The sequence below is a fragment of the Protopterus annectens genome, chromosome 2.part0 (assembly GCF_019279795.1).
Source record: "Protopterus annectens isolate FY-2018-M chromosome 2.part0, PAN1.0, whole genome shotgun sequence".
Lineage (NCBI taxonomy): Eukaryota > Metazoa > Chordata > Ceratodontiformes > Protopteridae > Protopterus > Protopterus annectens.
In genome coordinates, this window is record NC_056728.1 from 481400941 (window position 1) to 481518440 (window position 117500).

A 117500-nucleotide genomic window follows, 5' to 3' on the forward strand; every position below is an offset into this window, starting at 1 on the left:
GGCCCCCTGCCATACAGACACTGTACAGCAGAAGGAGGGAACCAATATGAAATAACGTGAAATCCCAAGACTGGAAATCAACCCTTATCAGCCTCAATTGAAGGTTGAGCTCTCTCATCAAATACTACAAAGTTAGCTGTGAGAACAGAATTGAAGCACATAGTGAAGACAACCAGAAGGTCGCATGCAGTTATGTTAAGAATCTCCAAGGCAATAGCAAGATTTGTTCTGAGCTACTAGACAATGGAACCTCCCAGAGTGAGCCAACAAATACTGCCAATATACTGGCTGGCATCTTGAGTGCAAACATTACCCCTCACTCCCCCCAAAGGACCAATCACAATGCCAGTACACCACCAGTATTACTGCAGCACAGTTTAAAACACCACTGTCCAAGGCCAAGAATACAACTTCTATGGGACCTGAGAATATCCCTGGCTGTGTTCTACATGAACTACAGAGTGACCTGGCATCTTACCTGTGTGCCCTGTTCAAGCACAGCCTCACCTCAGGCATTGTCCCTACTGAATTGTACACTGCTACAGTCACCCCTCTCCACAGATGAGGTGTAACTACAGACCCTGGAAAATACCGCCCCAACTGCCTGACAAGTCTGTTAATGCAAAGCTATGGAATGCATCATCATACACGTAATAAAAAGAGATATGGGAATCTGCAGACTCAGGATCCCACACAGTTTACCTTTGTGAAGGATAAGTCATACCTGCTCATTCCACCTGGTCAACTTCTTGTGTCAGTCACCTGAGCTGTGGATGAAGGCAAGGTGACACATACAGCCTACATTGATCTGGCCAAAGCCTTTGATAACATTCCCCACTCACTAACTAGGTGGGAACAGAGGCACAAACGCAGGGTTAGATTGGACATACTGCTGTCATACATTGAGACAGTTGCAGATGTCACTGGGTTTGTTGTAACATCCTTTATGTAGAATATGACATTGGTAATACCCATAGATGTGAGTATTTACTGACTGCATTCTCCAGAGCCCACAACTGATTTACCAAGGACACCAACTGTCTGGTGAACACACAAAACATAACAGGCAGACATGTGGCCAGTGTGTGGACAGCATGCCAGTGGAGAAGTATGTAAGAGACATATCACTATGAGTTGTGATGTCACACACTAAATGCATGTCCACACAAATCCTGTCAATCTATCAGTTCACCATGTGTATAACAGCACTGATGACATAGAATCTGTTCTCAAACCTGGGATATGTCCTTCAGGTTAGTTGGCTGTCTCCACATGTCCTGCCCTGTGACCTATTACCACCCACTGTATGCGAATCTGTAGCCACCTCTGTAATGTCTCTCATACAGGCAAGGAAATGGGGCATGGCCCACATTAAGGAATGTCCCATATGTTGGAACTAGCAGCAGTGCCCAGGCCCACAGCACAAATGCTGTGTGGGCACCTACATAATGGCATGGCCGTAGCAATACCTGACATCTGCACATCTGTACAGAGGACAGACAGTAAGTAGATAGCGAACAGGTTATGCATTAGGATGAATTTTTTGCAAGATACACGTCTGAAACTGAAAGGTATGCCATTATAGGTTCATAGGTTCATAGGTTGGTACTAGGCTATCAGCCCTAGGGCCTATACAAGCCTAGCCATAACAATTCCCTGGATATTTCTTCCTGAATATTTACTTCCCTGGACTGATGTGATCCCCAGGGTGAATTCCCTATCTCCCATCCAATCGTCAAGGTTCCTTTTGAAGAGTGCCAAGGAGGTTCTCTGCTTGACATGTATGGGCAGTCTATTCCAGAGTATGGGGAGTCTCTGGGTCAGGAAACTATCCCTCCAGCATGTTTTGTTCATTGTGATGACAAATTTTAGATCCCTGGAGCGTGTGGCTCTGAGGGATTGGGATTTCTTTAAGTGGAGCATGTCCAACAGCTCAGGGTTTGACATGGCCTTGTATGTTAAGCAGAAATTGCCTCTGAGTAGACGATATGCCACAGAATATAGCTGGAGTTTTTTTAGACGGTCAGTATAGGGCATCTGCTTTAGGCCTGTGATTCTTTTAGTGAGGTATTTCTGTGGCCTTTCCAGCTGTTGCAGATGTCTTTTGAGGTACATACCAAATGGGGCATTGTACTCCATAATGGATCTAATGAGGGATGAGTACAGTGGGACAATGACTTCCTTTTTTCTGGATGAAAAGCCCTTAGTGATGAGGTGTGCCACATAGAAGGATTTTCTGACTGTTGTGGTGATGTGGTTATCGAAGGTGAGACCATTGTCCACCTGTGTCCCTAAGTCTCTCATCACACTTTCAGTGTTTAGTGTATTGCCACCTATGAGGTAATTCATGGATACATGTTTTTTCCCAAAGGAGATAACTATACATTTCTTGGCATTAAGCTAGAGCCCATGGCTCTGGCACCAAGCATTTGTTTCTGTAAGGCCCTTTTGTAGAATATCCACATAATTTGGGGATTCAGTAATGGCTCCCAGTTTGCCATCATCTGCGAACTTTGTTAGCCAGAGTCCTTTAGTGTTGGTCTGTACTTCAGAGAAGTAGATGCCAAACAAGAGCGGTTCCAGAACTGAACCCTGAGGTACTCCACCTGTCACTTGTCTGGAGCTGGATTTGGGGTCGGCTACTTTTACAGTCTGGGTTCTGTCTGTAAGCCAGTTGGCAACCCATCGAGTGATGTAGGGATTTATACCCAGCTTAGTAAGTTTATCTATGATTCCAGAGTGGGGGATGGTGTTGAAGGCCTTGGTGAGGTTCAGATAGGCTGTGTGGACTGCCTTACCCTCGTCCACAGCTCTGGAGACTGATTTGAAAAAGTCAATCAGGTTCAAGAGACAAGATCAGCCCTTCATGAACCCAAACTAGGTGGGGTCCAGTGTTTGAAGGTTGACAATGTCTTTGTTTATAAGTTCCATGATAATGCATTCCATGCCTTTGCAGATCAGGCTCATCAGACTGATGGGAAGGTAATTCCCGGGATCCAAGGTGGATCCCCCCTTGTGAAGTGGGAATACGGTAGCTGTGCGCCACTCAGTGGGCATGAAGCCTGAGGTGAGGCTATGATTAAACATGACACTTAGGTGAGGTGCCAGTTTATTTTGTAGTTCATGTAGTACACAGCCCAGGATGTCATCTGGTCCCATAGATGCTGTATTCTTAGCTTGGGAGAGTGCGGTTTCTACCTGTGTGGCCGTGATTACTAAAATTTGGCAATCTTTTGGTATTGAGATGGGACCTTTAGGAAGTGAGAGGGGGGTGAAGTTTGAACTAAATTGATCTGCCAGGATATTGGCAATATCCTTGGGATCAGTATAATTAATGCCATTCTGTTATAGCTCAGAGCATATCTGAGCATTGCCATTTAGATTCTTGACATAACTATAGAATGCCTTGTGGTGTCTTTGGAATTTTTGGCAATTTTATTTTCGTAACTAGCTTTGGAGGATTTTATGAGGGATCTCAGCTTCTTACTGTGGCTAGTAAGGGAGATTTTTGCATCCTCATCCTAGGATTCTCCTCTTTTCTGCAACAGTTTCTTTCTTCTGTTGTACAGCTTGTTTATGGCAGGGGACCACTAGATTGGCTCCCTGTTTTTGGTGGAGAGTGTCTTGGTTCTATTTGGGATGGCATGATTCATGCATGAGTGGATGTGCTCGTACAGTGCCTTAGTGTAGGATTCAGCAGTCAAATTTTCAGCTGCCATCTGCACAGGTGTCATGAAGTTTGTCACTTCTGACTTGAGTAGCATGAATTTGGCTTTGGAGAAGCTTTTTACGGAGGTTTCCTTACTGGGGGTTAGGGGTGGGTTTTGGATGTCAAGGGTGATTTGCTTATGGTCAGACCTAGCCAATGAGGGGGTGACCACTGGTGTGGAGCATCTATCTCCCATATTGGTAATGACCAGGTCTAGTATATTGGAGCCCCTGGTGGGACAATGGATTAGTTGATCCAGGGCATTGGAATTTATGAATTCCAAGTACTGTTGGGAAAAGGTGTCAGTACCCGAGTTGTTGTGTCTTTTGGCTTTTCCCGGTTAGGGGTCGCCACAGCGGAACTCCGGTCTGCAAATGATTGGTAGTTGATTTTTACGTGCCAAGTTACCAGCCCTGACACACAACCTTCAATGAGGGTACGCCCATTCACGCATGTCTCCACGCAGAAGACGCACTAGCTGAGAATCAAACCGTACAGCGTCTTACTATCGCGAAAAATGCTACCGCAGCACCACCACCGCACTTTTCCTAATTAATGGCAGGGTAGTTGAAATCTTCCGGTATTAAAGTGTTTGGTTGTATCTTAATATTGTCCAGTATGTTTAGAAAGGTGTAGTGATAATCTTGGGGCATTGTGGGGGATCTGTAGCAAGCTACAATTTGGATTGCAGTCTTACATAGTGTTAGTTGCACCTGGAGAATTTCAGATGCATTGTGTTGGGAAACTAGCCTGGAGGTGTGAATATCCTTGGTGAATATGGACACTCCTCCACCTTTAATGTTTCGGTCTTGGTTTGGTGGCCGAAAAGTGTGGTAAGTGTTGTAGCCTGGTATTGCAGGGGTGTTCTCTGGAGCCTTGAACCAGGTCTCAGTTACGGCACCGATATTGATGTTCTCCATTTTTAGGAGTGCCTCAAGAGTGTGCTTTTTGAGGTTTAGACTTCTAGCATTGATGACAGCAGTTCCCAATGACATGTCCAAAGAACATAGTGTTCTACAGTTAATATCAACATATCAGATCAATATCCAATAGGGGATACATATAAATATACAGCTCAAACACCAAGAACAAGATACTCAATACTCAGAGTCCAGCTTTCATGCAGGGATGTATGGTTCCAGTACTACAATCTGCAATCTACTCTTACTTGAAAAGGCACTGTTAAAAATACTAATGTAATGATGCGATATATGTTAAACTATTTCTATTAACCAGTGCACTGTAGCTGGTGTAACATTTACGTGTGACTGCATATAACCTGGGATACTACCCATGTTCATAGGTTGGTACTAGGCTATCGGCCCTAGGGCCTATACAAGCCTAGCCGTAGCAATTCCCTGGATATTTCTTCTCACAATATTTACTTCTCTGGACCCCTGTCTAGCAGGGTGATGAACATGATCCCCGGGGTGAATTTCCTATCTCCCATTCATCAAGGTTCCTTTTGAAGAGGGCCAAGGAGGCACTCTGCTTGACATGTATGCACAGTCTATTACAGAGTAAGGGGAGTCTCTGGGTCAGGAACCTATCCCTCCAGCATCAGTTCATTGTGATGACAAAGTTTAGATCCCTGGAGTGTGTGGCTCTGAGGGATTGGGATTTCTTTAAGTGGAGCATGTCCAACAGCTCAGGGTTTGCCATGGCCTTGTATGTTAAGCAGAGATCACCTCTGAGTAGACGATATGCCACAGAGTATAGCTGGAGTTTTTTTAGATGGTCAGCATATGGCATCTGCTTTAGGCCTGTGATTCTTTTAGTGAGGTATTTCTGTGGCCTTTCCAGCTGTTGCAGATGTCTTGTGAGGTACATACCAAACTGGGCATTATACTCTATAAAGGGTCTAATGATGGATGGGTATAGTGGGACAATGACCTCCTTTTTTCTGGCTGAAAAGCCCTTAGTGATGAGGTGTGTCACATAGAAGGATTTCCTGACTGTTGTGGCAATGTGGTTATCGAAAGTGAGACCACTGTCTACCTGTGCCTCTCATCACACTTTCAATGTTTAGTGTACCGCCACCAATGTGGTAATTCATGGGTACATGTTTTTTTCCAAAGGGGATAACAATACATTTCTTGGCATTAAGCTTGAGCCCATGGCTCTGGCACCAGGCATCTGTTTCTGTAAGGCCCTTTTGTAGAATATCCACATCATTTGGGGATTCAATAGTGGCTCCCAGTTTGCAGTCATCTGCGAACTTTGTTAGCCAGAGTCCCTTAGTGTTGGCCTGTACTTCAGAGAAGTAGATGCCAAACAAGAGTGGTCCCAGGACTGAACCCTGAGATACTCCACTTGTCACTTGTCTGGAGCTGGATTTGGAGTCGGCTACTTTTACAGTCTGGGTTCTGTCAGTAAGCCAGTTGGCAACCCATCGAGTGACGTAGGGATTTATACCCAGCTTAGTAAGTTTATCTATGATTTCAGAGTGGGAGGATGGTGTTGAAGGCCTTGGTGAGGTCCAGATAGGCTGTGTGGACTGCCTTACCCTCGTCCACAGCTCTGGAGACTGATTTTAAAAAGTCAATCAGGTTCAGGAGACAAGATCGGCCCTTCAAGAACCCAAACTAGGTGGGGTCCAGTGTTTGAAGGTTGACAATGTTTTTGTTTATAAGTTCCATGATAATGCATTCCATGCATTTTTAGATCAGGCTCGTCAGACTGATAGGATGGTAATTCCCGGGATCCAAGGTGGATCCCCCCTTGTGAAGTGGGAATATGGTAGCTGTGCGCCACTTAGTGGGCATGAAGCCTGAGGTGAGGCTACGATTAAACATGACACTTAGGTGAGGTGCCAGTTTATTTTGTAGTTCATGTAGTATAAAGCCCAGGATGTAATCTGGTCCCATAGATGCTGTATTCTTAGCTTGGGAGAGTGCGGTTTCTACCTGTGTGGCCGTGATTACTGAAATTTGGCAATCTTTTGTTATTGAGATGGGCCCTTTAGGAAGTGAGAGGGGGGTGAAGTTTGAACTAAATTGATCTGCCAGGATATCGGCAATATCCTTGGGATCAGTATAATTAATGCCATTCTGTTAAAGCTCAGAGCATATCTGAGCATTGCCATTTAGACTCTTGACATAACTATAGAATGCCTTGTGGTGTCTTTGGAATTTTTGGCAATTTTATTTTCGTAACTAGCTTTGGAGGATTTTATGAGGGATCTCAGCTTCTTACTGTGGCTGGTAAGGGAGATTTTTGCATCCTCATCCTAGGATTCTCCTCTATTCTGCAACAGTTTCTTTCTTCTGTTGTATAGCTTATTTATGGCAGGGGACCACCAGATTGGCTCCATGTTTTTGGTGGAGAGTGTCTTGGTTCTATTTGGGATGGCATGATTCATGCATGAGTGGATGTGCTCATACAGTGCCTTAGTGTAGGATTCAGCAGTCATATTTTCAGCTGCCATCTGCACAGGTGTCATGAAGTTTGTCACTTCTGACTTGAGTAGCATGAATTTGGCTTTGGAGAAGCTTTTTACGGAGGTTTCCTTACTGGGGGTTAGGGGTGGGTTGTGGATGTCAAGGGTGATTTGCTTATGGTCAGACCTAACCAATGAGGGGGTGACCACTGGTGTGGAGCATCTATCTCCCGTATTGGTAATGACCAGGTCTAGTATATTGGATCCACCGGTGGGACAATGGATTAGTTTATCCAGGGCATTGGAATTTATGAATTCCAAGTACTGTTGGGAAAAGTGTTGGTACCCGAGTTGTTGTGTCTTTTGGCTTTTCCCGGTTAGGGGTCGCCACAGCGGAACTCCGGTCCGCTAATGATTGGTAGTTGACTTTTACGTGAGGAGTTACCAGCCCTGATGCACAACCTTCAATGAAGGTACGCCCATTCACGCATGTCTCCACACAGAAGACGCTCTAGCTGAGAATCGAACCGGACAGCGTCTTACTGTGAGGAAAAATGCTACCGCAGCACCACCACCGCAGTTTTCCTAGTTAATGGCAGGGTAGTTGAAATCACATGCGTGAATGGGTGTACCTTGGTTGTATCTTAATATTGTCCAGTATGTTTAGAATGGTGTAGTGTTAATCTTGGGGCATTGTGGGGGATCTGTAGCAAGCTACAATTTGAATTGCAGTCTTACCTAGTGTTAGTTGCACCTGGAGAATTTCAGATGCATTGTGTTGGGAAACTAGCCTGGAGGTGTGAATATCCTTGGTGAATATGGACACTCCTCCACCTTTAATGTTTCGGTCTTGGTTTGGTGGCCGAAAAGTGTGGTAAGTGTTATAGCCTGGTATTGCAGGGGTGTTCTCTGGAGCCTTGAACCAGGTCTCAGTTACTGCACAAATATTGATGTTCTCCATTTTTAGGAGTGCCTCGAGAGTGTGCTTTTTGAAGTTTAGACTTCTAGCATTGATGACACCAGTTCCCAATGATATGTCCAAAGAACATAGTGTTCTACAGTTAATATCAACATATCACATCAATATCCAATAGGGGATACATATAAATATACAGCTCAAACAACAAGATACTCAATACTCAGAGTCCAGCTTTCATGCAGGGATGTATGGTTCCAGTACTACAATCTGCAATCTACTCTTACTTGAAAAGGCACTGTTAAAAATACTAACGTAATGATGCGATATATGTTAAACTATTTCTGTTAACCAGTGCACTTTAGCTGGTGTAACATTTACATGTGACTGCATATAACCTGGGATACTACCCATGTTCATAGGTTCATAGGTTCATAGATTGGTACTAGGCTATCGGCCCTAGGGCCTATACAAGCCTAGTATAACAATTCCCTGGATATTTCTTCCCACAATATTTAATTCTCTGGACCCCTGTCTAGCAGGGTGACAGACATGATCCCTGGGGTGAATTTCTTATCTCCCATTCATCAAGGTTCCTTTTGAAGAGGGCCAAGGAGGCACTCTGCTTGACATGTATGGGCAGTCTATTACTGAGTAAGGGGAGTCTCTGGGTCAGGAACCTATCCTTCCAGCATGTTTTGTTCATTGTGATGACAAAGTTTAGATCCCTGGAGTGTGTGGCTCTGAGGGATTGTGGTTTCTTTAAGTGGAGCATGTCCAACAGCTCAGGGTTTGCCATGGCCTTGTATGTTAAGCAGAGATCGCCTCTGAGTAGACGATATGCCACAGAGTATAGCTGGAGTTTTTTTTAGATGGTCAGCATATGGCATCTGCTTTAGGCCTGTGATTCTTTTAGTGAGGTATTTCTGTGGCATTTCCAGCTGTTGCAGATATCTTGTGAGGTACATACCAAACTGGGCATTATACTCTATAAAGGATCTAATGAGGGATGGATATAGTGGGACAATGACCTCCTTTTTTCTGGATGAAAAGCCCTTAGTGATGAGGTGTGTCACATAGAAAGATTTCCTGACTGTTGTAGCAATGTGGTTATCGAAAGTGAGACCACTGTCCACCTGTGCCTCTCATCACACTTTCAATGTTTAGTGTACTGCCACCTATGTGGTAATTCATGGGTACATGTTTTTTTCCAAAGGGGATAACTATACATTTCTTGGCATTAAGCTTGAGCCCGTGGCTCTGGCACCAGGCATCTGTTTCTGTAAGGCCCTTTTGTAGAGTATCGACATCATTTGTGGATTCAATAGTGGCTCCCAGTTTGCAGTCATCTGCAAACTTTGTTAGACAGAGTCCCTTAGTATTGGCCTGTACTTCAGAGAAGTAGATGCCAAACAAGAGTGGTCCCAGGACTGAACCCTGAGGTACTCCACTTGTCACTTGTCTGGAGCTGGATTTGGAGTCGGCTACTTTTACAGTCTGGGTTCTGTCAGTAAGCCGGTTGGCAACCCATCGAGTGACGTTGGGATTTATACCCAGCTTAGTAAGTTTATCTATGATTCCATAGTGGGGGATGGTGTCAAAGGCCTTGGCAAGGTCCAGATAGGCTGTGTGGACTGCCTTTCCCTCATCCACAGCTCTGGAGACTGATTCAAAGAAGTCAATCAGGTTCAGGAGACAAGATCAGCCCTTCACAAACCCAAACTGAAATAAATCCAAAGAGAAAAGATTGTGGTGCTACCTATATATACCCCAGGTGTCCCATACAGTATACTCACACCCCTTGCCACTGTAATGACAGCACATAGAAGCATGTTATGTAAAGGAAATGAAATACACTTATTAAAGATGTCATTACCCTGCTACTTTATCAGACTGGAATATGATCACTGGTTACCAGGGCTAGCTATGCTTAGCAGGTGTAAGCATTGCTTAAATGTAAATGCTAAGCAGATTTGCGCACTGGTCAGTGAAGCCTACATGATGTAAGTGCCTATTTGTTTAACTGTAGGTTAGCAGTGCTTAGCTTCATGCAAACCCACACAAACCAATTTAAAGCCACTTTAAAGCACCTTAATCACCCTGTCTCCATCAGCACTTGTTCTGCCCAGCAACAAAATAAATAGCCATACAGGTCTTGAACCCAGGACCCCATAGACTACAGTCACAGCATATAACCACTAAGCCATCTGAGCAGTAAGGATATCTGTTATTTTTTCAGATATATCATTCAGTACACATACTGAATAGTAGTGAACAACTGCTTTGACTACTACAATTTTTTAGTACTTGTAAGGGAAAATAGTGTTGAATCAGTCATGTTCTTAGATGTAAATATACACATTTCAGATTAATATGGTGGGATACATCTGAGAAGGTATATACAACATTCATGTTTACACATAAAAGGATATATATATATATATATATATATATATATATATATATATATATATATATATATATACATATGAAGATATCTATCTATATATATATATATATATATATATATATATATATATATATATATATATATATATATATATATATATATATATATATATATATATATAACATATACCCATGACATGTAGTGAAGTCATACCTCAGCACTATAACTCTCAATCTCTTAGTGCAAGGGAACTTAATGTATGTATTGGAGTTATAAATGAATGCTGCTACAGTGACAGGGGTTGTGTCAACATACATGTTGTGAAGGAAGGCTCTCCTGAAACGGACATGTACACCATCAGTTATTGGCAGACATCATAAAATCATAATAGTGAAGTACCACACAAATCACAGTAATGATCCTGTGGAATACAGAGGAAATATGAAGAATAAACATGGACAGTCTGAAACAATCTGGTCAGTCAGGAGGTATACACAGAACTACTTAGTGCAAGAAATGTGGAACAAGCCTGACAAAGGGGATGTTTAAAGCCATGAAAATGGGGATATATCACACATACTGGACTAGATAAGCTCACACAGTTGATGCACTCACACCCTCCTATCTGTCCTAACACATATCAACTGGAGGAGCAGAGGTCCCAAGCCACATACTTCCCACTAGTTAGTGACATACATCTTCACAGCAGTCCACTGATTTGTCAGAAATACACAACACGTATGGTGGCTAGGCAACAGTAAATCTGACAAATATCTGGACATATCATCACATTAGGGTAAATACACTGAGCTGCTAGGCATGTCACCAAGCACTGTCTACACTACAGGCAGACTGCCACAACACTAACCCAATTTACCTATAGGGGAATACACATGTAATTGTAAATATAGCAGGCACTATAGGCATGTAACAGCACAGAATAATAGACACCAGTGTGAAACTGCATACCCACAACCAATCTCAAAACAGTCACAGTCACATAATGGTAAGCCTAAGTAATAGTACAGTATATGGACTGTGTGAATAACAGTCATTATCCTGTTTGCCACTCACACACTAACCCTACATATACTGGCCCATTTTACAGTATAGGCTGATGCCTGACTGTTGTATGGGATATGTCTCAGTCTGGCCCTACAAACATGTAGGCTGATAGGGTATCAGAATATCAGAAACTGGAGCAGCATGCAATGTCAGATAGAACAGGACTAAGAACACTGACATCTACCCCAGTCTGTACACAGGTCAAATAACATAATCACAATACACTGCTACATAATAGAGACACTCTGTCAACAATCACCATAAGTCCACAAACCTCACTACTGTACAGACTACAACAGAATGTCCAGGGTTTGTACTTAGATATTAGGCCTCCTATACATTACATGTCTGGCAGTCTGATATATCACTGGCTTGATATCAGGAATTATGTCAGTAAATAATGGTATACTGTACATATGCACCTCTTACTGCATGAGATATGAACAAAGGGTGACAGACTTGGGGGACAGAGGTAGAAACACAGACCCAATATTGACATATTGCAGTTATAAACTGAGAACATTGCTGGTGTAACAGGGTTTGTTGTGACATATCTCTTCTGAGGGATATAAAGTCAGTAGCACACATGGATGTTAGCATTTACTGACTACAATCATCAGAGTATCCTACTGCATTTATAAAGACAGAAAATGTGTGAGTGACACACCAAATCTAAGACTCCAAACTCTGGTCAGTCTGCAGATAGCCCTACAGGTGAAAGTTTTCTCAACCACATAACACTGTCATGCCAGACTTTAAATCATGCAGAACAGCCACACCCACACAAACCTTGTTAAACCAACATTACTTCAAATGTAGAACAGCAATACTTACATTCTGTCTCCATGTCTGGAACATCCCCCTCCAGTTTGTTGGCCTGTCTCCACAGTGTTTGTTGTAAGAGATATTTCCAACTACCCTCTGTGATGCTGTTTTTCACACACCACATGAAGTCCTGCTCACAGTGAAGGAGAAGGGCCAACACCCACTTGCACTGCTTACTTATAGGAGTGCGTTTCCATGCAATTGGCTATAGGAATGATACCACAGCTGTTCCACATGCAATTAGCAGGTGGAAGACTCCAATTCATGCACAGGCCATCAGCTGATCATGAGCATTACCAACCAATGTCAAGCTCCTGCCTGTGCAAAACAGATGCATTTTCCACATCTACCCAAGGGGGGGGGGGGCAGAGGGAAAGAAAGAAAGGTTGAAAGAAAGAGGCAAGCATGTTTGTGTATGATCTGTGGGTGGAGAGATATCTCTGGGTATTATAATGGCTGCTTATATATACTTTTATGGCTGTGGATTGTCTACAACAACCTCTACGGTGTTAGACAACTGTTGGCCTTGTAATGTGACATTGGGACATATGGGTCCTCAATATGAAAATGTAGGAAAACCCACATTACAATGGATCCTGTCATTGCACAATCACACCAACACAAGACACTGCACACTTGCCAGTACTAAAATTAAAATGAAGGAAATTGGAACACAACAAAGTAAACCAAAACTGCAACTGGTAAAATAGTCAGGTAACCAAGAAAAAAAAAACAAATGTTTAGCGCTTTCATCCACAATTTTAATATGTGAACTTTTCAGAAACAAATCCATATGGAACCCAGTTCCTTAAATACTTAACAATACAGGAAATTACCTCATATCAAACCTTAATTGTTTAAAAATGTATGTAAAAAAATTATAATAATTATTAATAAATAATAAATAATAATCACATCTCAATTAAATAAAACATAATCAAAAAATACATATGTGGAAAAAATATGTATAAAACTGCTTATACAGTAAAAAACACTTTAAATTGATAGACTCGTTAAGTCCAGGGAGCCTATCAGCCCCCAGCACAAGTTGCCACAATGTCTCTTTACACTCTAAAACATTGTCATAATCCCCACCAAACTCAAATTTCTTAAAGTCCCTACAAACACTTGCCAGTACTGTGTTTCAAACCTCTACATAGCTATGTATTGGTAAGACAGTGTTATGCAGTTATTGCAGGTACCATGGCGCTTATGCATTGAATAGCTGTCCAAAGGTATCTTTGAAGGTGAGTGACATCAGCTGCAGTGCTAAAGGAGGGGCGGGGGAAGTGTGAATAACCACAAAATCAAGTGTCAACAATGACACACATTCTCTCACAGCTGTCCAGACCAGGATTAGAACTCCTATCCAACTAGTTTGCTATACTATGGTATTATGCAGTTACTGTGAGTGCCACAGAACTGTTAAAGAACTGTCCAAAGGTATTTTTGAAGGTGAGTGACATCGGCTGCAGTGCTAAATGAGAGTAGAGGGAAGTGTGAATGACCACAAAATCAGGTGTTAACAAAGACACACACACTCTCACAGTTGCCAGGAGCAGGATTAGAACTCCTACCTTGCTAGTTTGCTACACTAGATGATTAGGCAGTTATCATGAGCACCATGGAGCTTACATGGCTGAGACCTGGCCAAAGGGTTATTTCAAGGTGACTGACATCAGCAGGCATGCTAAAGTAGGCTAATGGCAGGTGTAGTGGTGTGAATGGCTACAAAATCACTCATTTCTACACACACACACACACACACACACACACACACACACACACACACACACACACACACACACACACACATTATCATAGTTGTCAGGACCAAGATTAGAACTCCTACCTAACTAGCTTGATACACTACAGTAGTACACAGTTATCATGAGTGTCATAGAGCATACAAGGCTGAGATTTAGCCAAAGGGATATTTCAAGGTGACTGGCATCAGCTGGCATGCTAAATAGGCTAATGGCAGGTGTACTGAGTGTGAATGGCCTCAAAATCATTCATCTCTGCACACACATACAAATATTATCACAGTTTCCAGGACTAGGATTAGAATTCCTACCTAACTGGTTTGCTATATTACAGCATTACACAGTTATCACAAGTGCCACAGAGCTTAAATGTTGAAGAACTGTCCAAAGGTATCTTTGAAGGTGAGTGACATCAGCTGCAGTGCTAAAGGAGAGGAGAGGGACATGCAGAAAGTGTGAATGACCACAAAATCAGGTGTCAACAATGATACACACCCTCTCACACACAAATACACAGTTTGCAGGACTAGGATTAGTACTCCTACCTAAGTACTTTGTTACACTACAGTATTACACAGTTATTGTGAGTGCCACAGAGCTCATAGAGGTGACATCTGGCCAAAGGGTTATTTCAAGGTGATTGACATCAGCAGTAGTGCTAAAATGGGCAATGGGAAGTGCAGTCTGTGTGAATGGGCCTTAAATCATTCCTCTGGAAACACACACACACACGCACACACACGCACACACACACGCACACACACGCACGCACACGCACTCAGTCACACACTATACAAATGCTACATAAAAACTGATTTGTACTATCATGTTACACAGTTATCACAAGCACCACAGACACTATAGGGCTGAGGGCTACCAAAAGGAATGTGTACAGTGATTGACATCAGCACATCATGTGATACTGACCAATTGGATGTGTAGTGGGTGGGACAGGCCTCATAATGGAATTCTCTTTATCACTGTCTGTCTCTCTCTTCCCCACATCTCTGTCTGTGTATGTTTGACATATTATAGTGTGTTGGCCTTGGATATGTGTGAGTATTCCTATCCAATGTGTGTGTGAAGCATGAATGGTGTACAGTTTGGTGAGTGTGCACAGACATGTGGAATAACAGATATGTATAATCCACTGTGTTGTCAGACATGGGCTTCATTTCTCTAAGTGTAGGAGAATGCCCAGTATGACCTTCTGTATTGAGTGTGTAAATCTATTCCAGGTAGGGTTGTACCCCAGTCCAGGGTTTGGTGTTCTACACATACAGCTAGCAACTTGTTTCTGCAGGATATCTGTAGATAGGTTGACAATATGGAGTCACAATGGGCGACAGATAGGGGGATACTGTAACTATTGCTGATGTGTTGCTTGTGTTACATGGTTGGTGTTAGGAGAGATATTCAGACATATGTACTGTTTTACACTGTGATGTATTATGTCATCGACTATTGACAGATATAATTATTTGCTCACAGTTATTTACTGGGAAATACAAAATGAATGAAGCTGAGTCCAGTATTGTGGTCCACAGTCTACACATTCTTGCACATTTCTGCCATTCTGGAGGGGTAGCTACAGACACTTGCTGATGGGTCTGTGTAAATGGTCCAGTACCTTGGTACTATGGTGTCTGAGGATCCCGTTCTTGTACATATATCTACTTAACAGAATGGCCATATCCTGCTGTGGCCATACCTCTCAGCTGTACAGATTCACTCAGGTTACCCAGAGACAGGGCTCAAATATCTGGTCAGTTCCCCTTCACATTGTGGTTTATGAGCAGGTTTGTAGCTACCCATTACTGGGTTTACAGACAAGGGTAGTATGGGCACACAGAGTTTCAGACTTCACACACTCCATGACCCCCATGTGTCTACACCCCCCCACTCAGTTATTTTATCTTCTTCCTAACATTATGCGAGCAATATCTGAGAGGTATCCCTATAGTTGACCCTTCATCCCAGTGGTATTTATGGATTGGTCCACAGTTTATGCAGTGGGACATGGGGAACATGCTACTGGGATTTGTCAACATCGCCTTGCATTTGTGTTCTGTTGTCTGTGTTAGGTTGTTAGTTGTGATCTCATGAGATACCATACATTGGGACTACAGGTGAAGCACATGCCTTTAACAGAGGACTATAGGCCATTTGGTAGTGATGCAGGCCATCTGTAGCAGGGCACTGTATTCTGTCACTCCTGCATTCCCAGGCTGCAAGCCAGTGGATTCCCCTGGGGTGACAGGGTAAGTGTGCAAGGTGTCAATGGCAATAGTTCCTGTCCATATTGATCCATTGGTCTGGATGCAGGCAGGGTGCTGCTTACAGCTAAGGATACACCTGCATAGGACAGCTCTTCAGTATGCTACATTCTGTGGGTATTCCCATACAGAAGTGGGGTCATACTGTACCCATTCCCAACAGCAAGAATATGACCTGTGATAAATCAGTTACTGATGGTGGGGAGAGCTGAGTGCATGTGTGATATGGAAGCTGCTTGCAGCTGACTCATAGATATACCTGGGACATTTTCCTTATGCTGCCTTGTGCAGGGACATAGGCAGTCTCTCATTACTTCATAACTGTGCCTTTTGTGGTCTGCCATTGATTGGCCAGACTACATCAGTATTCCTTACTACACGGACAACTAATATGCTGCTAACCTGTCTGTACAATTCCAATGTTGTGTGCAGCTGACAGTTAAATTTTATACACTCTGTCTAGGGTACTTCCACTTGTGTACTGTGTGTATGTATGGGCCCACATTCATGGCATGTCCTTCTTTCAGATGGTGATAGATATTGACATCTGGACAGTGAGTATTGACAACTGCTGACATGGGTATTGCTGAGAAGCATTGTGTTTGGCACTGCAGTTGTCGGAACATGGCCTTGTCAACCACAGTATTGCCCATAGGCCACTGAGACACAACCCTCCATGCCTACATACTGACCACTTCAAGACAATATTGAACACACAACAGCCTAACACACAGACCCCTGCATATTGTACACATGCAACAATCTATCCTGTAGGTTGGGCCAGATCGGGTAATCTGTGCTCCACTGATACTACTCCTCACACTTACATGTTACTGCATTTCTACATAGGATTGTAGGGAGGGGGGCACACCTGACAACTTTAAACTGTGATATGACTGTACTGGTATGTCAGGTACTCTGTTGGCTTCCACATCATTTTGTATTCTGACCTATCATGCAGACTGGAGGCATATCAGTGGAGTATAGATCTTATTGACCTACATTTCAGTTTCAGACTTCTTACCCTTCAGAACTAACATACAACTGTCAGACTTGTTGCAGTCTGTCTGTGTAGGTCTGGAGGGGGACTGTTCACCACTGCCATCAATTGCAGGCCTTAGCCCAGACTTTCTTTATGGTCATCTACACCTGTCCTGCTGGCTGAGGCTGGTGGTGGGTATGTGAGCCTCACTGACATACATGTGTGCATCCTATGGACACACATTTGGGCCACCACATGTACTGCATTGGGATTTGTCACCTTGTCTAGTACTGCCTAGTGTGTTGACACCAGTATTTGTTATGGATTTCATGCTGTCGTATAGGTGTCCAGTATCTGCTGCCACCCCATTCAGCCATCAGATTGTCTTGCATGCTCGCATCCATACCATAGATACAACTATCAGAACATACTACTACATTCAGCAATTGATAGGAAGAGTGACTTACCTTGTGGCTGGGCAAGTATTGAGGATGGTGCTGAAGGGCTGACTATGTTGGATGCACATAGTACACTTCCTATACATGGTAAAGCACGGGTAGTGTCATCTTTGGCATCCCTTTTACTGTATGTGTGAGTCAGAGAGAGGTTTCATTCTTTGGGTCCCTATGCTGTCAGTGTATGTGCTATGCATTGCCTCTTTGCCAAGGCCTGGGCATACTGGGCACACCTCCTTCTGCCTACATGGGCAGGCTCAGGTGGTTCCTTCCCCGAGTCCCTCTGTGCCTGTGATGGCCTTGGCAATGGTGGGGGGCTTTGTGGCCTTGCTCCATGCTGTTCCTGCTGCAGCTGTTTCCACGGGATCATATTGTGTAGCATGGTATATACTGTGAACATTTGTGTACATGTAGCTGGAGAGCACTGCAAGGCTCCACCTGATATGTCCAGGCAGTGGAACCATAACTTCAGCCTCCCAAACATAAACTCTATTATGATTCTGGTTTCTGCGTGTGCCTCATTATGGAGTTCTTGTTCAGGTGTGTGTGCATTTCTGAGGGGTGTCATCAGCCACAGCTCCAGTGTATAACCAGCATCCCCCACTAGGTGGCCATATGGGTTTCCCCACTGGCAAATGACTGGTACAGCTGTGTCATATGCCAGATGTGGGAGTTGTGATAGGTTCCAGGGCTACCAGCACACACATTTAAGATGATGCCCTGGGCATCGCACATGATCTAGCAGTTGATGGAGGGGAAGCCCTTGTGGTTTATGTAGACCCTATCCCGCTCACCGGGTGGTGCTTTGATGTGTATGTGCGTGCAGTCTATAGCACCCACTACCTCAGGGTATTCTGCTATTTGGTGGAAGAGATGCATACTGCTGGTCAGTGCCTCACAGGTGATGGGGAAATATATATGCTCACCAGCATGTGCTGACATGGCATCCAGGAACTGGTGGAGTACCCTGGATGCTGATGCCTATGAGATCCCATAATATCCCCAGTTACCCTTTGGAAGGTACCTGTGGCTAGTATTCTTAAGCCTACACATACCTTGGTATCCACTGGGATGGGTTCCCTTCTGTTGGTTCTGTGTGTGAGGCTGGGTCAGCACAGCTCAACAATTTGCTGTAGAATGTCCCTGTCCACCCTATAGCGCTCCACTATCTCCGGTAGGTTACCCTGGGTCTGTACACTCTTCTTCTCCTCCTCACTGTAGGATGGTCGTCAACATTCACATTCTAACCACCCACAGCCTCTTGCACATATTGATGAACGAGAGTGACAGCAGCCCCTATCATTTTATTAGTTTTGTCAGGTAAAATTTCCCTGTCTGTGTACACTGGTGGTGTAGAGTTTGTGGGAAAAACCAGAATGAAAGGGGTTTGCATAGTTTACAGTACTGTGCTGGACTGGGATGCTGCCTGTGTAATTGGCTGATTCTGATACATTTCACCTGCCAGCTATGTTAGTTCTCCTTGATTGCGTTCCTACTGTTTTTTCCCTTCCCATTGCCTTCCTGTTTAAGCCCTGAGGTGCGCCACGCATACCCAGTGCTCACATGTGAACTGAGCTGCTATTTCCTGTTTTTCTTTTTTTTTTGTTTAAAACCCAGTGCGAGGCACGCACACCCATTTAAGCAGGGAAAACAGTGCTGAATAATGTGAGACACACCCCCTTCCTTAGCTCTGCTTAGCTAAGAGCAAACACGTCTATAGTTACAGTTCCCAAGCACATATTTCCCCTTGGCAACCAGTGCTCCCTTGTCTTGTTTACATTCTGCCTGCCATTGACTATAATGCAGAATGCATATTTCTGTTAAATGGCAGTTTTTCCTTTTTTTTTATTTTCGGCACCCCCGTGTTTGCACGCCGCTGCCCTTAGCTTAAACGGCCGAGATCGGCCAAAAAAAATAAAAGTTTTATTTTTATAAAAATGATGTGCCTTTTAATGCCAGTGGCCTTATATTTGTCCATTGGCTTGTCTGTACTACATAATACATGCTTTTCATGAGCTGCCATGTCTTCGTTTTGTCAGATGCAAAAAATTATTCGGCTACAAGCTGAATAAATTTTTTTTGCACTGACACTGTTCCTATACGGAATCCGTTCAGCTTGCTAGATTGCAAAATCACCTTATTTGCATGGTTTTCACCAGCAAATGAGGTGATTTGCATACTGAACAGAATTTTGTACCGGAACAGTATAGGGCCACTTGTGCATATGAAAACGACCCTATCTTGGATCTCATGGCAGCCATATTGCATGCAGGAGCTGCTATACTGTTCCTGCATGGAATTTGGCCATTTGTGAATCCAGCCCTTAGATATAAATCCATGAGATAAAATAGGTGGAAAGTCTATATATCTACCTCTTCGAACCTCATCAGCTAGTTCATTCAACAAACACATAGTATACCCTCTTTCCAAAAACATATTGGTAATGACAATAACTTTCTTTTCAAAACTAACATCTTCAGATGACATCCATGATGCATGTATAAACAACCCTTTTGGAATGTTGTTCTTCATAAATTTAGGGTGATTACTTAAATAATATAAGTACACATTAAGAAAGGTGTCTTGCCTATAAACCTCACTAATAAACTTACCCATGGATACATCCCAAGTAATAGTGAGGTCCAGAAAAATTCACTTTAAACCTATCTCCCAAACTGAACTTCAGAAATTCAGAATTGTGATTTATAACATCATTAAACTCCTGGACCTGAGCCATGCCCCCCTCAATGACAAAAAAGAAATTGTCAACATATCGAGCATAAAAAAAAAACACTTTAAAAGAAGATAGAAGGGGTTTCAAAACCAGGTGTTCCCACCATCCAAGAACAATGTTTTGCATAAGCAGACCCAGAGGCTGACCCCATAGTTATTTCCTTTTGTTGCTTATGTTTTTTGATTGAACAAGAAAAAATTATTATCCAGCAAAAGGTCAAAAAGCACACAACAAACGTAAACATTGTCATTGGTAAACTTAGCAAAAGAACTTAAATATTGTCTAACCTATTCCACTCCAATTTCACATAGAAGCAAATTGATATCCACAGTAAACATCAAATTCTTATCAGTGTCAAATATATAACTTTCACTAAAATTTCTAAACTTATTCAGAAAGTCCCATGAATCTCTAATAATAAATTCCATTTTCTGAACCAAAAGATTTAATACATGGTCAATGACTAAAGAAATACCTTCTGTTACCAAATGGGGAGACGAAACTATGGGTCTAAAGGGTGGGTTAGTAGGATCTTTATGAATTCTGGGGATCCCAAATAGGGTCCCCAACATAGGTTCTTCCACAACCGTGAATTCATAAATCTCTGAGCTAATGTTGGGGTCAATAAAAAGCTCATACAACTGAGCCCAAATTTTTCAAAAACTAGTATGAGCAAAAGAAACATTAACAGACTATTCTAATTCATTACTTAGCATTTGTTCTATGACAGCAAAACATATTTCGCTTGCTCCAAAATGACTAACACACCACCCTTATCAGCCTTGATAAATATCAAATGTATGGAATTATGAAGTTCTTTCAAAGCTATGCATTGTGTATTGGTAATATTAAAATAGGTAGCTTTTGGTTTAGAATTACTTAACCTCCTTCCTTCTTCACGATAATTCTCAAAAACTTGAATAGTATTAATTAAATTAGGAGTAACAGTACTAGGTCGGCAAAAAGTTCGTCATTTAACATCAATGTCAGAAAACACATAGCTTAAATTTAATTTTCTATAAAACATTTTTAAGTCCAGCAATGTCCCACTTAAATTCATCCTCTTAGAAGGTATAAAATTTAGTCCTAACCCTAGAACAAACAAATTTTCAGGGATAAATGAACAGTCAGACAAATTATTTATTTTACTGCAACTTACAACTTTCACTGCTGACAGTTCGCCTTCTTCTTCACTCTCATTGAAGGTTTGCATACTGAATTCTCCCTTCCTTCTTTTAAATTGCTCACTATTTCTGCTTCTAAAGAATGTTATTGGAAATAGCATAATTATTATCTTCCAAATGTAGACCTGAACCTTCAGGTTGTAATGAAAGAACTTATGAACACTCTCTGTTGATTCAGTTCTAACAACTCTATTAGCAACATTAACAGAAGCTCCTGGTGCCTGGGCATCTCTCAAATCACCTCGGTTGGCTATTGTAGACTCGTGATTGGCTACACAGTATCTATGATGTCTGACAATGTTTCTGTTTGAATTAAAGGGTCTCAGTCCATCCTTAACTTCAGAAAAGTGAGAAAAAGCACTATTGGTATTATAAGCAATAACATCCCTTTGCAATTTTTTGATCTTACATTGAACGAGGAGCTTTTCAAACCCCCTTGATGTTAGCTAACATAATATCATAGTCCTTTCTCAAAGGTAACAATTTGTGGAAAGAATCCTCAGTTTTAAAGATTTATTCACGAATGTCAGTAATCTGTTGCTTATTCTGTGCAATAAGCAGGCGTAAAAAGTCCAAGCCTGCTTTAGCAAAAAATGAAGTCAGTTCATTAAAAAAATGATCTGAAGAAACAACCCCATTAGGACATTTAAAGAACCGCAAGTCTTTGGGCACCACCCCTAGCTGTATTCATTTCTCAAAGTACTTAGTTTCTACAACCAGGGCCCTGAATGTTCTCAGGGATTTTTTTAAATTGCCAAAAGAATCTTGGCTTCACTTTCAATTTCTTTTTCTCTACTACATAGAGAAAGTAAATCAGAACTACATTCAGTATGGCTAAAAGGATCAAAGTCACAGTTGAAAACCGCATACATATCATTGAAACAGTAATTAGCAGTCTTCTGAAAATTGACTTCTGTAACATTCTCAATTACCGTGTCATCACCAACTTATTCAGAACTTGTAGAAGGTATATGAACTGAAACACATTTAAATTGGTTCACAATGACTAAGGCATCCAAAGACTTTTGCATTTCTTTCTTGGAACAAATAAGTAGGGAAAGTAAATTACTGTCCCCTGTGCCTGGAGTAGAATGAACCGTTACTTTTATCAAAGGATCCTCGTTCAAACCAGCCATCCACAAAACTTAAAAAGTAAACCAATAAAACAAAAAAAGTCCAATGGATGGAGCAGTAAATGATAAACCACCCAAAAAAATAAAAAATAAAAAAATAAACACCAAGCAGGCAGAATTAGGATCACCAGGAAGCAAGTATCACACTTTTAGCAAAAAACTGCCTTAATGTCGCTTTCGTCTCGAAGAGACTTCATCAGAATAAAATTCTACATAAAAGACTCCACCTTATATACACAAAATCAATAGCATAACAATCCAATTAAGAAATCAATTAAATACATATATAACATCTTAAAGAAGCAGAACTAAGTACAAATAATGAAATATCCAGTTAAAAATTAAATTACAACTATATTCTTTAATATATGTTAAATATTTTAAATATTCTTTTGCACTCTTAACCTCCTATCCTTTAAAAAACATTTGACATTAATAGTGTTGTTCATCCTAGGCTGTTTATCTTCCCCTAGCCTTAGTTACCATATACATGTACCAACATGTATGTACACCACTATCCTGGGCTGCCAGTATTAACTGTTCAGCTTATGGTTTAAATTCACCTCTCCATAACCATTCCTGCATTAATTCCTGATCAATATGAGGTTGTTCCAGGAGGTTTCTGTACTTGCAACACTATATATGCATTTTCCACATTTCTTGCCTTCACCTTGATCCTTCACCTTATATTCTTTCTTTTGCTTTTTGGCACATTCAGTTGCTGCCTGATTTTTGTCTACTTCTGGTTTGATTTCCATTCCCGCTTGACACTGATATGCTTCTGCTAAACAAAGCAAGTAAGTCATCTTAGACTTGATCTCCTCATGTATAGAAACTTTCACTACATTTGGATCTTGTGAGGAGGTCACCAGATATGTATGTAGTCCTATGATTGCAGATATATACTTGTAATCAATTCCGAGGAGTCCCAAACCTCCTTCAGAAGAGTGAATATATAATCTTAGTATACACAGATTTTTATAAATCATTTGATAAGCATTGTTTTCCTGTCCAACTGATCCAATACCTTTTGGGACAAGTCAATCACCCCAAAACTGTAAGTTAGAACAGGAAGGGCAAATTAGCTATAGCTTGGACTTTGTTCCTAGATGTCAGGGCTGTTTTCAGTATTAACTTTAGTTTTCTAAAATATTCCTTCTAACTTTTGTTCACCCTTGTTCATGTTTTACTATTGATCCCTCATCAATTCCCATATATTTATGCACTCCCTCCTGCTCAAGTTCCTTTATATCTCATTCCTGTCCCAGACAGATATTTTCTTGGTGCTGCAGCTTTTCTGCTTTAAACATTGTTTTTGCTCAATTATCAAGACCAAATGATGTTCTTATATTATCTGAGAAAGTTTAAACCACTTGCAATTGTGCTTTCAGTTCCTCATATGATGAACTATACCATTTTAAATCATCCACAAAAAGAAGATAAGTCTTTACACTCTGTTGTTTTCTGGGAGACAAATTTTAACCATGGCCTAATCTGTTAAGTAGACAGCTAAATGGGATAAAGGCAAGACAAACTAGCAGCAGTGAAAAAGAGTCATCCTGGAATATCCACCTTTGAATTTTTATCCCTGGGATAATAATCTGTCCTTTATCATGGCTTAGCTTCAAAGTGGTTTGCCACTGTTTCATGGTCACTGTAATGTAATCAATCAATGTAGGGTATATCTTATACATCTGTAAGCACTCCTTTATCCATGAATGTCGGATGTTGTCAAATGCTTTTTTGTAGTTTTTCCATACTGTACTTAGATTCTTACCCTTTTACAATTCTCCATTGCGACTATATTTAACAACAAATGATACTTTGTTCCATATGACTTTTTGAATATCCTTTGGTTCTAGTGCCATGATTGAGTTTTCTTCTAAATGACTATACATTCTAGCATTATCATTTCTAGTATATAGTTTATACATCATCAGAAGTCAGGTTATTGGTTTATAGCTTTTAAGATAGTTTGTAGGATCACTCTTAAGGAGAAGTATAATTTTTCCTGCTGTTAACCAGGTTGGTGTCTGTTTGGGATGTGCATATAAATAGTTCTTACTCAGGGCTAAATCTTCTTGTAAAGATGTTATTACGTTTAGCCAGAAGTTAGGTACTGCATCTGGGCCTGGGGTTTTCCATTTATGAGCTTTTTTTAATTTTGTTTCAATGTCTCTGGCCATTACTTCATCCCATTTCATATTCTACACATTTGAACTTCTTACTGTTTCTTTTACTTCTTCTATCCATTCAGAATCTTTGTTATGTTTCATAGGGTCTTCACAGATATTTTGCCAAAATTTGTTTATTTCTTCTTTTTTAGTTGTATTTCTATTCCTTTCGCCTTGTTTCCCAATTCTCAATAAAACTTTTTTGGGTAATCAATGAATTGCATATTTTGCACTTTCCCTTACATTTACCTGCATATCTTCTACGTTTTTCTGCCTGTACTGATATCTTTTGTTTATTATATGCAATAGTGTAAAACAGATCCCAGTCTGTTGTGATACTGCACATTGCTTTTATTACGTCTTTCTTTCTAAGTATTTTTGTTGATCTGTTCCCTCTTTCATACTCTTCTGACAAGTTAGCCTTCTTGTCCTAACTGCTTTATAATTTTCTCTGTTTGATACTTCCATGATGGTATTTGATTTGTTCCCTTCCTTTCCCTTATTGCCCTGTGTTTTGTGTTCAGACTTTATCTATTATTAACTGAGCTGCACAGTAATATATCTTAATTTATTCTGCTATATCACATGAATTTTTGTGAGTAGTCTTGATTACTTTGTCCATTTGTTTTATCAAACTTCTAACATTTTGGGTCTTATTGACTTTCTGTAATCTATTTCTTTCTTTGATCTTAATATATCTATCCATCTCTATTTAATCAAAGCACTCTTTTTTTAGATCATCTTCTTCTAAACTAAGAGCACACTCTGTGTTCTTCATTTCCTGCAGGCATTTTACAGAAAGTTCCAGAACATTTTCCTGAGACATATTCCCTTTAGCTTCATCCTTTGTCATCTGTTGCTGTTTCATATGGGAACTCACTGGTCTATCACTCCACATTGACTGTATCAGAGTTGCCACCATGTTCTGCTCCCTGCCTTGCTGTCCAATTCCAACTGAACTTTAGCACTGGTTTCCTATTGGAGGCTCCAAAGCATCTTCATATGGCAACTGAGCAGATGCTTCCTGTTCCATTGGTTCCTTCTTAATTTGGGAACTCATTGCTGTGATGTTAGCAGAGTTGGATTTTTTACACTAAATCCTTCACTTCCGAGGTAATCCATAACTTCAGTTTCTATTTCTTTAACTTCTTTATTACTAATCCTCTTTTCTACTTTTTCACTTGGGTTTCTTATTTTTTGTATTGTAAAATCTTTCATATTTGGATGACTTTACATGTATTTTTGGTGCTGCTTTTTGTATTGGTTAGTTTTGCTTTCTTCTTTGCATAAATATTGCACCATATTAAATCTCTTTTTCTTTCCCAAGTCCATATTTCTTCTTCAGATGTCACCTGCTCCTTCTGTTTCTCCTTACTTTGGGGACTCATTGTTCCATCATGCTGTGCATGACCTGTGTTAGACTTTCTACACTAAATTTTTCACTTTGCAGGTATTCCATAACTTCAGCTTCTATTTGTTTAACTTCTACTTTACTAATCTTCTGTTCTACATTTCTAAACTACTTCTGTCCATGATATATGCTATATAAAATAAGGTCCATATATATCAGTATTGTCTTGGTGAGATTTTGTTAAAACAGGGTCCACCTCATGAACGTACTCACCAAGACTTGAGGTTGAACTCAGTTCCAGCAATATGACTCTCCTTTGCTTGCTGATTTTATCATCACTTCTTTTGGATCCCTTCTTCTCTGCATTCAAATCTCAAAAGTACAATGGTGTTTCAGTATGGATTGGACTACGTGCAGAAACATGTACATACATCATTTAATATGTACACCATTTGCCAAAAGGTTTGACTTTATGTGAATAATGAATGGATGTGGAAATGTATCATAGATCAGATGTGGCATGCAGTACTGTTACTGGATAATTTATCATTACTATAATGTATACATGAATGTTACATTGGCTGATATGTAGTCAGTAAAGGAGGACCGCCCATATGTATGCATACATCTATATGACCCAATATGGCAACAAGCATTGCCAGCACATGCCACACAACTGTGACATCATGCCAGTGGGACAGCATGCAAGTTGCAAACACATATGTCAATCTGTTGCACAAACATAATATGGCAATACACAGATCTTAACCATACCACTGTGGTAGTTCTGAACTATGGCTAACATGTTGTTTGTGAGTTTCCATCACAAACACACGTTTACAGTGTAACTGTCACAGCAGTAGCTGCTTGTTAACTGCCACAATGCATGGAGAGCTGAATGTGGAAGGAAAGTGTAATTTGTAAATGTGTTTCATGCACACATTGAAACATAATTAAATGTTACACAATTATATCTGCATTGCATCTTTGGACCTGTAACACATATGCTTGGCAGCTAAATGATATGCATGCACAAGAGTAAATATACAGTCCAATCACTGATATGGCAAACAGCATGATGACAGCATTACACAATTACAGCACACATATAATACTCACGTACCTGAGGCACCTCCCTGGCGGGGAGGAACATTGCAAATGATCTCTTGGGCTGTCTCCCTGAATAAGTCACGCATAGCCTGCCATATCCTTAAAAATCTTCCCCATTATATCACTCATCTGTATATGAAACACATCAGTCAACACCTCCCTGATCTTCTCCTGATAATTGTTTTGCTGTTGTTCCTGGTGTCGTCTCCTCTGGGGTGCAGCAGGGATGAATGCATATGCAGATCTAGCTTTCTTATCATTATCATGGTTGTCATCATTGGAGGACTCCGACAGTGGCCTGGCATGTGCTTATTGTCTATGTCTGAGTGGTGATTGCCCTTGGGTCCCATGCTCTGTCAAGATGAATCATAACACAGGGCAGAATTTACATATGTATGCCTGATACTATTTGTCTGCATATCATACCCACTGTGACACAACGAACAGACAGAAAACATTCCTCATGAAACTTTAAAATATTTCATGACTATAGTCTAATGTACCACTATATGTGATGCATTTCAGTAATCAAAACTATAACAATGAAAAACAAATGGCTATCAGGCTGCATATTCCTATGAAAGATCATAGCTGACATTAAACTGAAACTGGTGTGCAAATCTACAATCTAAGATACATTAATTAACATTCCATCCACATGTGAGTTCTGTATATTGGAATATGATAATCAAGGTGTATTAGCATACATTGAAGATCTTATTTAAAACATAATTCAAGAAGAAATGGCACAAATATCACAAAGTAGCACAATTATAATCAACATATTTGCTGCTAGTCGATGGCTCCTCATGCACACAACACCTTCCTAATGTCACATTATCTACACTTATGGACATGTAACAAAATTGCTCAAAATTGCTAAGTTTGCTACTAATTCATCCTCCTTTATCCATCACTGTAAAGCTCTGCATACCCTCCACCTCTCCTACATTCAGCTTATAACAATACATAAAATCATGCACAGACCATTAGCCTGCCCAGCTCTTACCCCCTTAATTAACATGTATTTCCCTAAAAGAGTACTTAGATCATAAGATAAACAACTTCTCACCATAAATAAACTGAATAAATCCCCTGGACAAAGCCTATACTCAGTAGCAAAAAATGGAACTCCTTACCTCTAACCATCAGAACTATTTCTAATCTGCGCACCATTAAATGCTCCCTAAAAGAATACTTCACAAAATCTTGGACCTGTTCCTGTGCCAATCCCGGCTGAACTTACTCACTATACTTCTCTCACCCCTTCAACCTAAATTACACTTTACAACACTCTCCAGTCTCCTACTCAACTCCTTTCTTTTGTCTTTCCCAATAACTTACCTTATCCTCTTCATCTTTGCAGACCTTTTCTCTTTCTCTTTCTCTTCCCCCCCTACTCACCTATGCTGCGCTCTTCTTATAATCTCATTCTCTCCATCCTTCCTCCTTCTATAACCATAATGTGAACACCATCACTCATACTAGGACATCACTCAATTTTCCCTCACTGTCTCTAATCATGTAATCTGTAGTATCTCTTTTAAATAAGTTATTAGAATTGTCTTGGGTGTCATTTATTGCATACTAATCTATGTAACAAATAATATAACTAATGAGTTTTTCCTCACATATTTTCTCCAACCCATGTTGTTTTTCATTGCACTTTACTTTGAAACATATGTTTGATGTTTTATTCTCACTACATTTTCACTCATGATTTATCGTGTAACATGATACTTTTTTGATTTAAAATATCTGTACCTGATGTTTTGTAGTGCAACATGATACTCTGTGATTTAAAATATCCATATCTGATTTTTGCAAGATTGTGTTTGTGGAGGTTTTCTCCCCAGACATCCACTGAAACTGGACACTTTCTGGCCCAGCCGGACTTTCCTGGTAAACAAATGTCAAATAACAGAACATGGTAGGGATACTGTATCCATCACACAATGTGAGCAGCTTAATCAAGGCTGTGCAATGATGTGCATATCATAGCCTACCAGTGGAAATCATGACATGACCTGAACAGTTGTTCATTGGCCAGCATTAAGCATGGCAAGCATATGCAAAGCAAACTCACCTAATATATCCTGACATTTTAAGTGAAGCATGCCCTGATACTACCTCATGCAACATTCACATAATTGTCATTTGACACACACACAAAGTTGAAAATGGCAATAAAATATTAGTATCTGGACCTCCACTCTTTAATAATGATGTCTACCTCAGTAAACTGTCCAGGTGAGTGTCTGACAGGATATCAGTAATTCCATTATTTTCCCTTGCATGTGTTCCATGGGCAGTTATGTCTGTATGTGAATATAAAATGTAGTTCATATGCCTGACATGTAATGAGTCATATACACAGCCACCAGTTAACACTGTTATAATGAAGACAAAGTGAGATGACAATAATGTGGAACATATGAAAGCCAAATGAAAAACAGCTGAGCCAGGCAGCATTGTCAATTGCTGACCCCACATCAGTTTAAGTAAAACAAGAAATACAACATTACTCATCTTCTTTCTGCTGTTCCCGTTAGGGGTCGCCACAGCAGATCATCTGTTTCATTATATGGAAGAAATACAACATTACTAAATGGTAATAATATTCAGTTATAAACACAGTCACAGCCTGTGACATATGAAAATAGAATATATGTTGTACAAACATTATTGTCTATCTACAACTGTATGCATGACCTAGCTACATTTATTAGCAATCAATATCCCGATAAATGCAAACATCCGGATGCTGGTTGCTGATTATGTAATGGTATGAAGAAACACATATGTGCACAAGTATCCCCAAACAAAGAATACAACTATGTTTTAACAAAATCATCAAAGGTATTATAGGCAGTTGTGATACGAATGCTGAACTGAAAGGTATGCCACAGAGTCAGCCAACAACAGTGCGAACACTGACACAGCAGACATCCATTCAGTAAATGAATAGGCAGGCTAAGCACAACAGATTGATCACTGAAAAACACATCCACATGTACAAGTGTGCCTTCACATGCATTATAAACAGCAAGCAAAACACTATAGACTGGTATGTGAAACATTAACCTCAAACTCAATGTGACAGTTGCACACAATCAACTGACATTTAGGTTGTGGTCTACATTTCAAAAACTATCTTCAGAAAACATGACTTGCTGCTAAATATTTAAACATATCTGTATTTCAATCAGACTTGTAAGCAGAGGTATAGTACGAATATGGCACTTACCTTACTGATGCGTGCTGAGTATTCCTGCTTTATAAGCAATATACATAATAATGCAAAGATTATGAGCCTGTAACAAGTATCAGATACATTTTATTTAACAAAAAAGATAAAGTAAGCCTGTCTCCCTCTACTGCACCTCCAGCCTGTGCATCTTTCCGATGCGCAGGGAGTGGTCATGGGTCCCGTCCTCATCACCTGCAAAAGGAAAAAAGCAACTATAAATTATGTAGTCCCCAAATAACAGTGATATACATTACTCAGGCCAGGTTTTAAAAAAATTTCTGTTGAAGAACATCACAGAATCACCATACACATTTTGTAATGTTACTCACACATTCTTTTACATCTTGGAGCAGAGTGGAACACAGAGAGACGGACATGATATTCAGACCTGCAACTCTAACCCATGAACACATTCTAACCCTGACACCTACCTGCCTAGCTAATCCATCTTACCTGAAAGTGCATGGTGCAAATGCAGTGAAAAGAACTCTGAAGTTATGAATGCACAGGAATGGGTTACTAATATGGCTCACTGCTTAGAATTTGCAAAAAGGACAATGTGCTAAGCACATAGGAAAATAAGTTGCAAGAATGAATGCATGTCAGCACAGTGGTCACAACCTACAATGCAAATGCAAACCTTCATCCCTTAGACATCAGGACAGTGTCATGTATCACACAGCTGCTGTTAAGAGACAGTGACAAGGTGCTGTACATCAGAGACACAGTAATGTATTGGGACAACTACATGTAAAGATATTCATTGGCAAAGCACACATCACAAATCAAATGCACACATAATTGTATCTCTCTGTTCTACATTTCAACTGTATATCTGACTGTCTGAATCCTTTCAAAGATAAGGATGAGAAGGATGTTGAAGTGAATTTGATAATGAATGAAAAAATTACACATGAAAGCAATTTTGCAAATGATAGAATATTCCACAAAGCTTTTTGGCAGAAATATGACAGTCTTTTCCAAGCTTGACACATAATGTATTTAAAAGGTGCTGTTGACAGAAAATTATGGATTATGGAAGAAGTTTTTGTAGAATTCTGGAGAGGAATCATTATTCATAAGCATGCACAAAATAACTTTTAATATTAATAAGCAGGTATGTACAGCAGAAGTTTCGACAATGCATGAAAGACACAACTATGTGGAGATGAACCAATAGCATGCAAACATATAGGCTTGCTGGCCTGTTTCTTTATAGACCAAGCTAATAGACAGCAAGTTTCTTCTGAACAAACAGTTACTGTATGTGTCTATCCATATTTCTGTGCATAATAGATGATTAGTTAACACCAGACACATAACCAGTATAGGCTATCATGATCTTCACAAATAACAGCTATCAACTCATATTACAAATAAAAAGATATGTGTAGGCAGTTGGATAGGCATTCTTCTTGGGTTACACAAACAGGACTCTAATAAGAATATCCACTTTATTAAGAGAAATTAAGTTATTTATGAGTTAGTATTCAAACATAGACTGGTAGACTAGGTGATACTGTCATAGTATTACAGATAACTACGGAATGCATAGTCATCAGAGGCCTAGGTACTATAGGCATCAATAATACATGACTAAAGTGGATGTGTGAAATTATGTTGTTATATGTTGAAAAACAGATGTACATCTACAATGCTCAGTATTATGTACATTATAAACATTAGCAAATAAATAAACCCCATGGGAACAAAAAACATACTTATATGTAGAACAATCACCACATTTTCTTAAATATCCAGATGAGTTAATTGTCAGAACAGCTACTTAATTGTTTTAAAAGCCATGTGTCAGATATATTTGGGACACAGCTATGACAATAAATTCTGTAGGAAGTAGGAATGCTCAGGTATAAGTAGGATTGTGACATTTACTGTAGGCATCCACCAGCTTGTGAACGCACCTCAGTGACCCTCTGATGAAGTTCCACAGAGTCCCTCCAATGCAGGTCATCATAGTGGTGGTGAACCTGCACTCCTATCTGGTAGAATCCCATACGTCACTGATGCTTCATCCATCACAATCTGGTTCCAAATATTGATCATCACAAAGGACTGTGGTGTGGCTATCATGCAGTGCTTCACTTCAGCGTAGATGGTCAGCATATTCGTGATCTCATCCTTGGTCCAATTGGGCACTTGGACATGTCAAAGCCTCTTAGAAGTATGCATCCTGATAATGTTGATGATCCAATGAAGAAAATACAGATCTGAAAATTGCTCACTGAGGTCCCACTCAGTTCGCAAGTAGCAATGAACTGATCTGTAAATATATCAAAATCAGTATTTGAAGGTGGTGGTTATGTTATGCAATAAGATCACTGGAAGATAATAGGCATATGCATACATGCTCCCATTTAATGATACCTATTGGGATCTTGCATGAAGCGCCTTCCTGTTATACCAAGCTATTGGTCAATGCACTAAATTTTGAAAAGTTAGGTGTATGTGTGCAAATGGGATTCCAAAAACTTGAATTTTAATGAACCTCATTAGCTATGCATGTACAAATGGCACTTAAAAAGATGTATGCACATAGCTGCTGTTATTTTCAGTTATACCTGAGTCATAGTTAGCTGGAAAGGTAATTTGGCACCTGCCAGCATTGCTGTTTTGGGGAATGATAGCTCATTATAAGCCTATAGTAACATTATTCATTATCAAATGTATCTCTTTAGATTGATGCATTAATGGAAAATGCGTGCATTACGAAAAATGTTTGTAACTTACTGGAGTAGTGTGTGTTTTACCTGTATGCATACAGGTGTTGACATCTGCATAAAAGATATATAGTAATTTCACATATGCAGTTGTACAGACAGATATAAATAACAAAACTGAACAGTATGTGAAGACAGATTTACAGATTTTCTGTATATCTTGCAGGTGACTTCATACACTCTGTGGTGCATGTACAGAAAACTACGGATTCCGACATTATCCATATCTTGCTGTGTACTATGTTTTCCTTTTACTGTTATGGATATTTACTCATTGCTGATTCTTAAAACAAGTATTAGGACTACTGTGTCAATACAAAAAGAATCTATACTATCTGTGGCTGCTTAAGGATCCTGAGGTTTTCTGACACTTTTCATAAGTTGTTCAATTGATAATTTTCAGATACTCTCTGCTGATTTGGATGGCATTCACTGCTCAGTAATGATTGTGTTGATATAAGGTCATCACGTATAAAAAGTCATATGACTGGTTGTTTTAGACTAGTTGTCTGTTTAGGCTGCAATTGCAGTACAGCTACAGTCACCACACATTTCTGTTGTACACATATGTTTGTGTAATATGTTAATGTGAAAGGCATATAAACTGTTGCACTTGTAGCATAATGCTGCTGTGTTTTGACCTCACTTCCCTAGATATCCACTGTAAGGGGTTTAAATCCCACAGGCAGCCTCTACAGGCATTACATGTTATGTTGCTTTTCTAAGTGTTATGTATGTAAACAATGTTGTATGGTTTTCTATGTCATATTACTATATGTCACAGTGAGTGCTTCATAGAATTTTGCATTACATAGGAATACATAGTGCTTACCATAAGTTGTCCACATAATCATCTTCATAAGGGGCCCCTTCACACGAATCTGAACATGTGCATATTACTCTTTCAGATGACAAACAGGCCTAGGGATGACAATTTTTCTCCACATGACGAGATGATAATAGATGCTCTATGACAATACAGACAGACACTCCTTGAATAGGCAGGGAATAGAGTGTGGAGGAATGAAGTTTGGGCCATCCTCATCAACATGTGGTGTTAGATCACAATAGATCCCATGAGGTCTGTCACCGGTGCTGTTCTGACATGGTCCTCCATGAACTCAACAAGGTACGGTGGTATGAAAGATCGAGGAATGCTGCCGGTGGTGCCCACCATTGATCACCCAATGAGATCATACTATTTCATGCATCCCTGCATATGGCAAGTGTTGTCTGCCACATAGCCAGGGGTGGGATAGAAGCAGGTGTTCCAAACTGCAAATGTATGTGTTACTTTGCATAACATTGTGCTTATAGAGTAAGTCATCACATATTGCTGTTTCATGCATATTCATGTATTGTTATTTTTGTTCTTCAGCAACAGAATTGCATTGTACACATGGGTCCACAAAGGGTAATTACAATCAATGTATGTGTAAAAATGTAGCCATACAACTGTAGTATAGACATAACAGTGCAAGCAACATGTATAATATCTGCATTAATGCTCACAGGTCCAACTACTTCTGCACAACAGCAGGAAGTGGCAGGTGAGTGTCTCCATACAGTTTTACTGTGACCACTAGCTGTTAAAACTCCATGTACCCTAATTGACCATGTTTAGATGGTTATTCTTAGCAGACTGATTCTGTGATCAACACTGACTACTCCTTTCCATGAGGGACATAGGTGCCACCCCTGGGGTGAATTTATGGTTACCCATCCAATTGTCAAGGTTGCACTTAAATAGGATCATTGAAGAGCGCTGCTTCGCATGAAGTGGGAACTTATTCCAGAGGAATGGCAATCGCTGGGAGATATATATGTCTCGCCAACATGTACTGTTAATGTCACAGGCTAGGTTGAGAGCTTTGGAGTGAGTTAGTACAACATGTTTATAGGTTGCAGCAATGTGTAGCAGACCTGTGTTGTATGACATTGATGTCTCATTGTTTCTACACAGGGACATTTGGTCAACAGGTACACCATATGTCACATGTGTAATCAGCAGCCCATTTTACTGTATCGTATATAGCAGCTTGTCACTGTTCCATTGCCTGAATACATGACTGTGTTGTATTCCTCTTTACTTTACCACTGCAGGATGTGCAGTGCAGCACATGAACTCACAACATCGGGATGCTGTCAGTGGTCTGTTACTATTTATCTTTCATACATGTCATTGCTGTTATTCCTTTTGATGTCCTTCATTAGTACTGTATCCATCCACCAATTCATAGGAGAGAGTACATCAGTATTTAGCATACAAATAAGTGGTATGTCCATGTAATACCTACTGTATGTTATAATGCTGTTGGAATAATCCAGGATGACAATGATGTGATTAAGAATGGTATGCTTATGACTTTGTTTCCCTACAATAGTTGCCTTTTACACCACTCCTCTATCACCATCTTCCCACAAGAACCTGTCAGGTAAGTCTTATGACTGTATTCCTCACATATGGCATGTATGTTGGATATGTAACATAATTGTCAACTCCCTGTTATATGGATTCTGTGGCTCATATACAGACAAGACCTCCTGCTAAGTCATTATTATCTATAACATTGTAGTGAGATACATGTGTCATAGTGCTTTAATGATATACAGCATGTGATGTAAGCACATTATCCTAATCTGTGCCATCTGTCTTTTCTTTTAGCACATTGACTGCCTTTGTTCTCCATTAGCCCATCCACTGATCTCAATGTGGGATCTGATGTGTCTCAGTATGGTAGCATGGCCCCTGGCACACAGGACACTGACATGGTGATACAGTCCAGTCCAGATGGTGACAGTCACGTGGATGTGACTGTACCCACAGATGTGGAGGAAAACATGTTCAGCCATTCTGATAATGAGGGAACATCGGATGGTGGACAGAATGACGTCTGTGGACAGCAGACCTATGTTGATACTCTTGCTGATGTTGACAGTTTCCCCAGTACATTTATAAATCCCATTGTAGTAGATGTAGGTGTGCAGCTGGTGTGCATGGGCACATGACAGAGGGTGTCCACCTACTCCTACAGGCAAATAAACATTCCTAGCAACAACAAGGATCTGACATCTGTATACTTGTCCATGTCACAGATCACTAGCTGTGGATATGCATATTTCAGCCTTGTTATGACCTCATCAGCACAGCACAAGCAGAGTGTTTGAGTAAGCATAAGAAACACAGGGCTGTTATAACCAGCTGATGTCCATTATCATTAGGGTCACTGGGGGTTGGCTTTATTGGCCTGAAATTGTCCATTAAAATGATAAAATGAGTCATGGGCATTCAGAATTGCCAATTAGCTGAAACACCTGATACACAGCTAGTGGGGTTTAGTTTTATTGGCCTGAAATTGTCCATTAAAATGATGAAACAAGTCATGGGCATTCAGAATCACCAATTAGCTGAAACACCTGATGTTCATAAGAGTCATTTGCATATATCCCATGTGCCTCTGATACAAGAGGTTTGGGAGGTCACTCAGTGGAAGTTCAAGCTTTGCTGGAGTTTTCATTTTGTTTTTACTGATTGGCTTTTTAGTGACCTTCTCACTTATTGCTTAAGTATTTTATAAGTGGTAATCAGGCTCTCCTTTTTTCATTACTTTGGAAGACTAATTAATGTCAGATCAAATGCACTTATTACCAGTTTTAGGAAATGGGTTAGACTAGGCTGATTTGATTATCGGTTATGTGTTCAAATGTGAAAAAATCAACAATTTTCAAATTTGATGGGAGGCCTTCTTTAACCAGATATTTAGTAAGGCATCTGTGAGGTCTCTCTATACTGAATGAGAAGTCATCTTGCAAAATCAATGTTTTGGCATCAAACTATTTAAGAAATAAGTCACATTGTCCCTTTCCATCTCTACTGGGATGTCATAATTTCTTAGATTGTTCCTCCTCTCATGATTTTTAAGATCAATAACTTTTTTTCAATAAAAAATTTCTGCCTGATAATTATGTCTGATTTAATTCTCTTCTTCAGTTCTGATGAAGTCTTAAAAACCAAAGGACGAAAGCGCTTAACTATTTTACTTTGATAAAGTTATTCTTGAATGCACTTGGTTCTGAAGTCTTTCCTTCCTTGGTTGAGTTATATAGTTTGTCCTGTGGATTTTGGATTGACAAATTAAGGCAACCTGAAGTTCTATGTCCTGGCAGGAAAATTTGACTTCTTTTGGGTCTTTGAAGTAAAGATCATTCGACTAAGTAAATGTTCTATAATACACTTTTGCACTACACACAAAAAAAGACATTTCCTGACAAAGGTTTTACAACTTTTATTTGCCAGCTTCACTTTTTCATCTTGGCCACACTCCCTGTAAAGGAAGTTCTTTAATTTAAAAAAAAAAAAATAGTAGTTATGTTGAATCTTAAGTGACAAGATGCATAGCATGACCATTCTGCTTTGCTAATTCCCAATATTTCTTGATACTGCTTATTATTTTGTATAAGTAAGTATATTTTTCCTGAATTAAACAACATTTCGGTAGGCTCATTTAGTGTTATTATGATAGTGCTTTAGGATTAACTGATCTTTTGTAAATCTTCTTCTTCTAATTTGAATTGAATTAATATAGTTGGTCTAGAATATCTGCTAGGTTTTCTGCATATAATACAGTATTTTAATGGTGATTAGGTATAACAAAGAAGAACAAGTATTATAGTCAGATGCCTTTTGGTTTATTTTTACCAGTCTCATGTGCTCAAATATGATATCTGTATAAATGCATTGGCAATGCAAATGTCTGAATCCTAGTCAATGATAAAGTTAACAGGATCATCTAAGTAAGTGAAACAGTTAAAGAAGTAACAATGAACAGTGCCAATATTCAGAAGATTGTTCATAGGTTCATAGGCTCATAGGTAGGTACTAGGCTATTGGCCCTAGGGCCTATATAAGCCTAGCCAAACGGTACCCTGGTTTTTGCCACCCAAGAAAATTATTTTCCTGTGCCCCTGTCAAGCAGAGCCACAGAAGTGATTTCCTATTTCTTATCCAATCATCAAGATTTTTCTTGAAGAGTGCTAATGAGGAGCTTCATTTGATATAGATAGGTAGTTTGTTCCAGAGTATGGGAAGTCTCTGAGACAGGAATCTATCCCTTCAGCATGCTCTGTTTATTGTGGTGACAAGGTTTAGGTTAGGCGTGTAGCTCAGAGGGACTGGGATTTCTTTACATGGAGCATGTCCAACAGCTCTGGGTTTGACATAGCTTTGTATGTTAGGCAGAGATCGCCTCTGAGTAGGCGATATGCGACAGAGTAAAGCTGGAGTTTTTGAGACTGTCTGTGTAGGGCATCTGTATTCATTATAGACATATAAACAGTGAGTATCTTAAGACCCAAAAAAAAAAACACCAGTCAAAAACTATAATTCCAAGCAACTCTATTAATAAAATATTTTTGCAAGAACTTAGTTTAACAAAATTTTATTTTGCTATTGTTGGCTATTGCTTGAGTCCACAATGGTTCAGCTAGATAGATAATTGATTTACAAATTATAGCAAAGGTAATAGTCAAGGCATTCTTGATACATATGGTAGGAAAATAAGGTTACAACATCTGTGAGAGCATTTCAGCCACAATATGTACTTACTCTAATGTATTACAAAAGCTAAAAAAATATTTTGAACCTATGCTTCATTTAGAAAGGCAGAAAAATGGCAAGCAAATGTACAGCTGTTTATTACACGAGGTTGCAAGTCTTGATAAAAACTTAATGCTGATTTTAGCCATAAAACGTTTCTTATTCGCTTACTTATTTGTTAACTAGGTAGTGGGCTGATACAAGAACCTTTTAATCCATAACTCAGATAAGTGGCAGAAAGCAGCATTACCAGATATTTAATTACATTACTAAGTATGTACAATGCTATGCAACATTTCTGTGTATAGTAAAAAATGCAGGACATAATCTATTTATCTATCAATGCTCATACAGATAATTTAGATATGTATGACTTTGTATATAACAAGAAATATTATGTATAATCAATCTGTACCTATAGCTATATATCTACCTGTTTATTCACACACACACACACACACACACACACACACACACACACACACACACACACACACACACACACACGTTGATGCACGCAAACACACACACATATGCGTGGATACACACACATACACACACACTAGTTTACATCTACATATTAGGTAAAATTAGAATGAAATGCCTGTCAAAAAAGATGTAGCATTAGAGAGCTTACTTATTTTATTTATTTGTTTGTTTGTAATTTTTGCAAATTCCATAGCAGTAGGTGATATGCAGGAAAGAAGTATAGAAAGATACCATATTGGTTCTTATAAGTGTGTTGTAAATAAAACTGAGATGTATCTAATTAAACATAAGTTGCACATGCAATCAATAACAACAACAAAAAAGAAAATACAATGATGCCTATTGAAGGGAAAATATGCAAAACATGTGGCATGATAAATCATGTTGCTAAATTATGCATAGCAGCACAGAAGTTTGAGAAATTATATCTGCTAAAGACAAAGTATAAGAAGACACAAATACATAGTAGATTAAGAGACTGATTGATCATTCATAATGAGAGCAAATTCCACACACAGTACAAGTGTTATAAAAAAGACAAGCAGACAATACATTGAGATGATCTACAGAGTAAACAATAAATAACACTGAATGTAATAGATTTAGAGATATGAGTGCTTGTTAACTGAAACATTGATGTACAGAGCAAACAATAAATAACACTAAAGGTAATAACTCTGGAGTTCTGAGTGCTTGTTAACTGAAGTATAGCTATCAACATAGTAGGAAAACATTTATAACAAACTGCATATAAAACCACCACATCTTAGACCTATACTCAACACTTATGAAGTACTTCATATCAGAAGTTAAAACAAGCACAGTTTGTCATGGAGCAGGTTCAAGTATTTAATTGAACTGATTCATCATTAATAATTTATCAAACAGTGACTCAGTTGTTATCACACAGCTGACAAAGCAATCATAGCAGCAGTATAATAAAAATAAAATTATTGGTTAAGTATTTTCATCTTTCACAAAATGTACTGACTTCTTTAAAACTATGATGTTATCTGATGAATTACGAAGCTGTTATATAAGATGACCTACTTCATCATGTGACTACTGAATGTACCACATAGAGCTTTTAAAGGTGCATGAACAAGAAAAAACATTGAATAAAAAATACATTATTTTGCTGAACAATGAAATGTGTTTTCAGGCATCTGTTAATGAAGTAAATATTGTACACAGAAACAGACTTGAAGCTAGAAGTTTTACATTTAAATAATGTCATTCATAAAGATTTTTTTTAATTTATTGACTGTTAAAAGCCAGTTATTCTAGGTACTTCTGGTGTACGTAAGATCAAGAAATCAGTTTATGGCCTGCCTATGCATCTTAAAGTGGATGCCAGCAGATCTAAGATGCAGCCATTAACTACATTTATAGATTTTAAACAGAAAGCTTTTATACGTATATTGCCTTATTTGTTGAAAGATTTTTTGCAGTTTTTAAAGGATGTTAAGGATGACCTATTGTCTCAAATCTTAAATTTATTACTGTTGATGTAATTGATTTGTTTTCAGTTATTCCTCACACCATGGGTTTAGAATTGTTCAGTGAACCAGTTTCATGACTAGATTTTATTGATGCTGCAAATTTCACATTAATTATTTAATTCATGGAAGCAGTGCTCTTTAATAATTTTATTTTCTTTGAAGGAGAGTAGTAATTACCATGTACAGGCATCACTATGGGGATGGCTTGGTCCCATGATGAATATTGTTATTAGCTTTGGTGAAAAGAAGTTTGTTTTTCCTCAGAATTTTCCAAATTTTAGAAATTTTATAGGCATTACCTTGATGACATTTACTTGTTTTGATCTGGGACTAAAAGTGACTTAAAATAATTTATAGCTTTTCTTAACAGTACTGCATCCTTTTTAAGGTTCACTATTAATGTAGATTATTTAGAGTGTTTGGATGTTTAATGAAAAGTAATGACAAATTCTCTTCTAAAGTTTTTTTGCAAACTCACTTATTTCAAACTCGGCACGTAAAAATCTACTCCCAATCATTAGCGGACCGGAGTTCCGCTGTGGTGACCCCTAATCAGGAAAAGCAGAAAGACACAACAACAACAACAACAACTTATTTCAACACAATTCTATTCTTTAGTAGCTATCACCCCATACAGCAAAAAAGTGTATAGCTACGGCAAATTTGTTAGCATGATGTGAATGATGTCAAATGAAAATATTTTGCTTAAGGTAATTTCTAAGTAGACAGAGCCTACCCCAAGTCGTTCTTAGAAAAGATTTGGGATGAAGTGTTTGCTAAGTACAAAAAGCCATCTATAGGTCCATTCTAGGAGACAATGACAGCATTAAAACAATGACAGCAATCCATAACACCAATAGACATTATGTTAACTTTATTACCGCCTTTGGGTTGTTATACATATTACAAGGAAGTAATGAGAAATGTTTAAAGAAGATAAAAGTATGAGTAAATCACTTCCCCCTACATTTAGAATCAGTTTCAGGAGATGTTCAAATATTTTAGAACTTTTTGGAAAGATCATTCCCCACAAAAAAACAAGGAAAACAAGGAGACATTTAAATGCAGTGGTTGCAACATCTGCAGCTATAATATAAAGCATGACAGTTTTAAATGTAACATTACTTGTAGGACATTGAGAGTGGTACATGCAGCTTTATGCCACTCTTGTTCAGGCGTTTCACAGAAAAGCAGAGTGGACATTACAGGGATGTGTACCTGACCACAGATATGATATAAAAACAAAATATCAAGAATGCTTTGTACAAATACAGTATTAACTAAATGGTTCCAAAAAGTTTAATTGTATTATTTTGAAAAGAATATCCCCAAATCAGAGAGGGACTCTCTGGGAGGAGATAATAGAAGTTAAGGAACTTTTATGTCAACTGAAACTAGATACCTCCTACCCTCCCAGTATCAATGAGAATGTGTCTCTTGTGTATTATTTGAAAATGAAGGCTTCCAGATTGTGATTTTTGAATGCAGCTTTAAATGCATTTTCACAATTTTACCTTTAATTTTTTAATTGTCAATTGTACATATGAATATGTTACTTAACATTCCCTAGATATTTTTCAACTAATGTATTTTCATTCAGTGAATTTTTCTTGTTCATATACCTTTAAATGGTCTATGTGGTCTGTAGTGTAGTCACATGATGAAAGAGGTCATGTTATATAGCAGCTTGGTAATAGCACGTGGTTCTGAAGAAGTCTATACTTTTTTGTGAAAGATGAAAGTGTTTAAGAATTAAAAATCTTTCAGCTGGTACTACTGTGTTACTTTATCAATGGTGTGCTGACAGTTGATTCTGAGTTTGGTAACTTTGTATGTTTTTTCAACACACCAAAAGTGGGTTTTTGTGGATTCTAAGTTATCAAACAGTGACATTAGTTGGTATAATTCAAAAATTAAATAAAATGCATATAAAAGTAGTTCAAACACAATAATCTAAGTGGTGTTTTGTAGATAAGGTACCAAGACCTGTTTAAAAAATAAAGGTCAAGGTAAATGTTAATATAGAGCAGCCATCAAACAGAAGGACTGCAGTATTTCAAGATACCCTCCATTAATGTCAAAATATAATAGAAACATGAACATTGTTGGAGAAAACTGACTTGTGAAGCCTGTATAACCACATGAAATTACTGATAAAAAGTAATAAGGCAATATAAATACAGAGGGACATATTTCCAGCAATAGATGAAAACATGTTCAGTAAGTAGACTGGAAATCTTGATATCACAAGCTTATGTTACATCTAGACATTTGAAGAAAAACAAAATCTTCCACACATATAAGCTTGAAATGGTATGAGAGACTTATGCTTGGAGAAGCTTTGTTACACCAATATTATGCTATATCCTGTTTTTTAAGCATTTTCTTGTTCAGTGCAGGAGGAGCAGTCTTTGTCTACATAAATAAGGTAGTGCAATAAATTTTCAACAGTAAGAAATAGAATGATAATATATTAATATATGACAAGAAGAAAGAAAGGTCTGCCAGAACAGTAGGGCAGGGCCTGCACTGATTAAAAAAAAACATTTAATTATTTTTTTGCTGCCATGCCTGATGACTGTTGAGTCCCTCCCAAACTGGGCACAGCTCATTCATTCCATAACTTGCAAATTTCACCCTACATCAAGAAAAAAATCTGTCTGGGGAATGTCATTCAGGTAACCTTGAGGGTAGTTGTCACCTTCCTGGCAATCTGCTTATGTGGGCATTAATATTGGCCTGCCCTTACTATAAGTGAGGGGACATATGAGCTGCAACATTGAAGAGATTCATGATGCCTACCCTCATAAATGAACTCTCTCTCATACATTGACTTTGAAGGCTACATGCCATCAATGGCTTGATGAGCCTAATGCCAGCCTTCAGACCATGTATTTACATTGCAGACCATCTTCCAAAAGGACTTAAGCAGTATACAAACAGCTCTGTCACATCTTCCCCCCAAGATGGGCACACATATCCTCCCTAACTAGTTCTGTCACTAACCAAAGCTGCTAATTAGTATTGGGTCATCTGGGCCATAGTCAGAGCTTTATCCATTGCCACCATTAGAGCTGGTTAGAGAAACTAATTTAATATTAGTCAAAATACATGTGGCCTTATTAAGATGCATTCAAATCTATAGGTTCATTTTCACAACAGGCTGGATTTCACACAACTCCCTTTAAAATGAAAGAAATTTAGTACAGTAATACTGCCAGTAAAAGACCCAATGAAAAGGACATTTCATCTGAACAAATAGACAACAATCTGCATTTGTACAAGTAAATGAAACCTTGAGTTCTGATAATGTTATGAGTTATACTGTAAATGAAAGATTTCTAGACCTAGGAGGTACATTGAATTATATGCATAAAAATAACAGCATAGAGTAAGTATTCTATTAGATCTTGCACACATCAGGAAAATGATGTTCCCAAGCCTAAAAAAGAAATTATACATGTATTTGTTCTTTTGAACATTTGAATATTGCCACAAAGGGAGATATGCCCAAAATGAAAAAGAGGCTTTTCCTTTTTTTGTATGTTCACATTTAACTTTACAGAAAGTATTTTAAATTGCTGATTAAGCATAACTGGCCAGAGACAATTTTTAACATCTGTAATAATTAAAAATCATTCTATACATGCAGAGAGATGTTTAAAGGTTGTTACCTTACAGTTTCACAATATGTGGAATGATGGCAGAGAACACTTGAATATTACCATTCTAGGCACCCACAATTTTTATGTAGGCAAAAGATTCTACCGCTTAACTATTTCATTTGTGTAACTGGAACCTATGCCAATCACACAGGTACTCATTTATCCTAACCCTTCATTCTTTCATAACTCAAATATTCTACTGTATTCTATAGGTGCTTTATCTTTAAGTGTTTAATTGCTCAGACTCTGTTACTTGAACCTTTGCTACTCTCATAGGTACTTAATTCTCCTATCTTGTCATAACACAATCAGTAATTATTATACTGCATATACCTACTTTCCAGACAGTGATACTATCACCTTACCCAGTTATATAACCATCCCTTACTTTTAGCACAGTATGTTTTACCTTATTGTTTCTTTGCAACTGAATTTCTGTACATGTACTGAATCTATTGAATGAAGTACATCATACATTCTCTGTATGCTGTTCGATTATCTAGTCTGTATACTGTTAATAATATGTACTGTATAGTTGTATGTACTGTCTTAATGTGGAGCTTTTCTCCCTGGGCCTCCACTGAAAAGGGACTCTTATGGCCCAGTGGACCCTCCCGGTAAACAAATGCAAATAAATGAATAAATAAATCAATTAATTAATTAATAATGCTGTTTAAAGCAGCAGTGGAATATACAAATATGTTGGCAGAGTACTGTATGAGAATGAGGAATATTCAGAGAAAGACAGGACATTCTTGAAAGTTAAAGAGTTTTTCATTACAGAAAATGGATATAGAAGATATATTGATACAAAATTATCTGTTACAAGGAATATGAGGATTGCAAAACAGATAGCAGATTACCATCTAATAGTAAGTACTTTTTAAAAGAAGTGGAATTTTAGCTATTGTTGTAGAGGCAGTCAATACATCCCACGGGCCTCATTTGGGTGTAGTAGAGAATGAAGAATTAGTGCAGGAGAAGATATGGTTTGTAGGAATGGATTATCTAGCCCAGTCTGTGTAAAGTGCTTATGTATTGTGCAAGGCAAATACACATGAAAAATGCAACTGTTTGTTTACAGATGCCACTATGATCCAAAATCTCATTTCTATGATATTATAAATGGAGAAGAATATGCACATCTCTTAACAGAAAAATATTCCAGATTTCAGTTAGTGTAACCTCTAAATTCTGTGTCTGCAAAGTGTGCTCTTTCAATATTGCAGAACATATTTTTATTCAAGAAAGTGTAAAAGGTGAAATTTGACAAATATATTTAAAAATTTACCTCACATAAATTGGCACTAATTCAGATAAATAATGTATATTTAGAGTACTGAAAAGCAAGTGAAAAGACGACAATGTATGACCATGGACAGACTCTGTTCAGTTGTACCCAGCCTGCAAGTGGTCTGTGATGGGGTATAACAAGTCCAACTAATTATAGTCTTTGGATGTACTTGTGAAGTAACTAAAACCATAGTCGAATAATCCGATAGGCAATAAACTGACACTACAAGGTAGTGTCTGGTTGTTTTTACTTCAGACAAGTTCATAAGAAAATGACTTAATGACTACTGTAATTCCAGTCAGAAAACCACTAAATCTATGTCAGTATCTATGTTTCTGTAGCTCTATCTATCTCTCTCTCTCTCTATATATATATATATATATATATATATATCTAACACTAAAAAATATCCTGCATTGCTATTAATAACGGGGCTTTTGACCCATCTGACATTGTCAATATCCTTGTAAACAAGTTTAGTGCTGACTTCACCCATGACATCTGTTCAAAGCCCCAAGCTATCATAGTCACTTACTCCACCAATTATCTATAAAGATCATTTAATGAAAGTGTTAACCAAGGCCAACAATTCTTCTTCCATTAGACCTATCGTATTAAACTGTGGTTTCTCAATAACTAAGTTGTCAGCATTGTTTTGATTTACTGATTTTGAATCTGACATGCCTTCAGAGTATGGACTTTGCATTTTTTCTGGCATTTGTCTTCCATGTGGCCTGACAATATACCTAGTTGCTTAATTCATTTTTTAAACATGTTCTTGCAGACATACTCCTCAAACTGTTTAGTGTAAGTTTAGGTACTGGGTTTGTCCCTGATGAGTGGTGCACAGCAGTGATGCTGCCCCTCCATAAGAGTGGCCTTGCAACCAGCTAAGTTAATTCCATATGTATCAGTCTTACAAGTCTCATCTGCAAAGCTATGAGATATATTATGTCTGACCTCTTAAACTGTGATCTCAACATTCTTGTTAGACTTGACCCCTAACAGCTTGGTTTTGGGAAGAGTAGATGCTGGCAGTTGGCACAGATGGTTATCTGCATATACATAGTCCAAGCAAAATATAGAATATTATATGAGATTCTTCTATTAAAAAGCAGCATTTGGTTGATCCTAAAAGAGACAATATACATGTGTGGTCTTTTCTTAACTGTATCATGTATGTTACATGATGATGTTATTTTTCTCCTTAGCATTCACTTGAATGCAATCACTTTGATCTAACTCTTTCAGTGCATGCATAATGCCTACTGTTAGTAATGGACAGCTTCTTTTCCCCACTTGATCGTGCATGAGATGATCATGCATATGGCAGTTGGGGAAGAAAACAGTGGCCTTCTTTCTATTAATGTTCAGTCAGCTGCTGTTGTGCCTGTCTTTGGTGTGGACTGCTACAGGTTAGTAAATTCAGTAGTGTAACTGAATATTATGATACATAATGCTCTCATCTGATGACAGCAGCCTGACAGCCCATGTATGCAATTCATAGATTCATAGGTATGTACTAGGCTAATGGCCCCGGAGCTTATACAAGCCTAGCCCATAGAAGTGCCCTGGCATCGTGCTGCCCGACGTTAGTTCCCAGTGCCTCTATCAAGTAAAGCCACTGGAGTGATCCCCAGGGAGAACTTTCTATTACCCATCCATTCATCAAGATTTCTCTTGAAGAGGGCCAGTGAGATGCTCTGTTTGACATATATGGGAAGTCTATTCCAGAGCATGGGCAGTCTCTGGGTTATGAACCCGTGCCTCCAGCATGTTCTGCAGATTGTGGTAATGAGGTTGAGGTGTCTGTAGTGTGTGGTGTGAAGGACTTTGGATTTCTTTAGATGTAGCATTTCTAACAGAGCTGGGTCAGACATGGCTTTGTAAGTCAAGCAGAGATCGCCTCTTAGTAGACAATATGATACAGAGAATAGCTGGAGTTTTTTGAGTCTGTCCATGTAGGACATGTGTTTAAGGCTTAGGATCCTCTTCATGAGGTACTATTGTGGCCTTTCCAGCTGTTGCATGTCTCTACTGAGGTACATGACAAATGGGGCATTATACTCGATGATTGGCCTAATGAGGGAATAGTAGAGAGAGATGATGACCTCTTTCTTCCTGGATGCAAAAACCTTGGTAATGAGATGTGCCACATAGAAGGACTTTCTGAGTGGCAATGTGGTGGTCAAAGGAGATGCTGCTATCACCCTGTGTCCCCAGATCTCTTATAATGCCTTTGGTGTTCAGTGGGCTCCCATCAATGTGGTAATTAGTGGAAACTGAGTTTTTTCCAAAGGTGGTGACAATGCATTTTTTGGCATTAAGCTTAAGGCCATGGTTTTGACACCAGTCATTGGTCTCAGTGAGGCCTTTCTGTAGATGTCGACATCACTTGGGGAGTTAATAATGGCTCCCAGCTTGCAGTCATCTGCGAACATGGTCAGCCAGAGTCCCTCCGTGTTGGCCTGGACTTCTGAGAAGTAGATGCCAAACAGGAGAGGACCCAGGACCGATCCCTGTGGGACTCCACTCGTGACTGGTCGGCAGTCTGACTTGGAGTCTGCTACTTTCACACTGTGGGTTCTATCTGTGAGTCAGTTTGCAACCCACCTAGTGATGTAGGGGTTGATGCCTAGTTTGGTGAGTTTATCAATAGTTCCTGAGTACGGAATAGTATCAAAGGCCTTGGCCAGATTGAGGTAGGCTGTATGAACTGCCTTGCCCTCATCCACAGCTCTGGTGACTGACTCAAAGAAGTCAACCAGGTTAAGCAGACATGATCTACCTTTCACAAAACCAAATTGTGTATGATCTAGAGTTTGGAGATTCCATATATCCTTGTTAATTAGGTCCATGAGGATGTGTTCCATAACCTTACATATCAGACTCATCAGGCTAATGGGGTGATAATTCCCAGGATCTGTAGTTGCCCCCCCCTTTATGGAGAGGGATGACTGTAGCAGTGCACCATTTGGTAGGGACAAAGCCTGAGGTGAGGCTGTGATTGGACAGAGCACACAGATGTGGTGCCAGTTCACTTTGTAGTTCATGTAGAACACATCCAGGGATATTGTCAGGTCCCATGGAAGCTGTATTCTTGGCCTTGGACAATGCAGCTTTAACCTCTGCTGCAGTAATGCTGGGTGCCTGGCATTCCTCCAGTATTGTGATTGGTCCTTTGGGGGGAGGGGTAAAGTTGGCATTGAATCTGTCTCTATGTTGGCAATATCTGTTAGCTCAGTATAGGAGATACCATTGTGCTGTAACTCAGAACAAACCTGGGTATCGCTGCGGGGATTCTTGATATAACTATAGAAGGCTTTGTGGTTGTTTTTAGTGTCTGCCACAATTCTGTCTTCATAGCTGGCTTTAGAGGTTTTGATGAGGGATCTCAACTTCTTCTTGAGGCTAATAAGGGCGTTTTTCCAATCTTGGGACTTCACCTTTTTCTGCAATAGTTTCTTCCTTCTTTTGTAGAGTTTATTAATGGCAGGGGACCACCAGTTTGGCTTCCTTTTTTTGGAGGAGACCATCTTGGTTCTGTTGGGTATGACTAGTTTCATGCATTTATGTATGTGTTTGTACAGTGCATTGGTGTATGATTCAGCAGTCATGCATCTATTTTCTATTGACATGGGTACCGTGAAGTTAGCCAACTCTGTTTTTAGGAGCCCAAAGTCAGCTTTGGAGAAGTTTTTCATGGTGGTTACTTTTGCGGGGGGTGTGGGTAAGATGTGGATTTCCATAGTGATTAGTTTGTGGTCAGATCTAACCAGGGAGGAATTGACTATTGGTGTAGAGCAATGGTTGCTCATGTTAGTAATAACCAGGTCAAGGATGTTGCTTCCTCTAGTGGGGATAAGAATGAGCTGGTCCAGGGCATTGGAATTAATGAATTCCAGGAAGCGTTGGGCCAGTGTATTGGTGCATGAGTAGTTTTCCCAGTTGAGGGAGGGGTAGTTGAAGTCACCTAGTATGAGAGTATTGGGTTGGACTCTAATAGTTTCCAGGGTGCTTAGGAACATGGACTGAGAGTCTTGGGACATGGTTGGGGACCTATAGCAGGCTACGACCTGAATCGCCATCTTACCCAATGTTATTTGTACCTGAAGTATCTCAGATGCATTATGCTGGGCTACTAGTCTGGAGGTATGCATATCCTTTATGAATATGGAGACACCATCACCTTTGGAGCTTCGGTCCATGTTCTGGGGCCGAAAGGTGTGGAATGAGTTATAGCCTGGTAGTGTAGGGGTGCTTTCTGCTGCTTTAAACCAGGTCTCCGTTACAGCACAAATGTCGATGTTCTCCATTTTGAAGAGTGCTTCGAGCAAGTGTATCTTGAGATTTAGACTTCTAGCATTAAGCTGCATGACCTTCAGATTGCATTTATTTATAGCTGTTACAATGGTAATTTGGTCTTTGGAACATTGTCTAATAAAGGCACTATAGGGGTAGCAAGAGCCTTAGCCAGTATCCAGACACTCAGGGGTGACAGATGCAGGCCATCTCTGGCAAAGCATCGAGGTCTGTAAATTATTTCATCCCAAGCAGACAGATACTGGATGCCCTTAGAATGACACCAGAAACTTAGCCAATTGTTGAAGTCAATAATTTTCTGCTTGTACTGCGGTATAATTCTGGGCAATGGTAGGATGCTGCTCAGGGCTAGAATCATACCTGCCTAGGCCACATAATCTGAGAGGTCCTCCATGCCTCTTTTCATGCAGTCCAGGGAGGTGCATCTCAGGTCATTCACACCCAGACAGACAGTGACAGAGTCATACTTGTACTTGTTATGGAGTGAACTGAGTGCATGTGTTATGTGTCGGATTCTGGCACCTGATAGACAGCTGGCTGTTACCTTCTCTTTATTCAACCTAGTGAGTGGGACATCAGTGTGCCTCACTATCAGGTCACCTTTCATTAGTGTATTGGGCAAGCTGTTTTGCCTTAGGGTCTTCGGTTGAGGGGCACACTGTGTAGGTGAGCTATGTGTCTTGTGGTTTGTGCTGTGTTGTGGTGGTCGAGTGTGTTTCTGTCTTGGTGGTCTCTGCTGTTTGGGTAGATTTCTATTGAGATCCTCCATGAAGGTGAGTGTGTGGTTTGTGTTTTTATGTGAGAGGTGTGATGGTGGGTGTTCTGGAGAGCTATGTGCTGCATGTGGTGTGGTGCAGGTGTTGACCTTCTCCTCTTGACCAGCTATTCCGGTCTTGGCTTGAGAGTGCATGGCTTCCAGTTTGGAGATACAAGCACATCTCTCACAAGTCTGAGTGTTGGGAGGTAAGAGGAGAGGGTTGTCTGTGTACATGAGGCAGTTGCTACACTGCCTCAAAATGCTCAAGTTCACCTGGTTAATAGGAGAAAGCACAGAGAACTGACCTTTAGACATGCCAGGAGGGATAGTCATTATTACTAAGTACTGGAGCTGTTTCCTTATATATTCCTTTCACAGGAAAAATGTCACTCATGGTGTCTGAGTCTGTACAGAGCACTGCCAGACACTTGAGGGGAAACTAATACACAGACCCTGAAATTTAAGGCTGAAGTATTTAGGTAGATATTCTGAAGTTAGAAAGAAATCAAGCAGTACTTGCTGAAAAATAAAGAATTAGCTTGTCAAGAATAATGAAAAGAGGGGAGTTGCATGAATGACTACTGCCTGGCTACTATTAATGCTGGTGTCAGCACAGCTTCACTCTGCTGGGATACAGTACTCCTTTGCTTCTTCTCTCACCAGAAGCAAAATGTTAGCACCAATCCCAAGAAGAGAAGCAAGCCACAGCCTGTTTGGTGATCCACAGTCTTGTCCCACATGATGCAAGGATCTGCATGCTTGTAGCTTTTTTCTGGTAGATGCCTTGAATAGCAACCAGACCAGTCAGGTACGTTAAACACAGACACTTACTCTCCAACCAGATAGAGTCAGGAATCAATCCACTCTGCTCCTACTCTCACCTGGATCAGAATATAAGCACAGATTCTAAGCTGTCACCTATAAAGCCCTTATTAAGCTTTCCGGTGATCAACAGTCTGAAGGAAATAATGTAACTGCACTCCTTCTCTCACCAGGAGAATACAGAAGCACTAATCCCAAGATGAGTACTGAGAGGCATAATGTGAGCTCTCCAATAACTGGTGATCTTGCAATAGATGCTTAAAGGTAAGATGAAAAAAATGGTTTATCCTAAACACTGCAGTGTGCACTAGAGGAGTTAGATGTGAAATTAGGTAACTTGAGTTTTACCTGTCTAAAAGTTAAGTTTTAGTGGTGAGTCACTATTTTTAAAACAGCATTGAAAGGGGTGGTCACTTTTGTATTCTGGTACTATGGAATACAGTAGGATGGCCAATAAATTTAAATAGTTGAAGGGGAGTGATTTCACAAAATGATGATTTTTGTGCTTATTCACACCAGCCAGTAAAAGAAGAGAGGAAATGAGATACATAGTCAAATTAACATAAGAGGCAGGCAAATAGAAAACAGTGGTGTTTCTGTCTGACTCACAAGAGACAGAGCTGTAGTCTCTTTTCAAGTTTTAATATGCAGATAAAAGCAGAATACAAATAAAACACAGTGTAAAGAAAACAAATTACAGTATACAAAATAGAAAAAGGCAATAAAGTAATACAAAATACGCAAATAAAAAGCAAACTAACCTTTCCCTCACAGCAAACTGTAACAGAGTCTGGGTGAGCCTTTCTACAAACACGACATATATGAGACAAACAAATACACTGCTACTGTCTGCAATGTGCAAGTCCAAGCATATCATATTAGGAAAGCTGCAATGATTATTAACAAAAAATAAATAAATTAAAAAAAAAAACAAATAAGTAAGTAAATAAATAAAAATAAAATAAAATAAAGGTCTTAAATCCTTCAACTAGCTAAATAGACTAGGACAACTTTCCTTATACTCAATAGCAAACTGCCTGCTCTGAGATAATGTGTTTATTGCTTTTCAAGCCATGAAAGACCCAACCCTATCTGACCTCCTATTTCTTTTGTCCCAGTGGCTCTACAAACACTCACAGTAGGGACTTAAACTTGCACCAACAAATGGACACGAATTGCTAGATGAATGGGTTCTTAACTCAATGCAGTCACAGCCTGTAGAATAAGATACCAATATGTATCAAGCAAAGTACTATTTTGGCTACCTTTAAGGTTAGCCTTGATGATTAAATGGATAAACACAAAGTTACACCTTACATCATGGTTGTCTTGAATGTCCCTACTCAATTTGGGAGGTGACCACTATTATGTACTCATAAATGGTATCAAGAACTTTTAAGGTGTCCTACTTAAATATCTATATTAGCAAGTTCCTTATAGGCCTGTTATTAATCCTATGTTCCTAACAGACTCCAGATACAGAATTCTGAACAAAGCATATTTTCAGTAATAGAAGTAACAGACTTAAGTAAAATGCAAGTCCTTATGGGCAACTGATGTAATTCAGGAAGTCTGTTTTTTGTGACTTTTATGAGGACTTTCCTAGAATATAAAAGGCACAGTGACTTTCTAAAGGAGAAAAAAATGCATTTTTAGGTTTTAGGTGATAAAACATTGAATTCTCTTACTCAGTAGGTTACAGTCATTGAATGAATGTATCATAATCTATTTGTTGAGACAAACACGTGACTCCTTGCTTTGTATATAGGTTGTCATCTTTAATTATTTCTATGTCTAGATTTAACTTTAATGTTTATGAATTATCATTACATGCAAAAGGACCCATATTTTGTTTATAACACTGTCGTGGATGAAATGAAGGAGTACTCATATCTAGACAGATCACAACTCTGTAAATGTTTTAAAGATCCAATATACTTTATTACAGTGGTCAGTAACCGTTTTTCTTTTTTTTTAATTATTCAATAATTAGAATTAGTGAGCACTTTTTCTTGTGTATGTAATGAAATGTGCTGGTTATATGACCTGACTCAAACCATGTGTATGCTGCTTAGCACTGCAAGCAGTATTTCTGCTTAGAAAGAACACCCAAAGAACCTTGTTGCAAATACGCTGACGGACGATTTGCCAAAATAAACCCACTGTGTAATCAAAGCATATAGAGCCGCATAACTGCAGACATTAATATGTTCATGCAGTCAGTCTGGTCAGTAGCTTATTACAGACTTAACATCAGACCTATTTCAGCTGTCACTGTAGTTTTTATTATGTTTTAAGGGATAGGTAGGGGTGTCTAAATCCTTTCCTATTTGCTTAAGTAGTTGTCTCTGTGGAATGATGGAATAGAGCCCTGAATATGACAACACTGGGGGTTAATTTACTAGTCTTGGAATTGCTTGCATATTTTTACAAATTTAGAGAAATATGTAAAGAAATGTGGCATAAATGGTCATGGATGATGCTGTCACCCTTTTTGAGTTTATATTTCAAGTATGGATAAAGAAGTACATGATTTGTAATCTTAAAAGGACAGTTGTCTGATCTGGATGTAGTGCACTTGATCTTGTGGTTCTTACTTCATTTTTCTGATCTGGATGCAATGCTTTTGATTTAATGTTTTTCCTATTTCATTTTTTATGTTCAACATTTTAAAATTTGGTATTTTATTTTATTTTTTTCCTTTTTTACACTTGATGGAAGTGTCAGATTTTAGCATAGAGTACTAACTGTTGGCTTATAATAATAAAAGAGATTGAATGATTGTATGTGTGCTCTTACACTGACGTCGTTGGTGTAGAGAGGTCAAGAGAGGTCATGTGATCATGTACTTTATAATAAGCGGAGGAAGCGAGGGTTGTTCCCCTCTTCCGTTTTTAACCAGATTGATTGCCTTTACTTGTGTTTATTTTCCTCTGTAAATGTATGTTTAACCCAGTTTTCCTGCCCTTAAGATGACAGCGCCAACAGGTTATGGGCCCAGGAGGGAAGGAGGAAGCCGATGGCATAGACTATGTTTTGACGGAGATGAAAAGAATTACGAGTTGTGGGAGACAAAGTTTTTAGGACACCTGCACTTACTAGGCCTGAAAGGCGCCATTTTATGAAATGTGCAGCAAGATGCAAAGGATGACAAAAATGAGGAGGGAGGCGACATTGAGAAAAATGAGGAAGCCTAGGCAGAACTGATACAGTTCTTAGATGACAAATGTTTGTTCCTCATCATGAGAGAAGCTGCAGATGATGGTAGAGAAGCGCTTCAGATCCTGAGAGACCATTATACTGGGAAAGGGAAGCCATGGGTGATTAGCCTATACACCGAATTAACAAGCCTCCAGAAGGCTGCCAGTGAAAGTGTCACAGACTATATTATTCAGGCTGAAACGGCCATTACGGTGCTTGTAAATACTGGGAAGAAGCTCAGTGATGGATTATTAATTGCAATGATTCTGAAAGGATTGCCTGAAACTTTTAAACCATTTTCAGTCCACATCATGCAAGATGATGATAAGTTGAGCTTTGGTGAGTTCAAAACAAGGTCGAGAAGCTATTATGAACATACTGAAAAATTTAATGCCAACGTAAGTAATGATAATGTGATGAAAGTGAGTGGCCTCGGAGAAAGAGTAAAAGCAGAGATTACATGCTATAGCTGTGGCCAAAAGGGACACATGGCACGAGAATGCTGGAGAGAATATAAAGGACAGAAACATTGGTGTAGTTTGTGCAAAAACTCTAGCCACAAAGACAGTAACTGCAGATGAAAGAAAAAAGATAATGTGAAACAAGCAACTGACACGGATGATCACACATTTGTCTTCAGAATGAATGAGCATCAGATTTGTGGATTAAAACAGAAAGGATTAATGGTGGACACTGGCACAATGTCACATGTAATTAACGACCTGAAGACGTTTAAATAATTTGATGCAACTTTCCAACTGGAAGAGCACATTGTGGAATTGGCTGATGAGACTAGAACCTGCGGTGTCACGCAGAAGAGAGGTAATATGGAGGTATGGCTACTGAACACAGAAGGACACAAAGTAAAGGTGATAATGACTCGGGCACTGTACATCCCGACGTATCCACAAAGCATCTTTTCTGTTAAGGCAGCAATGTCCAAAGGAGCCTCGATCAACTTTAAACAAGGACGGGACCAACTCATCTATAAAAGTGGCACCAGGTTTGACATAATTGAGTATGATAGACTCTATTACTTAGACACATATGATGAAGAAAACGATGGTGAGACACATTATGATGCATCTCACAGCTGTCATGACATTCAAGCATGGCATAAAATGCTTTTTCACTGTAATTCTGAAGATGTGTCAGAATTAGAAAAGGTAGTAAAAGAAATTAAAATTAAAGGTAAAGTTGAGAGATCTAATCTAGGTTGTGAAACCTGTACACAAGGGAAATTTGTACAGAGCAGAAATAGAGAACCAGATGCAAGAGCAAAAACTGTTTTTGAACTAGTCCATACTGATTTTGCCAGCCCTATTGAGCCAGTAGCAAAAGATGGATTTAAGAACACTTTAGCATTTACTGATGACTACTCAGGTGTAATATTTGTCTACTTTCTGAAAGCCAAGGGTGACACAGTCAAAGCGACTGAAAAGTTCATTGCAGATTCAGCCCCTTATGGGCGGGTAAAGTGCATCAGATCAGATAATGGCGCTGAGTTCATGTCAAAAAACTTTCAGTCACTACTGAGTAAAAATGTTATAAGACATGAAACATCAGCACCTTACTCACCCCATCAGAATGGGACAGCAGAGAGAAACTGGAGAACACTGTTTGAAATGGCAAGGTGTATGTTGGTAGAGAGTGACCTATCTAAAGAATTGAGGACATATGCAGTAATGACTGCTGCTTTTATTCACAACAGATGTTATAACAGGCATGTGGGGCAGGCCCCATTCTTCATGTTAACAGGAAAGAAACCTGATCTTTCAAAGATGAGAGAATTTGGATCAGTGTGCTATGCATACAGACAAGATAAAAAGAAGTTAGACCCAAGATGTTATAAGGGGATCTTTATTGGATATGATAAAAACAGCCCATCATATCTGGTCTATTATCCTGACACAGGAAGTGTCCTTAAACACAGGTTAGTCAAGTTCATTACTAAGAATGTAGCTGAATGTCAGAGTCAGACAGACCCGGAAATGATGGATGAAGATTTTAATACCAGAAAAAGTGTGCATGTTAAGTCAGAATCAAAAGCTGACAATCAAATCACAAAAGACATACAAATAAATCACACTGAATCTACAATAGATGATGGAGACACAAAAATAAGACAGGAAAAGGAAAGGCAGGATACACACTACTCCAAAAGAGAGAGAAAACCACCTGCATACTTGAAGGACTATGAGTGTAAAGTTGAAACTGAAGATTATGTGACAGTTCATGTTGACTATTAATATGCAACACACCACAGAGCTTTAAAGAGGCCATGGCTTTGTCTAACTCAGAGAAGTGGGTCAAAGCTATGAAGGAGGAACTTAAGTCTTTAAAGGAAAACAACACATTCACACTCATCACACTGCCGGAAGATAAAAATGCAGTGGGGGTAGGTGGGTTTTCACTGTAAAAGACAATGCAGATAATACTGAGACTTAGAAAGCCAGATATGTGGCTAAAGGCTACAGTCAAGTTGCTCGTATAGACTACCATGAAGCATTTACACCAACTGCGAGTATGACATCTGTACGAAGTCTAATGCAGATGGCAGCTCAGTATGATTTAGAATTGCACCAGGTGGATGTACAAATGGCCTATTTACATGCTCCTATTGACTGTGAGGTTTATATGGAGCAACCTGAAGATTTTGAAAAGAAATCAAATAATGATGAAAAATTAGTTTGTAAACTGAATAAGTCATTGTACAGATTAAAACAATCAGGACGTAACTGGAACAAAATGTTGCACTATTATCTTTGTGAAAATGGTTTCGTCCAAAACCCGACAGATCACTGTGTATACACTAGACAGGCTGAAGTTGAGAAAACGGTCCTAATTATATGAGTTGATGATCTCATTATTGCAGCTAGTGACAATGACTCACTGAACAACGTAAAAGAAATGCTCAAAGCTAAATTTAAAATGAAAGATCTGGGAAAGCTAAGAAATTTTCTAGGCATTGACTTTACCCAGAACAGTGGTGAAGTAAAGATGAACCAAAAGAGGTACATCACAAAACTTCTTGATAAATTTGGTATGTAGAATTGTAAAGTAAGAAGTACCCCTTCTAAACAAAAAACAAACTTTGAATGTGACAGTGAATCTACCGACCCAAGAAAATTTCGTGAGCTTGTGGGTAGTTTGATATATGTTATGACATACACAATATTTGTCACAACCGAGTGAATCTCATTTAACAATAGCCAAACATGTGCTAAGGTACTTAAAAGGTACATTGGACAGGGAGCTGTATTACAAGAAAATTGAAGAAAAACTTCAGCTTGTAGCATGCAGTGATGAAGATTGGGCAACAGATCAAAATGATAGACATAGTTCAACAGGTTATTGTTTTAACCTTAACAGAGACGGGCCTATTTCATGGAAATCAAATAAACAACAAATGGTGGCTTTATCTACATGTGAGGCAGAGTACATGGCACTGGCAGCAACAACACAGGAGAGTCTGTACCTTGTGCAGCTGGTGAGTGGAATGGATGGAGAGTGCAAGTGTGTGCCAGTAACAGTATTTGAGGACAATCAAGGAGCAATCGCTTTGTCGAAGAATCCAGTAAGCCATCAGGGATGTAAACATGTTGACATTAAGTATCATTTTGTCAGGTCAGCACTTAATGATGACAAAATAAGCCTTGAATATTGCCCAACAACTGACATGGTTGCAGATATCTTTACCAAACCTGCTACGAAATTGAAGATTGAAAGGTTCATGTATTACATATTTGGAATGTAAAAGAGAAAGTTATCCAAAATATGTTCTTAAAATGTGTTTGTATACAGTGTAAGAGCAAGTGGGGGTGTTGGCTTATAATAATAAAAGAGAGTGAATGATTGTATGTGTGTTCTTACACTGACGTCGTTGGTGTAGAGAGGTCAAGAGAGGTCATGTGATCATGTGCTTTATAATAAAAGGAAGAAGTGAGGGTTGTTCCCCTCTTCATTTTTAACCAGAGTGATTGCCTTCATGTGTGTTTATTTTCCTCTGTAAATGTATGTTTAACCTGATTTTCCTGCCCTTAAGATGACAGCGCCAGCACTAACAGGTGTATTCTTGGACTGCAGTGGTCTGAATAGAGTAGTATGTTTTGTTTGTGACTGTTTGAGACAGATGCTAATGCAAGTCACTGACTGCAGAAATGCTCTGTTTGGATAAGTCTACTGATAGGAATTCCCCTTCTTGCAGGAAGCAGTGACATTGGAGTGGATTATTTTATATTAATTACAATGATACAGGGGGCAAAGTTCCAATATAAGGATTATGCAGTGCCCACATATGTGGTGAATTCAAATTTATCATAATTCTTTTCATATTCAACAAACAGAATACTAACGTTTTGGATTCATACTTGTAACATAAATCTGAATGGATTATTTTATTAATCTTTGTGCATTTATCTTTCATTTTATGACCTCCTCTGCTAGCCGGCTGTGAGTTGCAAATGGATTATCATCCCTGACACAGCCACTGACAGGAGCAGCAGTGCTTATGAGTGGTGAAACTCCACGAGGGACAAAACTATATGGTCTATCAGCCTCTACTGCCACACGTACTGGGGGAGGCATCCTGACAGGCTCAGATGCAGGTGTCCCTGCTGGTGTTGCATGACTGGGACTGTTAGTCCATGGTATAATCACAGAAACTGCTGTGGATGCTGTTGTACATAAAGGTAAAAAAATAAATAGAAAGAAACAACACACCAACCTAAATACATTTATATAAAAGAAAGGATAGTGACCAAAACTGGGGTTGCAAACATACAAGCAAATATGCTACTACATAATTATAATAATATGGTAAGTCAATTGCAATGGCAATAATCTTCATGATCATAATCATTATCATCATCATCAACCCCCTTTTCCCCATTTTGTATATGGGGCGGGGTGTTACAACTGTTTTCATCTTTCTCAATTTATTGCCACTCTCCTACCTTCTTCTGTGGTCATGCGTGACTGTCACAGGTCTTCCTTCACACAATCCATCCATCCATCTCTTTGCTGGATGCCCCCATTTCCTCTTGCCTTCTTTCTGTCTGTTCCAAATCTTCTTCACCAGATTATTTTCTGCTTAGCAGTACATGTAACCAGACCACCGTAATCTATTCTCTTTGAGCTTCTCAGCAACTGGAGATGCTTGAGCGTCTGCTCTGATGTCCTCATTTCTTCATCTATCCCACAGTGTACATCCTACCACCTGTCACAGGCACTTTATCTCCATCACCTTTACCTTCTCCTACCACCTGTCTCAGGCACTTCATCTCCATCACCTTTACCTTCTCCTACCACCTGTCTCAGGCACTTCATCTCCATCACCTTTACCTTCTCCTACCACCTGTCTCAGGCACTTCATCTCCTTTACCTTCTCCTACCACCTGTCTCAGGCACTTCATCTCTATCACCTTTACCTTCTCCTACCACCTGTCTCAGGCACTTCATCTCCATCACCTTTACCTTCTCCTACCACCTGTCTCAGGCACTTCATCTCCATCACCTTTACCTTCTCCTACCACCTGTCTCAGGCACTTCATCTCTATCACCTTTACCTTCTCCTACCACCTGTCTCAAGCACTTAATCTCCATCACCTTTACCTTCTCCTACCACCTGTCTCAGGCACTTCATCTCCATCACCTTTACCTTCCTCGACTGCTTTGCCAGGTTAATGTACCATACAGAAGTACTGATCATACTACTGTTTTGTACACATTACTTTTCAGCTTCCTTGGCATTTTTCTTTTGCACTCACTCTGTACCAGTTGGCTGCAGCCCCTATGATTCTATCTTTAACTTTCTCACTCAGATTTTTATTATCCTCAACCAGCCTTTACAGATACTTGAAACAGTTAAACTGTTCCACTGTTTTCCCTTTTATCTCAATTTCAGCAGCAATAGTCTTATGGTAAAAGATATTAGTAGTAGGAGTCCGGTCTGTAAAGCTATAACATCATGCATGTGACCTATATATGCTGAACCAGTTATTTTTGCAACTGCATACTATACTACATGTGATTTTGTAGTGACATTGTGTGGTGTAAGTGGGATCAACTACAGTATTGTCACTGCAGCAGAATAGTCTGTTGTGCATCACAGAAGTTGTCCTGCACTTGTGACATTGTGTGGTGTAAGAAGCACTGACTACAGTAATGTCACCGCAGCAGAATACTCAGTCGTGCATCATAGAAGTTATCCTGCACTTGTGACATTGTGTGCTGTAAGTAGGATTGACTTTAGTAAAGTCACTGCAAAGGAATATTCAGTCATGTGCCACAGATGTTATCCTGCACTTGTGACATTGTGTGCTGTAAGTAGCACTGACTACAGTAATGTCACCTTAGCAGAATACTCAGTCATGCACCACAGACGTTATCCTGCACTTGTGACACTGTGTGCTGTAAGCAGGATTGAGTCATAGGAATATTCAGTCATGTGCCACAGAAGTTATCCTGCACTTTGTATGTATCTGTGTATGTAGGTATCTCTCTATCTGCTGCATAACAGGTAGTTTCCTTTAGTCTAGTGGCCTTTCCCAAGGGAGATCCATGTGGAAATTCTGCTGACTGTGAGAAACTGCCCAGGACACTGGTGAATGTACCCTACTGATTTTAGTAAGTGCTGTATGATCATGAACACCAACACCATAATTCCTCCCAACTCAGAGAGGGCTTCTGTTGAAAGTATCATTCAATGAACACCACACTTAGAATTGTGCCCTCCACTTATGCCAAACTTTAGTGCTACTAATGGAAATGGAATCAAGGCAGCTGCTATGGGAAGAGAACCCAGCCTTCAGATCTTCTGCCGATAAAGCGGATGCGCTACCTGTTGAGCCAGTCTGACAGCATTAGTAAAGCCAAACATCAGCAATGAACAACCATGCACAGTAACTGAGTACTGTAGAAGTATAACTAACATAAAAAGATGTGATAACTTATCCCACTACAGTTAATTTGCCTAATATTCTGTATTGCTGTTAAGTATGAGCTTTTCCAAGAGTTATAATGGGGAGGGAATAACCATACCTCTAAGTGTACTATAAAAACAGGTGATTCCTGCACCTGGAAAGGTATTGCATGGTATTTGCCACTGTGGCCTCCTGGGCTGTGGAACAAATAAAGATACACAATTAATGTACAGTCCCCACTAGTTAGATAAGATCCAAAAAAATGCAGAATAATTTCTGTACATCTCAGCTGCTCTCATTCTGACCTCTTTTTCCCATTAGCAAAGAAGGTCTAGATGGCACCTCTTCAGGTTACTGCAATGGTATCTGCCCTGCCTGCCAGGGAATGCCTGTGGTATCAGTAACTCTGATGGCACCTCTTCAGGTTACTGTAATGGTATCTGCCCTGCCTGCCAGGGAATGCCTGTGGTATCAGTAACTCTGATGGCACCTCTTCAGGTTACTGTAATGGTATCTGCCCTGCCTGCCAGGGAATGCCTGTGGTATCAGTAACTCTGATGGCACCTCTTCAGGTTACTGTAATGGTATCTGCCCTGCCTGCCAGGGAATGCCTGTGGTATCAGTAACTCTGATGGCACCTCTTCAGGTTACTGTAATGGTATCTGCCCTGCCTGCCAGGGAATGCCTGTGGTATCAGTAACTCTGATGGCACCTCTTCAGGTTACTGTAATGGTATCTGCCCTGCCTGCCAGGGAATGCCTGTGGTATCAGTAACTCTGATGGCACCTCTTCAGGTTACTGTAATGGTATCTGCCCTGCCTGCCAGGGAATGCCTGTGGTATCAGTAACTCTGATGGCACCTCTTCAGGTTACTGTAATGGTATCTGCCCTGCCTGCCAGGGAATGCCTGTGGTATCAGTAACTCTGATGGCACCTCTTCAGGTTACTGCAATGGTATCTGCCCTACCTGCCAGGGAATGCCTGTGGTATCAGTAACTCTGATGGCACCTCTTCAGGTTACTGTAATGGTATCTGCCCTGCCTGCCAGGGAATGCCTGTGGTATCAGTAACTCTGATGGCACCTCTTCAGGTTACTGTAATGGTATCTGCCCTGCCTGCCAGGGAATGCCTGTGGTATCAGTAACTCTGATGGCACCTCTTCAGGTTACTGTAATGGTATCTGCCCTGCCTGCCAGGGAATGCCTGTGGTATCAGTAACTCTGATGGCACCTCTTCAGGTTACTGTAATGGTATCTGCCCTGCCTGCCAGGGAATGCCTGTGGTATCAGTAACTCTGATGGCACCTCTTCAGGTTACTGTAATGGTATCTGCCCTGCCTGCCAGGGAATGCCTGTGGTATCAGTAACTCTGATGGCACCTCTTCAGGTTACTGTAATGGTATCTGCCCTGCCTGCCAGGGAATGCCTGTGGTATCAGTAACTCTGATGGCACCTCTTCAGGTTACTGTAATGGTATCTGCCCTGCCTGCCAGGGAATGCCTGTGGTATCAGTAACTCTGATGGCACCTCTTCAGGTTACTGTAATGGTATCTGCCCTGCCTGCCAGGAATGCCTGTGGTATCAGTAACTCTGATGGCACCTCTTCAGGTTACTGTAATGGTATCTGCCCTGCCTGCCAGGGAATGCCTGTGGTATCAGTAACTCTGATGGCACCTCTTCAGGTTACTGTAATGGTATCTGCCCTGCCTGCCAGGGAATGCCTGTGGTATCAGTAACTCTGATGGCACCTCTTCAGGTTACTGTAATGGTATCTGCCCTGCCTGCCAGGGAATGCCTGTGGTATCAGTAACTCTGATGGCACCTCTTCAGGTTACTGTAATGGTATCTGCCCTGCCTGCCAGGGAATGCCTGTGGTATCAGTAACTCTGATGGCACCTCTTCAGGTTACTGTAATGGTATCTGCCCTGCCTGCCAGGGAATGCCTGTGGTATCAGTAACTCTGATGGCACCTCTTCAGGTTACTGTAATGGTATCTGCCCTGCCTGCCAGGGAATGCCTGTGGTATCAGTAACTCTGATGGCACCTCTTCAGGTTACTGTAATGGTATCTGCCCTGCCTGCCAGGGAATGCCTGTGGTATCAGTAACTCTGATGGCACCTCTTCAGGTTACTGTAATGGTATCTGCCCTGCCTGCCAGGGAATGCCTGTGGTATCAGTAACTCTGATGGCACCTCTTCAGGTTACTGTAATGGTATCTGCCCTGCCTGCCAGGGAATGCCTGTGGTATCAGTAACTCTGATGGCACCTCTTCAGGTTACTGTAATGGTATCTGCCCTGCCTGCCAGGGAATGCCTGTGGTATCAGTAACTCTGATGGCACCTCTTCAGGTTACTGTAATGGTATCTGCCCTGCCTGCCAGGGAATGCCTGTGGTATCAGTAACTCTGATGGCACCTCTTCAGGTTACTGTAATGGTATCTGCCCTGCCTGCCAGGGAATGCCTGTGGTATCAGTAACTCTGATGGCACCTCTTCAGGTTACTGTAATGGTATCTGCCCTGCCTGCCAGGGAATGCCTGTGGTATCAGTAACTCTGATGGCACCTCTTCAGGTTACTGTAATGGTATCTGCCCTGCCTGCCAGGGAATGCCTGTGGTATCAGTAACTCTGATGGCACCTCTTCAGGTTACTGTAATGGTATCTGCCCTGCCTGCCAGGGAATGCCTGTGGTATCAGTAACTCTGATGGCACCTCTTCAGGTTACTGTAATGGTATCTGCCCTGCCTGCCAGGGAATGCCTGTGGTATCAGTAACTCTGATGGCACCTCTTCAGGTTACTGCAATGGTATCTGCCCTGCCTGCCAGGGAATGCCTGTGGTATCAGTAACTCTGATGGCACCTCTTCAGGTTACTGTAATGGTATCTGCCCTGCCTGCCAGGGAATGCCTGTGGTATCAGTAACTCTGATGGCACCTCTTCAGGTTACTGTAATGGTATCTGCCCTACCTGCCAGGGAATGCCTGTGGTATCAGTAACTCTGATGGCACCTCTTCAGGTTACTGTAATGGTATCTGCCCTGCCTGCCAGGGAATGCCTGTGGTATCAGTAACTCTGATGGCACCTCTTCAGGTTACTGTAATGGTATCTGCCCTGCCTGCCAGGGAATGCCTGTGGTATCAGTAACTCTGATGGCACCTCTTCAGGTTACTGTAATGGTATCTGCCCTGCCTGCCAGGGAATGCCTGTGGTATCAGTAACTCTGATGGCACCTCTTCAGGTTACTGTAATGGTATCTGCCCTGCCTGCCAGGGAATGCCTGTGGTATCAGTAACTCTGATGGCACCTCTTCAGGTTACTGTAATGGTATCTGCCCTGCCTGCCAGGGAATGCCTGTGGTATCAGTAACTCTGATGGCACCTCTTCAGGTTACTGCAATGGTATCTGCCCTGCCTGCCAGGGAATGCCTGTGGTATCAGTAACTCTGATGGCACCTCTTCAGGTTACTGCAATGGTATCTGCCCTACCTGCCAGGGAATGCCTGTGGTATCAGTAACTCTGATGGCACCTCTTCAGGTTACTGTAATGGTATCTGCCCTGCCTGCCAGGGAATGCCTGTGGTATCAGTAACTCTGATGGCACCTCTTCAGGTTACTGTAATGGTATCTGCCCTGCCTGCCAGGGAATGCCTGTGGTATCAGTAACTCTGATGGCACCTCTTCAGGTTACTGTAATGGTATCTGCCCTGCCTGCCAGGGAATGCCTGTGGTATCAGTAACTCTGATGGCACCTCTTCAGGTTACTGTAATGGTATCTGCCCTGCCTGCCAGGGAATGCCTGTGGTATCAGTAACTCTGATGGCACCTCTTCAGGTTACTGCAATGGTATCTGCCCTACCTGCCAGGGAATGCCTGTGGTATCAGTAACTCTGATGGCACCTCTTCAGGTTACTGTAATGGTATCTGCCCTGCCTGCCAGGGAATGCCTGTGGTATCAGTAACTCTGATGGCACCTCTTCAGGTTACTGTAATGGTATCTGCCCTGCCTGCCAGGGAATGCCTGTGGTATCAGTAACTCTGATGGCACCTCTTCAGGTTACTGTAATGGTATCTGCCCTGCCTGCCAGGGAATGCCTGTGGTATCAGTAACTCTGATGGCACCTCTTCAGGTTACTGCAATGGTATCTGCCCTGCCTGCCAGGGAATGCCTGTGGTATCAGTAACTCTGATGGCACCTCTTCAGGTTACTGTAATGGTATCTGCCCTGCCTGCCAGGGAATGCCTGTGGTATCAGTAACTCTGATGGCACCTCTTCAGGTTACTGTAATGGTATCTGCCCTGCCTGCCAGGGAATGCCTGTGGTATCAGTAACTCTGATGGCACCTCTTCAGGTTACTGTAATGGTATCTGCCCTGCCTGCCAGGGAATGCCTGTGGTATCAGTAACTCTGATGGCACCTCTTCAGGTTACTGTAATGGTATCTGCCCTGCCTGCCAGGGAATGCCTGTGGTATCAGTAACTCTGATGGCACCTCTTCAGGTTACTGTAATGGTATCTGCCCTGCCTGCCAGGGAATGCCTGTGGTATCAGTAACTCTGATGGCACCTCTTCAGGTTACTGTAATGGTATCTGCCCTGCCTGCCAGGGAATGCCTGTGGTATCAGTAACTCTGATGGCACCTCTTCAGGTTACTGTAATGGTATCTGCCCTGCCTGCCAGGGAATGCCTGTGGTATCAGTAACTCTGATGGCACCTCTTCAGGTTACTGTAATGGTATCTGCCCTGCCTGCCAGGGAATGCCTGTGGTATCAGTAACTCTGATGGCACCTCTTCAGGTTACTGTAATGGTATCTGCCCTGCCTGCCAGGGAATGCCTGTGGTATCAGTAACTCTGATGGCACCTCTTCAGGTTACTGTAATGGTATCTGCCCTGCCTGCCAGGGAATGCCTGTGGTATCAGTAACTCTGATGGCACCTCTTCAGGTTACTGTAATGGTATCTGCCCTGCCTGCCAGGGAATGCCTGTGGTATCAGTAACTCTGATGGCACCTCTTCAGGTTACTGTAATGGTATCTGCCCTGCCTGCCAGGGAATGCCTGTGGTATCAGTAACTCTGATGGCACCTCTTCAGGTTACTGTAATGGTATCTGCCCTGCCTGCCAGGGAATGCCTGTGGTATCAGTAACTCTGATGGCACCTCTTCAGGTTACTGCAATGGTATCTGCCCTGCCTGCCAGGGAATGCCTGTGGTATCAGTAACTCTGATGGCACCTCTTCAGGTTACTGTAATGGTATCTGCCCTGCCTGCCAGGGAATGCCTGTGGTATCAGTAACTCTGATGGCACCTCTTCAGGTTACTGTAATGGTATCTGCCCTGCCTGCCAGGGAATGCCTGTGGTATCAGTAACTCTGATGGCACCTCTTCAGGTTACTGTAATGGTATCTGCCCTGCCTGCCAGGGAATGCCTGTGGTATCAGTAACTCTGATGGCACCTCTTCAGGTTACTGTAATGGTATCTGCCCTGCCTGCCAGGGAATGCCTGTGGTATCAGTAACTCTGATGGCACCTCTTCAGGTTACTGCAATGGTATCTGCCCTGCCTGCCAGGGAATGCCTGTGGTATCAGTAACTCTGATGGCACCTCTTCAGGTTACTGTAATGGTATCTGCCCTGCCTGCCAGGGAATGCCTGTGGTATCAGTAACTCTGATGGCACCTCTTCAGGTTACTGTAATGGTATCTGCCCTGCCTGCCAGGGAATGCCTGTGGTATCAGTAACTCTGATGGCACCTCTTCAGGTTACTGTAATGGTATCTGCCCTGCCTGCCAGGGAATGCCTGTGGTATCAGTAACTCTGATGGCACCTCTTCAGGTTACTGTAATGGTATCTGCCCTGCCTGCCAGGGAATGCCTGTGGTATCAGTAACTCTGATGGCACCTCTTCAGGTTACTGTAATGGTATCTGCCCTACCTGCCAGGAATGCCTGTGGTATCAGTAACTCTGATGGCACCTCTTCAGGTTACTGTAATGGTATCTGCCCTGCCTGCCAGGGAATGCCTGTGGTATCAGTAACTCTGATGGCACCTCTTCAGGTTACTGTAATGGTATCTGCCCTACCTGCCAGGGAATGCCTGTGGTATCAGTAACTCTGATGGCACCTCTTCAGGTTACTGTAATGGTATCTGCCCTACCTGCCAGGGAATGCCTGTGGTATCAGTAACTCTGATGGCACCTCTTCAGGTTACTGTAATGGTATCTGCCCTGCCTGCCAGGGAATGCCTGTGGTATCAGTAACTCTGATGGCACCTCTTCAGGTTACTGTAATGGTATCTGCCCTGCCTGCCAGGGAATGCCTGTGGTATCAGTAACTCTGATGGCACCTCTTCAGGTTACTGCAATGGTATCTGCCCTGCCTGCCAGGGAATGCCTGTGGTATCAGTAACTCTGATGGCACTTCTTCAGGTTACTGTAATGGTATCTGCCCTGCCTGCCAGGGAATGCCTGTGGTATCAGTAACTCTACTGGTACAATGGTGCCAGGCATCCACCTTATACCTTGGATGCTCATAAGAGTCCATTAGCAAACCTAGTGGTCTCTATGAACAGTAAGGGAAAGCTCTTATTTTCCTGTGAGCACCACCAGGATGTCCTGGAATACCCACTGCCACCAGTACCATAGTCATAATTTAAGTCTCATGCAGAAGAATCATTGTTGGTATCTTACAGTTACAACTATTTCTTGTTCTGAGAACCGCTTTGCAATGTTGAGGAGCTAAGTAGCATACTCAGTGACAGGGTCTGATATGAAACATGCCATTCTGAACAAGTGGAAAAGGGAATGCAAGTTGTGAAATATGGTAGTCAGAGTTTTAGTTTACAGGATGCACATTAAGTAGTGCAGAGACAGTGGTACTTAGTGAAACCATTTCTAGCAGGCTTAACATAGGAAACACAGGGAACCTAACCTCCTTTGACATGTAGATGCCCATACCTGCTTAATGCACATCAGAGGTGCTCAGGTGTGTGCACATTGTCATGTAGGCCAATACATGAGACTTTGCCTATAGACGCATTACATAAAAACAGCAATTTGGAAATACTGACACGCTAACTTGAGCCCTAATTTGCATAATTATCATGCTCAAAGGCTTGAATCAGCATGGTATAAACCTCAGCGCTTGCTAACAGGTATATCTTGTCACCAAAGAAGTTGTAGAGGTCAGATTCACAACTGGATTTTCACCTTATACTAATTTCTGAAGGTATGTGCAACATTTATCTTACACTTCCATAGCACCAATTGTTAACTAATGTTTCTTTATGATAATATTTGATGTGAGAAACTTAGTAGTCATTGTTAAATATTTCACAAGGCTAAAGTACTCATTGTAAACAACTACTGTGAAGGATATTGTGATGCACACCAAAAAAGGAATTGTGAAATGCAGCAATTAAAGGTGTCAGCTCAACACTGCCCTGTGATATGCTGGACACACATTCCCCTTTTTAGTATTAATGTGGGACATGGATAATTGTTTATAGCATTAGCTTGGCATTGTAACAGTATACCTCAGTCACATCAGATTGTATCTTTATTGTTCCTGTGGGTAACTGTGTATGAGTGTATTGGGAACATGGCAGGTATAACACAGGACCGATGGAAGAAAGCATGTTATAGGATGTATACTCCACTGAAGGCTGACATGAAGGGGGGTGAGGACACCTTACGGTTGCCTGTGGAAGTATGAGTAGCTCTGTCAGTTTTGTGTGTGTGTGTGTGTGTGTGTGTGTGTGTGTTTTCAGCAGGGGTGTTCCTATTCTAGGGCATTGGGTAGGGTTGTACAGCTGACACTTATGTGTACATATCATTCCCATTTGAGTGTACTGGATGGATGGTACACTGTAGATTGTCTAGTTTGACAAGCACTCCTTGCTGGCATACAAACATAGTATATCCTTTTTCAACAGAGGAACATTCCTGACAACAAAAAGTGATGGAAAAACAAGTTCTCCCATACGAGGAATGAAGTGTTAGTTTAGGGTCTTCATCTCCATGGCTGACAGCTGCTTAGGCAGTAGATTGCTGGTCAGTCGTATCATTACTCTGCTTGGCAGGATATTGTAGTTGATATTAATGCTATGAACTGGTCAGATGTAGGGCCACTGATATTACACATGGTGCCAAATATCATGCTGTTTGCCTTGCATAGGCATTGATAGGGCACTAGGATGTGGGCTGTCAGTTGAACCACCGTTGGAGGAGACAGAAGTGATTCTGGTGTCTGTACATGGGGGAAGGGGGTTAGAGTCATCACATTCTTGTGATGGGGTGTTAGATCTTGGAGATGATATGTAACATGACACTTAAGCATCAGTTGGAGATGTGTGTAGTGCACTGTCTCTATTAAGGTATCACTGATATGGTCTGATACCTTTAGTATTGAACATGAGACTAATGTTGTATGCTTCCTGTACATTAGATATACCAGAGATACAAACAACAAGGGCACCTGGTAAGATAAGGTTATATTATCCATTATTGCCACTATTTTAAATACATATTCATTCTATACTGGGTGTGTAATAGAGGTGTTAACTTTCACTTACATTGGCCTTCTGGTTTGGTGTGTTTACAGGTAATTCCCTATCTAGCTTCACCATCATGGAACTTCCACTGCCTGATGCAGAAGTCAAATCTGATTCTGACAATGATGGAGGTAAACAGATGGCATGGTTTTGGAATACAGTGTCCCCCACCCAGGCCATGGACACTGCCTCTGTGCCTGCAGACACCACTCAAGACACAAACACTACACATGAAGGACAGGTTGGTGCAGACACACACAGTCAGGACAGTATGTCACCTCCTGTGTATCTTAGCCACCCATGTCTGCTACAAACTCCATAAGGCATGGGGTGAGCACATGGATGTGTGTACTGGTGCATGAAAATGGCATAGGTACCAATTTCCCCAGAACTAGCTGTGTCATTGGATGCAACCTAACTCATGTTAAGAGGCATCTTGGAGGCCCAGGCTAACAATACCTCAGCCTTTGCAAAGGTGATATGGGTACTGCATGGTATGTGTGATGATCTGTGGAAGTGCATGCTCTGTATGTGCAAAATGTTTGACCTTGTCAAGTCACCTACTTGTGCATGGTAAGTCATCACATGCTCCCATGCTGTGGGCCAAGTGTGGTTAACATCAACACTCCACCTCTGTCTCTAATGAGGGTAGTCATCATGGATAGGGTAGGCCAAAGTCATGATGATTCAGCACTACCACATCCACAGCAAGAATCTGTGGCACTGTGTACAGACAGGAGAGACTGTCCCTGAGGTAATGGTGCTTGTGCTAGTACTACATCTGGTAATGGACATTGCTCATGGTCACTCAATGCACATATATCTAGCCAAGGCTGCATTAATGTCAGTCATGCTCCTGGAAGAGGCAGCTCCTATAGTTGGAGATAGACACATGATTTCCACACATTTTTAATGCATGCCCTAGAGCTGCCTATTAAATCAAGCCACAGTGCAACACCTGCTGCTGACATGTACACACACACACACACACACACACACACACACACACACACACACACACACACACACACACACACACACACACACACACACACACCAGTACAACCCCTAGTGTCTCACACAACCATCTATGACTACTGTAGACTTACAGATAACACTAACACATGTATCAGCACCTGTATGGTGTCCTTATCAACATGATATCAGCCTACAATGTTGGTGTCATGAAACAATGAAATATGAGGCTCAGTTAAAGTCAGAAAACATGGTACCTTTCAGGTTGATGACATGAAACACTGTGGCGACTGGCAATGATAATAATCTTTTGCATGTACATATTCACTAAAGCTGTTGCAACCCACCAAATTCCATTGTATGCACACCAAATTTTCAATAGAATCATTAACAGTGCTCATTGGACATCGCATTGTGCTCTTTATACATTTCTGAATTACTCTGTCATCTGCTTTGCCTCATTTGCATAACATTGCCCTATATTTTAATTCTGTTGCTCATTACAAACTCATTATACTGCTATTAGCATATACTCTGAGCAGCTGTCTCCACCGCTTGCACTCGTGTCCTGCTATGCACGCACCCTCTGCATGTCTGTCATGCATAATCGCTTACTGAAATGTAATCAATGTTGCTCAATCCCACCCTTTACACTGTACTGCATAACAAAACTGTTTAACTGTTTTGTTTTCCACAGTGGCCTACACAACACACTGCACAGGTCAAGTTGCTTCGCTCTACAAGGACGGAACTACTTCCTGTATGGAACTGCTTTATTTTATGCCATTTCAATGTTCAAGTATTTTCACAATAAAATGCCATAAAAATACCATTTGTCTCGCAGATTTGTTCTAAGTGGTACATCTTATAGTTAATTAATATTCTACCCATATCAATAAATTTATAAGGTTCTTCCACATCTACCCATATCAACATATATATAAAACTCTGCTGCATTAAAAATTAAATCACTTTTATCTGTCTATCTATCTATCTATCTATCTATCTATCTATCTATCTATCTATCTATCTATCTATCTGTCTATCTACCTATCTATCTAGCTATCTATTTTAATAAATCTTCAGCAGAAAGAGGCCTGATGAATTACCACAAACTGATTTCCTAGTCTGCCCCCAGATGAACTTTAGAAAGAAAAGAGAATGCACTAAACCAGACATTTAGAGAAAGCAAACAAGCAAAAAGGAATGTTATTCAAAAGCATTCACGCAGCATCAGTGGAAGATACAGTGTTGCTAAGACTACATTAATAGCAAATAAATGAACTTGAATGTCACTAGTGTATAGGACTGTATGCATCTTGTACTGTTAATTTAAAACTATGTTTTTATGTTTAGCATGTATTCTGTGGAAACTGACATTTCTTTCCTCAGTTTCATTTCTCTGCATTTCAAGGACACATATAAGCTTGCCCATTTATCATTCTGTAATTTCGTTCTTTGTAGAACATTCTTGATTAAATAAGGCCATCCATTCTGAGTGTTGTAGGTACGATCCTTTTTCAGTGTTTTCTTTGCTTAGCTATTTCTATACTGCTTAACAAAATTGTATTCAGCAGTCATCTAACTTAGCAACAGGAGCTCTTGTGTAGCAATTCTGCTAAATGCATTATGAGCACGTCAGATTACCATGTATATAAGGCATAGTGCGATGTTCAAAAATGCTTAATTTGCTTAAAAATAGTGCACCAAACTGCAGAAAACAATGAAAATTCCATCTGGTGAACAAAACTTAAGCCTGCAACCTCCATATTCTTCCTGCATAATAATTAATTAGCACCTGTCCAGCATTAAGTCTGCTATGGGTATCTGAATCACTCTTACATTGCTATAAAAGAAAACCCTCAATCACAACTGTATCTCATATACAAATGGGACTTATATATTTACAGAAATATAAAAGACAGACATTGTTTACAGACAGGACATATAACCTGAGAGGGTATAGATATTAAAACTTGATCATTTTTATACATCTTTCACAAAAAAAAAAAATGAAAAACAAGGATATTGAAATAAACAAGGACATCAACTGACACAGGACGTAAAAAACACTGCTTTAGTGCACTGCACATGTATAGCAGAAAATAATAGCTGACAGCTGATTGAATATTTTTGGATTCTATGCTTATAATTTGATTTAATGAACCTACATAGAATGAATCATTTTTTCAATATTCTGCTTAACAATAGTATCACAGTGGGGGAGCTAAAGGTGCAAACAGCATTAAGAATGAGAAAATATCAAACAACTGGATCTTTTAGAGGAAAAAAGGCTGAATAAAGCCAGTCCTACAATAAAAGATAAGTTATCAGAATTTTAGAGGTTAAAGTGTAAATTAATTAAGCAGATATAGGAGATACTACAGAGATTAAGGAAGCAAGATTGTTTATTTAGAGTGCTACACAAAGGAGATGGATAAAATCAAAAGTGTGTGTGTGTGTGTGTGTGTGTGTGTGTGTGTGTGTGTATATATATTTGTGTGTGTGTGTGTGTGTGTGTGTGTGTGTGTGTGTGTGTGTGTGTGTGTGTGTGTGTGTGTTTGTGTGTATGTGTGTCTGTATAGGTACATGATGAATACCCAAAGAAATATCTATTCGAAATCTATTTTTTCAAACTAAATTGTTCATAAAAAGACTACACTAAAAGCAAAAAATAAAAAGTAAAATAACTGTTTTTCTGGGAGGGAAAAGCCTCACTGTATCCCATCACACACACACACACACACACACACACACACACACACACACACACATATATATATATATATATATATATATATGTCAACTCCAAGATTGCACAATACCTGAGAAAGGTCTTAAATGACCCCATTTCTGGTACAAAGTATATACATATATATATATATATATATATATATATATATATATATATATATAGATAGAGAGATAGATATTTATGGGTGTAGGGCACTGGATAAAATGGACAGTGTCCTGACACCCAGTAGACAGAAGTTATAATGTCAAAGTCACCAATATCGACATGTTCTGTGCATGCTCTGAGGATTACCCTGGAGCAGACTAAACCAAACATCAAGTGTTTTTGCAGGGGGGGGGCAATCCGCTGTGCCCCCATGAGGGAGGCTGTACCCCCAAATCCTCTGCTAATTATATATACTAACTCTGAGATCACACAATCACTGGGGAAAGGAAATAGTTCCCTACTTGAGGACTGTTGATCTCGCACATCTGTCAACAACCTGTCTGTGCCGATCAAATGGTGTTGCTTGTACTGGGTCTATATCATATGAGCGAATCACACAAATTGCAAATGCTCATAATATCGAATGTACCGGATCTCAAAGTGCTTTTTCTGTGATCACGGTACAGTGAAGAATGGGATATTTGCCCTTTCCTCATTGTAGTGCGATCTCGGAGTTGGAATATATATTTAGCGGGGTGTGGGGAGCACAGCCCAGCACAATAGGAAGTTTGAGGTCCGGTACATTCGATATTATGAGTGTTTGCAATTTGTGCAATTTGCTCATATGATATAGACCCGCTGTACTAGGTGTTGAGGTGCTGTCTCTTTGATCAAGTGCTCGGCACCCATACACACACACACACATATATATTATATATATATATATATATATATATATATATATATATATATATATACATATATATATATATATATATATAGAAGGATATAGATATATAATCTCTAAAAGAAATAGCAGCAGTGAAGCCTGTAAAGCATATTTAATAATACTGAAGAAGCAAGGCAGAAACTGCAGAAATGTATCATTGTGGTATGCATTAAAAGGTGTACAGGTCAGATTAAATAACATTTGCAAGTTTCAGTTTATTGATATTAACAACAGTAGCAAAAAAGGTTACAAAAATTAGAAATGCATGGTACAGTAATCAAAGAATCCAGTGGAACTAAACTACATTTCTCAACCCCCTCTATCTATACGATGTCTTTTGACATTTAAATGTCCACATCCTTGCCATTTCACACTAAAAGGCTTTAATTTGTACGTGTATTGATTTTAATAATTTTGTTGACCAGGTTAGTCCTACTAGACCAGTGATCTCTTTTTCATGTGAGGTCCAATGCAATATTTCTACTGAGCAGAGGAATTCTGGCAAGATCAGCTTCAAAACATTAAGGTTACATGTTATGATCTTTGTAAACTTTACATTATTATGTCCTATAAGTGCCATGGGATTTTTCACATACCTGTAAGCTACTTTAGTCAGCTCTATTGCTGCAGATGTATGCTAAAGGAGATACAAGTTCGACTTGTTTTGACAAATTATGTATCATCAGACTACAGTTCTCCTTCAGCTTACCATTTCTTCCAGAAATTCCCACATATTTTACTGTCCTTCCAAAAACAGCAAGTATATCTCTTTACAGCTCAAAGAGCATAGTATTATATATGGATCCGCAGTGCTATGTATCTTTGTGTATGTATGGCAGAAATGAAATCAGCAAAGAAAGAAAAGGAGACAGTAAGAGCTGGCAAGGCATATAATTTAGGAAAAGTTAAGTTATTGCTTTTCATTTCAAATCAGCAGATTTGCACAACAGTCCAAGAGTGCATGAGTTGCAGAACTAGTTTACACGACATTCTGAATATCAGTTTAGACAGGGTAATGCCCTGCTCTGTGATAATGAAAATAGGGTATAAAGTTCCAAACAGAAACATGATGCTGGCTGTGCATTGAAAAGTACCACTGATGGCTAGTGAGCCTAAAGTTACAGGTGGTCATGAAGTCAGCTAGGCAGGATGAGGGCAAAAACTTGGGATGTGAACCACCATTAGTTATTTTACGCTACAGAATTTTGGCAGTGTGTAGGGTACCATTTAAAAGAAATCATATTTTATATAGCACATGCTATGATGGAACATAGTCGTCTGCAATTATAATCAATCATTAAGTGCATGATCAGATGAGAATTATGCCATAAGAGTTGTAAGGCCAATATAAGTGTAATTGAGTGTAATGTCTCACAGTATCATTAATATGATATATAATTTCCTTAACTCTGGCATCTGGCACAGAGGAGTAAGAAGCTGTTAACAAGCTATTTTCATTGGTCCAGGGTTTGATTCCCTGGGCCTCTATTGCCTTACTGTGTGACTTTCAGCAAGCCAAGTCACCATATGGTACTCCTGGGCTCAGTCTTGAAATGGGCAGTGCAGTGGAGATCAGTGCTCTGCCCTGGTCAACAAATACAAATACAAATAAATAAAGTACTTAGTATAATCTGCAATTCTAATGGCCAGCTGCTATCTTTCTAATGGTGTATATTTTCCTGTCTCAGCTTTTATTGTGTCTGCTTAAATATAATTTAACAGAAAAATAATGTTATAGAATTAAAGCTGTTTCTTGTTACAGACTCAAGAAGATTTGAATTCTACATTTTATGGGCCCTTTGCTATTCACAATTTGTTGATAAGATTTGTCTTGTTGACCATAGAGGAGACTCATGGAGGGAAAAAAATCAAAATACAATAAAAGGCAATGCATTGTAACATACACGTTAATAATGGACATAAGTAATTGCAGAATAACATGGTAAACAAATATGCAGAACTACCCAAGAATGAATAGTTTAATAGTAGGCCACTTCTTAGTAGTTATTCTTTATAAAAATATATAAATAACATTTTTTATTATAATTTATTACAATTTTAAAAATAAAAAAATGGTATATACCATAATAGTACTCTAATCAACACTGACAAGAAATTATGTATTATTATTATTATCACAAAAACAGCATAAAGAAAACACAGAGGAAGGTAAATGTATAATACAATAAATACAAGCTAAAATAAATTACATTTTAAAAGGAATAATTTTGCTTGTCTGAAACAAAAAGATGTTATGAGATGTCCTGATGCTATTGCTTATGTAGCTTTTTACATTAAGGTAGAATAGCATCTGGCATTTTATTCATAAAATTTAGCATACTTTTCTTCAGGTATGGTTTGCCACACAAGTTTAAGTACAATGTTTTCAGACTGTGACTCTATCTATATACATCTTCAGATGCCCCTCCCAATTTATAATGACATCAAACAGATGTTTCAAGGCCTTGCTGTTCCAAAACATTGTACTTCTTTTTAAATGTTTATTTTATTAGTTGATTTGTCCATAATATAAAGGAGGGGTGATTTAATAAGGGTAACCTGGAAACCAGAGAGATTAGAGGCCCCAGTCAAGGTAACAAACAAAATTATTACAAAATAGCATTTGTAAACACCTTTATCAATCTTCCCAAATGTTAATCTTACTTTTTGCTTGTTTGCTTGTTTAACTGACTGACAGTTGCAGTGTTGTTTGCACTTTGCTCAGGTCTGGGCCTGCAATGTTATCCATGTCATGTCCAGTCATTATTCAATATACCATACCTAGAGCAGTTCAAAAGCAGACAACACACAACATTTCATTGCAAGTAACCATCATACTGAATTAATGGCATTCACTATCACAATTAAGCTGATTAAATATAAATGAAATTGCACATTTAACAAGCAAATTAGTATGTTGTCGTACTTATTTATATTAAAGCACTTATTTTCTTATTTAAGTTTTACTTTTTGTTAACGATGGACAGTGACCACACAACTTGCCAGCTGATAGGTATTTCAAACCTGCTTAGCTGAAATGCTGCCAGATATGAATATAACTTTTACAAAATGATCTAGTAACTCTATGATCAGAGTCTGACAATTGCTGGGAGAACTTATCAGTGAATCATTAGCATCGTCTTCATCTTCGAGCTTGTTTATTATAGTGACTTGTCATAACACCATTAATGTGCTCTTGGGACAAGTGTGTATTCTCCCAAAATGCAACCTTTCCCTAACAAGTAAACTCTACTCTGCTCAAAAAAAAATTAGTGAGAATGGTGAAAGGAGAAGAAGAAGCAAATAAATCTAAGCATAACAGCAGTTTCTGGTTTCATACTTAAACTACAATTCCACTTCTATGCCAAAATGCAAAAATAAACTTCAAAACATTACTTCATTTGGCACATGGAGCTTAAAATCAATATCTTATTTTTCAAAAAGACAAAAGAACTAGCACCTTGGCTCATGTCTTCTCAGTTCAAAAAACACATACTTTACTTAATCAATTAACATTCAGTTATCCAATTGTTAGCACAATACACAATTTGAAAGCTAAAGGCATACAAAAAGACATGCAGAAAAACAAGACAAGGTAAAGGGAACATCTTACTATTCATATTACAATATATATTAACAGAGTCTGACACTGTAAATCACATTTAAATCATACACTACCTACAAACTTATCTAATAAAATTCAATGCAATCAGATCAAATCAAGTCAGATGAAATAAAAATAACCCATGCTTCCCTTCATATTAATATTTCAGAAATATTTAAATAAACATTTTCTCATTTAAAAACATTCATAATGAAAAACTTCAATTGATCAGGGTCACTGTTGTGTTTTTCAAAGAAGTGTGATGCAACAAGACTTATGGAAAAGTTATTCCTAATACCTCTAACATGTTCCATATATAACCATTTTCTGGTAGCAATTATGGATCCTAGGAACCTTACATAACTTGTAAGTTATTATACAACTTTCATCCTTTCCCATATAACTACAAACTGTGCAGCCTTTATACTCCTTTGTTAAAAGCCAATAATTCATCCCCATATTAACTACACAACTATCAATATTAGCTGAGTTCCTATATGAAACATTAAGCTTTACATTCCATACATTTCATTAAATGTTACTATATACCAATGCCATTTAAGAATGCGTGCCACCCCTTCAATAAAAGGGGCATAGCAGGTTACAAAAAATATGCCTTCCTTGCTGCTCCCAACTTTACTAGTTCTACTATATACACTCTGTTTAAGTCCTTCATTTTTATGACATGTTGAAACTAACAGATCATGCTTATAACCCCTCACTAATAATCTTTGATTTTTTTCCACAGTTACTTCCTGAAATTTGCTATCCTCTCAACAAAGTGATTTGCAGTTATCTGATATTTCTTTGACATCTTTTATAACATGATTTAAAATGGTGGACCACACTCTTTTACTGTGTCTGTCACCTCCATATGACTGAACTACTTTACATTTATCCAGACTAAATGCCCAAATCTTGCACTCCCCTCACCTCCCATTAAGGGTTGTTATCCACTTTGTTCCAGCACCAGCTGACGCTGAAGATTGTATCCAGCTGTCATGTTGTTGAGACTCTTACTTCAGCCACCTGTTTTCCTTTAATAGAGCTTACCTATACTGCTCTGTTGTGGGGACATTGTTAGTCTTTGACAAAAAGTGAAACATTTCTGAGCCACATGTAGAAATTCTCTTTGCATACAGCTATCCATTTTAGACTCTCTAGCCAGTCTGCATAGAAGTAGCCCTTGGATAAGATGAAATAAAATGTTCAATATGCCTTACATTATTCATTCGTTATTCGATCACTACTGGTCCAGCCTTTTGAAGACCAAAATGTGTTCCCAATCCTCTAATGCATCCCTTCCAGGCTTCCAATGTAAGGGTGGGGGCACTGATGGCTGCATTTTAAATAGACCATAGGGTGTTATGAAATACTGGTGAGTTAATTCTTGTTTGCATCACTATACACCTATCCTTTCCTATAACTGGTTTCCCTTAAGCTATCTACTAAGAGTCTCCAGAACACCTCTTCTTTAGGATGGTAATAGCACAGGAAGGTCTTTGTCAAATGGGGTAAATATTGTGCCAGGGAACAACCTTATCCTAATGTTTGCTGATTGCTTTATGTAGCTCTAGCACATAAAGACATTTCTACTTTCAGAGAAAAGATAATGACATATTTCCAGATATTTATTGTAGAAGCATTTTGGAGGATGTCAAATTCTCTTTAAAGGTATTCAGATGACCTTAACCCATTTTTTATTAGCTTGGAACAGGCCTTTGTAGGACAAGATTTCTAAAATTCCAACTAGCTCAGAACTTCTAATCACTATGGTTTCCAAAGTGACCTTAACTAAATATACTTACTGGTATGATGAAGCATTTTTATGTGAAAGCGCTTACCGTGGTATATGTATTAAACCATTTTATTTAGTTTATGCTGCCGTGTTCGTCCTTTCAGTATTTTATTTGTTCAGTGGATACTTACTGGTACAATGGACTGCCTGCTGACTTGTTGAGTGCAGTATGACTTGGTTATACAGATGTAGACATTAAGGTTAGGAATGCCTAACTAAAAAAGGATTGTAGAACCCAGTGTAATTCTTCATCTAGTCTAAACTTCTGCAGCCATTAAATATACTCATGAATTTACCTTTACCATTTCTGCAGAATCTGGCCAGGGGACAGAGACAAAGAGGACATGTGGCTTTAAGAAGTAATACATTCAACTTCCTAGACTCCTGTGTTCCATATTAACAGTATTCACATTCACATTCCATATTAACAGTTTCCAGCACTGTGTATACAAATAATAATGCCTGACAGGGTGAACATTATAGAGAAATGACAGACCCTTAAGGATGCAACATTGGGCCTCATCACCCACAGATGGTCCATTACTTCCCTGTAATACCCACCCTGAAGAACATTATTAATTCAGGGGTGGCTCATGCTATAGGACTGTGGGACTGCAGCCCTCCCACCTGTAAAATGGGTCCCCCACCTGTGCATAAAATAAAGTCCCCAGTCCTCCCACCATCTACCGCAGAACATATAAAATTAAAAAAATATCTCGGACTCCGCACATGCGTGCTTAGTTCCTGGTTGCTGTGTTAGGCAGACCAGAACTCCAAGCACGTATGCTTAGGCATTCCTGAGCTCCAGACTGCTCAGTTAGGCAGTCCGGCTAGGGAAGGGAGTTAACTCCACCCTTCCAACCCAGAGATCTGTGCGGGGATGTCCGCACAAACCAGAAGGTCACTGGACTGCATCACCCGCAGGCTGGACCAATAGCAGGAGGCTCCAGCCTCCTCACATCTCGCGGGAGACTGAGACCACAGCATGTGCGGACTAGTATGGAAGACAGGATCTCATTCGCGCAGGCCAGTATAAGGACCGATCGGGGAAAACAACTGCAGAGTACAGGATCGCCATATGGAGGACCGATTGGGGAAACAGGATCACATTTATGGCTGTTCTGGAGACAGGTAGGTGGTGTGTGTGTATAGTCATTCTGGAGACAGATAGGTGGTGTGTGTGTGTGTATGGCCATTCTGGAGACAGGTAGGTGGTGTGTGTGTATGGCCATTCTGGAGACAGGTTGGCCGTTCTGGAGACACATGTGTGTGTGTGTGTGTGTGCGTGTGTGTGCGTGTGTGTGCGTGTGTGTGCATGTGTGTGCGTGTGTGTGTGTGTGTGTGTGTATGTGTGTTTGTGTGTGTAAGTGTGTGTAAAATGTCCCAGTTGCTTCATGGTGGTGGGTAGAGAATAAGGCTTGGACCCTGTACCTTGGGCCTAAGTGACAACAGCTTGAATTCCCTACCCACCACCATTTCTAAAACATTTTCAGATTTTTGCCTCATATTTGTTCTATTCCTCATAAAATCTGTGGTTTCTGTATTTTTGTTACTTAAAACAGGCAGTGGTGCAGTGGTAGCAGTGTTGCCTGACAGCTATGGGTTGTCTGGTTTGATTCTTGGCTGGGGTGCCTTCTGTGTGGAGTCTGCATGTCCTCCCTGTGTTTGTGTGGTTTTGCTCTGGTGTCCTCAGTGGATATTTGCCCCTATTTTTTTGGACTGTATTCCCCATTATTGACCTCGTCCAGGTATTTTGTGCCAAGGTTGAGAGCTAAAGTGATAACTTAACTCACTGAATATGTTTGGGGGCTGTATTATTGGCTTTGTTCAAGTGTTTTGTGCTAAGATGTTGACAGCTATGGTGAGAACTAAATTCACTAAATGGTAGCTGTCAAAGTAAAAAACTTCAAAGACCAATACATGTAAGGTTCAGTTAAGGTATATTTATTTACTTGCCGCAAGGAGACAAAAACATGCAAATACAAGGATTTGTCTAACTACTAACAGGAAGTACGTTTATTCTTATACTGTTTTACAAGACATGGCCTTCTATGGCTGACGTAATCAAACACAACTTTCAGTAATGTTCTACAGCAGATGTTACTCAGATTTTCTGCTGACATGACTAGATTTGTGAGAAACTTTTGAGAAAAACAACCTGGCCTTGGTGGGCTCTAATTCGTTTACAAGCTTCCATTATACAGTGTTACATTTCAAGGTACTCTTCTAATTCAGGTACAAGCAAATGCTGATTGCAGTTCATATTTTCAAACAGGCTTTGTCCTAATTATCTATAGCTTCTGCAGCTGTGTATTTTCTCACAGCACAAATGGAACTTCTTGTCTAAGCTTCATACAAGTAGTATTGTTCTATTCATTATTTTCTTAACATAAGCAGAAATCATCTGCTTCTCAGTAAATTTCCAAGGCACAAGCAAGATTTTAGCTAACAATACAAGGTCAGAAAGCATCTGCAGTTTGTACAAATTTATGCAGTATGAAATAGAATAAATGTGTTAACCCTTTTCAAGCTCTAAATGCACTAAGCATATTACTAATACACACACATTCATACATATTTTTATGACATTTCCCCCTTTTAATACTTTTATTCTACTTTCAAAATAAGCATAAACAGTTTGTTTTCTTCTCCTAACCTCTTCCACTCATGATTTGCAGTTAAGAGAGTCATTCAGTTTAAACTTATGAAAGCATTTTCAATCTTTTAACAGTTCTTCAAACTCAGCACTTTGATATAAGGTTTCAGAAACTGACATGTCTATAAGGTCTTTAATCAGTCTTTTCATGCAGGTGATGCAACAACAAACACATACTCCCAGTAGGAGCATTCCTACACAAATGGCAATCAGGATGTTCATTAGGATGGTACCCCACCCCCCAAACCATTTCTGTAAAAAGTCCGTCAGTGGGTTTGGGCCTGGTTTAGTCATGGCTGACACTTGCTGAATTACCTCAAGATGATTGTCTATCTCGTGTTTATGGTCAGGAATATACGAACAGCATTCTTCTTGGATTAAAGCGCAAGCACCACCTCTCGCCGCTAGGGTGAAGTCGAGAGCCATGCGGTTCTGAAGCACTACAGTTCTCATAGCATTCAGTTCATCAGTCACCAATTCGAGAGCGGAAAAAGTTGCATTACTCATTACTTCGAGAAGTTTTGACAGTTTTCTCAGCTCCCAGATCGATTTCACTGCTCCATACGCCGGTGATATGTCTGCCCACGATATAACGCTATCACTCAAGTCCATATGTGTCAGTCCTTTGCCTATGGAATGATGGTCTTTCCAACATGCATTGATTTGTCCCACTGGATTTACAGGTTTCTTGACGACCTCTCGGACATTTTGAATTTTTCCTCAAGGCAAAACTGCAGTGTGTCGTATGGCCGGAACCAGGTAACCCAAAAAACAACTGCCGAACCAATTCTCAGGTAACCATTTGTATGCCTTTCTGCCACACACAAAGTAACAATCCTCTACTTTAGTAGTAACTTTGCTATGAATATACACTCGCCCTGCATGAAACATTTTTCTATCTATTATAGACAGTTGTTTATAAAGAACAGAATTATGTTTTACTTCATCAAGTGTTTTATGCATCAATCCAAGAAATGAATCATAGTTTGTATTGCAGTAAAGATCTACATTGTTACCTTTAGTGTAACATTTATAAGGAACAGTCAAATTTCAATTGCTCCAACCCACCTGAACAGTATCATTTTTATAAAAACACACAGTTCCCTTTTGTGGAACAGACAAGTGCAATGCTATTTTATCTTGTGATGTAATGATTGAGGTATCATAAATCAAGTTCTCCCAGGTCTCATTGACCCCTAGGGGGACTGTAGTCATTAATAACCCCCATATGCTGTCAGCAAAGCTGTGCAAATCCAGCAATTCGAAACATTGAAAGTCTCAGCATACACATATTTAATTGCCTGGTAAGTATTAAAGTTTGGATGCCAGTAAATGAGTAATGCTTCACGTTTATTCAGTTCAGTCTGTGTGGCTGGGAAAAGGAAAGGCCACAACAAAAAGATTATTGTCACCATGTCACCAGTACAGTTAACAGGATGATTATGCAATACTTCTGAGGAAAGGGTTGTTCTGCATTCCTGTTTCTTCTGGACTCTATCATTTTTACTCTTGGCATGTGACAAGGTTTTTGTCCAGTTCAAAGTTCTTGAGTAATTTACAGTGCGTCAGGTGGATCCAGGAGGCGCGCTCCGCTATCTTGACTGCAGTGGGTGTCGACAGAAGCACTTGATATGGACCTTCCCACTTTGGTGATGCCCAATTCTTTCTCTTTACTGTCTTCACCCAAACCCAAGTTCCGGGGGACACTGCCACTTCTGACAGTCTGGTTCATTCTTTATCTGAAACAAAATTTGACTGCAACAAATGTTTAGAATTTAACAAGTTTCGCATGTACTCAGCTAGTGTACAGTCAGCTTCCTGATCTGCGGGCATGAGAGATTTCCACTGAGGTATATAATAAGCCCTTCCAAATAACTTTTCAAAAGGAGTTAATCCTTTTGCATTCGGAACAGTCCTCATGCTCAACAGTGCCAGGGGCAGACAGTACACCCAATTTTTCTGCGTTTCTACAATTAACTTCCTTAGCTTATTCTTTAAAATCCCATTATGCCTCTCTACTAGCCCTGCAGATTGTGGGTGATACGTGCAATGATTTTTTTAAGAAATACCAAAATGTCTACTTAACTGTTGTATGGTCTGGTTTACGAAGTGTGCGCCGTTGTCACTGTAGATCCTTTCCGGAATGCCGAATCTAGGGATGATTTCTTTAACAAGGACTTTGGCCACAGTTGCTGCATCTGGATTTTTAGTCGGAAAGGCTTCCACCCATCTGGAAAACATATCTACAATGACAAAACAATACTTCTTATTTTCACATTTATTCAACTCTATGAAATCCATACAGATAGTGTGAAATGGATACGGTGGTGTAGGGAAACTCCCTTGCTTGGGCTTTAATGCCCCTTGTGCATGATGTTTATTACAAACATGGCACATCGAACTAAATTTTTTAGTATAGTTTAAGAATCCATATGTCGTGAACACTTGGTTCACCAGCTGTACCATCCCCCCTGTTGAGACATGGCACTGCCCATGGCTCAACAAAGCTGCATATCTAAACAAATTAGACAGCAATATCGGTTTCCCTTCTTTAGAGATGTAGAGCCCCTTTTCGAGAATTGCTCCTCGTTTTATTCATCTTTGTTTTTCAACTTGCGTAGTAAGTGTCTGCATTGTCTTTAACATTTCTAAGTCTAAAATCTCAGAGGGTTGTAATTCCTCATTCAAAAGAAATACTTCTGAAGCTGCCTGCTTTACAGCTGTATCAGCTCTCGCATTACCTTTTGAAATCCTGTCCTGTTGCTTGGTATGAGCTGTGCATTTACAAATAGCTACTTTCTGAGGTAACTGAATAGATTCTAAAAGATCTAAAATAAACTGGGCATGATTGATTGGTTTGCCAGTAGATGTTATCATTCTTCGATTTTTCCACTGTTGCGCAAAAACATGTACAGTAGAAAAAGCATACTGGCTGTCAGTAAAAATATTCACACATTTACCCTTTGCTAAGGTACATGCCCGTGTCAAGGCAATCAATTCTGCTGCCTGTGCAGATAAATTGTGTGGTAAAGATTTCGCTTCTACAATCTCAGTATCAGAAACTACTGCATATCCTACTAGGTTCTGTCCTGCAGGACCGCTTTTGCATGAGCCATCCACATAGTATGTCACCTCGGCATCATCCAAGGGAACATCCGTAAGGTCTTTTCTAGGCAGTGTCTTTTGCTCAATCACCTACAGGCAGCTGTGTGGTGTGCCATCTGCAGGGGTTGGGAGCAAGGTAGAAGAGTTTAAAGTCGTACATCATTCAATTGTCATCTGAGGTTGGCTCAACAATATAGTCATACAGGAAAGATGCCTAGCAGGGGAAAGATATGCTACCTTCTCTTGCAGTAAAATAATCGCAACTGCATGAGGCACTCTCAATGTGAGAGGGTGGAACAAAACTACTGAGGCCAAAGCCTGTACTTCCATTGCAGCTGCAACTACTGCTTGTACACAGTGGGGTAAAGACCGTGCCACTGGGTCCATTTGTGATGAATAATAAGCAATAGGGTGTTGCTTGTCCCCATGCTGCTGTGTTAACACTGATGTCATATAACCTTGCTTACAATCTACAGTTTGGAAAAAACGTTTATGATAGTTTGGTAATCCCAAAGCTAATGAGGACGCTATTAACTGTTTCAGTTTGCAGAAAGCAGATTCTGCTTCCGGTGTCCATTGTAATAAATCCTGTGCTGCCATAGGCTTTTTATGAATCAGGTTAGTCAATGGTGCAGATTCCAAGGCATAGTTTGGAATCCAACTCTGACACAAATTAGTTGTACCCAGGAAGGACATCATTTCCTTCTTGGTAGTGGGTTTTGGTGCTTGCAAAATCGCTACTTTTCTGTCCTCATCTAATGTCCTACCTCCCTTGGATATTACATATTCTAGGTATTTAACTTGTTTTTTCCAAAGCTGCAGTTTATTTTTCTTTACTTTATGTCCTTCAGTGGATAAAAATTGTAATAGCACTATAGTATCTTCTTTACAATCTTGCTGGGTGGGGGACGCCAGCAGGCTATCATCAACATAAAGCAAAATCTGGCTACCTCTTGGTGGGGTAAATCCCGTCAAGTTGCTTGCCATTTCTTGTGAGAATATTGTTGGACTTTCACAATATCCCTGTGGTAGTCGTGTATATGTATACCTTTTCCCCTGAAATGTGAATGCAAACCAATACTGGCTGTCAGGGTATATCGGTATCTTGAAGAACGCATTGCTGATATCTCCCACAGAAAAATATTTCTGTTGAGGTTTTAAATCATTCAACAGGGTGTGTGGGTCTGGTACCATAGGTGCCCTTGGTATTACTGTGTCATTTACAGCCTGTAAATCTTGGACCATACGCCACTCTCCATTTGCTTTCTTAACAGGAAATAAGGATGTGTTACATGGTGAATCAGGAGATTCCACCGGCACCCCTTCCTTAAGTAAAGCTGCTATAATAGGTTTGATTCCTACCTCTGCATCTTTTCTTAAGGGATACTGTCTTTTTGTGGACTAAATGCTGACTTTGGCGTAATAGTAACTGGTCCCGCTGTACGAATAAGTCCTACATCTGATTTTCCTGTTGACCAGAGAGTTTTTGGTATATTCTGTAAGGCATTCTCTTCCTCCTTCAATAGGAGTGCTAATCAGCTGTCCTTGCTAGACTGCAAGTGTATAGCTGGGTGGGTCTGAGTTATCCAATTCAGCTTCTGCATTTGTATTCCCTGTTCTGACAGTTCTGACTCTGTTTTTCCCATCTCGTGACTTTCTCTCCTAAGTCTACCCATTTTACATTCTTGTCCTTAGTTAAGCTAACATGTGGTAATCGATTAGATTTATAGAGTGCAAAGAACTCCTGGGGCAATGAACAGCTGGCTACACTGTTCCCTTCTGTGTCCCAGTTCAGATTACGTAATATCAATCTGTTTGCACGGTTTCTAAACAATTCTTGCTAATATTCCTTATCAGGTCCTGGTGTGTTACAATAATACAGATTACAGTGCAACAAATGCTGATTATCAATGTCAAGGGTGGGGAACTTGCTGATGGCTACATTCATCAACTCTTCGGTCACCGCCCCTGGACCACTCGTAACCAAGTCCTGACTGTACCAATAAAACGTTTTACTCTCCGTTTGCACTGCAAAGGTATCAATTTGTCGCTGTGCTTCCATACCCTGCATAGTCGGAACTACTGCTATACCAAATAGTTGCATAAGGTCTCTGCCCAAGAGGTTCACTGGGCATTTTGCAGAAATAACAATTTTGTTTTTCTGGGTCAATCCTGAAACAGGATCAGTTATCACAATATTATGGGAGAGGGGCTCCCGATACAGCTATCCATTAGCTGCTTTCACTAATATGTAATTAGGTGACTCTGAGTTCTCTGGCAGTTAGGAGGGATGTATCAGGGTCCGTGATGCCTCTAAGTCACACAAGAATCTGACTTCCCTCCCTTCTACCAGGAGTGTAACTTCTGGTTTCGTGCCTGCTAAATATAGCTCTAATCTCAATAAAGCCAAATCTAATATTTCATTTTCTTCACTATCTGTGACTTCCTGCACTTCCTCTGTTTCTTCTGCCACATTCTCTACTCCCTCTATCACATTCTCATTCGTCCCTTCTCTGCTATCCCCTTCTAGTGATTCCTGACTATCATATAGTCAGTCCTCACCCTCCTTATCTTCCGTGGTTGCTTTCTTGTTTTTCTTGCAATCCCTTGCCAAGTGTCCCTTCTTACCGCATTTAAAACATTCACCCCTTTTCTTTCACCCTTCAAAGTCCTCTGATCGCTGATCAGATTGTTTGTTTCTCTGGGCATTTCTCTTGCACTTTTTCCTGGACTGTACTACATATACTTCTGCTCCGTCTTCTACAGAAAATACTTGGGCTTTCTTTTTCTTTTTGCTATTAAAATGCCTTTCGGCATGCCTAGCATATTCAAGTAATGACTGTAACCTACTTGTACGATGATCTACCATGTGCTTTGTAATAAAGCTGCTTATGGGTGCAATACTGCCTTTCAAAAATGCATTCTTTAACTGCTGCTCATATGGGGAATCGTGTGTCTGATCTTCAGGAACCTGCATTCCACAATGGTTATTAAAACATTCCAATAGTCTGGCATAATATCTGTCAATAGTTTCACCTTCCTGTTGGATGCATTGATTAATGCAAGTCCAGTCTGCCCTAGGCTTCCATTTCTCAGAGATTGGGTCTGTAAGACCTTTCACTCTGTTGTCTAATTCTGTGCTACTATGTGGGAGGGGCCTGAGTGCAGCATTCACGGGGATACCAGTCGCCACTAATCATGTGCCAATCTGGTCCCACAATTTGTCTGACTACTTTTTCTACCTCTTCTCTGTTTAAATTATAACTTAGCCTCATTCCTTGCAAATCTTCTAAGAACTTTCTAAAGTTAACTTTTGGATGGGGAATTCCCTCAGTGGCTTTCTGGATGTCTTCCGGAGTCCAGGGTCTATACACTAGAATAGTTGGATCCTGACCTTCTTGCCCTGCCTGAGGATTAGGCACTTCTATAAGTGGGCATATTTCTTCTTCACTCATAAATCGTGAATTTCTACCCATTTGATATAACTCAATGTCTCCTTTTGAGGTTCCTGCCCGTGTTCGAGACCTGGTCTCGATGGGATCTCTAATAAACGGTTTCGCTTTTGTAGTGTCTCTATTTACAGTGACAGCAGGATATCGCAGGGGTGAACTAACTTGTTCACTTGCCTCATATTCTGGTAAGGAAGGTGGAGGGGCTGACGCTATTACTAAGTTATTGTCCTCCTTATCTAAAAACATTGCTTTTGAATTATTACTCTTTTGTTCCCTTCGGTTTACTTCCTCAATCCACCTGTGTGCTTGAGGAATTCCTAATTGACGTTGCTTTTTTACTCGACCTCTAGAATCGGTTTTAAGCTGTTTGACAAGTTTGACAAGTGAGGATTTTTCTAATTTATCATCAAATTCATACTTATTAACCCATTTTGAGTAGTATTTAATATTATCAGCACGCTGTGACTGCATGTATTTTGCATCTTCGGTTAACGGCGGATTTTGGGATCTTTTTCTACAATTATTACCCATTTTGTTCTACCCTTTTAATCATTACATAACTCCTTATTTTTAACGTGGTACCACGGATTTTGTTATAGTCTCTTCAGAATGACTGCCTACCTGCTCTGTTTCCCTGATCTATGACAAGACAGTAATCTTTTTGTCCCTGACTTGTATAAACAAAGTCTTAACAAAATAAATACAAATCTAGTCCCTGATCTAAAACAGAAAAAAGTAGATTCACCTTACCTGAGCCTTCGTGATTGATCACCTGGTTCGAGTAAACCCGTCCTTCAGTCGCAGATCAGAAAGTGGCTGGTCTCTTTTGTACGACAATTCAGTCAGAGGGCTTTTCAACTAAGAAGAACCGATGTGGTTTCTTCCCCGTACGGTTTCAAGCCATCTGGCCTGTCTGATCCGAGGTGAAGTGAGGGTTTCCGGTCCGAAGGACCAATCTGTCAAAGGAAAAACTTCAAAGACCAATACACGTAAGGTTCAGTTAAGGTATATTTATTTACTTGCCGCAAGGAGACAAACACATGCAAATACAAGGATTTGTCTAACTACTAACAGGAAGTACGTTTATTCTTATACTGTTTTACAAGACATGGCCTTCTATGGCTGATGTAATCAAACACGACTTTCAGTATTGTTCTACAGCAGATGTTACTCAGGTTTTCTGCTGACATGACTAGATTTGTGAGAAACTTTTGAGAAAAACAACCTGGCCTTGGTGGGCTCTAATTCGTTTACAAGCTTCCATTGTACAGTGTTACATTTCAAGGTACTCTTCTAATTCAGATACAAGCAAATGCTGATTGCAGTTCATATTTTCAAACAGGCTTTGTCCTAATTATCTATAGCTTCTACAGCTGTGTATTTTCTCACAGTACAAATGAAACTTCTTGTCTAAGCTTCATGCAAGTAGTATTGTTCTATTCATTATTTTCCTAACATAAGCAGAAATCATTTGCTTCTCAGTACATTTCCAAGGCACAAGCAAGATTTTAGCTAACAATACAAGTTCAGAAAGCATCTGCAGTTTGTACAGATTTATACAGTATGAAACAGAATAAATGTGTTAACCCTTTTCAAGCTCTAAATGCACTAAGCATATTACTAATACACACATTAATACATATTTTTCTGACAGTAGCCATTTAAATTTCAGTCTTCCTTTATTTCATAAAAATAGATGATTTGGCATAGTGATATGTTACTCTGGCTGTTTTCCACAGGGACCTGGGTTCAATAATTGGCAGTGAAATGTATGGTGGTAACACAGCATTTTATTCTAGCAACTTTCCAACATTATACAAGCAATGTTTAAAATTTGTCCCTGGTATTTGGGCTTGTCCCCCCCCCCAAATAAATTTTGGCTTTGTCCAGATTTCTTGTGCCGCAAAGTTCAGAGATACAGCTGAGTGTCGAGTAGATTTTACAAAGAGCTGAGAGCTGCAAGGGAACAAAAGTTTAGTGCTGCTTATGCCGAGTCTGCTTGCATTGTAAATAGCACAACAGGTAGTGTACTTGCATTTAATGCAGAAGGCTGTGGGTTCTACTCCCACAGTAGGTAGATCCATTGCTGATGCTGTACTCTGTTGTAAAGGGGATGGATGCTGCAGTCCTCTTTGGCGAAGATACCTAGTAACTATGAACCTGTTATCAGTTTGCCATCCATTCCCTATTGTGATATTACTAGCATTATAATTTTTTTAATGCAACATAAGCAATTTATTCCTCAAGGGCAACAGGCACTTTATGTGTAAATGAAACAATGACATATAAAGTTGCTTGCTAGCAGTAACCTCTTCATATCATTGCTGGAGCCTTCCTGTGTCCTGACAGAGTGCTCTTCAAACTATCTGGAGATATACAGAGCTGAGTATATTTTTCTGGCACTTCAGAGTTGTGTACTGGTAATTGTTGTTTGACTAATTTTATATCATTGCTGGCTGACTTCAGAGTTGTGCACTGTTATTTTTGCTTTACTGTATAGTTTTTCAGATCTCTGCTGAATGTGTTGGTTTTCTCATATCCACCCTCCCTATTCCTGTGTTGTTGTTTAAATTTGGAGGCTTTTGAAGTTGCCCGCCCCCACTGTAGATTTAATCTGGGACACTCCCCCAGTCCCATCTCTTTACCTCATTCTACCTAATAGATTCCTTCTGCACTTGTTTTTAGTCATTTTTAATTTAATTGCGTTTTTTAAACTGTTTGGTCTAACATTGCTACATACTCAAGTGTGCTAGCTTGCACTGCATTTGAATTGTTTTGATTGCTGTTTTAGCTACTTTTCTGTATGTATATATATATATATATATATATATATATATATATATATATATATATATATATATATATATGTATGTATACATATACCTTTCCTGTAACTAGTATAGTCCAGATTCAGATTTGCTATATCCAAGACTGTATGTAAGCTTCTGAGCCCCCCCCCCTCAAGCTTTCTGTGTTGGAGGGAAGACGTCTAGCTTATCAGTGGGAGTGGTAAGCACTAGGTAACCTATCTACCACATAAGGAGTGGTTCTGGCCCAGAAATTGTAGTTATTGGCCGATTGGGCAGTTTTTCCATCTCTCTCAACTTTCTGATTTAAAAGCCCACATTTGCACTTGTTTCCACCCTTTTCTGTAACCAGTTTAGTCCAGATACATATTCTTACTTTTAGCACTTGAATTTGCTTATTTGTGATCAGCACTTGTTCAGAACTTGTAAGCACTAAATAACCTACTAATTACTACAGCACTCAACCTTCCTCATTACCTAGAGGAAAACAGTTTTGGTACTTACTTTCCTCACTTGCTTAGAGAAAAACAGCTCTTGTACTCACTTTCCTCACTTATCTAGAGGAAAATAGTTTTTTATTTTGGCATGTCCAAGGGTCAGTTCTTAGTGTTCTCTCCTGTCTATCTGATGAATCTGGGCATCTTGGGGCAATGTAGAAATTACCTCATGTACACAGACAACTCTCTCCTACCACCCAACACTACAACCTGTGAGAGATGCACTTATCTAGCCAAACTGGAGGTAAAGCTCTCTCCAATCAAGACTGAACTTGACAGTCAAGAGGAGAAGGTAAACACTTGTACCACACCACACTCATCACATAGTCTCACTAAATCTACACCACCAAAATCCACACATAGAAACACAAAAACATTCGCGGAGGCTCTCAATAATAATCTGCTCAAGCAACAGAGACCTCCAAAGTAGAAATGCAGGCAACCTCCACCCCCCAACACAACCCAAACGACACATAGCCTGCAGAATCAGTGTGCCACTCAACCACAGCCAATAAGGCAAAACAAAGTACCCAACACACTAGTCATAGGTGACTCTATAGTCAGGCACACTGATGTCCCACTCACCAGACTAAACAAGGAGAAGGTTACTGTCAGCTGCCTGTCGGGTGCCAGGATCCGCCACATAACCCACGCACTCAGGTCACTCCACAATGAGTACAAATATCACTCTGTCATTGTCCATGTTGGTGTGAATGACCTGAGATGTACCTCCCTGGACCACATGAAAAGAGACATGGAAGAGCTCTCCGATCTTGTAGCCCAGGCAGGTATGACCCTAGCCCTGTGTAGCATTCTGCCATCACCCAGAATGACACAGTACAAGGACAAAATGATTGACTTCAACAATTGGCTAAGCTTCTTGTGCCATTCTAAAGGGATCCAGTATCTGTCTGCCTGGGATGACATGGTCGACAGACCACGATGCTTTGCCAGAGATGGCCTGCACCTGTCACCCCTGGGATTCCGGATACTGGCTAAGGTTCTTGCCGCCCCTATAGTGCCTTTTTTAGGCAAGGTTCAAATGACAAATTCACCACTGTAACAGGAACAGGCAAGCAAAAACTGAGGGTGATGCTACTCAATGCTAGAAGTCTAAATCTTAAAATGCACCCACTCGAGGCACTCCTTAAAATGGAGAACATTGATATCTGTGCAGTGACTGAGACCTGGTTCAAGGCTCCAGAGAGCACCCTTGCACTACCAGGCTATAACTCATACCACACTTTTCGGTCATGTAACCTGGACCAGAACACCAAAGGTGGAGGTGTGTCCATATTCATTAAGGATAGCCACACCTCCAGGCTAGTTGCTCAGCATAATGCAGCCGAGGTTATCCAAGTGCAACTAACTCTGGGCAAAGCTGCAATCCAAATTGTAGCTTGCTACAGATCACCCACCATGCTCCAGGATTCCCACTCCTCTTCTCTTGATGTAATGGAAAATATTAGGGTTCAACCAAACACCCTAATAATGGGCGATTTAAACTACCCCACCATTAAATGGGAAAACTACTCATGTACCAACTCCTTCACTCAACGCTTTCTGGAATTCATAAACTCCAATGCCCTGGATCAACTTATTCACACCCCCACCAGGGGCAACAATATCCTAGATCTAGTCATTACCAACATGAATGACTGGTGTTCCACACCTGAAGTCAATGCCTCATTGGTCCGATCCGACCATAAACTAATTACCATAGATATCCACATCCTGCCCCCACCCCCCCCATTAAGGAAACCATGGTTAAACATTTCTCCAAAGCCAACTTCATGCTTTTTAAGACAGAAGTGGTGAACTTCATGACACCCATGCAGATGGACAATACAGTTACGACTACTGAATCCTACACAATTGCACTTTATAAGCACTTACATAAGTGCATGGATCGTGCTTTCCCAAACAGAACCAAGATGCTATCCTCCAAAAAAAGGAAGCCAATCTGGTGGTCCCCTGTCATAAACAAACTGTACAACAGAAGGAAGAAACTGTTGCAAAAGAGAGTAAAATCCCACAAGTGGAGGAGCTTCCTGGTCAGCCCCAGTAAGAAGCTGCGATCCCTGATAAAATCCTCCAAAGCTAGTTACAAAAACAAAATCACCACTGATTCTAAAGACAACCGCAAAGCATTCTATAGCTATGTCAAGAATCTCAATGGCAACACTCAGATCTGCTCTGCGTTACAGCACAATGGCACTAAATATACAGTCCCAACTGATATTGCCAACATCCTGGCAGATAGGTTCAGTGCTAACAGCATCCCAGGCTGCTTTCTACACAAACTACAGAACGAACTGGCACCCCACCTAAGTACCATGTTCAGTCATAGCCTCACCTCAGGCTTTGTGCCTGCTGAATGGTGCACAGCAATGGTTATCCCACTCCACAAGGGGGGAGCCACCAAGTACCCTGGGAACTACCGCCCCATTAGCCTGATGAGCCTGGTCTGTAAGGCCATGGAACGTATCATCATGGAACTTATAAATAAAGACATCGGTAATCTCCAAACTCTGGATCCCACCCAGTTCGGGTTTGTAAAAGGCAGATCATGTCTCCTAAACCTGATAGACTTCTTTGAAGCAATCACCAAAGACGTAGACAAGGGTAAGGTGGTTCACACAGCCTATCTAGATCTTGCCAAGGCTTTCAACACCATCCCCTACTCTGGAATTATAGATAAACTCACTAAACTAGGTATAAATCCCTATGTCACAAAATGGGTTGCCTACTGGCTCACTGACAGAACCCACACTGTGAAAGTAGCAGACTCCAAATCTGACTTCAGACCAGTGACAAGTGGAGTACCACAGGGTTCAATCCTGGGTCCTCTCCTGTTTGGTATCTACTTCTCTGAAGTACAGGCTAACACAGAAGGTCTTTGGCTAATGAAGTTCGCAGATGACTGCAAACTAGGAGCCATAATCAAAACTCCTAACGATGTGGAAATCCTACATAAATTAATAGTAGGCACTAAACAGCCTATAATTGCAAAGTACCTTGCTAAGGAAAGGGAAAACAGCTCCTGTACTTTACAAAAAAAAAAAAAAAGCACCAAACCAGGCATGTCCAAGGGTCAGCTTCCGGTGATTTCGCCTGTCTACCTGGTGAATCTGGGCATACTGGGGCATTGCAGCAATTGCCTCATGTACACAGACAACCCTCTCCTCCTACCACCCAACACTACAACCTGTGAGAGATGCACTTACATAGCCAAAATGGAAGCAAAGCTCTCTCCACCCAAGATTGTGCTAGACAGTCAAGAGGAGAAAGTTAACACCCACACTACACCTCAAGCAACACATAGCCCTTCTAAACCCACACCACCAACACCCACATATAGCAACACTAAATCCACATATGCAGAGGCCCTTAACTGTAACCTGCCTAAGCAGCAAGGACCTCTGAAGCTGAAACGCAAACAAACACCAATCACAACCAAAGTGTCACATAGTTCACAACACCAGTGTGCCACCCAGCAACAGCCCCTAAGGCAAGACAATGTACCTAACACTTTAGTCATAGGTGACTCTATAGTCCGGCACACTGATGTCCCTCTCACCAGGTTGAACAAGGAGAAAATTACAGTCAGCTGCCTGTCGTGTGCCGGGATCCTCCACATAACGCATGCACTCAAGTCACTCCACAACAAGTACAAATATTGTCCATGTTGGAGTGAATGACTTGAGACGTACCTCCCTGGACTACATGAAAAGAGACATGGAAGAGCTCTCAGATCATGTGGCCCAGGCAGGTATGACCCTAGCCCTGAGTAGCATCCTGCCTTCGCCCAGAATGATACCACAATATAAGGACAAAATGACTGACTTCAACAATTGGCTAAGCTTCTGGTGTCATTCAAAGGGGATCCAGTATATGTCTGCCACAGACGACATGATCGACAGACCATGATGCTTTGCCAGAGATGGTCTGCACCTGTCGCCCCTGGAATTCAGGTTACTGGCTAAGGCTCTTGCCACCCCTATAGTGCCTTTTTTAGGCAAAGTTCAAAGGACAAAACCACCACCGTAACAGGTACAAGCATGCAAAATCTGAAGGTAATGCTACTTAATGCTAAAAGTCTAAACCTCAAAATGCACTCTCTCGAGGCACTCCTAAAAATGGAGAACATCGATATTTGTGCAGTAAATGAGACCTGGTTCAAGGCTCCAGAGAGCACCCCTGCAATATCAGGCTACAACTCTTACCACACTTTTCGGCCACCAAACCAGGACCGAAACACTAAAGGTGGAGGAGTGTCAATATTCACCAAGGATATTCACACCACCAGGCTAGTTGCCCAACACAATGCATCTGAAATTCTCCAGGTGCAACTAACACTAGGTAAGACTGCAATCCAAATTGTAGCTTGCTACAGATCCCCCACCATACCCCAAGATTCTCACTACACCTTTCTAAACATACTGGAAAATATTAAGATAGAACCAAACACCCTAATACTGGGTGATTTTAACTACCCTGCCATTAACTGGGACAACTACTCATGTGCCAACACCTTTGCCCAACAGTTCTTGGAATTCATAAATTCCAACTCCCTGGATCAACTAATCTATAGTCCCACCAGGGGCTCTAATATCCTAGACCTGGTCATTACCAACATGGGAAATCGATGCTCCACACCTATGGTCACCCTTAACATCCACATCCCACCCCCACCCCCCCCAGTATGGAAACCTCCATAAAAAACTTCTCCAAAGCCAACTTCATGCTACTCAAGTCAGAAGTGACAACATGCATGACACCCATGCAGACAGGAACTGAAAGTTCAACTGCTGAATCCTACACTAAGGCACTGTACAAGCAGATCCACTCATGCATGAATCGTGCCATCCCAAATACAACCAAGATGCTCTCATACAAAAAAAGGAAGCCAATCTGGTGGTCCCCTGCCATAAACAAACTTTAAATCAAAAGGAAGAAACTGTTGCAGAAAAGAGGAAAATCCCAGGATGCAAAAAACTCCCTTACCAGCCTCAGTAAGAAACTGAGATCCCTCATAAAATCCTCCAAAGCTAGTTACGAAAATAAAATTGCCAAAGATTCCAAAGACAATGACAAGGCATTCTATAACTATGTCAAGAATCTAAATGTCAATGCTCAGATCTGCTCTGAGCTAAAACAGAATGGCATTAAATATACTGATCCCAAGGATATTGCCAATATCCTGGCAGATCGATTCAGTGCCATCTTCACCCCCCTCTTACCCTAAATGGCCCATCTCAATACCGGAAGATTGCCAAATTCTGGTAATAATGGCCACACAGGTAAAAAACGCACTCTCCAAAGCTAAGAATACAGCATCCATGGGACCAGATGACATCCTGGGCTGTGTACTACATGAACTACAATATGAACTGGCACCTCACCTAAGTGTCATGTTTAATCATAGCCTCACCTCAGGTTTCGTGCCCACTGAGTAGCACAGAGCTACAGTTATCCCACTCCACAAGGGGGGATCCACCTTGGATCCTGGAAACTACCGTCCCATCAGTCTGACAAGCCTTATCTGCAAGGCCATGGAGTGTATTATCATGGAACTTATAAACAAAGACATTGGTAACCTTCAAACACTGGACCCCACCCAGTTTGGGTTTGTGAAGGGCCGATCTTGTCTCCTGAACCTGATTGACTTCTTCGAATCAGTCTCCAGAGCCATGGACAAGGATAAGGTGGTCCACACAGCCTATCTAGACCTTGCCAAGGCCTTTGACACCATCCCCCACTCTGGAATCATAGATAAACTTACTAACCTGGGCATTAATCCCTATGTCACCCAATGGGTTGCTAACTGGCTAAATGATAGAACCCACACTGTAAAAGTAGCCGACTCGAAATCCAGCTCCAGACAAGTGACAAGTGGAGTACCTCAGGGTTCAGTCTTGGGACCGCTCTTGTTTGGCATCTACTTCTCTGAAGTACAGGCCAACACTAAGGGACCCTGGCTAACAAAGTTCGCAGATGACTGCAAACTGGGAGCCATTATTGAATCCCCAAATGATATGGATACTCTACAAAAGGGACTTACAGAAACAGATGCTTGGTGCCAGAGCCATGGGCTCAAGCTCAGTGCCAAGAAATGTATAGTTATCCCCTTTGGGAAAAAACATGTATCAGTGAATTACCATATAGATGGCAGTACACTAAACTCTGAAAGTGTGATAAGAGACTTAGGGACACAGGTGGACAGTGGTCTCAACTTCGATAACCACATCGCCACAACAGTCAGGAAATCCTTCTATGTGGCACACCTCATCACTAAGGGCTTTTCATCCAGAAAAAAAGGAGGTCATTGTCCCACTATACTCATCCCTCATTAGACCCATTATAGAATACAACGCCCCATTAGGTATGTACCTCTCAAGACATCTGCAACAACTGGAAAGTCCGCAGAAATACCTCACTAAAAGAATCACAGGCCTAAATCAGATGCCCTACGCTGACCGCCTTAAAAAACTCCAGCTATACTCTGTCACATATTGTCTACTCAGAGGTGATCTCTGCTTAACATACAAGGCCATGTCAAACCCAGAGCTGTTGGACATGCTACACTTAAAGAAATCCCAATCCCTCAGAGCCACACGCTCCAGGGATCTAAACCTTGTCATCACAATAAACAAAACATGCTGGAGGGATAGGTTCCTGACCCAGAGACTCCCCAGACTCTGGACTAGATTGCCCATACATGTCAAGCAGAGTGCCTCTTTGGCCCTCTTCAAAAGGAACCTTGACGATTGGGTGGGAGAAAGGACATTCACCCCGGGGATCACGTCAGTTGCCCTGCTAGACAGGGGTCCAGGGAAGTAAATAGTGTGGGAAGAAATAGCCAGAAAAATTGTTATGGCTCGGCTTGTATAGGCCCTAGGGCTGATAGCCTAGTACCAACCTATGAACCTATAAAAAGGCCTCACTGAGACAGATGCCTGGTATCAGAGCCATGGCATCAAGCTCAATGCCAAAAAGTGCATTGTCATCCCCTTTGGTAAAAACTCTGTACCCATGAACTACAACATAGGAGGTAGTATACTTAACACTGAAAGTGTGATAAGAGACCTTGGGACACAGGTGGACAGTAGTCTCTCCTTTGATAATCACATTGCCACAGTAGTCAGGAAATCCTTCTACGTGGCACACCTCATCACAAAAGGTTTCTCATCCAGAAAAAAAAGTCATTGTTCCCCTCTACTCATCACTCATTAGACCCATTGTAGAGTACAATGCCCCTTTTGGTATGTACCTCACAAGACATCTACAACAACTGGAAAGGCCGCAGAAATACCTCACAAAGAGGTTTACCGGCCTCAAACAGATGCCCTACGCAGACCGTCTCAAAAAACTCCAGCTTTTCTCCGTCGCATATCGCCTACTCAGAGGTGGTCTCTGCCTAACATACAAAGCTATGCCAATCCCTCCAAGCTACATGCTCTAGGGACCTAAACCTTGTCACCACAATAAACAGAACATGCCGGAGGGATAGATTCCTGTCCCAGAGACTTCCCATACTTTGGAATAAACTACCTGTCTATATAAAACAAAGCTCCTCATTAGCACTCTTCAAGAAAAATCTTGATGATTGGATGGGAAATAGAAAATTCACCCCGGGGATCACCTCTGTGGCTCTGCTCAACAGTGGCACATGAAAATAATTTTCTTGGGTGGCAAAAGCCAGGGTACCTTTTTGGCTTGGCTTATATAGGCCCCGGGGCCTATAGCCTAGTACCTACCTATGAACCTATGAACCTATGAATGTATGAATCTATTAGTTAACAGATTTTTTTTAATGTGGAATTATTTAGATGGCTTTTACTTCTTCAGAGATCGTGCATATTTACTGATACTGGTGGACTGTTGAAGATTGAGTAGACTTTTATGATGGAAATGTTCTGAATTGGGCAGTTCAACTGTACTGTATTGTACAAGGAATATAATTTAATACAGTCAGGAAGGCGTACCAAAGAGCATGTGTATGTTTCATGTTCAAGGGGCCTATGATGTGAAAACAGCCCAAAATTAATCTTTATCTGCCACTGGCAAAATGCATTTTCTTTGAATGTGGGTTTCAATGCTGTTTCAATGAATGTGAGTTTCAAGGGCAGAGAAGTTTTAATGCTAAGTCTATTTTCATTGTGAGACTGCATTGCTTTGTTTAGCAGATATCTATTAGGGTTTGTGCTGTAAAATGTAAAATAAAACTTTCAAATGAAATCCATATCATTGCAAAAGTAAAGCAGTATGCACATTACAGTGTTTATGGCAAATGGGGTGAAATAACCAAGGAATGGGACATTGGAATGGCTGCAGGGGGGATGCTCCATTCGACCATGATTTTGTGAGGGGGGAAAGGCAGCAAACTCAGATAGCCCCGGCTGAACTATACCTCTCAACTGTCCAGACTTTTGCAGAATGAATAGATTTTTGCTTTTTATTTTTGGTTTGTTCCTCATAAAATTTGTGTTTTTCTGCCAAATCATTTGGAATGAAGTCACCAAATAATGACAGAGATTGAGTTTCAGACATCATAACCTTCAGAAAAATGCATGCTAAAGCAAGACCTGTTATTCTATCAACTGTCTTAAGTTTATACTAGAGCAATTTTTAGTACTATTTGCATGTTCCCCCAATATATTTGGCCGTGTCCAGATTTCCTGCATTAATAGGTTGAGAGGTACGTGCAAATAAATCGCTTTATAGAATTAGGAACATCCAAACCTTTCAACTGTCCCTAATTTTGGCTCAAAATGTTGCTCTCCCCCTAATAATCCCTCTGCAAAATGGCAATTTTGGAAGAAAACGTGGAGGATTTACAATTATAAATAACTGTAATGATCAGAGTTATAGATTACTTTTATTTCAGAAATGCATGTAGATGATCTTATTTTGTCAGCTGCTCAAGTTAACAGTACTCATTTTAAAAAAGGTGAACCTTCTTTGATACGTTCCCAGCTGTATTGTGTGGCAAATTTATATTTTTGCATAACATTTTTTGTCTGTTTTTATAAAATTGTGGTTTTCTGGCAAATTAGTTGCAAATCATTAAAGACTGATGTTAGAAAATAATGGCAGACATTTGAGTTTCAGATTTCATATCTTCAAAAATTCATACTAATGCAAGACTTACTACTATTCTATTATCTTTCTAAGTTTATAAGAGCAATATTTTAAAATTGTCTTTATTTTTGGGCCTGTGTCCCACTTCTGTCTATGGCTTTGTCCAGATTTCTTGCTCTGAGGTTGAGAGATATGAGTGTCAGAGCCATCACCGTCAGCCAGAGACATTTCAAACTGTCACCTACTTGTTGCACCCCACTCCCCATTGTGGTGGCTCTGTATGTGTCCAAGCAAGACAAGGAGCAGTTATGCAGTGTAAGTGTGCAGAGTATTCCCCCATCCAAGGTAGACCACAAGTACGACCGTGGATTTTCATCTGTCCTTGATTTTGCAGAATGTTATGGTTTTCTGCCATATTTTTATACTGTTGATTTATGCTTCTTATTATTCAGAAAATGCATGCTGTTGCAGTGCCCTGTTACTCTGCATTAAAGTAGCAATGCTTTATTGACCATCAGGTAAGCTTGTCGGAGATTGTAAGATGCAAGTCAGCTTTAATAAGCATACTGTTAAAGAATTACCAACATTGAAAGCTTTTTCATTCTTGCCATGCAGAGAATATTTACATAACTAGATAAAGTATAAGCCTTAGGTATTGAAATGCATATGACAGTATTTGAAATAAAGGACAGGATTACAGTATTTTCAGAAGCCCATTACAACTAACTGCTTGGGCTAATCCTCAGTTTCTGTGATAAAGAGGATCAGGGATTATGCGAAACTCTTTCTCATTCCTTTTCTGGTTTGCATAAACTTTAACATTTGTATTTCAGTTTTGGCCACTGTAGATGCTCCTTTATTGAGCTATTTAAGCAAATCAGATGTTAGTAGCCACAGTGGTGCAGTGGTTAGCATTGCCGCCTCACAACAAGAGGTTCTCCGGTTCGATTCTCGGCTGGGGTGCCTTCTGTGCGGAGTCTGCATGTCCTCTCTGTGGTCGCGTGGGTTTCCTCTGGGTGCTCCGGTTTCCTCCCACATCCCAAAGACATGCAGTAGGTGAATTGGACACTCTAAATTGGCCCTAGGCGTGAGTGTGTGTGTGTGTGTGTGTGTGTGTGTGTGTGTGTGTGTGTGTGTGTGTGTGTGTGTGTGTGCCACGTCTGTGGAAGGTTGGGCGCCAGGCTGGCAACTCAACACTGTAAAACTCCACTGCCAGTCATAAGCGGACAGATGATCCGCTGTGGCGACCCCTAACCAGGAAAAGCCAAAAGAAGAAGAAGAAGAAGATGTTAGTAGCAAGAAGTGATATTCCTACAATAGTGTAACCTGACAAAGTGCTATGTTAACCAAAGATGTCTTTATCTGTGCTCAGGCTAAGTGAGAGGAGTGGTTTCTTCCAATTATTCAAGCACTCTGTCACAATAAAGTATGTCTGATACTGTCATATGTGTATCTTCCTTTTAAATAATCACATTGATCAGGGTGTATGCACTTTGGTAACATTTTCTGAAGCTTCATCTTCCTCAATAGAGATCATATAATGTATTTTAGGAAAAGATATCAGTCTAAAGGGTAATGTCATTAGTTGAGGATTGACCAGTTAAAGGAACATCAGCATTGCCTCAGAATGTTATGATGATACAGCCAGTAGACTCCAAAGCATCTCTATAACCCTCTCAACAAAACTTCAATAAAATCTTCCATCATATACTTTGCCAAATACTTGCTGATTTACTGTCTTTAATGAATTATTGCTAAACTTTTTTTATTAATAGAATTATACAATAGCATTTTTAACATGCAACAAAATTACATAAATTGAAAGCAGCAGAATTAATCCTTTCAGAATGGCCAATGTCCCAGCAATACAAACATATATAATATAAAAGGGGTCTATATTATATGGCTGAAATTCCTTATGATGAATCAGCAAAAGACTGATGACCAGAACATCAAACAGGCTTATCCTCTGAAAGCCAGCAACTGAAATAACAGTGTTTGTGCATGGGGGCAAGCCCCCTTGCACCTCCACACTCTGGATATTATATACCAATTTCAAAATTGCTCTACAATGGGGAAAAGGCAAACAAATGATCAAAAGAAATATTGGCTTTTGGGGAATCAGTCGGTTCAGAGCTCTACTCTGTTTTTTTGCTGTTCAGTCATATAGGATTTTGACTATAAGACAGGAACACAGTTCAAAAGATAGTACAGTTATGTTAGTAAACTTAACATAAAAGAAGATGTTTGAATAATCATTACCACAGTGGCCTTAGCTATATGGGTTATATCCTGCCATGCATAACTTGCCAAGGGTATAGCAGTTGTCAGCTTCAAAATCTTCAGGCCATTTTCCATTTGTTCAAACCCTTAGGCAGCTTGAGTTGAGCTGCCTAAAACCACAGGTTTGAGTGCAAACCCCAGCAGAGCTTTCATGGCAATTGAGAAATGGAGACTGGGCCTTGACAGGGCATAGGCAATAGTAAAAAAAAAAAAAAAAAAAAAAAAAAAAAAAAAAAAATATATATATATATATATATATATATATATATATATATATATATATATCAATAGTTATATATCGATATAGATATAGATGGATAAATATTTACATATGTACATACCCTAGAAAAATCAAAAAACACAAAGGAGGATGGAGGGAGGAAGCAGCTACTGTAGCAGTTATCATTTGAACATCTATTGTTATTGTAAGTTTACTTACACAACTGTACTATGTTCATCATCTTGATTACTGCTGCAATAGCTTTCGTTATATGGGTAGATTATTCTAGCTTTGTGCATTGGGAAGTGGAGGGGGAAGGGTCTAGGTGCCCCTAAAGAATGGTCTTAGCAAAGCCTGATCTATACCTTTAGAGGAAATCAAGCCTGTAGTGCTGTCTAAAAGAATGTACAGAGGACCAATTCACTGCATCTAGATTACGTCTAGAATACTATCCTTTCCAAAAAGCTATAGATGAAACCAAGGTCCTGGCAGAGTTGGCTTTAACCCTCATCTAAATAGTTTTGTTGTGGTGAGAATAATAAAAGGTAATAGCATGAGACAAATATTTAGAAATAGTCTGTTTTGACACAGACTAGCCCTTCTTACTTTCACATGAAATTAATAACTGATCCACAGAGTTAAAAGATTTTGTTCTGTCAAGATAGTACCCATGTTATCTGTAGACATCCAAGGTATGGAGCATCCTTTCTCTTCATTTTTATGTTAAGGAAGGAAGACAGGGAGAAATTTTGTTTGGCTTAAAGTAAACTTGGATACAAACTTAGGCATAAAAGAAGGATTAGTTCTCAAAGAAACCCTGTCTCTGTGGAACGAGGTAAGGTTGACTCACCATAAAAGCTTGCAACTCAGATACTCATATTGCAGAAGTCAGAGCAATCAGTAAAACACCTTTCCAAGTTATGAACATCATGTCAGCCAGATTAACTGGTTCAAATGGAACAAGTTAACTTCTCTAACACAATATTAAGATCCCAAGTGGGAGCCACTGGTTTTCTTGGAGATCTGTTATGCAAAACCCCTTTCCAAAACATTTTGACATGAGTTTGTCATGAAGGAGGTGGATTCATGGGGAGACATGCTGAAATGGTCAATAAATGAATCTTGAACTTTAATGAAGGAGTAAGAAAGGCCAAAGGATAGTAACTTTCACAAATTTTGTAAAAACAGAGAAACACTAGCTCTGAATGAGTGCTGGTTATGTTGTTGGCACCAAATAGAAAACATTTTCTAATTGTTAATATATGATTTTCTAGAATTAATCTTTCTTGTCTCTGTTAACTGCTGTAGGTCCTCAGTAAACAGGTGTCTGAAGGGAATTAAGACCCTATTACACAGACAATCAGTTGAAGTTGATTGGGGTCAGGGAATATCAAGCACCCATGTTCTTGTGTGAGAAAATCCATTCTGTGAGGAAGCTTGTGGTAAGTGAACCTATCCATTTCCAAAAAAGGGAGAACTACTGTTGCCTGGGCCAGAAGAGAATCACGGCAATGATGTTGGATGATTCCTTCTACATCTTCAGAAGTACCCTGGATATCTGTGGAAATAGTGGAAAAGCATACAGGAACCTTTCTGTCCAAGCAAAATAAAAGGAACTGCACCAGCCGATCATTGATCCCTGAAATCTCACAGAGAAACACTCCTGTCAACAGCAAGAAAGCTCTGAAGGGCTTGGTACTCAAACCTGTGATTTCATACAGTTCAGCTAAAGATGCCTAATGGTTTGAGAATGTGTAACATGCCTTAAAGCTTTGGAAGCTGGCTGGCTGTTATATCCATGGCAGGATATGCCGGCTGTTAAAGACTTGGCAGGTTATAACCCATATAGCTTAGGCTACTGCAGCAGTGATCAATATGATTAACATACCAAACTATGCATTAAAATCTTACTAGTTTCCACTTTGTCATAAAGATTCACCAAATTGAGATTGCTTCTTCACATTTTACATTGATTTCTTCTGCCAAACCCCAGGAACCTAGAAGACAAAGCATTATCAAAAACTCATCCTACCTTCCATATTTCTCCTAAACTTTAATTAAGGCACAACCGCAACGATAACCTCACTTCCACATTTTTCCATCTCCTCACCCAGCTTCCTTTTCCTCTAATTCATGTTTCCATCTGTTCTCCAGGCTTTGTTCAAAACTTTTCCTTCCAATCCTCTGACTTCCTTTAACCATGCTATAATAGCGACCTTATTAAAAGACTGCCTTACACTTTTTAGAGTACCACACAACCTTCTTAACACACTCTGACACTAACTCAAATGCAACTCTCTTTTGCACTCAATCCATGCCCTCCCTCTTCTAGCCAAAATTCACAAAATAGCTACAGGTAGTCTACCCTGTCCAGTTAATTTCTTCTCATGATGATAATAGACCCTTCCATATGCCCTTACCTTACAGGACTGACACCCATATGTAAATTAATCACCCCCCATTCCAGATTTCCAAGAAGATGCCTTATGCATCTGACCCTCATCTTTAATCCTTCTGTGGGGTTCTATACCATTGATATAATAGTCCTAAATGCTAATCATGCACAAGACCATCCATCTGACATTGATTAGTTACTTTCCCTTTTCCTACCCCAATTTGTGAAATCTACTAGAGAGTAATTTTCTTCTCCATTTTCATATGAAATCTTCCTGTCTCCCTTACTCCCCCATCTTCCAATAATCTCTGTACAAAAATACCATCTTCTAAACTCAGTCACTCATTCATGTTAACCATCTTTTCCTCTTCTCCTGTCCCCACATTTTCCATCCTTCAAAACATCACTTACCCTACTATCTGCTACACTGTATATAAGTCAGTCCCCTTCACCAATCTCAAATTTGTGCCTTACATCCACAAAGGGAAATATGTCACCATCTACCTCTAATCCATTTTTATATGTAACAGTTCAAGGACACAAGCCCTTCCATGACCAATGCTTATTTATTTCTTTATTTATTTATTAGTTCAATGTGTTAACAGGGGTCAAGCACTAATCCGGATAGACATATTTCATTCTCAGCCCATGTAAATATAAATGATAGCAGGCAAGAAAGTTAAAAAGAATTATTATGAACACAAACACAATATTGTGTGAGGATAGCAATGAATCAACAGGGAAAAAGAAGATAGTGAAATAATGAAGAGAAGTGTAAAAGACAGCAAAAGTAAGGTAAGGACCTACAAAAATTAGCTGTATACAATAGAAACAATGTGTAAGGAAATAATGTGTGGAATACAAAGCTGCCTAACTGGTAAAGGGGAGAGAGAGGATTAGGCAATCAGTCCAGAAGGAAAGCATTTGTAAATTGATTCAAATCTGAGATGATCTTTAACCTGTGCACTGCATGAGGGATGTGATGTGGGATCTTTAAGATAAGTAGGGAGGGATTCACACAGTTTGGCAACTAGGATGGAGGAGCCATAGCTGGTGTAATAAAGTCTGGTTCTGGGTCATTGAAGAAGTAGACAAGAGTGGTTAAGACTTCTTAAATTGTAACTGGGGAAAGTCAGATTAGGTTGGAGGCAAGGGAAGGACAGGATTGATTCATCCATGTTCCTACCACTCTTGTCAAATTAGATTTCTTTACCTCCAACAACTTTTCTTTACTGTTTTTCTTATATTACATCCCATTTTAAACACTCACTGTTCATTTTTCCTCACTATTCATTTCGAAGAAAGGCATAGTGTGAGGTGTGTGAAATCTTGGGGAGTCCAGTGATTATAACTCTGATCTGTAGTTGTGCAGTGAGGAACTTGAGTGTTTTAAATGTTAGCTACTACTTTAGGCAGTAGTGCACATTTACCATATACCTTAACTGCCACCAGTAATGGGTGTCAAACACCATACTGCTGGTTTCATGTCACATCAAATATTTATGGCAGCAGTGCTACTATAGTTAAAATCCATAGCTTCTGACAATCATGCATTAATAATACTCTTGTTCATTCCTCATTAAAATAAATAAATAAATAAAGCTTAAGTTCTAATGGTGCCACCTTTACCTTTAGATAACCTTACTTCCATCCACATTTCAGCAACATATCTGCAAGGATTAAAACAGATCTTATTGAATGCTGATGGAAAAAGAAACACAATAAAAAATCTCATTCCCTATGAAATCCCATTAAACATTTATTCAGAAATTCCAATAAAAGTGGTCAATATTTCCTTCATGGAAGCTCCATCTCTCTTGTTTACAAAGCAAGTTATTACATTTATTACATTTCCCTTCTGTGTAAAAATAATCTCCTAGCACCTGATAGTGTAACAATCAGAACAGGAAAATCATTGTATGTGGACTTTCAAAAAAGAAAACTAACAAGTGATACACATGCTAGCAATTCAAAAAGAAATCCAGTAACAAAAGGCACAGCACGACCATCCATATAAAACAGGGTTTATTACATCAAGCTTTCGAGTTGAAACTCTTTTTCAAGAATAAATCAATACATTAAAACCACAAAATAAATATCCACCAGCCAATCACATAACATAACTCATTAACACATTATATAATTATACAAATTATATAATTAATATAATTAATATAATTAACCAAAGCAACCCCAGGGTCTTTACCCAATTTATTAAAAAACTTTACTATAGCCAGCTTAATGATATACTAAAACATTTCACTACAGCCTAAAAGATTTCACAAACCAGATGTAATATTTTAACTAACATATGCTTGTCTTAGTTTCAAAATAGGTTTAATGCTATTAGTTTTATTAAGCCCTGGATAAACATCAGATCTAAAAAAGTGTATCCATTTATATTCTGCTCTCTCTGTGGCATTCACAATGTCCCATCCCCTCTTATTCTTAAAAAACTCTCTGCAATATTCTAAATTTAAAAGCATGCTCAGTTCCACAATGTAAAATATGCTTACTGAGTGCATTTGTCTCAACCCCTCTTCTTATATCAGATAAATGGGAGACAATTCTTTCCTTAAATTTACAATTGTTTTTTCCAATATAAAAACAAACATTTCTCACAATTAGCCAAATAAACTAAGTTTTCACTATTGCACATCCCAAATTCCTTAAAAATAAAATTAGCTTGTGCTATAGGATATATAAATTCTGTTTCCACATTAATGAACTTACAAAAATGCAGTTATAACAAAGGAATGTCCCCTTGTTAAAGCTAAATAACTCTTCATTTTACCAAAATCTTTGTAACAGAGAAGTTGTTTGAGGTTCTTCTCTTTTTTATGTACAAAATAAGGCTTTTCTCCTACTATTTTCCTAACATTAACATCAGAACTAAGAACAGTCCAATTTCTTTTAATTATGGACTGAATCTGTTTAGAATGTCTGTTATACTTCATCATATATTCTAGTTTATTAGAACCAGCTTCTCTCACACAGCTATCATTCTGGGCAAAATTACCTTCTCTAAATAAATATAATTTGCCAACATTAGATCTTTCAGATCTAACATACCCAGCATTCTCAGTTAATAAATCTTTGTTATAGCTTCTTGCCAGAAAATCCTGTGTCATAGTATTCATTTCAGCTGCAAACCCCTCTTCAGTGGTATTCAGCCTGCTAGTTCTCAAGAATTTACTTTTTACTACACCTTTGTAAATATGGGTGGGGTGCATACTGGAATTATGTACATACCTAGTTGCTTGTACCTCTTTCCTATATATAGATGCATGGATTCTGCCATTAATGTTCATTAGTTTAACATCCAAAAAGGTGATTTCCTTTACTAAGCCACATATTTCAAACTTAAGGAAGCTGGTGCTGTTTTGTAGATGTTCAAAAAATAGCTCCAATGCCTCCCTACTCTCTCTCCACAACAATACTATGCCATCTACAAAGTGCTTGTAATGGATTAAACCATTATTATAGCATTCATTTTTATTAGAATCAAAAATGGTATATTCCTCCCATCTAGCCAATACTACGTTAGCATAGCTATTGGCTACCGGTGTGCCCATAGCTACTCCTGAAATTTGATGATACACTTCATACCCAAACATGAAAACATTATTTTGCAAAACTATCTCCAATAAAGAACATAACAGTAAGATCTTGTTAGCTGCAAAAGTACTGTGCTTAACTAGAAATTCTCTAACATATTAAATTCCTATATTATTAGGAATGACCGTAAATAAGGACTTAATATCCATAGTTACAAACAGTATATTTGTCATATTTGTATCTAAAAATCTCCCCAGTAACTCCAAGAATTCACCAGTGTCCTTTATATAGGACATACTATGTTTTAATAAAGGTTTAAGTTGCTGATCAAAATATTTCGAACTCGCCGTAGTGGTCCATTGTTTTCCTGAGACTATAGGTCTCATTGGGGGATGAAGGAAGTTTTTATGAGGCGTAGGCAGCCCATAGATGACAGAGCAAACTGGATGTTCTATATAAAAATAATTATACTGTTCAGGAGTAATCGCTAATTGTATCAGATAGTCATACGATTCAGTTTTGATTCTATAAATCATTCTATTCAGCTCAATAACATTTATGGCCTTAAATGTTTCACTGTCATTTAAGAACTCATACATCGATTCTTGATATTGTTGTACATTAAATATAACTGTTTTCCCACCTTTATCAGCTGATTTTAATATAATATCAGTCCTTTTAATCAAATCCATTAATACTTTTCTTTCACTAACACTTGAATTGTGATAATTAGATGATTTTCCATTAAAAAACAGATCACATACATAATTCTCACATAACTGTAAGAAGGCTGTAACAGTCGCTGCAATATTGGGTAAAAAAGTGCTACTTCTTTTTAAAGCATTTTCATTGTTGACATTAGTGTTCCCAAATAACATTTTCAAATCTAAATTCGTAACAAACATTCTTAACTCTGTAATACTGTCATTCAATAAACCATTACCAGATGGAATAAAAGTTAAAGCCTTATCTAGTAGTCTTAGTTCCATTTCAGAGAATTCAAGGCCAGACAAGTTAGCAACAATATGTCCTACTAAGTCTTTCTGCTCCTTGTTACAGGGCCTATCTTCGGTCTCGCCCCCAAGTCTTTCCTCTTTGACATTCCTCTTTGTCTGCTTTGGTCTCTTCCCCCTTTGCTGCACCTGTACTGGAAGTTGTAGGCTTACTTTTAGATTTGTTTCGCCTAAAAACAACAAGAACATAAAAATAAAGCTTAAGTTCTAATGGTGCCTCCTTTACCTTTAGATAACCTTACTTCCATCCACATTTCAGCAACATATCTGCAATGATTAAAACAGATCTTTTTGAATGCTGTGGCAATAAAACAACATAATGTGCCGGATTCACAAAGGCTTGCACGGAGTCTAAGAGTAGTGTAAGACTCCATGCAGCCAACATGTCTGCCGAGCGATCCAGGGACAGCCGGCAGGGGTGTGCAAGACAGCTCCTAAAACGACTCTTGCACGGACAGGGTAGTTTATGCAAATTACCTAATTTGCTGCTAAAAGCTATGCATATTAGGTAAATTTGTGATCCAGGAAACAGTAACCTGTCCGAGTAAGAGTAGTGTTATTTGCAAAAATGTACTCGGTTGGAAACTGAGTACCGTTCTGCAAATAGCAAAATGGAGCCATGACAGCTCCAAATAAAGGATGCATCCAGTTGATGAAGCATGCCAATGGCCAAATATATGGCCATTGGCATTTTTATGTGTTGCAAAATAATAAAAAGTAATGTTTTTTCCCTCGATCTCCGATGTTTAAGTGTAGCGCAGCACCACACAAACATGCGGTGCACTAAAAAATCAGAAAATTAAGAATTTAAAAGCCACAAATATGATTTAATTCAAAATATTCATCTGCCATGCAAGTGAATGGCAGGCTGAAGACAACATGGCTACTGAGTAGTGGTTGCTAAAGGAGGAAGCTCAGTGTGAGAGATGTAACCAAGAATTAGTAGGCAATCCTATGCAAATGAGGATAAGGATAGTGAATCCCAATATTTCCTGCTATGTGAACCATGTCCCTAGAGTGTAAGAGTAGGGTAAGGGGAGGAACAATGTAGAAGATGGGTGACATCATGAGGGGGTATGTATCAAAAAGACTGTAAGCTTATTGGAGCAGAGTGGCATGTGTTTGCTGTGAGTTACTCAGGACTAGGAGAGGTGTGTCTACAGTTGTCTAAACTGAAACCCAGAAACCGAAGGTGTATGCCGTGGCTATCACAAAAGTTTCTTGCAAAGCTGCTTACACTGTGTGCGCGCATGTGCACGAGTGTAAACTCGTCTAAGCCTGTGTGCACGGGTGTGCACCTGTGTAAGCCTGTGTTAGGCCGTCTAAGCTTGTATACATGAATTTGCACCCGCATAAGCTTGTGTAAGCTTGTGTAAGCCTGTGTGCGTGCGTGTGCATGTGTTTGCGCTTGTTTGCATGGTGCTGCTCCCTGTGGAAACAGAAAGAGAAAAGGAAGGAAAAGAAGTAGTAGGAAGTTAACCAAGGAGAACTAGCAGAGCTGCCAGGTGAAATCAATCAGAATCAGCCAATTACACAGGCAGTACAGTAGCCCAGCCCAGCCCAGCACTTAAAACTCTGCAAACAACATTTCCCCATGTTTTTTTCAGAAACACTGCAACACTGGAGTCAACAAAGAGAAGTGAAAACTTAAAAAGCTTAAACTGAGACATAAAAATGTTAGGGGCTGCCATTGCTGTTATAAGGCGACATGTGCAAGATGCTGAGGGTGGTGCCATTGTGAATGCTACTGAGCAACCCACAGTGAGGAGACAGAGAAGAGTGTACAGACCCAGGGTAACCTACCAGGGGCTACATGAGCTGGAGATAGTGGAGTGCTATAGAGTAGACAGAGAGCTCCTGCAGCAAATTGTTGAGCTGTGCAGGCCATGCCTCACACACAGAACCAACAGAGGGGAACCCATCCCAGTGGAAACCAAGGTATGTGTTGGCCTAAGAATACTAGCAACAGGTACCTTCCAGAGACCAACTGGTGATATGATGGGGATTTCACAGGCATCAGCATCCAGGGTACTGCACCAGTTCCTGAATGCCATGTCAGTGATCATGTTTATTTCCCCAATTCCCGTGAGGTATTGGCCAGCAATATGCGTCTTTTCCAGCAAATAGCGGAATACCCTGAGGTAGTGGGTGCAATTGACTGCACGCACATACACATCAAAGCACCAGCCGGTGAGCGGAGTAGGGCCTACATCAACTGCAAGGGCTTCCACTCTATCAACTGCCAGGTCGTGTGCAATGCCCAGGGCATAATACTGAATGTATGTGTTGGCTGCCCTGGAAGCTACCACGATTCCCATATCTGGCCTCTGACACAGCTGTACCAGACATTTGCCAATGGGGACATCCCTGATGGTCACCGAGTGGGGGATGCTGGATACGCACTGGAGCCGTGGCTGATGACACCCATCAGAAATGCACACACACCTGAACAAGAACTCCATAATGAGGCACACACACAAACATGAAATGTAATCGAGCGTGTGTTTGGGATGCTCAAGTCATGGTTCCGGTGCCTGGACACATCTAGTGGAGCTTTGCAGTACCCACCAACTACATGTACCCAAATTGTCATGGTATGTGCCATGCTACACAATATGATCCTGTGAAAACAGATGCAGCAGGAACAGCATGGGGCAGGGCCAAACAGCCCCCCACCATTGCCAAGGCCTGCACAGGCACAGTGTGACTCGGAGGAGGAACAACTTGAGCCTGCCCCAGTAGGCAGAAGGAGGCATGCCTTGGCCTTGGAAAAGAGGCAACGCATAGCACATACACTGGCTCAGTAGGAACCCTGGAAATGATACCTCTCTCTGACTCGTACATAAAATAAAAGGGATGCCTAACTTGACACTACCTGTTTCCAAACATGTATAAAGAGGGTAGTATGTGCATCCGACATAGGCAGCCCTGCAGCACCACCTGAGGCATGATTGCCATGTTTTAAGCAATATAAAGCAGTGCTAAGCAGCCTTTACCAATATCTAGTATATATAAACAAAACTGCTCGTGCAATGTTGGCCAAGGCCGGGCAAAGTTGAGCAAAGTCAGTTAAACATGCTCATAACTGCTTTACTGTTCCTTAAGCAGTCTGGTCTGGCCAGCATGAAAATAAAAAGCAGTGACAGGGCTTGAACCCAGGATACTGTGCACTATAGTCACAGTACTGAACCACTAAGCCATGATAGCATTACAGTGGCACAGACACAGCAGGACAATTGTACACTAATGCAAACACAAAGCAATGCTGTATCATGCCCCTAATGAGGCAAATGGGTAACCTCACCCACATGCCTATGCAGACAGAGAACATCAGGCCAGGCATTGTGATGTAGGTTATGTAGGCTATGAAGTCGCAAGCTAAAATATGTGAAAGTGGATGCTAAGATCTGTAGTACAGTAGTATGCCTCAAGCCAGTACGGTAGGCAACAGTACAGACTGTAATGGTGTTCTGTACATAGCAGTGCAGGCACAGCAAATGTGTATAAGTGTCAGGTGAAACCCACATCCTATGTACACCCACAGTAACAATCCGGTGTGCCCACAGGTAGAAATGTACAAAGAATAGCTGTTCCCCCTGTATGTAGAAATGTTGATAAGTCTATGCAAAGTGTCTCATGGAAGCCCTGCAGACACAGCATGATCCCTGTTGATCTATGACACAAAGGTGAGACCTGCTGTAAAAATTCACCTTGATTTACCATACACATATAGTATAAATGCGTATACTGTGCGTGTTTACACACTCCAACAAATGTAGTGGATTTCATTCAGCATTACACTGAAAGGTCATACTGGGAATGCTCACACACTTAAACAAACAAAGCAAATGTCAGGCAGGAAGATACTGAAAGGTCATACTGGGCATGCTCACACACTTAGGCTAAATACGGATGTGATAATAAGGGATCTATGGACAAATGTGTATAGTCATCTCTACTTCTAGAAACACATTCACAAAGTGGTCTGAAAATCCTGGTATGTGTACACACAAACTGCCAAGGTCTGTGCATGTAGGTCATAGGAGGTTGCCACTACTCAGCTGAGGGACAACATACAGTTGGCATTGGCCAGGACAGTGTGGTATCCATGGCTGTTGTCCAAGCCATGGGCTGTAGCTCAATGCCAAAAAGTGCATTATCATCACCTTTGTTAAAATATCTGTAGCCAAGAACTACAACATAGGTGGTAGTATACCTCACACTGTAAGTGTGACAAGAAACCCTGGGTCACAGGTGGACAGTGGATACAACTGTGATAAGCACATTCCCACAGTAGTCAGGAAATCCTCTTACGTGGCACACCTCATCACAAAATGTGTCTTATGCAGAATAAAAGAGGACAGTGTTCCCCTCTATTCACCACTCACTAGGTATGGCTGGGTATGGCTGCTGTGTTGGGATGCATGTGCCATGGATACCACACTGTCCTGGCCAATGCCAACTGTACGCTGTCCCTCAGATATGGGCATTGGTGATGGATGTATTGGCAGTATGACTGTTTGCATGGATGGGGTGGACAGCAGTGTACTGTCAATTGGTGGCCCAACGACAGACCCTGGCAAACACGCCTGTGCCTCCACAAACCTATCTTCATCATCACTATGTGGCTCAGTGACATCAGTTTCCCTGCTGCAGTGAACCAGCCCTAACACAGCACCTGTGGGAGGAAGACAGGAAACACACTTTACGACCTGTACATGATGTCGGCACACAAGCACACATGCACACCTGAAGACATGCACACATGAACACATGAACACATGCACACATGAACACATGCACACATGCACACATGAACACATGCACACATGAACACATGAACACATGCACACATGTACACATGCACACATGAACACATGCACACATGAACAGATGCACACATGAACACATGAACACATGCACACATGAACACATGCACACTTGAACACATGCACACATGAACACATGAGCACATGCACACATGAACACATGCACACATGAACACATGCACACATGCACACATGCACACATGAACACATGAACACATGCACACATGCACACATGAACACATGCACACATGCACACAAATACACTCCTCACTACAGCAGATACCCACACATACCACCAGCAATCCAAAACATACTCAATAGTGGTTTAAGGTGGGTTACAGTATCACAAGGTAAACATTCATATCACACACGTGTCAGCATGCAGAAAATGTGTTGCTCAACACCATGCAGTGTGAGTGTAGACAGCCCTTATTATTAACAGTATACATGGCTTTGATGCATGTGTGTTGTTGTTCAGTGATTGGCCTAACCCTGGAATGCAATGTGTACATGGACACAACATTGCTGTGCAAGTATTAAAAGGTCTGCAATGCCCTGTGCACCATCACTCACAGGTATACATACCATGGCTGGATGTGTATATGTGTGTCACATAGATATCAATTTCTGATTACAGTGTCTGTAGCAGATAATTGTGGGCACAGGTTTAGCACATGCATGCTATGTATACACACAGGATGAGTGGTGCATGTATACGTGATGGAATACCATTGCTCAACATGGCCATTGTACAGTGGTTATGGTGAGTGTAGGACATATTGTGGACATGCCAGTGCCAGCCATGACATGGCATGCTAAAACATGACTGCAACATTGAACATCACACATACCCAATGTGTGTCATGTGACCTATACACTCAATAGCATTACAAGACATATATGTGTCACTTTGTACAAATGGTGATTGCTATGCATATTGTGTATAGCTGCATATGTTTGCACACACACAACATTGAGGTGCATAGCAATGACTGCTATGTGTAGTACTGTGGTCACTGTAACTGGA

The 117500-nt window shown here is 40.2% G+C and overlaps 1 long non-coding RNA gene across 1 annotated transcript; it reads right to left on the reverse strand.

Moving 5' to 3' along the window:
- Positions 1-30786: 30786 nt before the first annotated feature.
- On the reverse strand, positions 30787-77949 carry LOC122793724. The gene is made up of 2 exons (XR_006363517.1): positions 77837-77949; positions 30787-30911 (listed from the first exon to the last, which is right to left on the reverse strand). It is a non-coding gene; the product is annotated as an uncharacterized LOC122793724 (long non-coding RNA).
- Positions 77950-117500: the final 39551 nt, after the last annotated feature.